The 123,029-nt window shown below is 47.2% G+C and overlaps 4 protein-coding genes, 1 long non-coding RNA gene, 1 other non-coding gene and 1 pseudogene across 50 annotated transcripts; 3 read left to right on the forward strand and 4 right to left on the reverse strand.

The window, feature by feature from the left end:
* Positions 1-1,957: 1,957 nt before the first annotated feature.
* Positions 1,958-6,352, forward strand: COMMD4 (COMM domain containing 4). 9 transcript variants are annotated; one of them, XM_016927230.3, is made up of 8 exons: positions 1,958-2,163; positions 4,150-4,221; positions 4,442-4,507; positions 4,733-4,772; positions 5,072-5,191; positions 5,343-5,423; positions 5,781-5,957; positions 6,044-6,352. In XM_016927230.3, exons 1-8 carry the CDS (start codon positions 2,161-2,163, stop codon positions 6,082-6,084), a joined length of 600 nt encoding a protein of 199 aa, XP_016782719.1. In that variant the 5' UTR covers positions 1,958-2,160; the 3' UTR covers positions 6,085-6,352. The 9 variants fall into 9 exon arrangements, with proteins under 9 accessions (XP_016782719.1, XP_016782722.1, XP_016782720.1 ...); XM_063794233.1 differs by having other exon boundaries at positions 2,147-3,157; XM_024349294.3 differs by having other exon boundaries at positions 2,151-2,206.
* A 6,550-nt stretch (positions 6,353-12,902) lies between these two features.
* NEIL1 (nei like DNA glycosylase 1) lies at positions 12,903-21,337 on the forward strand. Of its 15 annotated transcripts, none has more exons than XM_063794229.1 (12): positions 12,915-13,184; positions 13,301-13,567; positions 14,053-14,120; positions 14,984-15,439; positions 18,214-18,333; positions 18,427-18,490; positions 18,705-18,804; positions 19,828-19,955; positions 20,340-20,367; positions 20,521-20,582; positions 20,743-20,908; positions 21,054-21,337. In XM_063794229.1, the coding sequence occupies exons 4-12, from the start codon at positions 15,006-15,008 to the stop codon at positions 21,122-21,124; spliced, it is 1,173 nt and encodes a 390-aa protein (XP_063650299.1). In that variant the 5' UTR covers positions 12,915-13,184; positions 13,301-13,567; positions 14,053-14,120; positions 14,984-15,005; the 3' UTR covers positions 21,125-21,337. The 15 variants fall into 15 exon arrangements, with proteins under 15 accessions (XP_063650296.1, XP_063650297.1, XP_063650299.1 ...); XM_063794228.1 differs by having other exon boundaries at positions 12,934-13,184; positions 13,277-13,567; XM_009429566.5 differs by having other exon boundaries at positions 13,095-13,184; positions 13,277-13,567; positions 20,720-20,908.
* Positions 19,700-19,774, reverse strand: MIR631 (microRNA mir-631). The gene has a single exon (NR_036035.1). It is a non-coding gene; the product is annotated as a microRNA mir-631 (primary transcript).
* A 544-nt stretch (positions 21,338-21,881) lies between the features above and the next one.
* Positions 21,882-35,068, reverse strand: MAN2C1 (mannosidase alpha class 2C member 1). Of its 8 annotated transcripts, none has more exons than XM_016927211.4 (26): positions 34,601-35,068; positions 34,181-34,306; positions 33,651-33,774; positions 32,660-32,730; positions 30,623-30,800; positions 30,134-30,323; positions 28,763-28,869; positions 28,464-28,574; positions 27,977-28,069; positions 27,726-27,842; positions 27,408-27,503; positions 27,168-27,313; positions 26,687-26,810; positions 26,212-26,333; positions 26,025-26,110; positions 25,742-25,897; positions 25,450-25,547; positions 25,181-25,275; positions 24,826-24,930; positions 24,563-24,719; positions 24,302-24,445; positions 22,887-22,996; positions 22,700-22,779; positions 22,396-22,544; positions 22,205-22,314; positions 21,882-22,127 (listed from the first exon to the last, which is right to left on the reverse strand). In XM_016927211.4, exons 1-26 carry the CDS (start codon positions 34,699-34,701, stop codon positions 22,001-22,003), a joined length of 3,123 nt encoding a protein of 1,040 aa, XP_016782700.1. In that variant the 5' UTR covers positions 34,702-35,068; the 3' UTR covers positions 21,882-22,000. The 8 variants fall into 8 exon arrangements, with proteins under 8 accessions (XP_016782700.1, XP_016782702.1, XP_063650295.1 ...); XM_016927213.4 differs by having other exon boundaries at positions 25,181-25,313; positions 25,450-25,560; XM_063794225.1 differs by having other exon boundaries at positions 33,651-33,785; positions 34,601-34,745.
* On the reverse strand, positions 30,971-32,183 carry LOC134808460 (uncharacterized). The gene is made up of 3 exons (XR_010151425.1): positions 32,100-32,183; positions 31,737-31,834; positions 30,971-30,997 (listed from the first exon to the last, which is right to left on the reverse strand). It is a non-coding gene; the product is annotated as an uncharacterized LOC134808460 (long non-coding RNA).
* Positions 35,069-37,044: 1,976 nt separating the features above from the next.
* SIN3A (SIN3 transcription regulator family member A) lies at positions 37,045-121,611 on the reverse strand. Of its 16 annotated transcripts, none has more exons than XM_063794216.1 (23): positions 121,330-121,376; positions 113,577-113,697; positions 113,177-113,267; positions 95,726-95,947; positions 88,188-88,364; positions 80,035-80,141; positions 78,597-78,879; positions 77,326-77,577; positions 75,939-76,091; positions 75,641-75,796; positions 72,857-72,946; positions 67,969-68,087; positions 66,849-67,059; positions 66,159-66,275; positions 62,382-62,620; positions 60,803-60,986; positions 58,368-58,941; positions 55,789-55,958; positions 50,408-50,581; positions 47,762-47,854; positions 46,780-46,874; positions 41,792-41,999; positions 37,045-38,333 (listed from the first exon to the last, which is right to left on the reverse strand). In XM_063794216.1, the coding sequence occupies exons 4-23, from the start codon at positions 95,912-95,914 to the stop codon at positions 38,103-38,105; spliced, it is 3,822 nt and encodes a 1,273-aa protein (XP_063650286.1). In that variant the 5' UTR covers positions 95,915-95,947; positions 113,177-113,267; positions 113,577-113,697; positions 121,330-121,376; the 3' UTR covers positions 37,045-38,102. The 16 variants fall into 16 exon arrangements, with proteins under 16 accessions (XP_063650286.1, XP_063650282.1, XP_063650281.1 ...); XM_063794212.1 differs by lacking the exons at positions 113,177-113,267; positions 113,577-113,697 and adding exons at positions 101,883-101,980; positions 109,125-109,239 and having other exon boundaries at positions 121,330-121,352; XM_063794211.1 differs by lacking the exons at positions 113,177-113,267; positions 121,330-121,376 and adding exons at positions 101,883-101,980; positions 116,952-117,069.
* On the forward strand, positions 54,409-54,963 carry LOC112205599 (large ribosomal subunit protein eL13-like; annotated as a pseudogene).
* Positions 121,612-123,029: the final 1,418 nt, after the last annotated feature.

Below are 123,029 nucleotides of genomic sequence, written 5' to 3' on the forward strand. Positions count from 1 at the left end.
TCTCACACTGTTGCCCAAGCTGACTGAAATGCAGCGGTGCAATCTCGGCTCACTGCAGCCTCCACCTCCCACGTTCAAGCGATTCTCATGCCTCAGCCTCCCGACTGGCTGGGATTACAGGCACCCACTACCACACCCTGCTAATTTTTTTTGTTTTTTTTCAGTAGAGACAGGTTTTGCCATGTTAGCCAGGCCACCGCTCTCGAACTCCTGACCTCAGGTGATCTGCCTGCCTCGGCCTCCCAAAGTGCTAGGATTACAGGCATGAGCCACCGTGCCCAGCCTTTATTTATTTATTTATTTATTTATATTTTATTTTATTTTTTTGAGATGGTCTCCTTCTGTTGCTCAGGATGGATGGAGTACAGTGGTGCCATCATGGTTCACTGCAGCCTCCACCTCCCAGGCTCAAGAGATCCTCTGACCTCAGCCTCTTAGGTAGCTGGGACAACACGTGTGCACCAGGACAAGCGGGTAATTTTTTGTAGAGACTGGGGTCTCCCTATGTTGCGCAAGCTGGTCTAGAACTCCTGGGCTCAAGCGATCCACCGGCCTTGGCCTACCAAAGTGCTATGATTAAAGGTCTTAACATTCTTAAAAAATTTTTTTGACATGGTTTAGGATAGTCTAGTAACTTAACGTACTGTTGTTTTCAACAGGCTAGTGGTTATGATTTGTAAAAGAACTCTTCAGAAATGAGCTCAATTTTACCATGAATTGGGACACTTTACATTTCTATTTTATAGTGCAGTTTAATTGTCATGGGCTCTGTCTTTTAAAAACCTGAAAACCTGCAACAATAAAACCAGCTGCACCTGTTGCATGGGATAGGCATGGAATTGAGGAGAGAGCTCAAACTACGGTCAGCCCTCTGTATCCTGGGGTTCTGGATCCTTGGATTTAACCAACTGTGCATCGAAAATATTTGGAAAAAGTAAAACAATAAAAAAACACAGGCCGGGTGCAGTGGCGGGCGCCTGTAGTCCCAGCTACTCGGGAGGCTGAGGCAGGAGAATGGCGTGAACCCGGAAGGCGGAGCTGGCAGCGAGTGGAGATCGCGCCACTGCACTCCAGCCTGGGCAACAGAGCAAGACTCCGTCTCAAAAATAAAAATTAAAAAACTTTATAACAGCTATTTACAAAGCATTTACGTTGTATTAGGTATTATAGTAATCTAGAGATGATTTAAAGTATACGGAAGGATGTGCACAGGTTATTTGCAAATACTATGCCATATTATATCAGGGACTTGAGTATCTGTGAATTTTGGTATCTCTGGGGTCCTGGAACCAACATCCTGAGGTTACCAAAGGACGACTGTATTCAATTTTGTCTCTGGTTATTAGTCTATTCTCAAATGTATTTTTGTTGTTGTTTTGTCTTTTTGTTTTTGCCTCTTCAAGTCAATGTCGGAAACTTAGTTGTTCTAGACTACCCATTAGCTCAGAGCTACCAGTAATCAGACTACCACTGCAACCTAAGCAACCGATTTTTCTTCCCCATCAGACTGGCAAAAATTAAGATAAGCATCTATTGATGTTGAAGCTGTAGGGAGTTTTCCTGAGCAAGTAATTATGACAGCCCTTTTTGCTAGGCACCTAGATGATTCATCAAAATGAAATAAAATACCCATGCACTTGAAGAAGTTATCTGGTTTATTTCCTTACCTGGGTGCTGGTTATGTGAGGTGCACAGTTGATGAAAACTTATTAAGCTTTATAATAGGTACAATTTTCTGTATGTGTAGTAGACTTCAATAGTTTTTAAAATGTCTTTTGCCACAGCCCGCAGCTGTGTATAATGCTATTCGCTTAACAGTGGAAAACGTGTCAATGACCTGAAACACCCTGGCTCCCGGGATCCTACCCCCTTAAGTTAAACAAATGAAATAACTTCCACTGTCTTTCCTAATGTCTTAATTCGGTCCTCAGTTAAACTGGCGGTTGGCGCCAGTTTTTTCCAGGGAAGGATTCTGGGAGACGGAGGAGGAGACGCCAGCATTTCGCCCCCTGCACCTCCAGCGGGCTGCGGTCCGCTCCCGGCCTCACTCGAGCAGGCCCCGCCCTCCCAGAGGCAGTTAGTCCAAGTCACGTGATCGTCGACTCAGCTGACCCTGCGGGACCGGAAAAAGAAATTCCCGGGCCCTGGCTTCTTGACGCGATGGTGAGGCACCAGGGGCGAAGCGAGGCACCAGGGGCGAAGCGAGGCATGGGCTGCTGGAGCGGGAATAAGGGGGCGCCAAGTGGCTCCGGAAACTGGGGGAGGTTGTACTGGCCTCTCCGCAAACACAGTGTGTGCGGGCGTGAGGGCTGTGAGTCTGGTAGGGAAAAGTCCACCACTCTCCCGCTCCCGAGACGGGGGCGGGGGTACGGGGCGGGTAAGACAGAGCAGGCCGGCCGGCTTAGAGTCCCGGTGCTTCCCTGGCGGAAGGAAGGGCCCCTGCCTCCCGGGGCAGGAACTAGGGCTTGTCTGGAGCTGGGAGTCCTTTCAGGTCTTCCCCATCCCCAAGAGGACCTCCCAAGGATACCCCCTTCCCCAGCCCTGCCGTGGGGCTTGTACAAGAAGGTGCTTAGAATCAGGCTCACTCTTGCACACTGTTAGGAAGCCCCTCCGCTCTTTCCAGAGCCAGAAAGTAGTAGTTTTGGGGTTGAGACTTATCCATCCATCCATCCAATCCATCCATCCGTACGTTCTAAGCGCCTAGTCTATACCATGAAGTGTGCTGGGCACTGGGAGGACTTGAGCTGCCAAGGGAAGGGGAAATCGGAGGCTTGAATTGGAGTCATAGCTAAGGCTCCAGGGGCAGAGACCTAACCGCGCCTTGTGTGTAGTGCTAAGGGGGCTTCCTAAGGATGCCATCAAACTTAAAGGCGGATGGATGGCAGGAGCTGGCTGGCTGAAGTACAGTTTGTGTACCAGGGGTAGGGAGGCAAGGGTGGGAGACGTGTGTCTTCAGACAGAGAACAGCATGTGCAGAGACTTCAGGTTAGAGAGAGTATGGCTCCCCAGGAATGGATGCATTTCCCATAGCTGGGAGAGTATCATCTGCAGGTTAGGGAAAGATGAGGCTGGACAAGTAGAGAACAAATCTTCCTGGCTCTTGGATCACCACAATCAAGATAATGAACGTATCCACCGGCCTCCATAATTTCCTTGTGTGAGGGGCTATTTTAAGAAGTATAATCAAGAAGGGCTGTTCTGGCTGGGTGCGGTGGCTCATGCCTGTAATCCTAGCACTTTGGGAGAGTGAAGAGGGTGGATCACCTGAGGTCAGGAGTTCGAGACCAGCATGACCATGGCACTCCAGCCTGGGCAACAGAGGGAGACTCTGTCTTATTTTTTTATTTTTTAAAAAAAGAAGGGCTGGTCTGATGTGTCACTTAAAGGATAGCAAGCCACTGGCCAGGCACCGTGGCTCACGCCTGTAATCCCAGCACTTTGGGAGGCTGAGGAGGACGGATCACTTGAGGTCGGGAGTTCAAGACCAGCCTGGCTAACATAGTGAAACGCTGTCTCTACTAAAAATACAAAATTAGCCGAGTGTGGTGGCACATGCCTGTTATCCCAGCTACTTGGGAGGCTGAGGCAGGAGAATCACTTGAACCTGGGAAGCGGAGGTTGCAATGAGCCGAGGTCGCGCCATTGCACTCCAGCCTGGGGAACAAGAGTGAAACTGTCTCAAAAAAAAAAAAAAGGATAGCAAGCCACACAGAGAGTGCAGCAGGCATGGAGGCGGGAGCAAGGCTGGTGTGCCCCAGCAGCAGCAGGGAAGCCGGAGTGGCTGGACTTGTGTGGGTATGGGGAAGAGGGGAGAGAGATCACTCGTCTCTGTGAAGCACCGGACTTTGTTTTATCCCATGCTGTACCCCCAGCACTTAGAGTGGGAGCTAGCATAGAGAAGGTGCTCAATTGATGTTTGCCGAGCAGATGAATGCCTGGAGTAGACCTCAGAGCAGGGTTTGGTGGCAGGGTGGGTCAGGGAGAGAGTTTACTCAACAGCCTGGTGATAGGGGAGAACAAGAGGCCAGAGGGTATCCATCTATGTCGGGGACCAGGGGTCCCTGCTGGGCAGCAGTGTGGGAGACACACGGATCCTGGCCACACCTCAGGCCTCCCTCCAGCCTGATTACCTGCCTCCCTTCCTTGCAGAGGTTCCGGTTCTGTGGTGATCTGGACTGTCCCGACTGGGTCCTGGCAGAAATCAGCACGCTGGCCAAGATGGTTAAGTGCACAGGGTCTACACTGGGTGGAGGAGGGGTGTTGGGCTGGGGATTGTGGCTGTAGAGGATGGTGAGGTTTCTCTGGGGCTAGGGCCTCAGTGCTCTCAGCCTGTGCTGCCATGCTTTGTGACCTTGATCAGTGGCTGGCCTGCTCTGAGCCTGTCCCCAGGAAGGAGGGGTGAGGTTTGCCAGCCTGGCTGATGTAAGGACTTCCCTTCCAGTCCTCTGTGAAGTTGCGGCTGCTCTGCAGCCAGGTACTAAAGGAGCTGCTGGGACAGGGGATTGATGTGAGTACAAGATCCAGCACCCCATTGTCCCATGACCTTATGACCACCACTGCCCTGAAACTCTGCACTAGGCCCGGGGAGACGGGTGAGCCAGCCTCTCAACCTCTCTGGGCACCTCCCTTCCTTCTTTCCAGCCTGTCTGTTCCTTATCGCAGGATCCAGGCTGGGGGTGAGGGGCTGGTGAGCAAGGGCCTGGCACCCCCTGAAGGTCTCCTTTCCCCATAGTATGAGAAGATCCTGAAGCTCACGGCTGACGCCAAGTTTGGTGAGTATCCCGCTGAGTCTATAAGCCCCAGGCAACCCTGGGAACTTGGCCTGGTGCCTGGTACAGAGTGGCCCCCCACCCCTCCCAGCAGCATCCTTAACTTACCTTCCCTAGTGGAGGAGCATGAGGGAAAGAAAGACCGACAGTCCCACCTTCCTGTCCTCTGTCAGCTCCTGGTGGAGCAGTAGCAGTGCCTGTGGCTCCAGGAGGCCTGGGGGCTTTGAGCTAAAGTTAATAGGGCAACAGGGAGGTGGCTGGACCCACAGTGACACCCCCTGCCCCACCCACGGGTCCCTCAGAGTCAGGCGATGTGAAGGCCACAGTGGCAGTGCTGAGTTTCATCCTCTCCAGTGCGGCCAAGCACAGTGTCGATGGCGAATCCTTGTCCAGTGAACTGCAGCAGCTGGGGCTGCCCAAAGGTACGGGTTGTGGGTTGGCAGCTGGGCAGCCTGTCGGCCAAGGGCTGCTAGAGAGGGGACAGGCCCTGAGGTGTACCCTGCCCTGTTTGGGCCAGGAGCCCAAGCCCAGCCCCCACCTGCTACCTCCAGAGCTTCTCCATTCTACCCCCAGAGCACGCGGCCAGCCTGTGCCGCTGTTATGAGGAGAAGCAAAGCCCCTTGCAGAAGCACTTGCGGGTCTGCAGCCTACGCAGTAAGTATGAGGCCAGCCAGGGTCCGGGCTCATTCTAGAAGGTGCACGCAGCACGCAAAGTGCATGGAGAGTCCAGGGAGACGACTTAACCACGGTCACATGGTTACTAGCAGCCGTAGAGCTGGGACCTGGCCCTGGGTCTCCTGACTCCCCCCAAGGTTTCTTGTCACTGAGGTCTGCTGTGGGTGATGCGAACTGATTATCGGGCACCTGCCCTGTTCTGAGCCTGGGTCAGCAGGATGGGAGCTTCTTAGAGGCCACATAGCCTTGAATGGTTGAGAGCTGAGCCAGGGTGTCGGCTGAGGTCTACTTGGCTTGCCTGCTTTGATCCTGAGAGCCACCCACCCCATCTCACAGTGAATAGGTTGGCAGGTGTGGGCTGGCGGGTGGACTACACCCTGAGCTCCAGCCTGCTGCAATCCGTGGAAGAGCCCATGGTGCACCTGCGGCTGGAGGTGGCAGCTGCCCCAGGGACCCCAGCCCAGCCTGTTGCCATGTCCCTCTCAGCAGACAAGTTCCAGATCCTCCTGGCAGGTGAGGCTCAGCTATTCCTTGACGGGTAAGAGGCTCTCCCAGATCCGCCTGACTGCCTCCCACCTGCCCACCTCTTCCCTCTGCAGAACTGAAGCAGGCCCAGACCCTGATGAGCTCCCTGGGCTGAGGAGAAGGGTGTTCCAGGCCTGTGTGGAGCCGCCCTGCCCATATGGAGTCACGCCCTCTGAACTGCTCTTCGGGAGGCAGCCCTGGTTCTAGGATGCTGAGGCCCTGGCCCGGACTCTGGCCTCCCAGATCCCCAGCTGCCTCACTTCTCTCTTGAGAACTTGGCTCAGGGCTCCTGAGGACCTTTCCCAGCATTACCTTCCCTTCCCTTGAAAGGCAATTGTTGGCTGTTTTCATAAGCAGGAAAAATAAACAGAAGTATAACGGAATGTGTGCAGGGGGTTCTGTTTGGGTTCAGATCAAGGGTTTTTGTGAGAGAAACACAAGTGACCTACAGGCCTCCTTGGTGCATCACTCATTTTCTTTTCTCAATTGCTGATTGAGGGAGGTCATAGGTAAGGCCAACTGAGGACCAAAATGCATCTGCTTGTCTGGTGAGAAGAAAATCAGGGTTCTAGCTCCCAGATCTGGGATGCTTTTGGCTCTGCTGCCTTTGCCCCCTGGCCATGTCCTCAGGCTAGCAGCACGTTGGTGGCCCCAAAGCCAAATGCCCCTTGTACAGAAAGGAGATTGCCCTTGTTTCACTGCCATCTTCTATTTATTTATTTATTTATTTAGAGACGGAGTTTCGCTCCTCTTGCCCGGGTTTCACTGCCATCATGTTATTTATTTATTTTGAGATGGTACAGTGGCGTGATCTTGGCTCACCACAACCTCTGCCTCCTGGGTTCAAGCAATTCTTCTGCCTCAGCTGCCCGAGTAGGTGGGATTACAGGCATGCCCCACTACTCCCGGCTAATTTTGTATTTTTTTTTTTTTCAGTAGAGATGAGGTTTCTCCATGTTGGTCAGGCTGGTCTCGAACTCCTGACCTCAGGTGATCCACCCACCTTGCCCTCCCAAAGTGCTGGGATTACAGGCGTAAGCCACTGCGCCCAGCCACTGCCATCATCTTTAGGAAGAGAGAAGTGACCATGCCTGAACCAGTCATTGGCAAGAGGAACGGTGTTACGGACTGAATGTTCATGTTCCTCCAGAATTCATATGCTGAAGCCTCTGTCCACACATGCGCACCAGATGAGGGCCATGTGCACACACGAGGTGGCTGTCTACAAGGCCAGAAAGAGGGCTGTCAACAGGAACTGCGTCTGCTGGCACCTTGATCTTGAACTTCCCAGCCTCCAGAACTGTGAGAAAGAAATCTCTATGGTGTAAGCCACTAGTCTGTGGCATTGTTATAGCAGCTCGAGAAGACTAAGGCAGATGGGCTTCCAGGACTGGCCCAGACCAGCCAGGGCTCCTTGTAGAAAAGGCTGATGCCAGGGTTGGCACATGGAGGGTACAAGGAGGACTCGCCTGGAGTATCTTTTGGTGTAAGGAACCTATCAAAGAATAATGGCTTGTTCCACTGGCCAAAGATGGGACAATTTGAACATCAAAAGAGATACTGACTCCACTCCTGACTTCTGCTTCTGAAAAAATGAAGTAGGTGTTTTCCCTATTCCTCCCACTAAGTACAGTTAACAACCCTGGATGTTACATATAAAACAAACAAAAAGACTCCGAGCGATGGAGAGAAGGCACCCTAGCCTGGCTGGGATCCTCAGGACCTGAGGCTCCACAGAGAGAAATTCCTGGAATCTGGACCCCATGGCCCAGTCAGGTTACACAAAACTGATCATCACAGATCTGTAGAACTATACAAAAGTGCTAACATTCATGATTAGAGTCTCAGAAGGTAAGGAGGAAGAGAGTGGAATGGAAAAAGTATTCAAAAAAATAATCACCAAAGGCCAGGTGCAGTGGCCCATGCCTGTAATCCCAGCACTTTGGGAGGTGGGACGATTGCTTTAGACCTTGCAACTGGCCTGAGCAACACAGGGAGACTCAGTTTCTCCAAAAAAATAAAAAATTAGCCGATCATGGTGGTGCGTGCTTATAGTCTCAGCTACTCAGAAGGCTGAGGCAGGAGGATCAATCGCTTGAGCCCAGGGGTTTGAGGCTGCAGTGAGCTGTGATCATACCTCTGCACTCCAGCCTGGGTAACAGAGCTGAGACCCTGTCTCAAAAAAAAAAAAAAAAAAAAAAATGTATATATACACACATTGGAATATTTTTCAGCCCTTAAAAAGCAGAAGGTTCTGTCATTTGTGACTTGGATGAACCTAGACGACATGATGCTAAGTGAAATAAGCCAGGCACAGAGAGACAAATACCTTGTCACCTCACTTATGCCTGGAGTTGAAAAAAAGGCCTGGGGCAGTGGCTCACGCCTGTAATCCCAGCACTTTGGGAAGCCAAGGTGGGAGGATCGCTTAAGCCCAGGAGTTCGAGACCAGGCTGGGCAACATGGCAAACCTGTCTCTACAAAAAGTAAAAAAATTAGCCGGGTGCAGTGGCACATGCCTGTAGTTCCAGCACTTGGGAGGTTGAGGTGGGAGGATTGCTTGAGCCAGGGTGGTCAAGGCTGCAGTGAACCATGATAGTGCCCCTGCACTCCAGCCTGGGTGACAGACCCTGTCTCAAAAAAAAAAGTTAAATTCATAGAAGTCGACAGTAGAATGGTGGTTAGCAGAGGCTGGAGGAGAGAGAGGGTGGGTTGTGGGGAAAAGGGGAGACACCGGTCAAAAGGTACAAAGTTCCAGTTAGGAGGAGTACATTCTGGTGATTTATTGCACAGCGTGGTGACCAGTTAATAATGATGTATACTTCAAAATAGCTAAAAGAGGGTTTTAAATGTTCTCATCACAAAGAAATAAATATTTGAGGTAATGGATATCCTAATTAGCCTGATTTGATCTTTTTTTGTGTTTTTTGTTTTCTTGAGATGGAGTCTCACTCTGTTGCCTAGGCTGGAGTGCAGTGGCGTGATCTTGGCTCACTGCAACCTCCACCTCCCGAGTTCAAGTGATTCTCCTGCCTCAGCCTCTGTAGTAGCTGGGACTACAGGCATGCACCACCACCCCTGGCTAATTTTTTGTATTTTTTGTAGAGACTGGGTTTCACTATGTTGGCCAGGCTGGTTTTAAACTTCTGACCTCAGGTGATCCGTCTGCCTCGGCCTCCCACCGTGCTGGGATTACAGGCATGAGCCACCGTGCCCAGCCGATTTGATCATTCCACAATATATACATGTAACAAAACATCACACTGTACTCCATAAATTCATACAATTATTATTATTTGTCAATTAAAAATAAAACTATAGATAAGTCAAACTGGTATTCTAAAAAATGTTCCACCAGCCACAGTTGGGCAAGAAGAAACAAAAATGAAAACTGGGAATAAACAAAGTGATAAAAAAATCACAAGGAGACTATCCTTGGCAACATGGCAAAACCCCATCTCTACAAAAAAATACAAAAATTAGGTGTGGTGGTATGCACCATTGTCCCAGCTACTCAGGAGGCTGACGTTGGAGGATCACCTGAGCCCAGGAGTTCGAGGTTGCAGTGAACCATGATCATACCACTGCACTCCAGCCTTGAGTGACAGAGTGAGATCCTGTCTCAAAAAAAATAAAAAAGAGGTTATCCTGTCTTTTTAGTCAGGATAACCAAATAGCCCTGGTCAATGAGGTAAAGCTATACTTGACAGATGGATTCTATCAAATATATTAAGAATGACAATTAGAAAATCACTTTGAGGCTGGACACGGTGGCTCACGCCTGTAATCCCAATACTCTGGGAGGCCAAGGCAGGTGGATCGCTTGAGGTCAGGAGTTCGAGACTAGTCTTGGCAACGTGGTAAAACCCTGTCTCTACTAAAAATACAAGAAATTAGGCGTGGTGGCCCCCACCTGTAATCCCAGCTACTGGGAGGTCGAGGCTGCAGTGAGCCGAGATTGCACCATCGTTCTCTAGCCTGGGCAACAGAGTGAGACCTGTCTCAAAAACAACAATAAAAACTTAAAACTTTATTTTCTTTTGAGACAGGATCTCAAAGCGAACTTTTGTATTTTTAGTAAAGACGGGGTTTCACCATGTTGGCCAGGCTGGTCTTGAACTCCTGGCCTCAAGTGATTCACTCCCCCCTCAGCCTCCGATAGTGTTGGGATTTCAGGCATCAGCCACTGCGCCTGGCCAAAAACCCAAAACTTTATATTCATTGAATAGCAACTACCCATTTCCTCCTTCCCGGCAGCTCCTGGCAACCACCATTCTACTTGCTGCTTCTGTGTGTTTAACTGTTTAGGTACCTGATATAAGTGGAACCATGAAGTATTTGTCTTTCTGGGGTTTTTTTGCTTGTTTGTTTTATGAGACAGAGTCTCGCTCTGTCGCCAGGCTGGAGTGCAGTGGCACGATCTCGGCTCACTGCAACCTCTGCCTCCTGGGTGCAAGCAATTCTCCTGCCTCAGCCTCCCAAGTAGCTGGGACTACAGGTGCCCGCCACCACACCTGGATAATTTTTGTATTTTTATTAGAGACGGGGTTTCACCATGTTGGCCAGGATGATCTTGATCTCCTGACCTCGTGATCCACCCGCCTTGGCCTCCCAAAGTGTCGGGATTATAAGCGTGAGCCACTGTGTCCAGCCTAAGTATTTGTCCTTCTGTGACCAACTTATTTAGTGCAATGTCTTCGAGGTTACCCATGTTGTTGCATGTGGCAGTATTTCCTTTTTTTAAAGGCTGAATAATATTCCATCGTATACCACATCTTTTTTAGGGGGGCAGGGATGGGGATAAGGTTTCACTCTGTCATCCAGGCTAGAGTGCAGCGGCATGATCACAGTTCACTGTAGCCTCTGACTCCCAGGCTCAAGCAGTCCTCCAGCCACAGCCTCTGGAGTAGCTGGGACTACAGATGCATACCGCTATGCTAATTCTTTTCTTATATAGAGATGGAATCTCCCTATGTTGACCAGGCTGGTCTTGAACTCGTGGGCTCAAGCAGTCCTCCTGTCTTGGCCTCCCAAAGGGCTGAGATTACATGCATGAGCCACCATGCCCAGCCTGTTATATATCACATTTTTAAAAATCCATGTATCGGTTGGTTGTTTCCACATCTTGGGAATAATGCTTCAATGTGTGTTATCTCTTGATTGGGGTGGCAGTTACATGACTATGTGTTTGTCAAATATTGCAGTCTGAAAGGGGTAAATTTTACTATATGTAAATTATACCTTTATTTAAACAGAACAACAAAGAAATTACTCCATAGATTATTTGGTGTTCACAAGGTATGAAGCATATGTTTTCTAATGCAGAGGTCTGGCTGCCACAGCCCCTGTCTTGATCAGTTTCAGCTCCCAATAAAGTGGGACAATGAGATACTGGGTGCCTCCTGATATGATGCAATTCAAAGTACAGAGCAGTGGCCAGGCGTAGTGGCTCATCCCTGTAATCCCAGCACTTTGGGAGGCCGAGGCAGGCAGATCACCTGAGGTCAGGAGTTTGAGACCAGCCTGGCCAACATGGTGAAACCCCGTCTCTACTAAAAATACAAAAATCAGCTGGGAGTGGTGGCATATGCTTGTAGTCTCAGCTACTCAGGAGGCTGAGGCAAGAGAATCACTTGAACCCAGGAGGCAGAGGTTGCAGTGAGCCAAGATCGTGCCACTGCACTCCAGTCTGGGTGACAGAGCAAGACTCCATCTCAAATAAAACAAAACAAAACAAAAAACAACGAAGTACGGAGCAGCACCTAGGAAGTATCCCTGAATATTTATATAATCAAGCCTTTAGATCTAATTCCCAGCATGCAGGATGAACCACAGATAGAGGACCAATCTCTGTGACAATATCAGTGACACCCTGAGGATACATTCAGACAAATTGAGAATGTGATGCAGCATCTATCTCAAACGACAACTGGCTGAGACTCTTCAGAAAGGTATCATGAAGATAAAAGAAGGGGATGAAGTGGGTGGGAGAGGGAAGGTGGTTTCATCTAGATTTAAAATTATTAAAAAGATATAATCCAGCCAGGCGCGGTGGCTCACGCCTGTAATCCCAACACTTTGGGACCCCGAGGTCGGGGGATGGCTTGAGCCCAGGAGTTTGAGGCTGGCCCAGGCAACATAGTGAGACCACATCCTTACAAAACATGAATTAGCCAGGCGTGGTGGTGTGTGCCTGTAGTCCCAGCTACTTGGGAGGCTGAGGCTGAGGATCACTTGAGCCCGGGAGGTCGGAGGCTGCAATGACCCATGATTGTAGCCTGGGGGACAGAGTGAGACCCTGTCTATATGTGTGTATATATATATATATTTGGGACAATTGGGGAAATCTGGATGTGGCCTAGCTATTAGATGATATTAAGAAGTTACTGTTGGCTGGGCATGGTGGCTCACTTCTGTAATCCCAGCACTTTGGGAGGCCGAGGCGGGCAGATTACTTGAGGTCAGGAGTTCAAGACCAGCCTGGCCAACAAGGCGAAACCTCATCTCTACTAAAAATATGAAAATTAGCCAGGCATGTGGCACACGCCTGTAATCCCAGTTACTCGGGAGGATGAGGCAGGAGAATCACTTGAACCCGGGAAGTGGAGGCTGCAGTGAGCCGAGATTTCACCACCGCACTCCAGCCTGGGTGACACAGTGAGACCCTGTCTCAAAAAAAGAAGTTACTGTTAACTAATTTCTAATAACTTAGATATTATTAGATATTGTCAACTAATATCAAGTTGTTAATTCTATTCATTTATTATGGCAGAAGTATTTTAAAGTAAATTAGACAAATCATGACATTTCATACCCAATACTTTAACATGCATCTCTAAAAACCAATTTCTTACAAAGCCACATAATTTTATTACGCCTAATAAGGAGACGTAGCAGGGTAGTGTGAAGGAGGGGAAATCGTGGCGATGGGTTAGGTATACACTTAGAATGAAGTGCAGACTCCACACGGAGGCCCTCCCGAGGCCCAACCGGACCTGACCTGGGCCCTGTTTGCTTCTGTCTTCACCTGCCAGCACTACCCGCAGCTACGCTCCAGCCACACAGGACTTCTTTGAGTTCTTTCAGTGACCAATCTCTTTCTCGCCTCAGGGCCTTTGTACTGGCAGTTCCTTCCGCCGGACACGTCGGGTTTCCTCGTTTTTGCGGACTGGCGCTTTCTGATTTCAGAGACTCTCCGCAACAGAACCATCTCAAGTGGGTCTACCTCCTCGCCTTTTTTTGTTGTTGTTGTTGCTTGGCTGCGCTTCTGACCGGGCAGGCCGTGATGATGTTTGTTTATGAGTTAGGTCTGACTGTTCGTTGGTGCTTAGGATCCCCACCGGGTCCCTAGGGCCCCCACCGGGTCCCTAGGGCCTGTGCGTACCGCGCACCTGTGCACGTCCTGCGCGCAGCTGCAGGCGACTCCGCTCTGGCTCGTCGCTGCTGTTTCCTGCTGGGGGTGCCGACCCTGTCCCACGCTAGCTGGGTGACTTCCCCCAACCGCAGAGACAGCGGCGACCCGGGGCCTCAGACCTGCCCCCGCATCCCGCCGGCGCCAGGCAGTGGGAAGTCAGGTTCTTCCGCCACCTCCCAGTCAGGTAACTGCCCCGAAGCCTGCCCCAAAGCCTGGAACCCCCCAAGCTCGGGGACCCCACCCCGAAGAGTCGCGACCGCTTCCCTGAGGGACTACACCTCCCAGCGGCTCCCAGCGCGCTCCCGGGCACCGCCCGTTCTGGCGTTAACCCTTTAGTGGCTGCAGTGGCGACGAGCGGAACGGAGTGCGGGTTCCCGGGGAGGGGGCGTGCAGGATCGGGTTGTGGGGGGTGCATTGTAGGGCTAAGGAGAGGATGAGCTTTGGGGGGCCCTGAGGAGGAGGGGAGTCAGGATTAACCGAGGACAGGGTCGCAGCGGGGGCATGGGGAGGACGGGCCCGAGAGCGCCGCTCCTCCCCAAAACTAGGATTTGGAGACTCACGTTCTCCCGCAAAACGAGCCCTGTGGGTGCCAGGCCAGGGGCGGCTCCCAGGTGTGGAGGGGGCAAGGTACGGGCGTCTGCCGTCGCTAAGTGCCCCCTTCCACTTAAGGCACACCTTCGCCTCCGATTCCGAACCGCCCGGGGACAGAGGCAAGTGGCAAAGCAGGGAGGGCGGAGGTGAGTAGTCGATACCCCCCACCCCAGGGACCAGGCGCTGCCGCGGGCCCTTTCCCTCCCCCAGGCCCGGGGCAGGAGCTCGGGGAGCCCTTCCTGGTGCCCGCCGTCCTCCTGCGGAGCCATGGGGAGCGGCTCCAGCGCATGGCGGCAGCCCGCCCGCCTCGTCCTGGCCCCTGCCCTGACCCGGGGGCGGCCGCGGGGATGTCTGGCCCGTGGGGCAGGCCCGGTGCTCGCTGCGGCCGAGCGGCCTATCCGGCCGCTCCCCCGCGCCAGGCCGAGCTTCGCTCTTTCCCTCGGTGGTGAGCGGCCAGATCCAGGCGGGTCCTAAGTGTGTGTGTGTGGGGGGGGGGGGTGGGGGGGCGCAGGGAGGGGCGGCCACGCGACCCTAAGACCCTTTCAGATGGTGGGAGAGCCTGGAGAAAGAGACAGCGTGTGCGGAGTGGGTGCTCCCTCAGATGGGGGGTCAGGAAGTCTCCCTCAAGTGTCTGGGACAGAGGGACAGCAGGGGCCAAGGCGGAGATGAGATCCGTGAGTGAGGGGAGCCGGGAAGAAGTAAGGCTGCAGCCGCGGCCCCGCAAGGGTTGGGACTTTCCTCTAAACGCGGCGGAAGCCCATGGAAGGAAGCGGTTAGCAGCAAGGCAGAGTCCTGCTCCCTCTGCAGCCCCAGCTCCCAGCGCCCTGGGCTTTCCAGGCGCCTGTCCGGGTAGGGGATTGAGGGCCGTGGCCAGGCCCGCACTTTCCTGCCAGCCGCAGCTGGCCACATGCCCATCTGACCCTCCGAGTTCTCCTCTAAAAATGGGGCTGACAGCCCCTACCTCACAAAGTCCACACCGGGCTCAACCCGCTGCCTTCCTCCCCAACAGGACTCTGCCACCCTCCCTCAGGATGCCTGAGGGCCCTGAGCTGCACCTGGCCAGCCAGTTTGTGAATGAGGCCTGCAGGGCGCTGGTGTTCGGCGGCTGCGTGGAGAAGTCCTCTGTCAGCCGCAACCCTGAGGTGCCCTTTGAGAGCAGTGCCTACCGCATCTCAGCTTCAGCCCGCGGCAAGGAGCTGCGCCTGATACTGAGCCCTCTGCCTGGGGCCCAGCCCCCACAGGAGCCACTGGCCCTGGTCTTCCGCTTCGGCATGTCCGGCTCTTTTCAGCTGGTGCCCCGCGAGGAGCTGCCACGCCATGCCCACCTGCGCTTTTACACGGCCCCGCCTGGCCGCCGGCTCGCCCTATGTTTCGTGGACATCCGCCGGTTCGGCCGCTGGGACCTTGGGGGAAAGTGGCAGCCGGGCCGCGGGCCCTGTGTCTTGCAGGAGTACCAGCAGTTCAGGTAGGGCCGGCACCAGGTGTGATGAACATAGTCGCGGGCTCCACACCTGGCTCTCTTAGTGCCTTCTTGGCCAACAAGGGGCGAGTCCCTGCCCCTTCTGGGCCTCAGTTCCCTCATCTGCAGATCAAGACAGTATCCCTGTCCTGGGTCAGCTCCCTGAGCCAATGGACATGGAAACTCAAAACTAATTGGGGGCCGGGTGTGGTGGCTCACGTCTGTAAATCCCAGCACTTTGGGAAGCCGAGGCGGGCAGATCACGAGGTTAGGAGTTCGAGACCAGCCTGGCCAGTATGGTGAAACCGTGTCTCTACTGAAAATGCTAAAATTAGCCGGGCATGGTGGCACATGCCTGTAACCCCAGCTACTTGGGAGGCTGAGGCAGGAAAAGCACTTGAGCCGGTGAGGCCGGGGTTGCAGTGAGCAGAGACAGCACCACTCCACTCCAGTCTGGGCAACAGAGCACGACTCTGTCTCAAAAAATAATGATAATAATAACTGATGGGGGAGGAGAGAGGAGAGCCAAGAGGAGGATGGGTAGGTACTGCCCTGAGGACATGTGGCCAGTTAGTGTCAGAGAAGCTGGGGCTCCCACCCACAATCCCACACCACCTCTCAGGGCTCCCAGGAGGCTAAGAAGGTGGAGGGGCTTTAATATTGTAAGTGAGGCTGAGCGGAATTGTTTCAAGGGGATGGGGAGGGGATTATCTCATGACATGGCTTCCGCCTTGGGCTTTGTGGTCTCCCACATCCGGCCTGCCCACTATTCTGTGTCCTGTGGTCTCCTCTGCGCCACTTCCCTGCCTGCAGGAGGGTGTAACAGCCCCACCTGGGATGCGATGCAGGTCACCTCAGATGGCACAGTGTTGGCCACTTCCTTTCCTCTGAAGAGGAAACGTGTATGAGTCTCTGCTTCATGCCAGGCCTTGTTCTAGGGGCTCAGGGTACAGCAGTGAACAAGATGAATGTGGTCCCTGCTCCCACAGAACTGATGTTCACATAGGATAGGGGAATGAGAAATGGACCCATGCCTTAGGAAAACCCAACAGGTGAAGGAGGTAGAGGATGACTTGGCCGAGGGTGGGGGTACATTAGCAATGGCCACTCTAGGGAGGTCTGAGCTGAGGCCTGACTGATGAGAAGGAGCCAGCCAGAGGAAGGCATTGGAACTGGCAAGAGTCACAAATGCAGAGGCCTGGAGTAGGCTTGGCAAGTTCTCCCTTTCTGGGGGATGCTGTGCGTCCGTTAACTCTTAGGAGACTTGGATGCCTGTGGGATGGGTTGGAGATGTCTCTGGTGCCTTAGAAGAAAGTTAACTCCTGGCCTTCCCCTGTGTGAACTCCAAGCACATCCCCAGGGAAACATCTGTCTTTGGTCCTGGATTCCTCCCACCTCAGCCTTCCTGGGGAGTCACGCCACAAGTTAACTCTGCCAGCTGGCTCTGAAGTTTCTCTCAAACCATGAGCATTTGGGCTGTTTTCTTAGTCCCCCAGCTGGGGCGTGTGGCAATTGGCTTACCTCAGGGATCAGGGCACCTCCCAGGCTACCCTTGTACCTTCACCCCAGAACTCTGTCTTCTGGCCCACTCATCACACCCATTAGTCAGTCTTGCCATGACCCTTTTCCACAAAGAAACAAGATGCACATCCTCTTCACGGTGAGGAGGGGAGACCCATGACCCTTGGAGGTGGGGTGGGGGCTGCTAGGGCCCTCACTGGTACTCCACATATCTCTTGCACAGAGCCAGACAATGTCCAGGATCTTGAGAAGAATGGACCCTACCAATGGCAAACCCACATATGGTCTCTAACCCACCACAAATGCTATACAGGGAGCTCCAGACTGCAAACACACTTGAGGTCCTGTGGCCACACTGTTCTCATGTCCTGAGGAGTCTGAGGTGATAAACACACAACCTCATATACAACCTCATGTTGCTTTTTTTTTTTTTTTTTTTTTTGAGACAGGGTCTCGCTCTGTTGCCTAGGCTAGAGTACAGTGGCGCCATCACAGCTCATTGCAGCATTAACCTCCAGGGCTCAGGTGATTCTCTCACCTCAACCTCCTGATTAACTGGAACCACAGGAGTGCATCACTAAGCCCCTGGCTACTTGTTAAATTTTTGGTAGAGATGGGGTCTTCCTTGTTGCCCAGGCTGGTCTCCTGGGCTGAAGTGATCCTTCTGCTTCAGCTTCCCAGAATGCTGGGATTACAGGTGTGAGCCACCACACCAGCCTCAAGTTACTTTAGATCAGTATTTTTCACCTTTCACAATGAATTTATTTTTAATTTTGTTTTTATTTTTTGAGATGGAGTCTTGCTCTGTGGCCCAGGCTGGAGTGCAATGCCGCGATCTCAGCTCACTGCAACCTCCACCTCCCAGGTTCCAGAGATTCTGCTGCTTCAGGCCTCCCAAGTAGCTGGGATTACAGGCACCCACCATCATGCCTGGCTAATTTTGAATTTTTAGTAGAGACAGGGTTTCACCATGTTGGCCAGGCTGGTCTCGACCTCCTGACCTCAAGTGATCTGCCCGCCTCAGCCTCCCAAAGTGCTGAGATTACAGGCATGAGCCACTGCACCTGGCTGTCCTTTCACAATGAATTTAAATCCCTTGACGTTCCCATTTAACAGATAGGAAAACTGGGGCAGGGAGAAGAGGAACTGTAACTCCCAGCTTCCTTCCCCTTGCACCCAGAAACAGGTTCTCTGAGCCCCTCTCCCCATCCCATGGAGGGTGGGGATGGGTCTTACGCACCCAGACTGTGTTCCTCCAGGGAGAATGTGCTACGAAACCTAGCGGATAAGGCCTTTGACCGGCCCATCTGCGAGGCCCTCCTGGACCAGAGGTTCTTCAATGGCATTGGCAACTATCTGCGGGCAGAGATCCTGTACCGGTCAGCAAGCAGGCATGGGCATGGGGACTGCGGTGGGCCAGGTGTGCCCACATTCCCCACTGCCTAGCATGGCTTCCCCTGCCCCCACTACAGGCTGAAGATCCCCCCCTTTGAGAAGGCCCGCTCGGTCCTGGAGGCCCTGCAGCAGCACAGGCCGGTGAGCCCAGAGAGGGATGGAGCACACGTGCTGGCACACTGGTGTCCACATGGGCCGGCAAGGAGATGGGTGGGGTCAGGTGTCCCCAGCTTAGCTCAACAACAGGGGTGGGGAGGGGATGAACTGCCCAAAGTCTGACCAAGCTCAGAGGGAAGGTCAGCTGCCTTTACATGGCCCTGCTGACAGACAGGTCCTGCCCCTGCCCCTTCCTCAGAGCCCGGAGCTGACCCTGAGCCAGAAGATAAGGACCAAGCTGCAGAATCCAGACCTGCTGGAGCTATGTCACTCAGTGCCCAAGGAAGTGGTCCAGTTGGGTGAGGCCAAAGATGGCAGCAACCTCTGGTTCAGCAAATGATTGTGTAACCCTGGGGCACTTGTCCCTCTCTGGACCTGATTCACCGATTTGGAAGTTTGTAGCCCTAGCTGATACTCAATGGACTAGACCTCCTCACTTGTCAATAGTGTTTCCAGGCTGGGCACAGTGGCTCATGCCTGTAATCACAGCACTTCGGGAGGCCGAGTGGGGTGGATCACCTGAGGTCAGGAGTTCGAGACCATCCTGGCCAACATGGTGAAACCCCGTCTCTACTAAAAATGCAAAAAATTAGCCAGGTATGGTGGCGGGCACCTGTAATCTCAGCTACTCGGGAGGATGAGGCAGGAAAATCGCTTAAACCCAGGAGGTGGAGGTTGCAGTTGAGCTGAGATCGTGCCATTGCACTCCAGCCTGGGCAACAAGAGCAAAACTCCATCTCAAAAAAAACAAAAACAAAAAAACAGTGTTTCCTCCAAGCTGCCCATGAGACAGGCAGGACAAGGATTCTTTTATATATTTATACACACACACACGCACGTGTATATATATTTTTGGTAGAGATAGGATCTTGCCATTTTGCCTGGACTAGCCTCAAACTGGGCTCAAGTGATCCTCCCACATCTGCCTCTAAGTAGCTAGGACTACAGGCTCACACCACCACACCGGGCTAATTGTTAAAAATTTTTTTTGTAGAGACAGGGTCTCCCTATGTTGCCCAGGCTGGTATTGAACTCCTGGCCCCTAGGGATTCTCCCATCTAAGCTTCCCAAAGTGTCGGGATTACAGGTGTGGCCACTGCACAGGGCCAGGACAAGGATTCTTAATCCCACTCCAGGATGGGAAACCCATGGCCGAGTGGGAAGAAACCAGCTGAGGTCACATCACCAGAGGAGGGAGAGTGTGGCGCCTGACTCAGTCCATCAGCTTGTGTAGCTGAGGTCTCGGCCAGGTCTAACCAGGCTCCCCACTCCTCCCAACCTGAGCCTGCCCTCTGATCTCTGCCTGTTCCTCTGTCCCACAGGGGGCAAAGGCTACGGGTCAGAGAGCGGGGAGGAGGACTTTGCTGCCTTTCGAGCCTGGCTGCGCTGCTATGGCATGCCAGGCATGAGCTCCCTGCAGGACCGGCATGGCCGTACCATCTGGTTCCAGGTTGGGCCCTACTGTTCACACAGGCAGAGACCCCAGGAGGCCGATGGGTGGAAATGTGGGGTCACAATAACTGGGGTGGTGATGCTCAGGGTCTGTCTAGACCCTCCAAGGACCACACTGTTCCTGAGGGTCACACCCCTCCCCTCCCATGCGTCCCAGGGTTGCAGCTAGTGGAAGTAGCCCAAGGCAGGTAGCCCAAGTGAAAGTAGCCAAGAGCAGAGCAGCTTTGCTGATGTGGACTCTTAACATGGGGGATGTCCTAGAGGCTTCCTAGTGGAGAAGCTACACTGATCTGGATGGGTGTGTGTGTGTCCTGCCTCTCCAAGGAATACTGCCCCTGTGCCAACCCAGGCTGATTCCTGAATTATCCCCATCCCATTTTAGGGGGATCCTGGACCGTTGGCACCTAAAGGTAAGCTACTCCTAATGTAATAGGCTAAGAGAGCAGAAAGGACTTCACGCCTGCAAGGGCTACAGCACCCTTCTCCACCCTATCCCCCTGCAACCCTGGGAGTCACCCCTGGGCAGGATAGGACCCTCCAACTCCAACAGCAGTGTCCTGCAGGGCGCAAGTCCCGCAAAAAGAAATCCAAGGCCACACAGCCGAGTCCTGAGGACAGAGTGGAGGTATGGCTGCCTGCTCCCGCCTCCTCCCCTGCACTCTCCAGCCCTGGCTGCCCCTCCCAGGCAGCTGCCTTACCCTAAGAGGGCGGGGGGAGTGGTGGGCCCTAACCAACCTCTGAACTGCTTTCTGAGCCCCTCAGGAACCCGTGTCTCCTCCATCCAGGACCCTTTGCCTCCAAGCAAGGCCCCTTCCAGGACACGAAGGGCAAAGAGAGACCTTCCTAAGAGGACTGCAACCCAGTGGCCTGAGGGGACCAGCCTCCAGCAGGACCCAGAAGCTCCCACAGTGCCCAAGAAGGGGAGGAGGAAGGGGCGACAGGCAGCCTCTGGTGGGCTTTCCTCATCACTCCCAGAAACTGGCTCTACAGGAGAGGATGGGATGGTGGCCTAGGAGCGCGTGTACAAAGGTGGGAGAAAGGCTGCCATGGCAGCTCCTGGAGTCTTAGCTGACCATCTTGCCTGTTCTTCCCCCAGGCCACTGCAGACCCCGGAAGGTCAAGGCTGACATCCCATCCTTGGAACCAGAGGGGACCTCAGCCTCTTAGCAGGAGGCTCTCCTTGCTTGCACTCACCCTTTCTTATTGTCTTGCCCTGCATCTGGGGGTCTGAATTTTTGGGAGCAGGCAATATCTGAAGGTGCAAACAGGCCCTACGGCTGTTCCCTGCACAACCCTCATGGTTTTAATTGTACCCCATCTTCCACATCTTTAAAGCTCATGTGAAAAATGCTGCATTTTTAATAAACTGATAAATTTGAACTTCTTGGCACCTCTTGGTCTGAGATGGCCAGGTAGGAAGGGCCTGCTGCCCGGTCCTGGTGACAGAAGGCCCAGCTCCTCACAAGGCAAACAGAGCCCCCATCCCAGTCCTCAAGGCTCTGACTCTATCAGAGGACAGTTTGCCTCTGCAAGGACAGCCCCTCAGAGGTGGTACAAAGACCCTGGCCCCAGGCAGCCCAGGAGCCATAGCTCCTCCAGTCCAGATTCTCCAGGGTCCAGGGCTGCCCCCTCATCCTGGCAGGAGCCAGGCAAAACCCACCCTTCGGCCCCTCCCCAGCCCCAGGCCCAGGCCCTTTGCCTGCTGGCACAGGGGAGGGGCTTCTCAACTCATGGTCTCTTCACTGGCTTTTGGTGGCTCGAGGTCCCCAATCTCTCTTGTGGGGGCTGCAACCCAGACCCTGCACACACAGGTACCTTAGGATCTTGCCCCTACCCACCAAATACCTGGGAAGCCATCCCACCCCAGACTTCCCACCCCCACCCCAAGCGTGAGGATGGGCCCTAAGGGGACCGAGCAGCAGGGTTCCTGATCCAAGGATTTATTCCACAAGAAGAGACTGATCCCTGCTTTAGGCTGGGGAAGCAGAAATTAGGAGTCCCCAGAGCCTTCTACAAAACAAACAAAACCCCAGCCCCAAGGACTCAGTGTGGTGGAGGCTGAAGCACGAGCAACAGGGACAGCACTTGGAAGGGAGAAAAGGTGAGCTTCAGGCGGTTGTCCCGAAGGGTCAAGTGGCCAGCAGGGTCTGGTCGCTCCAAGAGATCGCAGCTGGAGAACAGGAGGGGCCATGAAGGCTCTGCGAGGGCGAGACTCGACCCCCGCCCCAATCCCTCACCGCCACTCACAGGATGGCCTCCTGAACCGGCAGCGACAAGTGCAGCCAGCAATCCACGTGGCTGCCGTGGGCCTCATACAGCCTCAGGACCAGCGAGCGGCGCTGGGGGCTGCTCTCCGCCTGCAGAGGAACACGTCTGGTGGGAGGGGCCGAGGGCGGGCCCAGTTCGGAACCCCGCCCCCAGCACGTCCCACCCCTTGCCTGCTTGACGGTCTCCAATACGACCGCGGGTGAAGACACGGAAAACGCACTCCAGGAGGTGGCGGGCGCTGGGCTGGGGGCTGGCAGAGCCAGCAGGGGGAAGTTTAGGCTGTAGGCAGCTTGGATAACGCCAGCATCCTGGAAAGAGCCTGGGGTACGACCAGGAAACAATGCTGGTGGAGAATGGGGGCTACCCTCCCCTGTCCCTAAAGGGGCAGGAAGCCAGGTTGCTGGGGTTTGGGCTCAGAGAAGGGCAGAGAGGTGTCTAGGGCTGCAGGAAGGCCCCACCATCCCCAGCACTCACCCTTGTGCGGCATCAGCGCGTAGGTGAACTCGTGGCGCCCCGTGTCAGCAGTAGCGTCCGGGGCTTTAGGCGCCCGCAAGCTGGGGTGAGGAGGGCGCGTAGGGGCCACGCTGAAGCTGTTGGAGTTGTGGTCGGGAAGACCCATTTCTCCATGCCAGCTCCCAGGCCTGGTGGGTACCCCACTTACAGCGAGAGGCTGAGGATGCTGCCTCGCACTGACGCGCCATACTTGCAGTCGTTGAGCAGGGCCAGCCCAAAGCCGTGTTCCGACAGATCCATCCAGCGATGGGCCCACACCTGGAGGGCAGATCCAAGACCCACTTGGTGGCCCTGTGCCCCTCTTTGTGCTCCCAGACTCCAGAGCTCCTGTCACTAGGCCGAGCACAAGCTCTAGAACCACACAACGAACTCCAGCTCCCACTGTACGGGGCCCTGGGCATGCCACCCAACCTGCCTAAGCCTCAGTTTCCTTATCTGTGAAATGGGAATAAATAATAGTACTCACCCCATCGAATGATCATGAGTATCAAATTAAATGTAAAACTTTGTTTTTTTCACACAGGATCTCAGTCTGTCACCCAGGCTGGAGTGCAGTGGCTTGATCTCGGCTCACTGCAACCTCCGCCCTCCCGGATTCAAGTGATTCTCCTGCCTCAGCCTCCCAAGTAGCTGGGATAACAGGACATGTGCCACCACGCCCGGCTTTTTTTTTTTTTTTTTTGAGATGGAGTCTCACTCTGTCGCCAGGCTGGAGTGCAGTGGCACAATCTCAGCTCACTGCAACCTCCGCCTAAAGGGTTCAAGCGATTCTCCTGCCTCAGCCTCCCAAGTAGCTGGGATAACAGGACATGTGCCACCACGCCTGGCTAATTTTTCTGTATTTTTAGTAGAGATGGGGGTTCACCATGTTGTCTATGATGGTCTCGATCTCTTGACCTCGTGATCCGCCCACCTCGGCCTTCCAAAGTGCTGGGATTATAGGCCTGAGCCACTGCGCCTGGCCAATTTTTGGTTTTTTTTTTGTTTTGTTTTGTTTTTTGAGACAGAGTCTCGCTCTGTCGCCCAGGCTGGAGTGCAGTGGCACGATCTTGGCTCACTGCAAGCTCTGCCTCCCAGATTCACGCCATTCTCCTGCCTCAGCCTCCCAAGTAGCTGGGACTACAGGCGCCCACCACCACGCCCGGCTAAATTTTTGTATTTTTAGTAGAGACAGGGTTTCATCGTGTTAGCCAGGATGGTCTCGATCTCTTGACCTCGTGATCCACCCACCTCAGCCTCCCAAACTGCTGGGATTACAGGCGTGAGTCACCACACCCGGCCCAATTTTTGTATTTTTAGTAGAGATGGCGTTTCACCATGTTGGCCAGGCTGGTCTTGAACTCCTGACCTCAGGTGATCCACCCACCTCGGCCTCCCAAAGTGCTGGGATTACAGGCGTGAGCCACTGTGCCTTGCCAATGTAAAGCCTTTAGTGCAATGCCTGGCACACATGTTAGGAAGCAGCAAATGTTGATTATCCTCTTCCTCCCCAGCCTGTTCCACACAAGCAGTCTCCCCAGCCCGGGAGGAGTCCAAGGCCACTCCCACCCTGCCATGTCAGACCTCAAATCGAGCCCAGTCCCAAGAGGTATTGTAGTGGGTAGGTCGCTGCAGGTGCCCAAACTGGATCTCATAGGTGGCCTGGGAACTCCGCACGCGAGCAGGGAACTCCACCTTCAGGAACTTGTGGGCCTCATGCCAGTGTACCTGGGAGCGGGAAGGAGGGTGGGAGTCAGGGAAGGAAGAGACACACCAAGGCCTGGGGCTGGCCCCTCCTTACCAAGCACACTTGGGGAAAACAGCCACCCCCTACCCCCCGACTACCTCGGTGTGGAAGCGGACATAGGGGCAGCCAACGTCCAGCACGACCTCCTGGCTAAGCCGACTGTTGGGGCTGATCTGTAGCAAGAACCAGGCGCTGCCCCGCAGGCCGCCCTCGGTGCCCACTGCCAGGGTCCCTGCCTGGCCCAGCACAGGCTTCCTATGGGACAGGGGTGGACATACTGATCCAGAGCAGCCTGTGTTCCCACCACCTCCACCATCCCCACATGCTGCCCAGCCTATACCACATGCTGCCCAGCCTATACCGTGTCTCCAGGTGGTAGTCCATGACGTCCCATGCATCCCAGTACAAGGGGACATCATCAAATAGCACAAACTGGTTCCCCACGGCGCCCTCAGCAATGGCCTCCCTGGAAGGACATGGGATTGGTGCTGTACAACCAACTGACCTCGCTGTCTCCAGCTGCTCTTGGTGGGGTAGGGTGGAGTGAGTAGACCCAGTGGACAGGGGACTACTGCCCAGCCTGCCCTGCTCCATGTGTGGGTTCCAGCCCAGAGCCACTGGTGGGCTGCTGTGGGCAGTGTTGTGGCCAGGGGAGAGAGGAAATGGCCTGGGGTCTACTTGCCAGGCTCTGGGAAAGGGCAATGAGGATTTGGCACCTGCCAGAGGCCACCAGGACCAAGGACGTCAGGCGACCAGTTGGGTCCAGCTTCACTCGGATGATGCCATTGTCCAGAGTCACGGAGCCATCAGTCTTTGTGGGAGGAGGCCTTGAGGCTGAGTCTGTAGGGGCTTCCCACACCAAAAGTCTTCCCACCCCAACCCCAGCCCCGCCTCACCACTTGCTCCAGGCAGGGGAGCTCAGGACCCTCAGTTGTAAGAAAGTATCCCAGCACAGCTCCTGCCCCCCAGGGCATGCAGGACTCACCTCTTGCACTACGAACACAGGCTGCTGGGGCAGCAGGGGCTGCAGTGAGGTGGGGGGAGGAACAGGAGCATAGCCCATGCTGGGCACTGTCACCAGGGCTGGGGGTGAGGCCTGGGCATCAGTGCAGCCTTCCTGACCTTTCAGGAAGCTTGCGCAGGTGGGGATGGGCTGGTGGAAGTTGTGCTACTACTCTCCAGTCAGGGGCACCCAGATCCATCGGGGTATCCCAGGCCTGATCTGTCTGGCCTCCATCCTTCCTGCTGCAGTAGCAACCCTTCCCCTCAGCTCGTACCTAGGCTGTGGGCCCCGCCTGGTTTGGGCAGGGCCATCACTTCGGTCCGCTTCCAGGGCAGTGTGTTGACGATGAGGAGGCCCTCAGGACCTGGCTCCCCAGCACACAGGGCTGCGGCTGCGGCGCTGAGCAGTGTATTGCCATGGGAACGGATGTCTGAGGAAAGACTGGCTGGTCATAGGTGGGCAACAGGTCTGGAATGAGCCCATGGGTATCCCACGGGGGACACTCTGGGCTCAGCCCTGGGGTTGGAGAGAGCAGGCAGGACTATTGTGAGCCTAACCTTCATAATGGCACATGGCTTCCTCTGCCACCATCTGGATGCAGCTTCCAGTCACCACATCATGGAACTGGTTCAGAAGAAGGAGCCTGCAGGGGCCAAGGGCAGGGATGGGAAGGCTGGGAGGGGCAGGCACAGAGGTAACTGCAGTGAGCAGTCAGGTGGATGGCAGGGGCAGAACTGGGCTGACCTCCAGAGGTGCTGCAGCTGGGCTGCTGGGTATAGGAACTGGGCACTGCGGGCCAGGGCCAGGCTACTGAGCAGCTCCACGTCGTGCAGGATCCGCTCACATTCCCGGTTCCCCTTCTTGATCTGAGCCCAGGATGGGAAGATTAGTCTGGAGCCTCCTTAGCTGTCCCAGGACACCTTCCAAAGCCCTCCCTTGCTCAGAATCCCTGAGGACTCACCAAGGGCCTCGTGGAGAAGGCCTCTGGCGGGTGACCTGCCTTAAATGCCTTCCCTCTTCTCCCCGCAGCCCAAACCCCTCTTTCTTCAGGGGTTTCTGCCTCCTTCAAGCTTTCTTGACCAACCCAGGTCTTGAACTTCTCTCCTCCAAACTTCTCTTCCCCTAGATCTGGCCTGGGCTCTGTCCCCTGCTGCCTTCTCTGACCCTCTGCAGATCAAGGGCACACCCTCCCTGCACAGCCCTGCAACCTCCCCCTGACCTGGGCATGGGTGGTGTATGTGCCATTGTGCAGCTCCAAGAAGAGCTCCCCAACCCACGTGCACAGCTGCTCTGAGTCACTCTCCAGTGCTGAGAAGAGCTGTCTTGGAGAAGATAGCTGCACCCTGAGGAGACCACAAGCCTAGGTCTCCCAGCCTTGGAGACCACATGGCTCACCCTTCTTCCACACCAAAGCAAAGGATCCAGCTCCTACAGAGAGAAGCCACTCCAGAAAGCTCCCCGTTCACAGATGGCCAGCCCTGGACGCCCTAGGAGAGCCTCTCTCTCTGATGGGCTGGAGCCCTTACCAGCTTCAGCTTCTCCCCCACCCACCCCCAGGGTGGAAGTTTGGAGGAACCCGTGGTCTAGGATTGGGACAGGACAAGGTCCAGAGGAGGGGTTGGGCCCAATGTCTGAGGGAAGGCAGGGCTCATGGCAAGGGCCCAGGGTGGGGCTAAAGGAGAGCCAAGGCCCGGCCTGACCTGGGCAGCCCATCCGTATTGCTCAGGCGCTTCAGGCGGTCCAGCATGGTCTGGGTGGGGCCACCACCCCCATCCCCAAAGCCAAAGAGGAAGGCACTGTGGTTGGCCCGCCCCTTGTCCCGGTTGTTGGCCACGGTCTTCAGCACCTAGACAGGTGAGGGCAGGCCAGCATGGATCAGCCTGGGACAAGCCAGCCCTCTCCAGCCTGCCCCTACTCCACCACCCTAGGTGACCCCTCACCTCCTCCACGCTGCCCTGCATCCCATAGGAGTCGCCAGGTGGGAAGTGGACCAGTACACGGGAGCCATCCAGGCCCTCCCAGAAAAATGTATGGTGCTACCAGCAGGGAAACAGAAGCAGGGCAGAGAGGCCAGAGTCAGGGCTGAGGCAGAGCCAGGCCTTCCAGACTTGGTCCTGCCCCTGCCTGCTATGTGACCCTGGCAGAGGCAGAGTGAGGGTTTGGTGGTCTGTCTAGGACCCCACAATAAGGGGGAGAGGCAAATGGGCCAGGCGGGACTGAGGCCCACTCTGACCCTGACCCCCCGGGGGCCTGCTTACTGGGAAGGAGTTCACCAAATTCCAGCTCAATTTCTGGGTGAGAAAGCGCCTGATGCCACAGCCGTGCATGATCTGGGGGAGCTGTGCTGAGTAGCCAAAGGTGTCCGGCAGCCAGAACTGCGGAGAAAGAGGATCCTGGAGTGCAGGAACCAGAGCTCCAGGCGGACTCGCCCCAGCCTCAGCCCCTCAGCACTCCAAGTCGAGCGCCAGCCCCACTCGCCCACAGCCTGGTGTAGCAGCTCTCAGCCTACCTCGGAGCACATCTTCCCAAACTCCTGCAGAAAGAAGTTCTGGCCCTGCAAAAACTGCCTCACCATGGCCTCTCCACTGGGCAGGTTCCCATCCTGGCAGTGAAGGAAGTGGGAGGCAGCCCCGGTCAGCGCTGGATGGGGAGCAGGCAGGCGCTCAGGCCAACCCAATCCCTGCAGGAGAAGCCAGGGCTGCTCAAACATGGGAGTTACAGCCAGAACTCAGGAAGGGCCCCTGTCCTTCAGGCCTGACTGTCCATCTGCCTGAGGGGATGCCCAGGACTAGGCCATGCAACTTGTCACAGCGCTGGAGGCTCTCGCCCCCTTGAAGTCCCAGGCCTTGAGATCCCAGGGACTAATGAGCCAGCCCTGCCACACAGCGGGGATGAGTGGCCCGTGGAAACTCACCAGCAAAGCCGGGAGGGCGGGGCTACCTGAGGGAAGGCTGTTGTCATACAGTTCAAGGCTGAGGAGTGCCCAGTGCACTTACCATCTCCACCCAGGTGCCCCCCACAGGCACAAACTGCCCACGGCACGCAAACTCCTGAATGCGGGAGTACAGGCCAGGGTAGCGGCTCTTCACCCATTCCAGCTGCTGCGCCTGTGGGCAGGTTGAAGGGAGCTGGGACCAGAGTGACAAGGGCCCCACCCAGGACTGAGCATATGGGACTCAGTGTGTGGCTGAGGGTGAGGAGCAGCCCTGACCCCAGGCCCGGGAAGCCTTCAGGGCCTGTGGAGCTCCAGGGAGGGCCACGTGCTTCCCTCCTCCCTCACAGCTGTCCCTCTGACCTGGGAGCAGGCAAAGATGAATTCAGGGTTCCGCTCCATGAGCTGCAGGGCGGTCACCCAGCTCCGGGCACATTTCCTCACAGTCTCTTTGAAGGGCCAAAGCCAGGCTATACGGGGAGTGAGGTGGAGGACAGAGGGAGCAGCAAGGCTGACCAGGCCTGGGCTGGGACTCCAGAGGGTCACCTAGCCCCCCTCCCATCCCAGGCCCTTCACCCTGGAAAGCCCTGTGGTGTCCCTCCTAAGTGGTCACTTCACTTCACTCCAGCGAGGTGGGAGGAGGGGCTGGGGAAAGGAGGCGGCAGTGCTATGAGGCCAATTATACAGGTCAGGAAATGGAGGCTCCAGGCCCCAGAATAGCCTCAGTCCTCTTGGGGAATTAGACATCCCCTAGAGGATCCTACGAGAAGTAGCAGGGACTACCCTGCCCCTGCACACACTTGATGTATACCTGGGAACAGAGGCATGGCTCCCAGGATGGAGCCAGCTGTCCTACCAGAGGTGCTACAGCCTCTCCTGACTCCCAGGCTGCAGTTCCTCCCTTACCAGCCCAGAACCTCTCACACCTTACCCTACATCTTGGCACAGCAGAGAAAGCCCTTGTTCTGTGATCCCAAAACTTCAGCTGCATCAGAATCAATACCTTCAGGAGCTTGTTAAAAATGTGGATTTCCCGTAAAACTCAGACACTGCAAACTTGTCCAGGAAGACTCTCTGGAATCCCCCAACCCAGCTGGAGTAAGTACCTCTCCTGTGCTCTCCAGTGCCTCAGACTCCCCACCATTGTGACACCAACTCTGCCTGCTGAATCTGTCTCTGTAATCCTACCCTCAATATCTAGCATGGGCCCCATGAGGCATCAGATTTTGTTGAAAGAATAAATGAGGCTGGGCACGGTGGGTCATGCCTGTAATCCCAGCACTTTGGGAGGCCAAGGCAGGCGGATCACCTGAGGTCAGGAGTTTGAGACCAGCCTGGCCAACGTGGTGAAACCCCGTCTCTACTAAAAATACAAAAATTAACCAGGCATTGTGGTGGGTGCCTGTAATCCCAGCTACTCAGGAGGCTGAGGCAGGAGAATCGCCTGAACCCGGGAGGCAGAGGTTGCAGTGAGCCGAGATCACGCCATTGCACTCCACCCTGGGTGACAAGAGTGAGACTCCGTCTCAAAAAAAAAAATAAATAAATAAAATAAGTGAATCCAAAGCAAGCAGAGCCCACAGTCCAGCCCCCCGGCCCCATTTTACAGATGGGGAAAATGCAGGTCCAAGAGGAGCAAGAACTTGCTGAGCATCACACAGTGCTTCTAGGGCACATCCAGGTCTTCAAGGGCACTCCTGCTTCCCCAGCCAGCCCAACCAGCTGCTGTCCTACCTGTATCAATGTGGCAGTGCCCTGTGGCATGAATGGTGTGTTGACTTTCACCCCCATGTTGGCCAAAGAACCTGGAGGCCAGGGCCTGGGCCACTGGGAAGGTCTCAGGCTGGGCAGGGTCACACACGTTCACCATCTCATTGGCTGTGTACAGGGCCTGGAAGCTGCGCTGGTTGTCCTTCCCGAGGCCCTGCAGCAGGGTTCTGCCCCTTAATCCCCTTTTCAAGCACAGCTTCCAGACCTAGGCTCCACTGATCTCAGGGCTCTCAGCAGAGCTCCCCTGACCCCCAACCCTTTTTCCCTGCTGGTCCCCCTGCTCAGCACCGTCTCCCTCCTCCCCTTCACATAGGAAAATTCTCTCAACCCTTAAGCAGGTGGAAACCCTCGTCCTACTCTGGATTCCCAGAGTCCCATTTATCTGACCCAAAGAAAAACCTTCTTGGAGCAGGGCTCTAGAGGGTAGCAGGGGGTACAGGGGGTGTCAAGTACCTTGGCTATGCCCAGCAGCAGCTCCAGATCCACCAGGAGCATGTGGACATCCCGGTGGAACACGGCTAGCTCAGCCCGGCTCAGCTGGAACATCTTCTCAGGGTCAGGGGCTGCAATCATGCTTCCCTTCCCGGCCCCCAGGAGCCCATTGCAGGCTACTTCCACATAGAGAGTGAGGCTACAAAGATGGGGAGACAGCCTCAGGCTAAGGGACTGGCACAGCACTCCGGGGACTTGGGGAGGGGGCACCCAGGAGGCATCCAGCTGAGCCCAACCTGTCTGCTTCCAGGATCCACTACCCAGAGGATCCCACAGTGTGACAAGAGTGCATGTGGGAGGGTTGTGGTACAAACACCAGATGGATCCCATGTCTTGCTGTCAGAGAGAACAAGTAGCAAAGTTTGGAACCACGTAAAGTACGCTGCTGTTTAGTCTTATATTTCCAAAGTTGTCTTTGCAAAGCACTGCCTTGGTCTTGGAACCCTCTTTGCATATTAAAATCATGTTCGGATCTCCCAGGCTCAAACTTTTAGACCCAAGATCTAAAATCAACACGGCCAACATGGGCGGGCCATTCATTGGAGAACAGGCTGGGCTGTGGTGATGCCATACTTAGGCTTCAGAGAGCAAACACGACTTCCTTAGGGAGGCCTTCCTGACTCCACTTCGCTGCTAAGTCTAGAGCAAATTCCTCAGTGGAGTACCCAGGATTTCCTTCCAGAGCCCTCAGTTTTGTAATTATATGAGTGAATCTGTCTCCCTTTGTTGGCAAGGACTATTTTATTCACCACCATACTCCCAGTGTCTGAAAGCATCTGAAACAGTGTTCAATCTATATAAAATACATTCATAATGTCTAAGAAGTGTTTTTAATGGTGTCATAAAATGTCCATGTTATAACATGGAATGTAAGAAGTCAGGATACAATCTTAACTAGTAAAAACTATACCGGGATGAGCCGGGCACGGTGGCTCATTCCTGTAATCCCAGCACTTTGGGAGACTCAGGCAAGTGGATAGCCTGAGGTCAGCAGTTTGAGACCAGCCTGGCCAACAGAGTCAAACCCCGTCTCTACTAAAAATACAAAAAATTAGCAGGGCATGGTGGTGGGCACCTGTAATCTCAGCTAGTAGGGAGGCCGAGGCAGGAGAATTGCTTGAACCTGGGAGGCGGCGGTCGCAGTGAGCCGAGATCGTGCCATTGCACTCCAGCCTGGGTAACAAAAGCGAAACTCCGTCTCAAAAAAAACCAAAAAAATCCCCCTGAAAAAACAAAAAAAAACTATGCCGGAAAGATACACCAAGAACATGAATACTGGGCCAGGTGCGGTGGCTCACGCCTGTAATTCCAGCATTTTGGGAAGCTGAGACGGGCGGATAACCTGAGGTCAAGAATTTGAGAGTAGCCTGGCCAACACGGTGAAACCCTTTCTCTACTAAAAATAAAAAAAAAAATAGCTGGACGTGGTGGCACACACCTGTAATCCCTGCTACTCGGGAAGCTGAGGCATGAGAATCGCTTGAACCTGAGAGGCAGAAGGTGCAGTGAGCTGCGATCGTGCTACTGTACTCCTGCCTCGGCGACAGAGGGAGACTTCATCTCAAAAAAAAGAACATGAATGCTGAGATGTTAATAATGTTCATCTCTATTCTAGGGAGTGGAATAACGGTAGTTATTTACTTCTTTGTGCTTTCCTGTATTTACCACAGGCAAACATTGCTATTATTTTTGAGACAAGGTCTCACTCTGTTGCCCAGGCTGTAGTGCAGCGGTGTGATCATGGCTCACTGCAGCCTCATCCTCCTGGGCTCAGGTGATCCTCCCACTCAGCCTCCCAGGGTAGTGTGGGTCACTGCACCCAGCCCATTATTTTTATGGTTAGGAAAAAATCATGCTTTTAAAAGCAAACAATGAGATGTGAGGATGATTGTGCTAGAGCAGAGGCGGGCTTATGAGATCACTCTGGGCCTCAGCTCCTCCTTGCTCACTGGTACTCCCTCCCTGACAGCACTGGTCAACCAGGGCACAGGGACTCACCTTCGGGGGTCTCTTTCCCCCAGCCTGTCAGTCAGGACATAGCTGGTCTTCTCACCCTCTTTGGTTAAACCCTAGTAGGGAGGGGAGTGAGACAGACAAGGCTTGAGGCTTTTGGACAGTTCAGGTAAAGTGTAAGCCATGGGGAGTCAGGCCCCTCCATCTGGTTCCCAGCTCTGGGTCCTCTCTCCCAAGCAGGGCCAAGATTGGCAAATCAGGGACCCTTGGCAGTAGATGCCCCAACTCCCATGGCAGCCAGCACCATGACCGTCAAATAGCCCCTGTTTACCAGTGGCCAACCCATGGTCTTATGGGAAGGGCCCTGGGAAGGGGTTAGGCAGCCTGAGTGTGGATTCTGGTGGCCTCTGCACCCCTAAATAAATACCTGAAAAGAAACTCCGTGAAGTCAGGGGCAGGTTTGCCTCATTCCCTGCTACACCCTAGTGCTTAAGGGTATGGCCCAGAATGGACACCAGGAGATATTTGCTGAGCCAGTGAAGGGAGGAAGGGATGGTCTCTGCCTTCTTGTAGCCAGGAAGAACAGTCTTAACCCCAGATTGGGAGTCAGTCCAATTTGAAATAGAAGCTGTGTGAACCGAGTGAGTCAACTAACCTCTACACATCTGTTTCTTAATTTGTAAATGAGTATAAAGACCTACTAGATAGGAGTATAAGGACTAAACCTGATAAGGGTGGAGCATGAATAAGACACTTAACAGTGGTTATAGCTGGGGAATGGGATGGGTGATAAGGAGAGATCCATTACTTTAGAACTGTTTGAAATGTTTTCCTATAAGTTTGTATTATACACAATAAAAACTAAGGACCAATTGCACAGATGCCCAAGTGGCAACTTCCCTAGTCCTGAAATCCTGATACCACCCTGTGGGCAGAGCAACTCAGCTGTGGCTTCTCCAGAGTCCACAGAAGAAGGGCTGTAGTCATTTCAGGGCTGAAATGTGGCCATACCTGGCCCTAGGACAGGGTTCCTCACCTGGACAGGTTCTCCATCACGCCACACCAGACCTTCTCCATCACTTTCCCAGCAAAGGTGAACTTCCTGGCCCACCCATGCCTCTGGGATGGTCAGCTCCACCCGGAACCAGCAGGTCCACCATCTGCAAGAGAGCTGTTGTGATAGGCCTAGAGGTAGAAGTCCTATCCTGATATCCTTCCTTGGATAAAGTGTCGGCAGGGGCTTGAAACTCTCCAAGCATCTGCAGTGTCACAAGGTACTCAGCTTTGAGTCACAAGAAAGGAGCAACAAGGTGAGAAGCAAGATGAGGGAAACAGGCAGAGGCGTCAAAGGTTCGTGATCCCTAGGGTGCCCTTCCTAAGAGATGTCCAGAGGCGGCCACGTGGGAATGAAAACCATCCCCTGAAGACCCAGGGACCAGAGAGCTGTTCCCAGCAGAGGGTGCTGCTCTGTCTACGGCAGAGGGCAGACAACGAAGGTGTGGCTGGGAGCTGGGTTGGGACTTCCCCTAGGCCCGTGGCCCCGCCCACCCGCTGGGCGTTACCTACGTGGGTCCGAAGCTGTCGCCGACCTGCGCGGGGCGGAAGTCCCGCTGGACTGCCTCCTGGTAGGGAAGTCTCTCCGGCGTCAGGAAGCTGGAGAGCACAGCCACAGGGCAGCTGGCCCCAAAAAGCCTGCGTGGGACGGGCCGGTGGGCACATGCTGGAGGCCGCCCCGTTTCCGCCTGGGGACCAGCTGGCCGGTGGGGCCGCACTTTCCCTGGATCCTCCGCCAAGAGGGCTGCCTGGCCGCTCCGCGGCACAGTCCATTCCCTAACCCCTCCTCCCCGGCCCCTGCCCTGCCCTGCCCTGCCCGCGGCGGGCACTTTGTCCCGCGGCCCGGGTGGCTGCAGCTTAGGTTTCTCCCCGGAAGGAAAGCTTGAGGCGCACGGTTGCGGTCGGCCGGCTGCGGGAGACCAGGGGCCACACCTGCCGCGGAGGTTACAGTCGGTAAAGTAGAGCGGCGACACGAACTTCTCCACCCGCTCCAGCGTGGTGCGCCAGTGCTTCAAGGCCGGCGCAGCCGCCATCGCCGGGCTCTCGCTCCTCTTTCCGGAAGGCCCCTGGCGCTACCGTTCCGCTCCACGGCAGGAAACCAAAGGTTCCGGCGTCCAGAGGGCGCCTCCCAGTCCCGGGCAGCTTTTCTTGGAACACGGGCGGCTCTCGGAAGCCCAGCTGCTGTCTGAATTTTGAGCCGAGTTGGAAGCTAGAAACTGTTTTTGAGGCTCTCCTATGTTGTCCGAAATAGTGGGCCGCAGGGAAAATCTCAAAATAAAATGGGAAATTTGACGATTAGAACTCTCGAAAGTCTCGAGACAGAGACTTAGGCCATTCGGCAAGACAGGCGGGAGCCTCAGCTGCTGCAGACCCAGCCTCAGAATCAGCAACCGGGAGACCTCTGGCTCTAGCTGTCGGTGAACACGGAAAGTGGTGTTTGCTTAACGTGGAGCCAGACTACCCGGAATAGGTGTTTTCATACCGGACGGAGATCAGGGTGTTAGTGAGCAGGGAGGTAGAGCTTTACGCCCAAGTTACTACGACTTACTCGATTACACGCTTTACTGAATATATATTGCTAACTCTTGCACATCACCAGAAACTCTGGAGTTTGAGGTGGCAGAACAGTCATGGCATTGACGATCCCAATGGAAAAATGTATTTCACCATACAGGACTGTAGAGTCCCGGGAAGCCATAATACCAGAAACAGACCTCCAGTTTCATTCTCATCCCTAGTACTCCACTGACAGCTTTATTTTTTTCTCCTGGGGTTGCCAAGAGTCTTTGTCTATAAAATCATTAGGAACAAAAAAAAAATACACAAGATTAGCCCTGATATTTTAATGGAAATACTGACCAAGTTTACAACATTTCAAATGCAGATCACACGGAAAGGTGACTAAGTACAGAATAACAAATGTGATTTAAAATAAAGATAACCTGCTGCTGCATATAATACAGGTTGGGTTTAGAGCTTGGAGCTCAGATGTCAGACAGCAGGAGGAATAAAAATGCTACTTGTGAAAACCCAGGCTGTAGGTAAAACTTACTCTTTTGTTGGTTGCACTGGTGGGTTGGGACTTTCTCCTGAACTGGCCTTGAAATCCTATCCGGACCTGCAGGCAAGTGCTCTGGACAAAACACTGCAGGGGCAGCAACAGCTGGGGCTGACCCTGATCACACCCCACCAATTTCCCCTATGGTTCCAGGTCAACATGACCTTTCTTGAGGGAACACGGGGATAGGTGAATTATTTGAGAAAACCTCAAGATCTTTCCCCTAAATCAGTACACATGACCACCGCCAAGTCAGACACTGCCCCAGCTTTGCCCTAAAATCTCATCCCACAAAGCTCTTTTTGGCACCCTACACTTTGGCTCAGTCTCTTCTCCCCAGTACAAAAAAAGCCTAAAATCAGGCCAGCTCTGGTGGCTCACACCTGTAATCTCAGCACTTTGCGAGGCCGAGGTGGGAGGACAGCTTGAGGCCAGGAGTTTGAGACCAACCTGGGCAGCATAGCAAGACCCTGTCTCTACAAAAAGTTAAAAAATTAGCTGGGCGTGGTGGCATGCAGCTACTCAGGAGGCCGAGGTGGGAGGACTGCTTGAGCCTGGGAGGTCAAGCCTGCAGTGAGCTATGATCGTGGCACTGCACTCCAGTGTGGGTCATAAAGCGAGACACTGTCTTTAAACAATAAAAGCCTAAAATCAGAGAGGTCTACCATGTGTTTTGAAAATCCAGGAGCCAAAAAATTTTGTTTTTCTTTTTGGTGGTGGTGGTGATTTTTAACTAAAAAGCAAACATAAAACACACAGAACATTGCTGGTTACAACTAAGACTTGCGTAATGGTTGCTGAAGAAAAATCCACCAGAGTACTGGGAGGGGCTCAGTTGGTCTTTGTTCAGAAAGTCCAGGTTAACCACATAGAAAAATCCTAATCATTCATGTTTAAATGTCTGCTAGTTTAAATTTATGTAATTAAAAAAATAGGTATCCCATTTCAAATTCTCTCCCTCCCAACTCCATTTATAAGGTATACCACATGCCTTATGCACACTTTTTTTCAAACACTGGTTTGGTATTTAAGTTGCTCACCCCCATCCATCACCAATGTGAATAAGAAAAAATATATAGAAATACAAACTACATAGCTTGACAACTTACCCAAATATAAAATATTTTCAGATTATTTGAACAAGGGAAAAAAACATGTACTAAAAGACTTAAGTATTCTAAGATTTTGGAATATTTTGATTTGGGACAAGTAACAAGTATTTAAAGCAAAATCCTGTTTCTACCCTGGATAAGGAACTGAAGTCAAAATCCCTGCTTCACAGTATTTTCTGGTGAGGACAAGGGACGTGGGTTGAGAGTTTATTCCTTAAGTAAGAACCAAGCTTTATTTATTTACAAAAAAAAAAAAAAAAAAAAAAGTTGGGGGCAAAGGGGAAGACAAGTTTTACACAAAAGTACTACAATGGTAACTCCCTTTGGTAAAAAGTGTAATAAATGTCTTGTACATCTGTTCATAGGTACTAAATCTGAAGCCACAGTACTATGGTACACAAGAAGCTAGAGCAGTTATGCTAGCACATCAAAGCATATTTCTTTTAATAAAAAATTGACAGTATGTACATTATGTACAAAAAAACAAGTTAAAATTGTGTGTGTGTGTGCGTGTGTGTGTCAGAGAGTAAAGCTGGTGGATGGCACTAAGGTAGACTAGTAAAGAGGCAGATACAAAACAGTTCCACGGGAGCTAAAAAGGACGACTGATTTGAACTCGTTGAGGTTGAGAACCAGAGGAGAGAAAAGGGTAGGCAGCAAGGGAATCGTCAGGAATAAAATCCACAAGATGATCAATCCCAAAGCCAAACTGCAGGTCCCAGATAAAACCTAATGGGTGATCTTAGATGTGCTCGAGTGACCAGAAAAAAAAAAATCAAATCCAGCTTTTTTTTCCTTTTGTGGGGAGGGGAGAGGAGCAGTGACCATGATAGTTCCAATCCATCTGAGTATTAAGTCCTTCTCCAGTCTGTTTTGTAAATGCATCTCCATCCAGTCAAAGTGTGAACAGCATCCGGTTCCCTCATTGAAAGTTAGGCCACAGGAGACTCCAGTCTTAGCTCTGCTGGTGTGTGCAAGCAAACTGCATGTCTTTGCTTGCATGGACTTCCTTCCCCTCCAGGGCAGGCTATACCCAAAACCCTTTGGGAAAAGTTCCAGCTTCAGCTTTGTAAGGTATTCATGTTCCTAACAGGTAGCCCACTTGGTGCCAGGCTGCACCAGCCACACACAGGTCAGGTGGCCATGTCCCAGAGAGGCCCAGTGAGGCTTGAAAGGCATCTTCCTTGTTTCTTCAGTGTGTGAGTGCATAGGCCCACACACACACCCCCACACACACCCCAAGTTATCTGCTCTGGCTTTGCAGTTAAGGGGCTTTGAATACTGTGCCGTATTTGACACGATACTTGTTAATGCTCACAAAATGCAGGGTCTCTGTATCACAGGTGGTGGTACAGGGCACCAGGCCCTCCAGCCCCTCACCCATGAGCCACTTGCTGGTCTCTGCTGCCATTTCACGGGGCACATGCTCCTTGGTCCATTTATCTACCCAGGCCTGGAATCTCTGATGTAGACGCTTGCTTACACGCTCATGGGACTGCAAAACAGAAAAAAAAATTTTTTATTAAATGAAGCAGAACCAAAAAAGAGCCCTTCAAATACAAAGCCTAATTTTCTTCTAAAGGAGCAAAGGAAAGATGTGGGCTCAAGTCTTAGCTACCACTGTTTTTTTCTTAAAAGAAAAAAAAAAGGATTCTCTGTTTAAAGAGAAGTTAAAGAGGTAAGAACATAGAACATGTGAGGGCATGAAAATCCATAAAGCCTCCAAAGAAATGCGAACACAGGCTCTGGGCTGAAAAAGCTCACTGTTCTCAATTTTAGCATGCGTTAGTATAACCTAGGGAATGTGTTAAAAAATACACATTTCTGACCAGGTGCAGTGACTCATGCCTGTAATCCTAGTACTCTGGGAGGCTGAGGCAGGCAGTTCGCTTGAGCTCAGGAGTTTGAGACCAGCCTGGGCAACATGGCAAAACCCCATCTCTACAAAAATACAAATAATAACTGGGCGTGGTGGCACACACCTGTAGTCCCAGCTACTTGGTAGGCTGAAGTGGGAGGATCGCTTGAGCCGGGAGGTGGAGGCTGCAGTGAGCCAAGATCGCACCACCACACCCCAGCCTAGATGACAGAGCCAAACCCTGTCTCCAAAAAAAAAAAAAAAAAAAAAAAAAAAAAAAAACCCAAAACCCCCATTTCCTTGGTTTTACCAATGTGCATTTTAAACCAGCAATCCAGCTGATTCGAATGTATCCTGGGCGGGACCCAGTGAGCCATTGATCACTTCTATCAGCATGAAGATCCACCTCTAAGCCAGACAGTGCAAAGCAAAGGGCTTAAAACCACTCTCCCTCCACTGTGTTACCCCACCCTGGGAAGCAGAGTCCAGGCTTGGCAGATGTTCTGCAGGGGGTTCTGTTCCCACCAACACATCCAATAAAAATTTATTGGTGTCCACATGCAAGGATACTAGAAGAGATACAAAGACAAAACTGGTGTTGCCCAGTGTCCCAAATAATGTGAATCAGAGACAGGCAGACACACAACACATAGCAAAAAAAAATGAGCCAGGTGTGGTGGTGCACGCCCGTAATCCCAGCTACTCGAGAGGCTGAGGCAAGAGAATCTCTTGAACCTGGGAAGTGGAGGATGCAGTGAGCTGAAATCATGCCACTGCGCTTCCCTCAGTGCCATGAGAGAAGTAGAGCAGACTCTTGAACAACACAGCTTTGAACAGCACAGGGCCACCGATAGGCAAGTTTTCTTCCACCTCTGCCAACCCTGAGACAGCAAAAACAACCCCTCCCTTCCTCCTCCCTCTTCAGCCTACTCAACAAGATGAGAATAAGGACCCTTTATGATGAGCCACAACCACTTAATGAAGAGTAAATGTATCTTCTCTTGCTTATGACTTAACATTTTCTTTTCTCTAACTTACTTTATTGTAAGAATATACAGTATAGGCTGGGCGCAGTGGCTCACGCCTGTAATCCCAGCACTTTAGGAGGCTAAAATGGGTGGGTTGTTTGAACCCTTGAGTTTGAGACCAGCCCTGGGCAACGTAAGGAGACCCCGTGTCTATTTTCATTAAAAAAAAAAAAAAGAAAAAAAGAATGCAGTATATATAATACATACAACATACAAAATATGTTGTTTATCAGTAAGCCTTCCAGTCAGTAGTAGACTATCAGTAGTTCCATTTTGGGGGAGTCAAAAATTATACACAGATTTGACTGTGCAGGGGCCAGTGCCCCAAACCCCTTGTCGTTCAAGGGTTAATTATACATTAAACTGTCTGCTCAACATCTCCCATTTGAAAGTTTTGTAGTCCTTTCAAACTTAAAACAGCACTTCATCTGTCTCCCAAACCTCATAACCCTTTCCTATTAACAGGTGAGCCCCTAAAATCTCCACTTAAGCAAAACAAAACAAACCAAAAAACCCCAAAACTAATCAGGCACCATCCTTGATGTCCTTCTTTTGCTTACCCCCACATTTGATCCAACACCATCTCTTGTCAATTAAATATCTAAATTATATCTACATCTGGGCGTGGTGGCTCACGCCTGTAATCCCAGTACTTTGGGAGGCTGAGGAGGGTGGATCACTTGAGGTCAGGTTCGAGACCAGCCTGGCCAACATGGTGAAATCCCATCTCTACTAAAAACACAAAAAATCAGCCAGGCATGGTTTGAGACACAGCGAAACTCTGTCTCAAAAATAAATACATAAAGTCTACAATGTAATTCTTGCAATTCCACTGCCACCCTAGTAGTACGGGTGGCCCCCACATCTCATTTGGACAAGGGCACCCTTTTGAGTGGTCTCTGCTCTTCCAACTTTATATATACCCATCTCCACTCTCCTCACAGAACTCCAAGCTATCTTTGTCAAATGTCCCAGTGCATCTCAAACAAATTACAAACCATGGCCTATCATTAGACAAAGTGATGTGGCCTCTGCCTACCCTTCTAACTTCATGCAACCTTGACCCACAATGGTGTTTGTAATTTCTTGAATATGCCAAGTCCTTTCCTCCCAGCCTTGTACTAGCTCTTTTGTCTAGAAAACACCCATCCTCTACTCTTCACCAGGCTAATTCCTTGTCATTATTCAGGCCTCAAGCATCACCTCCTTTGAGAAGCCTCCTCCAGTGAAAGCAAGGCCTGTATGCTAGTTACCCTTGATCACTTCACCCGATTTGTTTCCCTGGTAGTGCATATCATCGCATTACTTCATCTGCTCTACTTCATGGCTGTAGTCCCAGGGCCTGGCATAACACCCTATACGCAGCTGCACCAGGAAGGTTTCACAATTGAGACAGAATGTAAAGACAGGTAGGATTCATACAAGCAAAAGATCAGATACTACTTGAGATGTAAATACTGGGAGTAAATTCACCAAAAAGGTGCCACCGGGTATTTACGTGCTCTTACAGGCTGAACTGTATTCTCCTTAAAATTCTTATGTTGGCCGGGCATGGTGGCTCACGCCTGTAATGCTAGCACTTTGAGAGGCTGTGTCAGGTGAGACTCTGTCTCAAACAAACAAACAAAAAATCATACATTGAAGTCCTAGCCCCCAGTACTTCCGAATGTGACCTCATCTGGAGGCAGACACACACACACAGGTAGGAACACCATATGAAGATGAAGGCAGGGATATACAAGCCCAGGAATGCCAAAGATTGCCAGCAAAGAACCAGAAGCTAGGAGAGGCCTAGAAGAGATTGTCCCTCACAGTCCTCAAAAGGAACCAACACTGCTGACACTTGACTTTGGACTTCTAGTCTCCACAACTTTTGTCATTTAAGCCACAGTCTGTGGTACTTTGTCACAGCATCCTTAGCAACCAACATACGTACTTCCTCAGTTAAGTCTCAGCTCCAAGAACAGGTTTGCATAAACAAAGAGAAACAATCAGAAGACTCTGGGCCTCCCCTGGTCCTAGCTAGGGTGGGAGATGTGTACAGAAATTTCAGTTACTGGTTCTCACCTGATGAGCCCGGAGCAGGGCAGTCCTCCGATACATATAGTCCTCTGATTTGATCACATACACCATCTTGTAGGAATTCAGCTTGAATCTACACTCCAGCTTATCCAGACTATCCACATTCTCCATGGTCTTCTTGCTGTTTCCTTCCTTCCCTTCCTTTTCCTGCTGCTCTCGACCACGTTGACACTTCCGGATCCGCCGTAGATTCCTATTGCAGAAAAGCCCCGGAGGATGAGAGCTCGTCCAGATGCAGATTCCCGTGACTTCCCCAAAGTGAGTTTTCTTTATTATATGCTTGCATAGTACTCATCCCAATTTGTTAAATACATACACAAATGTTCAGTTGTTTCACTGCAAAAAAAATTTCAACTGCAAAGGTACACAGAATAAAAAGCAGAAATCTTCACCCATCCCCTACTTGACTTAGCAGATGTAGCCAGTTAAGAGTTTTAATGAGAAACTTCTAGGCCTCTGTCTGTAAATTTACACATGTAATTACCAGCTACAGTTCTGCTTTGGGATTTGTTTTTAAGACAAAATAGGATCATACTATATATTTTGTCCTCAACTTTTCACTTACTGTCATGAATATTTTTTCATTTCATGATAGATTTGTCTTATTCTCTTTAACTGCTGCAGAAGAATGTACCCCAATTTACCATTCCTTAACAGTTTCTTTCAACTGAGGTTCCTCATCTGAACCACATAACAAAAAATTATTTGAATGACTATTTTTAAAAATTCCCCCAGATGATATAAACTAGTGCCATTCTACATACACAAGAAAGAAGATAATTCACATGAATGGATGCCCTGAGGGGTGGTAGGCTTGCTAAATCTCCTCAACACTCAGTGAAAAAAGTTATCAGCTAGACAATTATATTGTTTCTCATAACTTGCTATTAAAAACACTGCTTCAGGTTGGCCACTGTGGCTCATGCCTACAATCCCAGCACTTTGGGAGGCAGGTGGATTGCTTGAGCTCAGGAGTTTGAGACTAGCCTGGGTAACATTGCAAAAACCCCTTCTCTACAAAAAAATAAAAAAATTAGGCAGGTGTGGTGACGTGTGCCTAGAGTCTCAGCTACTTGGGAGGCTGAGGTGGGAAGATCGTTTGAGCCCAGAAGGCGGAGGTTGCAGAAAGCCAAGATCCCACCACTGTACTATAGCCTGGGACACAGAGCCAGACACTGTCTCAAAAAAAACAAACAAACAAACAAAAAAAAACAAAAACCAACCCAAAATATTGCTTCAGTGAGAATCTTTGTATACAAGTATTTCTGTAGACAGCAGTTCTTTGTCCAAAGGGTCCCAGGACCCTTTCAGGAGATCTGTGAGATCAAAACTATTCTCATAATAATACTAAAACATTATTTCCCTTTTTTGCTGTGTTGACATCTGCACTGGCAGCATTAAAGTAATGGTGAATAAAAATGCTGGTGGTGGCGCCAAACTGTATTTGCAATATCGAACAAATTGTTACCAAATTCCAATATCAATTTATACATCACTGAGCTTTTCATACAGTTGTCAAACTCTGTTGGTTTATCTTGTACCATCAATGAATCCATTTTACTTCCATGATTTTGTACCTTCATGCGACTGCAATTCAAGTCTTTGAACTTCACACTGACCATACAATGACATTAAGTGAAAAAAGCCAGTTTCACTTAAGAATGTTTCTGATGGGCCAGTCACAGTGGCTCATGCTTGTAATCCCAGCACTCTGGGAGGCTGAGGCAGGCAGATCACTTGAGGTCAGGAGTTTGAGACTAGCCAGGCCAACATGGGGAGACCTCATCTCTAATAGAAGTACAAAAATTAGCCGAGAGTGCTGGCGCGCACCTGTAATCCCAGCTATTCGGGAGGGTGAGACAGGAGAATCACTTGAACCTGGCTGGTGGAGGCTGCAGTAAGCCAAGATCGCGCCACTGCACTCCAGCTTGGGCAACAGAGTGAGACTCTGCCTCAAAAAAAAAAAAAAAAAAAGAAAAGAAAAAGAAAAAAAAAAGTTTCTGATGAAGCAGTAACATTTTCTATTAAATCCCAACCCCTCAATTTACATCTTTTTAACATGCTGTGTGACAAAATGGGAACTACACATAAAGCACCTTTGTGTGCTAAAGTACAATGGTATTCTTATAGAAAAGCACTTGAGCAATTGCTTGAGTTGTAAGTGGATCATCATTTTTACCCGAAAGAACAACTGACTAAATATAGTCAATCTCAGCCAAGTATGTGGCAGATGTTTTCTCAAAAATGAACAAGGGAGCCTATCACTTCAAGGAAAATAATGTTGCCAATGGTAAGACTGGAATTTTCAAGCAAAACTATGAATTTTGGTGAACTGGTATCAGCCACCCTGAGCTTGACAGCTTCCCAATACTTAAAGATGTGTTTGATGACCTAGCGATAGCGATATTAAATCAATGTGATTTCTTTTGGAGACACTGTAAAATATATCAACATTTAGTAGGTGTGTACAACTTATTTTCCAAATAGCCAATTGCGTAAAGTTACAAAATCATAGAGGAAAAAAAGATTCATTCATGATACAAAATAAATCAATGGATTTTTACAACTGCATGAAAAGCCCACTGATGTATAAATTGATATTCCAACTAACCTTTAAGAAACTATCACTGGGGCTGGGTGCAGTGGCTCACACCCGTAATCACAGCACTTTGGGAGGCCGAGGTGGGAGGATCACTGAGGTCAGGAGTTCGAGACCAGCCAGACCAACATGGGGAAATCCCATCTCTACTAAAAATACAGAATCAGCCGGGCGTGGTGGCACATGCCTGTAATCCCAGCTACTTAGGAGGCTGAGGCAGGAGAATCGCTTAAACCTGGGAGGCAGGGGTTGCAGTGAGCTGAGATCACACCATTGCACTCCAGCCTGGGCAACAAGAGCGAAATTCCGTCTCAAAAAACAAAAACAAAAACAAAAACTATCACTGGTAGTTTTGTTGTCATATCAAAGAATATCCAGTTATCTGAAGGATCTGAAAATATTCCTTTTTCCAGCTACACATTTGCGTCAGGCCAGATTTTCTTCACATATTTCAATCAAACAACATACATAATGCAACAGATTGAATGTAGAAGCAGACATGAGAATCCAGCTGTTCTTCTGGTAAGCCAGACACTCAACAAATTTATAAAATATAAGCAATGCCACTCTATTCACTAATTTTTGTTTTGAATTAGCTTTTCATTAAAAATATTATTTAAGAAAATATAATAGGGATATATATATATATTTTTTTTATTTTTGAGGCAGAGTCTCACTCGGTCACCCAGGCTGGAGTGCCGTGGTGCGATCTCCACTCACTGCAACCTCTGCCTTCCGGTTCAAGCAATTCTCCTGCCTCAGCCTCCTGAGTAGCTTGGACTACAGGAGCCTGCCACCATGCCCAGCTAATTTTTTGTATTTTTAGTAGAGACAGGGTTTCACTGTGTTAGCCAGGATGGTCTTGATCTCCTGATCTCGTGATCCACAGCCTCGGCCTCCCAAAGTGCTGGAGTTACAGGCGTGAGCCACCGCGCCCAGCCCAATATTGTTATTTTTCAAATGAATTAAAGATTGAAAACATTTCTTTGTTTTTATTTCTAACTTGGTAAATATTACTAGTATAATCCATATAAACAAAAGCTTTTTGGAGTACTCATGCTCTAAGACTGTAAGGGGTCTCAAGGCCAATAAGATGAGCCCCTTAACTGTCAGACAAATCATTAGAAACTGAAATTCTGGAGGGAAGGTTCCATACACTTCAACTACCCTGCCACCAGAACGATTATATCAATTTCTTTTTCCTCACAGTACATAAATGTGCCTCCTTCCTCATATCCTGGTGAGAGACACATGATGACAGGTTTATTGTAGTATGTTATTAGCATGGAGCCTGTTTTGTTGAGAGGAACCTGACACAGAGCAACTGCTCAAATGTGTTAAATGATTCAATGAATGGAGAACCCGGCAGGGCCCTTTTTGCTGGTACCCCTTTTCCCATGTTCTCATTAGGACTCAATAAGTCTAATAACACTGGGATGATACTTTCTTGGAAACCTAAGACATAAGATTTCAATTCAAAACTTTTAGGAAGGAAGAAAGCCATTCTACCCATTTTATACTTCTTAAACTCTGTTTTCATATACTTGGAGGATCAGTATCACAATCTGCCTATACACAGAGGGAACATTTTTAAAATTCTGTGCAGAAAAGAGTTAATGTAGCAGGCCTAAGATTGCTATTCTTTGAAAAGCCTGCTTATAAAAGTTGGCCCTTGGCTGGGGGCTGGGATCTTGGATTTTGGGCAATGTTCTACCATTCCTTAACTCATATAAGTGTCTCACTGTACCTAAACTATTTGTACAAACTCTATAGCTTATGCTGAAAATGTGCTTTCTTTCTGAGAGTTTGGGATTTTGGTACATGCTAGGCATACAGTGCCTAGATGACTACATCTCAATAAAAATCCTGGCACAGAGTCTCTAATGAGCTGCCCTGGTAGACAGCATTTTGCATGTGTTGTCACATTCATTGTTGGAAGAATTAAGAGTGTCCTGTGTGACTCCACTGGGAGAGGATTCTAGGAAGCTTGAGCCTGGCTTCCTCCAGCTTTGCCACAGGCACCTTTTCGCTTTGCTGATTCTGCTTTGCATCTTCTCGCTGTACTAAATCAGTTTGACTATATGCAGAGTCCTGTGAGTCCTCTTCCATCGAACCATGGAGACTCTGACACACATTCCCATCCAAAGTAGGGAGGTTATTGTTGATTCTCTACAACTCTCACCTCCCAGATGCTTTGACACATGCTCCAGGTAAGCTCATGTTGTGACAGCCATATAAAACCTTGAATTAGCATCCCCGGCAGATAGAACAAATGAATAAAATATGTGAAAGCCAAGAACGTGAAAGTCATTTAACTCTCCATTCCTCAATCATGCACAGTATGGACTGCTGACAGATGACATGGCTCACTCACCTGGGGAGAAATACTGGTTTCTGTGCTAGATGTTCACGAAGCTCAGGCGAGGTAGTATCTGAATTCATGTATCGCTCCACGTAGTCTGACCAGCGCTAAGATGGCAAACACAAAATACAGGTGGAAGGAAATCACAAAAACAGCTCCTAATGCATTGGGCACTCTAGTAAATTCTATGATTACAATGCCCCAAATTCATAAATTTCAAAATCAAAAAAGTCCCTTTCTATAAAGACATGATTGTTAGTAGGTATTGGAACACGGATTAAAAATTCTGTTAGCCAGCAATACTGCTAAGTTTCTGAGGTGCTAAGGTTATCAGAAGTCACAAACAGGTAGAAGCTGGCTCACTGACAAGTTTCATTTCCCCACAGAGCATTTTGTTAAAGAACAAAATTTATAGTGGCAAATGTGTGAAAGTTTCCTTCACATTACAATCTAGATTTCTGACATCGCTTTAAAAAAAAAAAAAAAAAAGATCTGCCAACAAGCCAACATTCCCACCAAACAAGTCATCCCACACGACCCCCCCCCAACATCATACATATGGCCTGCATCTCCTGTGTACATTATCTGCCATAACCAACTATGATAATCACACCTGTCTATTCAGGGGTTGAAAACTCTGGACTTTATCAGTCCAATAAAAAGTAAACATGACACAAAGAATCAAGATGACATGAGAAAGACCTCATTTGTTGCTTTTTATACTTTAGGAAAAAACAGGAAAGCTGCCAACCATAAGACTTCCTTAGAGGAGATAGCTTTACTAAGTGCAAGATGAGGTTAACATCTATAACCAGGCAGCCCGTCTCTTCAGCTGAAGACATGGCTGGATTGACTTGTACTTTAAGCATCCAGGTCCTGACCCTTAAACAGGCCTGAGGTGCCTTGGCCTTTTGGCAGACAGGGTCACTGGACAGACTCTCAAGGCACGCCAGCTCTGCTTGGCACCTGGGGTCTGTGATGTACTTGCTCATACCTCTGCTTCCACAGGGTCATCCGAATTCTCCTCTTCTGTGTCCAGAAGCTCAATAGTCAGCTGGACCTGGCCTTGGCTCTGAATAAACATAAGCTGCAAATAAGAAACCTAAGCGTAAACAAAAGACCGTCTCTGTAGCTATAAACTATCTTCTCAAGGAATGAGAGGTGCAGAGGCAATAAACTTAGTAAACTGCTCCAACTGAAGAGATGAGGAAGATACTAGAACTTGGGTGGCCAGTGATAAAGGCAAAAGTCTACACTTACTACAAGTAAAATGAAATATATTATAGCAAAAGGTACTATTTCATGTTTCAAACTTCTAGAATTCGCTAAAATAATAATCAATGCCAGTAAGAATGTTTTACAAAACAAATATTTTGTCAGAAAGAAATATGGCACATGTAGCCAGAACCACAAAATGTCAATGCTCTGTCTGTTGGTAATCCCACTTCTAGGACGTAATAGAGGAGGTAACTATCAGAATCACATGGAGAAGGTCAGAGCCTGGAAGGAAACCTGAGAATTTTTTATTTCAACCTTCTTCATTTTACACAGAGACAAAACTGAAATTCAGAAGAGTTCTGGTTTCTCAAGGCACACCACTAATCAATATACATGCAGAGCCAGAAGCTAGATCTAGCTCAGTGTTCTTTTAAGCTTTAAAAATTGCTCTCTGCTAGTAAAGCTTACAACCTGACAATAACATAATATATACCCACACAAATACAGTTATTTCCAAAATAGATTTCGGGGTGGGGGCAGACCCTGCATTTTCACAATTTATAATTTAAGAATTGCAAAATCTGTCTCCAGTATTCATAACAGGATGTCATTAACCAGTCCCCATAGTGGGTTGGACGTCTAGGATGTTTCCAACTATTTGCTTTTATAATTATCCATTATAATGGTGAAAAATTGGAAACAACCTAAATGTCCAACAATACAGGCATTAATTCTCTAAAAAGTGAATATCAAATAGCCATAAAAAAGACAATAAAGACCCAGAAGTGTTGTTCATTGAGCAAAAATACATTAAAGACCATTTCCGGTCAGATGCAGTGGCTCACACCTGTAATCCCAGCACTTTGGGAGGCTAAGGCGGGCAGATCACTTGAGGCCAGGAGTTTGAGACAAGCCTGGCCAACATGGTGAAACCACATCTCTACTAAAAATACAAAAATTAGACCGGGTGCAGTGGCTCATGCCTGTAATCCCAGCACTTTGGGAGGCCAAGGAGGGCAGATCACCTGAGCTCAGGAGTTCAAGACCAGCCTGACCAACATGGTAAAACCCTGTCTCTACTAAACACACACACACACACACAAGCTGGCCATGGTGGCACGTGTCTGTAATCCCAGCTACTCAGGAGGCCGAGGCAGGAGAACTGCTTGAACCCAGGAGGCGGAGGTTGCAGTGAGCTGAAATAGCACCACTGCACTCCAAGCCTGGACAACCTGGACAACAAGAGTGAGCCTCCATCTCGGGAAAAAAAAAAAAAAATTAGCTGGACATAGTGGTACATGACTGTAATCCCAGCTACTAGGGTGGCTGACGTGTGAGAATCACTTGAACTCAGGAGGCAGAGGTTGCAGTGAACCAAGATTGCGCCACTGCACTCCAGCCTGGGCAACAGTGTGTGTCCCTGTCTTAAAAAAAAAAAAAAAAGTTAAAGACCATTTTGTCCAGTATAAACTCTTTCAAAATATATACTCAAGCATAGAGAAGTTTAGAATCACAGAGATGTCATCAATGATAATTTCAGGAAAGAATTCTAAGGTGACTTTTTTTGGTTATCTGCATTTTATTTTCATTTTTTTGGGACAGAGTCTTGCTCTGTCACCCAGGCTGGGGTGCAGTGACGCGATCAGGGCTCACTGCAGCCTCGACCTCCCAGGCTGAAGCAATCTTTTTTTTTTTTTTTTTTTTGAGACGGAGTCTCGCTCTGTCTCCCAGGCTGGAGTGCAGCGGCGCGATCTCAGCTTACTGCAAGCCCCGCCTCCCGGGTTCACGCCATTCTCCTGACTCAGCCTCCAGAGTAGCTGGGACTACAGACGCCCGCCACTACGCCCGGCTAATTTTTTGTATTTTTAGTAGAGACGGGGGCAATCCTTCTATCTCATTCTCCTGAGTAGCTGAGACTACAGGTGCACGCTACCATGCAGGGCTAATTTTTGTATTCTTGTATTTCTTGCAGAGATGGGGTTTTGCCATGTTGCCCAAGCTGGTCTCAAGTGATCCGCCCACCTCGGCCTCCCAGTGTGCTGAGATTACAAGTGTGAGCCATGTGTGCTGGGCCTATGTTTTCTTTTCTATAATGATCATGACCATGGATTTCATGTACCAACATTTTTCTAACAATAATATTTACAAAGCATACTATGAAAAATGTTCAGAGAAAAAGAATACAAAATTGTAAAAATCATATATAACTAGTTTTTTTTTTTTTCTTTAAAGGCAGGAAAGAAACAAAGTAGATTGTCCAGGAAGACAATTACTTCCACTTTGTATTTCTCTGGTGAACTCATTAAAAGGTCCAGGAGTAGAATCACAGGTCAAAGTACCCCGGCTTTAACTTCTGGTTCAGAGAATCCTAACAACTGACATTGTCACCAGCAAGGTCTTCGACTACCTGAGCAACTCTCACCTTAAAGCAATTCTCATCTGACATTAGCTGCTCAGCTTTCCGCTGATACGTTGACTCCAGGAGGCTCCTTGAGTTCTGTGTGTTCAGCTGGCCTCCGGTGGCCCCATTATTATTTTCTGCCAGGTAAAGGTCAGTCACCTGCACACAGATCTCATCACTCACGATATGCTGCAGCTGGAATCAAACAAAGGCAAGCTTTTAGTGAACACAGAAAACATTTCTCCATTATACAGTCAACGTTCCTTTGATGTAGTCATTCAATTCCAAAAAGGTTTTTCTTTTTTTGGGGTGGGTGCTGGCAATTTTAGAAAATTAATCACACAAACCACTGTATCATTTTCTTGGAGAATAATCAAGCCAGGATTTTCAACCATATCAGTGGTCCGTGGTAAAACTTTCCTATCTATTTAAAATAAGAACCATAGAGAACTCAGGATAATCGTACTATTTAAAATTCTAAGGATCTTTAAATAATTTTCTATAGGTCATATCTTTATTGCATTTTAAAATCATTTACAATTGGCTCTCATACATATTCTTTCTCATTTGATCTTCACAACTGCCCTGGGAAGGCAGGCTGGACAGAGTTGGGGCCAGTTAGGAGACAAATTTACACAATGCATCAGAAAGGTGGCTCACGCCTGTAATCCCAGCACTTTGGGAGGCCGAGGTGGGCCAATCACCTGAGGTCAGGTGTTCAAAACCAGCCTGGCTAACATGGCGAAACCCCATCTCTACTAAAAATACACAAATAGCCCGGCGTGGTGGCAGGAGCCTGTAATCCCAGCTACTTGGGAGGCTGGGGCAGGAGAATCGCTTGAACCTGGGAGATGGAGGTTGCAGTGAGCCGAGACTGCACCACTGCAAAGCTCACCGTGAGCTGGGGTGAGGAAGGGAGCCTTGGAGAATCATGAATGCAGTATCTATGTCTATATTCCCAGCCCAACTACAAAGCCTGAAACTCATTAAGTATTTAAGAAATAGCTGCTGAATTACTGCCCAGGGGTGCTCAGCTGAAGAAGGAGGGTTGGGACTAAAAGTCAAGGTTCCTGACTCCTAGCCCAATACTTTTCCAAACACATCACCTATTTTTCTGTATCTGATAGAAAGTATAGGGCTTAAGTTGTACATAATGTTAACTCACTTTCCATACAGGCCAATCATGATTGACTTTCAGTAGCTTTTGTGACAATCTTAGGAAACTAATGACTAGAAAGTTGAACGTTTCAGAGTTCCCATTCTCATGTCATGCTATTTCTATTTTGAAATAAAAATCCTTCCAAATGAAACTTTATCATCAAAATGACAGAAGTGAAAAATAGATACAAGAAGAAAGCAAAACGTTAATTTCAATATTGATTTGTCTGTTTAAAAAACTTTAAGATGATCATAACCACCAAGCCATTCTATTTTTAGGAAGACACATTCTTTTTAAGTGTTAGGAACCATGATAACTATTTATTCTTAAGTCCTAAATGACCAGTATGTGTATTAGTAGATAACTGGACACAGTGAAAGGTCAGAACGGTGACTGAGTGTGGCAGAAAGGGCAGTATCTCCAGCAACTACAGATGGATAAATAAATCACAATGAGTCCAGATAAAGGATTCTGATACAACCATTAAAATAATGCTTATGAGTACTTGATATCATGAGGAAGATTAAGATACAGTGTTTTAGAGAGAAAAAAGAAAAGGTGGAAAAAAACAGATGGAAAGCATGACTTCAATCATACATACAGATGCTTCCACTTTCTACTTTCTTTTTGAGACAGAGTCTCGCTCTGTCGCCCAGGCTGGAGTGCAGTGGCATCGTGATCTTGGCTCAGTGCAGCCTCAACTTCCTGGGCTCAAGCAACCCTCCCACACCTCAGCCTCTTAAGTAGCTGGGTCTACAGGCATGTGCCACCACGCCCAGCTAACTTTTTTGTATTTTCAGAAGAGACGGGGTTTTGCCATGTTGCCCAGTCTGATCTCAAACTTCTGAGCTCAAGTGATCCACCCGCCTTGGCCTCCCAAACTGCTGGGATTACAGGCGTGAGCCACCGCCTCTACTTTATACTTTCTTGTCGAAGTAGACTGTATTACTGATTCCCCACCCATACCCTCTTTTTGGATATCTGGCCCCTCCTCGAGTCTTCGGAAAAGACAGCACTACAAATCCAGAGACAGCTACGGAACTCCCACCCCCACTGCTAAGCAGATCAGATTCTCTATCTTGCTAATTGGAAATGACAGAGAGGGTGTTCAATAGATTTTTTTGAGGAGGAGCATCTGTATGGAAAGGTCTAGTAACACTGGGACCAGGGGTACTGGGAGGGCAAGCCAAAGCCTCAGAGGCTGGAGGAGCCTGGAGCACATGCCGTATGTTCATCTGCAGAGCAAAGCACAAGCATGGAGCAGAAGTCCAGAGTGAAGGCATGCAGGAGAGAAAAATCACCTCCCAGCCCAGTCCTTCCATGGTGTGGTCGTATTTTGAGTTCTGTACTTGGATGTCTGTGGGGTTGCCTATTGTATTCTTAATACAAATCCCTCTTAAGCCAGCCTACAATAGGTAAGATAAATGTAATGGCTTCACTTGGCTGGAATGCAATGGTGCAATCACGGCTCACTGCAGCCTCAACTTCCTGGGTTCAGATGATCCTCCCACCTTAGCCTCCTGAGTAGCTGGGACTACAGGCATGGGCCCCCATGCCCAGCTAATTTTTTGTATTTTTAATACAAATAGTGTTTCCCCATGTTGCCCAGGCTGGTCTCCAACTCCTGGACTCAATATATCTGCCCGCCTTGGACTCCCAAAGTGCTGGTATTAGAGGCGTGAGCCACCATGACCAGCCTTGACCTTGAAATATATGTTGTACATCCAGTCAGCAGTGGAACCTGAGGGAACACCAAATATGAGGAGAATGAGAGAAGAGATACCTCCAGTTAAAGGAGTTGAGAAGCTTGAAAATGTTTTAAAAAGTCACTGTAGGCTGGGCACAGTGGCTCATGCCCGTAATCGCAGCGCTTTGGGAGGCTGAAGTAGGTGAACTGCTTGAGCCCATAAGTTTGAGGCCAGCCTGGACAACATGGCAAAACTCCATCTCTACAAAAAGTACAATAAATTAGCCGGTGTGGTGGCCCCTTTGGTCCCAGCTACTTGGGAGGCTGAGGTAGGAGGTCAAGGCTACCGTGAGCTGATCACACCACTGCACTCCAGCCTGGGCAATAGAGTGAGACGCTGGGTTGGAAAAAAAAAAAAAAAAAAAAGTCACTGTTTTGGGGTTTTCTGGATGAAACCTGTTTCCATTAAAAAAAAAAAAAAAAAGCAGGGGTGGGTGGAGATAGTATTTATTACTGTTTCAAAATCATAACCAGATACAGTAAATAATTGTAACTATTGTTTCGAAAACCAACCTCAGAATTATTAAAAGTTAGTTTTATTGGATTTTTTTTTAAGCTGTGCTGGTGGTATGAAAGACTTCGTTCCTAGCTGAAGCAGCAGCAAGCCTGTAATCAGCAACATAAGCACAGGGTAACTGGAGTCTGTATTTTATATAAATTTCAGGGAAGTTAAGGAAGATTAGTCTGAAAAAGTATGACTATGGGTGACTATGTATCCATCTAATGATTTCTGCCAGTTACCATCCAGACCTCTTATGGGAAGGCCTAACAACTTCTTCAACTTATTGGAAACAACTATCTGACAACTTTCCCCCAGATGTTAAGGTTCATTTATGTGAAGGGCTCTTCCTCAATCCTGTGTAGATACTGTGGGAGGAGTACAGAGGCACGCACCCTTCCAAAACCAAGGCAAAAGCATGGGTACTTTGCAAAGAATTCAATATTTTAGCCCAAGAGAACATTAAGCAACAAGCTCTTTCCTTCTACAGTGGCAGTGTGGATTCTAGAATTAGAAATTGCTTTTTACAAGTTTTCACTTAAGTACTTCACCGCCTTTCTGCTGAGCTATTCTATGGAAGAGGGCTGTAGGTAGCCACGGTACCCAGGTGGAACAGCATGATCCTAAAGCCCTACTTCCACAAGGAATTGCAGTGGCCCATGGCCACGTGGTTCAACCAGCCAGCCCAGAAGATCTGCAGATGCAAGCAAAAGCATACCACATTGACCTGCACCCTGCATCTGGACCCATCTGGCCCATGGTAAGCTGCCCCACAGTGTGGTATCACACCAAAGTACAAGCTGGCAGGGGCTTCAGCTTAGAAGAGTTAAGGGTGACCAGCATCCACAAGAGGGTGGAATTAGTACACCATGTCCCTGTGGGCCAATGTTCAGCACCTGAAGGAGTAAGACTCCAAGCTCAACCTCTTCTCCAGGAAGCTCTTAGCCCCCAAGAAGGGAGACAGTTCTGAAAAACTCTAATCAGCCACCCAGCTGACAGGACCAATAATGCCCACATAGTACGTCTATAAGAAGGAGAAAGCCGGAATCATCACTAAGAACTTTAAGGTATTTGCCAGTCTTCACACAGCCCACATCAATTTTCAGCTCTTTGGCATATGGGCAAAAAGGGCCAAGGGAGCCACAGAACAGGATGCTGAAAAGGAAAAATGAAGCCCTGCTGGGGACTTGCAGTCAATCAGCAGTAAAGCTGGGTCTCCAGAAAAAGAAAAAAGCAGTTAACCAACAATCTCTCTGGGAGTTCAGAACTCAAGTCCAAGAAGTAGAAATGTGACTATCTGTTACAAGCTATTTTTTATATCATTGTTGTAAAGAACAACATGTTTACAAGTTCCCAGGGTGCCATAGGAAGAACACACAAAACCAACCAGAAACCTAACTTAGAGGGAACCGCAGATGAGTGAGGTGGGCAGAGTATTATAAAAGATGTTATGTGAACCCTTTCTTATAAAAAGAATTTCAAATATTAAACAATGAAAGTACATAAGAGTTACCAACACCTTGACCAGGCGCAGTGGCTCGTGTCTATAATCCCAGCGCTTTAAGAGGCCAAGACAGGAGGATCACTTGAGACCAGAAGTTCAAGACCAGCCTGGGCAAAACAGTGACACCCTGTCTCTATTTAAGGAAAAAAAAAAAAAAAACTTACCAACACCTATGGAAGACGCAATGTTCCACACTGTGTGCTTACCCATGGCAGACAAGGTAAGAGATAGACAAGTTGTGCAGGAAGCTGGGGTCAGGACCACTGCACTCTACAGGTGGCCAGCAAGAAAGGATATGGGGTAGGCAGGCTCATACACTGCAACTTTGTTAACATGAGAAATCAGGCATCACATTTACCTCCCCTCCTCTCTTCAGAACCCTACGTTCATAAACACTGTTACATGAAAAAGTTGCCTTTCCTTTTCCTTGCCTGGCCCATCTCTAGGTAAGGATTTCTTCCCTTACTCACCCTAGCCTCCTCCATGCCCTCACCTGTCTGACAATGCTCTGGATCAGTTTGTCCATGGTAAAGGCAATGTAGGCATGAATGGTGAACATCTCTCTCAGTGAATCTTCATACTGTGATGAGTCTATGTTGCCATCCAGCAGGCTCCGCACCATGTCCAGGAAAGCTGGGTAATAATCTTCTACATCAACATCCACTGTGGGAGAGATGGGATTGGTGAGGCCTTACCTTGCTAAGAAAAGACTAGGGATAGAATACAGGGCAAATCCCACAGCTGGCCTAAATGGCATTTGAAAGTATGAACGCTAGGTATTCAAAATATACTCACTCATTCCAATGTAAACAGAGATGAATTCCGACAGGTGACTACAATCACCAGCACTATCAGAGTGACTCTGCAACTTTAACAGTGGCTTCTAATATTCTAACTACCATGCTAGAAAGATACTTCTTTATGGTACTGCTGGGCCACTTTCAGAGAGGAAAATATCCTAGGGAAGCCAGTCCTTCAAAGAGCTGTTGGCTCCCCTGCTGAGAGAGGAACCTGCTCTCCCAGCCTGCACAAGAGCATTCCTCACATGGGTCACTTGCTCATAAAGCTATTTCAATGAAGCATGAAGTACAGATGAGGAAAGGCAGACACAGCCATACTCCAGCACTGGGAAACCTCTTGGGAACACAAAAATAGGAGTGCAAATTAAATCCTTTATGAATAATGAAGTAATCTGCATTTGTCAAAGTCCTTTTGTTTAAAAATGGATTCGCTACGTTGTATTTCACAAATTGCATTAAATCATCTGTAGTTGCTGCACATGAATCATTTCAATCACTAGCTAGAATAAATCTCATCAGTTGTTAAAGACATTTGGCAACTAGCAGAGGGCACAAGGAATATTAAAGAGTGCTGCCTTTAGCTTACTAAAGACCCATTTATATGAAGTTCAAAAATAGACAAATCTAATCTCTAGTGTTAGAAATCAACAAAGTGGAAAAAGGACTGGTTATCAGAGTACTGGTTATGTTTCGTTTCTTGAACATAGGTACGTCTAGTCTGTAAAAATTCACTGAGCTGCACAATTCTGATTTGTATACTTTTCTATATATACATGCCGTACCTTATATGTATTTTTTTGTAGAGATGGGGTCTCACTTATTAACCAGGCTGGTCTCAAACTCCTGGCCTCAAGTGATCCTCCCACATCGGCCTCCCAAAGTGCTGGGATTACAGGTGTAAGCCACTGCACCCGGCTTATACATTGCACTTCAACAAAAAGTTGACTAAAATGAAAAAAGTTACAAAACGAACTATTTGTCACTGACTAATTGGTTACTTGCTAGTTGTGTTTGTGCTGGAGAAAAAAGGCTAGGAGCAAAACCAAGTTGTCTCCATTTATCTGAAGTCTGACGAATTCATTAAAAAACAGGCAAAACAGGACAAATACTGTTTAAAAGAGGCAACTGGCTTGAGTTTCATCACAGACTATCACATTGTTTAGCTCCATAGAATAGGTATAGGCTATAGACTCCAAAATATACCACTGCTATGAAAACTGCTTTTATGCCAGAATAAAGTTTTGAGTCCAAACCACAGATTTGTCCAAACAAGCTGTGGTGTGAGGGTTGGCATTATCAGACAAGACAACATTATGTAAGCCTCAAACCAGGTTAAGTCAGTGGCCAAGCCAGGAATAGGCCATTTAATTTCTAATTTCTACCCAAGTAGATGGAATCACCACAATGAGATCTAAAATTTATCTCTTTCGAGCTAGGACTAGTCTAGATAAAAGCTTTCAGAATTACTTTTCAGTGTCATTAGCTCCTCAACAGATAGAAAGCTAGGGCCATATCTGGGCTTCCTACATCAGCAACACATAAAAAAAAAAAAAGAAGATACACTCCTCAGGTTGGCTATTTCCTTAAGAGCCCAGAAGAAATGCTTCATGAAAAAGCTTTTGGCTCACAGCTCAAGTACATAATTTATGAAGTGAACTGGAAGCAGGCAGCACAAAATTACATAAAGCACATGACAGCGTCCTGAACCCTCACTTACTTTCCTTTTCCTGAGTTCTACATCTTTATCCCTGTCCTGCCTGTTCTCCATGTCTCATATCACCTTTTGAGTTCCAGTCTCCTTTCCATAAACTATTTCTACATATTAAGAATGAGCCATAAACCCCACTGGTTAAACAGAAGTCCTGCTCAAAAATATAAGAAAATTCTCTTTTAAGCACTAGGAATTTATGTTCTGTCATGGATTGAAATTGACTGTGACAGTTTAGTCTCTATCTGTACTTTGAAACAGATGGCAGTAACCCAGAAATCTGCCATTTGAGAAATTAACTGTGATACCCCCTTCCCAGGTGCGTCCACAGTACCAACCACTGACCAAGTGTGCATGATCTAAGCCCTGCATAGGATACTTTGCACAAAGCAACACCACAAGGCAACTAGCGCCTCCATTTTTCAGATAAACAGGTTCAGAGAGTTTAACTACACAGACTCTAATGCCTGTGCTCTATTAATAAAAGAAGCAGTCCCAAGTCTAGGTGGCTCTAAGGTCCTCAACCTCACACATCCTCTGTAAATCAGAGGTCTCGGCACTCACTAGGTTCTTTGAGACGTAGCTGAATGGCAGGGCTGTCACTCTTGTCTCGCTTTATGCCCAGCACTTCCCGTTCCCATTCTCTCTCTCGGTTTTCTTCTTCAATTTGCCGTTCGGCTTGGGAACAAATCCGTAGCAGCCTCAGGCAGAGAATCTGGTGCAGTCGCATAAAAATATACCAGTTGTTGTTGACATAGAAGAGGTTGTATACTTCATCCATTCCTCTTAATTTTTGAGCTGCTGTGTTACTAAACAGTAACTTGGACTTAGGGGGACTGCCCCCAACACCATTGTGCTTCTTAACTGCCCCTGTGGCTTCATCTACATCCATCTCTTCTTCTTCCTCTTCCTCCACATCTGAGAGATCACCTCTTTGGGCAAAGAGCAAATCTGGAATAAAATGATGCATGATTTGTTTTATCTTATATTTGTCCTCCTTCTGAATGCCTGTCTGCCTCTTCACATGGTGGATAATCAGAGCAGCAGCATCTTCCAGTATTTGTTTGTCTTCATACGCAAGTGAGAGGTGTGGGCCAACAGGTACACCAGCATTCTCTTCCGTAGCCTGCTCTTGCCTCTGATGGGACAGAGACACAAAAGTATTCTGTGAGATGTCTACAGCGACAACATGTCTACAAGACCACATCAGCCATACATCCCATTATCAACCACAGTGTCTATATTTTTCTAATCAAAAACTTAGGACCTGGGACTGGGAGCGGTGGCTCACGTCTATAATCCCAGCACTTTGGTAGGCCGAGGAGGGCGATCACTTGAGGTCAGGAGTTTGAGATCAGCCTGGCTAATATGGTGAAACCCCGCCTCTACTAAAAATAACAAAATTAGCTGAACATGGTGGTAGGTGCCCGTAATCCCAGCCCTTGGGATGCTAAGGCAAGACAATCACTTGAACCCGTGAGGCAAAGGTTGCAGTGAGCCGAGATCGTACTACTGCACTCCAGCCTGGGCAACAGAGTGAGACTCTGTCTCAAAACAAAACTTAGGACCTGACTATAACAATAATTTTTGTCCCTCTTCCAGAAACAAATAGGTAATGACAGAGACGTGGTTTGATGTCAAAATACAGGTACCTTCTACACACCGATGACTTACAGGGAGAGTAGGACAGAATTGGAACCATCTTTCTTTTTTTTTGGCAGGGTCTTGCTCTGTCACCCAGGCTGGAGTGCAGTGGAGCAATCTTGGCTCATTGTAACCTCCGTCTCCCGGGTTCAAGCCATTCTTATGCTTCAGCCTCCTGAGTAGCTGGGATTAAGAAGTGCACCACCATGCCAGGCTAATTTTGTATTTTTAGTAGAGATGAGGTTTCACCCTGTCGGCCAGGCTGGTTTCGAACTTCTGGCCTCAAGTGATCTGCCCACCTCAGCCTCCCAAAGTGATGGGATTACAGGCGTGAGCCACTGTGCCCAGTGGGACTATCTTTCAAAATTCTGGATTAGTATCTATATAGAGGATATGATATGAGGTCTGGGATTTACTTTACTTCTGGGGTGGGGGTACGGAGGGTGACAAAGTAACATCAGCAAAATATGGAGGATTAAGTTTATTTATTTTATTGATTTTGAGACGGAATCTTGCTCTGTCACCCAGACTGGAGTGCAGTGGCATGTTCTCAGCTCACTGCATCCTCCACCTCCCAGGTTCAAGCCATTCTCCCACCTCATTCTGCCGAGTAGCTGGGACTACAGGTGCACACCACCACGCCCGGCTAATTTTTGTATTTTTAGTAAAGACGGGGTTTCGTCATGTTGGCTGGGCTGGTCTCTAACTCCTGACCTCAGGTGATCTGCCCGCCTCAGCCTCCCAAAGTGCTGGGATTACAGGCATGAGCCACTGTGCCCGGCCTGATTAAGTTCACATAAGAGCTCATTTTACTATTTTTAAAGTTCAGGATCACCCCACTCCAGGAATTCCCAATTGCACTGCATTTATGTTTCTATCCATCTCCTAAAACTGAGCCCACGGAAACCAGGATTTATTGCTTATTCATCTCTGATCCTAGCTCCTAGTACTATTTATAGTCCTGGTAGGCATGCTGAATAAGCAAGGATTACAAAGAGTTTGGTGGTCAATGACAAATTTTGAAGCTGTAGTAAGGAGAGATGGGACTATATGGATACAAGGTATTATTGTTTAAAGGAAACAGGTAGTCGGAGAAGTGGAAAATGGAGGCAGGAGGTATAAGTTGAAACCAGGACAGTAAACTAGGAAACTAGTCAAACAGCTTAGGTATTAAAGGTATAGTTTAGATTTAAAATGGTAGAATGAGGAATAGAAAAGGCTATGACAGCTATAAAGCAAGAATCAACAGGTCTTAGAGAGTCTCACCTGCATTTAACAAAGGTAATTTCCAGAAATCAAAGCTGTGCTAAATATAGACTAGAGTCCTCTCACAGATGCAGAAAACCCCAGCTCACCTCATCATAGATACTCTCAATCTCATTGAGTAAGCTCTTAGACCTCAGGACCTTGGTGTCATTCTGTTTAAAGTTGATCCCCTGGTGGTCCAGAGACTTCAAGTAGTATTTCTCATTTTGTTCTCGCCATACTTTGTTAAAGCCTCTCTGTGCTTCTCGCCATTCTTCCTCTTTCATCTTCAACCTAGTGAAGCGGGAAGGGATGGAAACAACACATGGGAATTCAGAGGGTTTAGAAGAAAGAAATTTGCCAGGCTTACTTTATTTCGAGAAAAGTGCAAAGCTATATTAGGTCTCTCAAAATTACTGGCAACTTGGGATGCTATCAAACCAGTCTTGAACTCTGTTTCATGAGGGAATTACTCATCCAAGACTTACTTTGAGGAAATGATTTATCTCAAAGTCAAATAATTTACCTAGAATGGTTACTTAAAAACAGCATTCCAGGGAATATCTTTCAGGTATAAGTATTCCTTGAAAAAAAGAGTTCTTGTTTCTTTGCTATAGGACTTTGCAAAACGTTCACAACGCTAATAGAAACACAGAAGTCCAAGACAAGAGAACTTGCACAGTTATGTTCCTCTGGATACAGTCAGGAAAGTTCTGATCAGAACTGATTCTAATAACCCAGAAGAGAACAGACTAAGACAAAAAAAAAGCACTAAAACTGAAGAATAACCTGTATCTCAAAAGCCAGAAGTTAAATGCTACAGGCAAGAAGAAGAAACCATCAATCTGTGCCAGCTCTTGAGGGGAAGATCAGGGAGAAGAAACCATCAATCTGTGCCAGCTCTTGAGGGGAAGATGAGGGAGGATAAATCAAATCTGGGTATTTGTGAACTGTGCAGCAAATAAGAATTAATTTTTACCAGATGATACTGAGAGAGAACCAAGCTCCTAACAAAGGATTCACAGTGTGGTCAATAATGACATGGGGCTGGGTGTGGTGTGGCTTGTGCCTGTAATGCCAGCACTTTGGGGAGGCCAAGGCAGGAGGATTGCTTGAGCCCAGGAGTTAGAGGCCAGCCTGGGAAATATAGCAAGACCTCATCTCTATTAAAAAAAATAAAATAAAAATTAGCTGGGTGTGGTGGCACATTCCTGTAGTCCCAGCTATTCGGGAGGCTGAGGTGGGAGGATCACCTGAGCCTGGGAAGTTGAGGCTGCAGTGAGCTGTGTTCACACTACTGCACTCCAACCTGGGTGAAAGAGTGAGATCTTGTCTCAAAACAAAACAAAACAAAAACAAACAAACCACAAAGATGTTAACAACAGTTAGTCCTGAGTGTGGCAGGAACATGGGTGGTAATTATCTTCTTTTCTTTTCTGTATTTTAAAATACTCCCCCAAACATACACACAGAGCCTTCCACCATGAACTTACAAGATTTGTTCTCTAATGTTGGTTACACAGGACCCCCAAAAGAAGTTCCATTCTGCACCTGAATTCCAACAACCAGGGTTGGGGAGAAAGAGAGGTCTCATGGGACAACCAGGTTGAAAATGAGAGCCTTATTTAATGAGACACTGAACCGGTAGTGAAGTACACTAAAGCACTAAGGGCACATTTGCTCAGGTACCTTTTAAGGACAATTGGAACAGCAATGGAGGGATTCTTTCTCAGACCATCAATGATGTCAGCTGCTTTATCAGCATATATCCTCTGGAGTGCTTTTCTATGGATAACTTCTGATGTGCCCCCAAGGGTGTTGTCCAAGCGAAATTTGGCTTGTTCTTCAGCAGACAAGCGGGAAAGCTTCTTCTGTATTGCTTCCAGAACCCGGATTGTTGCCAGATTGGTCTCTAAAACTACATCAAGCTGAAGAGGAAGACAAAGAAGGGTATGCTCAGGACCCAAATCAAAATAGAATAGAGTAATGGTTAGAAGAATAAGGTAGGGAGTCAAACTCCTTGGATTTGAATCCTGGTTCTGCCCTACTAGCTACATAAGACTGTTTCTTTATCAGCAAAATAGGGATAACAGCATCTATTACTCTCACAAGCCTGTGTCTGGATTAAATGATACAATCCACATAAAGTATTTAGCACAATACCTGGCACATAAGAACCACAGGATGAAGTTGGATAAATGGTAGTTATTACCACCACCGTCGCCGCTGCCGCCACCACCACCATGTGCTTTGCTTAGGACTACTGATTTTAGACCAGAGGAACCAAACAGGAGATGACTTTACTGAAACGTTTCCCTGAACTTTCCTGAATTGCTAAGATCCATTATGAACAAACAATAACAATCAAAACAATCCCAAAAGACCGCTTTGTCTTGAGAGTTTTTTGGTTTAACTTGAAATATTTAAGTATATTCAAATACTTAAATATTCAATAGCCTTGTTCCACATCCAGTAATAATAAGAGCAGTGACTATCATAACTTAAGGAATTCACTGTTGCAGCTGCGGGTAACCATTTAAATTCTTATTGGACTCCTGGCAACCTTTGAGTGTACTTTTTCCCTAGCTTAAAATAAGGTTCTCTAAATGAGAAACAGAAAATGAAGTAAATGAGCAGTCTCAACGGTCTACAACCAACTGTTTGCAGAAGTGTTCCCTAAGTTTTCTTCTTTTGGGAATGTGGTAGTCATTTGGTCAATATTTCTGGCCCCTCTTGCTCTCCAATTATGAACAAAAAATGGACTAAACTTCCTGGCTCCCTTATGATTGGATAGGGCCATGTAACTAGTTTTGACCAATGAGTTGTTATGAGATGAGTAGAAGTAATGTTTATTACTTCTAGGCTGCAGCATTTAAAGGTGTGAGATCATTCCAAGCTCTCTTTTCCTCCTAGTGACTAGCAACATTCATAATGGCAACAATCCCTTGGCCTGAATCCCCAAGTAATTCTGATACGCCAAATCCCCTGCTAAACATCAATGTACATGTAGAATGATTAGAAATTAAACCCATTGGTTTTACAAGTCACTCAGATGTGGGAGTTGTCTGTACTGAGGCATTACTAACCTATCTTGATTGGTAACGCACATTCCTTCAAACTAGCTCATCCCACCAAATCTTAAACACATGCACACCCCACTTCTTTCATGTTTGCCCTTGTAGTCACAAATGGGAAATGAAGTTGCCTCTCATTTGGAGGCATACCAGCTGAGAGAGGATAGGAACACTCTGTCAAAAACAAATGCCAAGCTCTGCTAACTCATCAGCTAACCTTACTAAACGTAAGTAACAAAGAAATGCCTTCTTTAGCTTGATAACACTCCCAATGGAAGTTAACATCTGTCTTGATTTAGCTTTCTGCAAATAGGTGCAACTCCTTATAAATGCTGGGGCAAAGATGGCCAACCACCTGCCAGCGGCCAGGCAGCATGTGGTTCTCAATTAAAAACACACCAGAAACAGCTGAAGCAAGTGTGAGGCGGGAAAACTGGCAAAGAGCTAAAAGAGTACCAAAACAAACAAACAAACAAACAAAAACCCAGCAAGATACCTATCCACACAAATAAGCACAGCCAGTCAATTTAATGTAACAGATACACTAAATAGGATACATATCATTTTACATCTTTAGACAAACCAGACTTCCCTTTTTAAAAATGATAATGTAAACCAGACATATAAACACACTGGGGATTTTGAGCCCACTTTCAGTAGTCCCTCTCCTGATATAGGTGGTATGGGGCCTTCTACCACCTCATTTATTCACTCCACTCTTCCCTTCCTAATTACTTCAAAATAAAGCTCCTGGGACAGGCGCAGTGGCTCACACTTGTAATCCCAGCACTTTGGGAGGCCAAGACGGGTGGGTCACTTGAGGTCAGGAGTTCAAGACCAGCCTGGCCAACATGGTGAAACCCATCTCCACTAAAAATACAAAAAAAATTAGCCGGGTGTAGCGGCATACACCTGTAGTCCCAGATACTTGGGAGGCTGAGGCAGGATAATGGCTTAAACTCGTGAGGCAGAGGTTGCAGTGAGCCGAGATCACACCACTGCACTCCAGCCTGGTTAACAGAGCAATACTCTGTCTTTAAAAAGAAAGGGGTCCCTAATTTAACCTTCTTTCAAAAGGAGCCAATCAGGCCAGGTATGGTGGCTCATGTGTGTAATCCCAGCACTTTGGGAGGCCAGGGTGGGATGATCGCTTGGACCCAAGAGTTTGAGACCAGCCTGGGTAATGTAGTAAAACACTGTTTCTATAAAAAACAAAAAATTAGCCACAGGGGGTAGGAGGCAAGGGGAGGGAGAGCATTAGGACAAATACCTAATGCATGTGGGGCTTAAAACCTAGATGATGAGTTGATAGGTGCAGCAAACCACCAAGGCACATGTATATCTATGTAACAAACCTGCATGTTCTGCACATGTATCCCAGAATTTAAAGTTTAAAAAAAAAAAAAAATGTACCCAGGCATGGTAGCACATGCCTGTAGTCCCAGCCACTCGGTGGCGGGTAGGGGTGGGGGTCTGAGGTGGGAGGATCACACTTGAGTCTGGAAGGTTGAGGCTGCAATGAACTGTGATTGTGCCACTGCACTGCAGCCTGGGCAACAGAATGAGACCCTGTCTCAAAAAAAAAAAAACAAAACAAAGCAATCAGCTGGGCGCAGTGGCTCACACCTGTAATCCTAGCACTTTGGGAGGCCGAGACGGGTGGATCACGAGGTCAGGAGATCGAGACCATCCTGGCTAACACGGTGAAACTCCGTCTCTAATAAAAATACAAAAAATTAGCCAGACGTGTTGGCGGGCGCCTGTAGTCCCAGCTACTCAGGAGGCTGAGGCAGGAGAATGGCATGAACCTGGGAGGCGGAGCTTGCAGTGAGCCGAGATCGCGCCACTGCACTCCAGCCTGGGAGACAGAGCGAGACTCCGTCTCAAAAAAAAAAAAACCAAAACAAACAAACAAAAAAACAACAAAGCAATCAATACCAGAAACATGAAAGAAAAATTCCAGTTCTCAGAGCTGGTTTGCTAACCATGGCAAGATACTTGCTAAGGGTAACAATACACACAGATCTTAAATAATTTAAAAACAGCTTCAAGGAAGTACTATAAACCTTAGGATAGTGATTTTCTTCACCATGCAAAACATAATAATCTTAAAATGCCATGCAAAATCAAAAGAACTATTATTTAGTCATCAATGGACAATTTCAGTTAAAAGGGCTAAAGTGGCCTAGATAAGTCACATTTGCCATAGAGCATGTACTAATATATACATTTGACCAATGCATAAAGCATGGAAAGTACCACAACAAGCACATACCATAGAAGAATGTGAGCCTTTGGCTCTTCCATCTTAATACCCCTCAGAGACAGGTACTGATAGTCTCACTGAGCATCTCCCATTTCCCCCAACTTCAAATGCCAAACAAGCTTGTACCTCAAAGCGTTCATCTTCACAACGATAAATATGTTCTTCATATTGAGTCTTCTTGGAACTCACAAAGGTAGAGTCCTCAGACCACGAAGGGAAGGAAACCCAGGTATCATTTAAAACCTTTGGGTAGAAGAAGAGAGACTGAAACAAAAGCCTAAAAAAGCTTTCTGGTGATTAAGCATTCTGAATGAAAAGACAAAACTCTAGCAGAGAAATAGGCAACTAACATTACTTCACAAATTTCACCTTTAGCAAGTTTACAAAAAGATATTAGTAAGAAAAGGGTGCTGAATATAAGCGGAAATATAATTCCAGTGCTTTGGGAGGACAAAGCAGGAAGATCACCTGAGCCCAGGAGGAGTGACCCAATCTTTACAAAACTAAAAACTTTTATTTTTATATTTTTAGCTGGGTGTGAAGGCATGTATAAGTCCCAGGTACTTGGGAGGATCATTTGAGCCCAGGAGGTTGAGGCACTATGAGCCGTGATCACATCACTGCACTACAGCCTGGGTGACAAAACAAAACCCTGTCTCAAAAACAAGCAAAAAAGTAGAAAACATTTTCTTTTTAAAAAGGATTAAAAGGGTTCTTAATTTCATCATTCATATAAATTCTCAATCCTTGGTACCACCACTCCCTTCTGGAAAAAGCTGAGGACCCAGGGCTGATCTTTGCTAGGGAAGGCCTTACCTCTTTACAGAGAGGAGTCCGTCCTGTACACTTGGGCTGCTGGTAACTCTTTGGTAAGGCTCGATAGCTGGAGCCCAATCGTTTACAAGAAGCATAATCTATCTCCATAGCAATGCCCTCTGTGGCTCGCTCCTTTGGATAAGTTTCCAGATGTACAGACTCCTTATAGCCCAGAAAGTTTTTAAACCAATTAAACAACTCAGGGAATTTCCTGAAGAATCAAACCAAAAAGTGACAAGCAATTAGGGGCAGGATGCAGTTATCCTGAGGTATGACTACTACCATCTGGTTTTGGATCAGAAATCTGCTACCAGGGATGAATTATTTCCTGCCTAAGAAGAACTGCTTCTGAGCATTTGGTTTCCCCTTTTTCTAATAAAATACTCTCAGATCAGTTAAAGTGGTGATCAAAGAGTTGTACCGAAACCAGGCAAAATAACAAGCCATTCTTTTGATCAAGAATATTGCTTTAATGTTCACATAATTCTTAGGTTGTCAAATATAGTAAAGATTCCAGGCTTGGTGTAGTGGCTCACGCCTGTAATCCCAGCACTTTGGGAGGCCGAGGCAGGTGGATTACCTGAGGTCAGGAGTTCTAGACCAGCCTGGCCAACATGGTAAAACACCGTCTCTACTAAAAAACATAACGAAAATTAGCCAGGTGTGTGGTGACAGGCACCTGTAATCCCAGCTACTCGGGGGGCTGAGGCAGGAGAATCACCTGAACCCAGGAGGCGGAGGTTGCAGTGAGCCAAGATCACGCCATCACACTCCAGCCTGGGGAACAAGAGTGAGACTTCATCTCAAAAATAATAATAATAATAATTTTTTTAAAAATTCCAGAACTCTGGGAGAGATTTTTCTTGATAAACATCCAGCACTGGTTAGAAGATCAGGAGACCACTAGTCTTGGCCATTAGTCAATAAATACTTAATGCCCTCTCTATTTTCTCATCTCTAGAGCTGGACTAGAAGACTTCTCAGGACTCTTTTGGCACTAACATTTGAGTCAACTGATCTATCTCAAGTAAATTAACTTTGCCTGTCATATACTCTCACAAATCAAACATTACCTGGTCTCCATATCATGCATCAGGGCTAAGCCCCTCACTTCACTTACCCCAGGAAAGGAGAGACTAGTTGCACAAGCTCAGCACGAGAGATCACCTCCTGGTTAAAAATAACAAGACAGCGTAGGAAATTTTCGTAGGCTTCTGCACTCCGAAGAGCCTTTCGGACCTTATGGAGACAACGGGAAGAAAAACAGTTTTTGTTTTTCTTAAAGTGGGGAACTGAAAAGGGCCTCGCTCTGTCACCCAGGAAGGGGCGCAGTTGTGTAATCTCAGCTCACTGCAGCCTCCCATCCTCAGCCTCCCAAGTAGCTGGGACTACAGGTGTGAGCCACCATGCCTGGCTAATTTCTAAATTTTTTGCAGAGACGAGGTCATATATTGCCCAGCTGTCCTGCCATTAGTTTTTAAAAACTGGGGAAATTTGTGGCTGGGCGTGGTGGCTCATGCCTATAATCCCAGCACTTTGGGAGACCAAGGTGGGTGGATCACTGGAGGCCAGGACTTCGAGACCAGACTGGCCAACATGCTGAAACCCCGTCTCTACTAAAAATACAAAAATTAGCCAGGCATGGTGGCACACGCCTGTAATTCCAGCTACTTGGGTGGCTGAGTGAAACATAAGAATCACTTGAACCCGGGAGGCAGACGTTGCAGTGAGCTGGGATAATGCCACTGTACTCCAGCCTGGGTGACAGAGCAAGACTCTGTCTCATAAGTAAAAAAATAAAATAAAAACGGGGAAATTTAAACTGGTATTTGATGACACTAAGGAATCAACGTAGTTTTTTTAGATGTGATAATGATTATGTTTGCAATAAGGAGTTTTTTTGTTTTGTTTTGTTTTTTAAATGCAGTCCAGCGCTGTTGCCCAGGCTGAAGTGCAGTGGTGCGATCTCAGCTCACTGCAACCTCTGCCTCCTGGGTTCAAGCAATTCTCCTGCCTCAGCCTCCCAAGTAGGTGGGATTACAGGCATGTGCTACTACACCCAGATAATTTTTGTATTTTTAGTAGAGACGAGGTTTCACCATATTGGCTAGGCTAGTCTCAAACTCCTGACCACAAGTGATCCACCCGCCTTGGCCTCCCAAAGTGCTGGGATTACAGGCGTTTGAGCCACTGTACCCGGCCACAAAAAGGAGTCATTTTAAAAAGAAACTTACTAAAATATGTATGGATGAAATAACGTATCTGCGATTTGTCTCCAAATAAACTGGGATGGGTGGGAATATATATGAAACAAGTACACCGGCTAGGATTGGGAACCGCTAAAGCTGGATGGTAGGTACGTGAGGAATCATTTTACTATTCTGTTTATGTATGTTCAAAATTTTCCAGCTGGGCGCAGTGGCTCACGCCTGTAATCCCAGCACTTTGGGAGGCCGAGGTGGGTGGATCACCTGAGGTCGGGAATTTGAGACCAGCCTGGCCAACATAGTGAAACCCCATTCTACTAAAGAAAAAAATACAAAAAAATTAGCTAGGCGTGGTGGTGGGCGCCTGTAGTCCCAGCGACTCAGGAGGCTGAGGCAGGAGAATCGCTTGAACCCAGGAGGCAGAGGTTGCAGTGAGCCAAGATCACACCACTGTACTCCAGCCTGGGCAATAAGAGCGAAACTCCGTCTCAAAAAAAAATTACCATAATAACAATTTAAAAACTGAGATCTCGGAGTATACCTTCTCATATGCTTGATTCTCCACACCATATCAGAGTTACTCAGGTTTTTGTTGCCTCTTTTTCTTTTTTTTTTTTGAGACCGAGTTTCACTATTGTTGCCCAGGCTGGAGTGCAATGGCGCGATCTCAGCTCACTGCAACCTCTGCCTCCCAGGTTCAAGCGATTCTCCTGCCTCAGCCTCCCGAGTAGCTGGGATTATAGGCACCTGCCACAATGCCCAGCTAATTTTTTTTTGTATTTTTAGTAGAGACGGGGTTTCACCATGTTGGCCAGGCTGGTCTTGAACTCCTGACTTCAGGTGATCCACCCACCTCGGCCTCTCAAAGTGCTGGGATTACAGGCGTGAGCCACTGCGTTCGGCCTGTTGCCTCTCTTAACATGTTTACAGCAAGAATCTTTGCCAAGGCTGTTTTAAACTCTGGTAATCTGGAATAACGCTCTCTTAAGATAGTTCTGTCCTCTGATCTGGTCTTTTTTCTTCCTCTATTTACAATATTGAGCATCTTAATACCAAAAACCCAAAAATGATCAATGGCATAGACAAAGTAAAACTAGTCTAGCTAGATTACCAATCTGGAGTTTCAGTTCCAAAATAAGTATTCAGCACTGTGATCCTTTGGTGAAGACCACAGACTGCCACCAAACCAAGTGGCTTATCAGCAACCCCTGCTCCAGACTTCCGTATGCTTTTCTTAACTATTCATCAGTAGACACTATATAGAATCCAGACTTTTAAAGCTAAAGACAAAAGAACACTGTACCTTTTATACTGTATATCCTATTTACCTTTACTTTTTATTAGCTTTTAAACATACATAAAAGTAGACAGAAGTATAACGAACCTATGTACTCACCCCAACCTCAATGATCTATAGTAAATTTTGTTTCATCTATACTCACTTCTCCTACCACTGCATTTTAAAGCAAATTCCAGACATTTCATCTAGATATAGTATATATGTTTAAGAAAAAGTACTAAGAAAATGCCATTACAGGACTGGGTGCAGTGGCTCACGCTTGTAATCCCAACACTTTGGGAGGCCAAGGCAGGCGGATCACCTGAGGTCAGGAGTTCGAGACAGCCTGGCCAACATAGTGAAACCCTGTCTCTACTAAACATACAAAAATTAGCTGGGTGTGGTGGTGGGCGCCTGTAATCCCAGCTACTCAGGAGGCTGAGGCAGGAGGATTGCGTGAACCCGGGAGGTGGAGGTTACAGTGAGCCCAGATCACGCCATTGTACCCCAGCCTCAGCAATGGAGTGAGACTGTCTCAGAAAAAAAATTAAAAAAAAACAAAAAAACAAAAACAAAAACAAAAAACCCATTACTCTTAGAAATTAACTTATTTTCAGAAGACTCCTTAAGGCAAGGCACGGTGGCTCACACCTGTAATCTCAACACTTTGGAAGGCAAATGCTGAGGCCGAAGGAGGAGGATTGCCTGAGCCCAGGAGTCTGAGACCAGCCAGGGCAAAACATTGAGACCCCCTCTCTCCAAAAAAATTTTAAAAATTAGCTGAGTGTGGTGGTGTGTACCTGCAAGTCCCAGCTACTCAGGAGGGTAAGAAGGATCACTTGAGCCCATCTCTTAAATAAAAAAGGCCAGCTGTGGTGGCTCACACCTGTAATCCCAGCACTTTGGGAGGCGAAAGAGGGCGGATCACCCGAGGTCAGGAGTTCAAGACCAGCCTGGCCAACATAGTGAAACCTCATCTCTACTAAAAATATAAACATTAGCCAGGCGTTGTCGGGGGCCTGTAATCCTAGCTACTCGGGAGGCTGAGGCAGGAGAATCGCTTGAACCCAGGAGATGGAGGTTGCACTGAGCCAAGATCACACCACTTCACTCCAGCCTGGGCAACAAGAGCGAGACTCTGTCTAAAAAAAAAAAAAACCCAAAAATGTAAAAAAGATTCCTTAATAGCATCTAATATTGAGTCCGTGTCAAGTTCAATTGTCTAATTAATGTCTTAAAAATTGGCTACTGGCCAGGTGTGGTGGCTCACACCTGTAATCCCAGCATTTTGGGAGGCTGAGGTGGATCACCTGAAGCCAGGAGTTCAAGACCAGCCTGGCCAACATGGTTAAACCCTGTCTCTACTAAAAATGAAAAAATTAGCTGGGCACGGTAGCAGGCGCCTGTAGTCCCAGCTGTTTGGGAGGCTAAGGCTGGAGAATCGCTTGAGCCAGGGAGGCGGAGGTTGCAGTGAGCCAAGATTGCGCCATTGCACTCCAAGCTGGGCAACAGAGTGAGGCTCTGTCTCAAAAATAAAAATAAAAATAAATTGGCTTTTAAATTCAGAATCCAAAGTCTGCATGTCACATTTGGCTTATATATTTCTTAATTCTTAATTTATAATAGCTTCCCTTCCATACCCTTTTCTTGACATTTATTGGTTGTGATCTAGACTTCCACACTTGTCTAAGAGCACCAACCGCCCAAGCAGACTTTGGTAATGATTCACATCAGAGCTAAGGACTCAACACTCTTGCAGGACTCTCCTACAAAAAGCTCACATAGGCACAGCAGACAGAAAGGGATCAGGAGATACTAATCACGGAGATGTTAAATCATCTGCCCTTCTGCAAAACCCAAGAGGCAGAAAATAGAGTCAATCACCACAGATCAATCCAGGTTGATTCCTACCAGTGAGAAGCCCAACAGGTGCCAGCTACCCTGATGAAAGTTTCCTGCTAATCATCAAGTTGACTCCGAGGAGCAAATCACACTTAAGTTTATGTGGCCAAACTAAGGCACCACACAACATCATTTATGCCAATAATCTCAACTCTCGTTGCTCATTAGAATCAGCTGGGTAGCTTTGAAAACATGCAAGTAAATTAGAATTCCCCTGAATGCTATGTATGTGTGTACTACAAATAACTATCACAGCAATAAGATTACAAGTCATCTTAAATCCTCAAAAATTGGTACAGGCACTAGTACTGCCTGCCACACAGACCTGGATATCTACAATGGGAGCTCCAAACATCTTTCAAGAGAAACATAATACATTTTCTAAAAATCTGTCTTCTGCCCCAAACTGCTTCATAAAACCAAAGCAAACAATGCTACCATTTTTTCTAGCTATGCTAATAGTACTAGCAGACTCAAAGGACTCACAACTGGGAAACTATGTTAAAAAACAAAAAGTCCTAATTAGCCTGACACCTTTAAAACGAAACCTTCTAGGGGGATAAGATTATTTTCTTTTGGCATTAACAGGCACTATCAAATCTAACTCATCCATTACTCACCTTATCAAAAAATAACGATTCTGTTCCACCACCATGTTTGCTGACATCGGCCATAGAGGAATCCTTCAGATTGAGCAGTTTGGGTTTCTTCTGCAAAAGAAAGATACAAACATGTGAGATTCAAAGAGTGGTTTTCTCTGAATTTTATTTTTGTCTGTATTCAATGGTTTCATCACTAAAACCACTGCTGATTAATAATTTGAAACAAATGAGAGAACTCTAACCAACTCACTCCATACCCTCTAAGATTTCAACTCATATTTTCTATTTCAGTTTGCCTATTAAGTTTCTTTCTACAACAGAGGTTCAAAGATCATTCTACCCCCAAAATATTTTCTCCAGAAATGATCATGACATTACTGTGACAAATTTTTAGAATATCCTTACTTTTTTTAGGGGCCCAAAGTAACTTCATTTAGAATCTAATGCCACTGTTTTGTTCTCCTACCAGCTGAGGGAGAAAAGGCTGTTTGTAAAAAGAGCTCACAAATTGACAGAAATCAATCTTTAACCCTGAATAATATTTCAATTAAAAATTTACTTAAAAAGCATAATTTGCTGGGCATGGTGGCTCATGCCTGTAATCCCAGCACTTTGGGAGGCCAAGGTGGGCAGATCATGAGGTCAAGAGATTGAGATCATCCTGGCCAACATGGTGAAACCCCGTCTCTACTAAAAATACAAAAAAATTAGCTGGGCGTGGTAGTGTGCGCCTATGGTCCCAGCTACTCAGGAGGCTGAGACAGAAGAATCGCTTGAACCCAGGAGGTGGAGGTTGCAGTGAGCTGAGATCACGCCACTGCACTCCAGCCTGGGCAACAGAGTGAGACTCCAACTCAAAAAAAAAAAAAAAAAAAAAAAAGGCACGCCAGCAATATCCACTCAGACTAATTTATATATTGTTCTTCTAAAGGGAACCAACAGGCCATGATATAATCCTGTCAGGCAAGAAGTTACTTTTAAAATCCACCACTTACTCTCTATGAAGAAATGCACGAACTTTGTGAGAAGCAGCACATTTACCTTGGCTATCTCAGAGTATACTTTCTTAAGAGCCGCAGCCTCTGCTTACACTGCCTATGGAGAAAGTAGGCGGAGAATTTTAAGCCCCCACTATATTCTTTCCACCTGTAGGTAATCAAGAGTGGGCGGACGTAAATCCAAGCATGGAGTGTATCTACTGAGCTGATTCTTGCTACCCATATAACTAATTCTCTTTACTGAAATGAAGAAATAGAAACCATTATTATGTTCAACTTGATTTCAAAAGATTTCAAAAGAAGAAACCATGACAAACACTAATGAAAAGGATACTTCAAAAGTGTCAGTAACACCTAGTACGTCAGACCTTGTAGTCAAGTCAATCACTATTCATCAGCCACCTCTTACTATTAGAAATTCCACAAACTTTTGTCATTATTTAGTTCTGCAGACATATCTGTCTCTTCTATATTACATACTGCTTTGAAATTCACTGAAGAATTCAACATTCAATACATACAACTAGCCCTCTCCCTATCATAGCTGTGTTACATCAAAGAAGGGAGCAAGCTAAGTTTTCTGCAGGCAGACCATCAGTGTTAACTATAACAAAAAACATCATGTAATGGATTACTAAGAGGAGTTTAAGACTTCCCTCTGCTACAGCCCAAAGGTCCTGCCTTGGAGATTAAGATGATACACATAAGATCTGGTACCCCAACAAAGAACTTTGAGCAGGACAGGGTTCTAGACCAGAGATCTCAAAAAAACACATGCACTCTACTCACAAGAGGACCTCAGAGACCACTTATTTCTGAAATAATTCTCAAGCTCAAGAATGTTCTTTCTTAACACAAGGCAGATTTAAAGCATCAAAGAAGAAGGGGCCAGGCGCGGTGGCTCACGCCTGTAATTCCAGCACTTTGGGAGGCCGAGGCGGGTGGATCACCTGAGGTCAGGAGTTCAAGACCAGCCTGGCCAACATGGCGAAACCCCATCTCTACTAAAAATGCAAAAATTAGCTGGGCGTGGTGGCACACGCCTGTAGTCCCAGTTACTCAGGAGGCTGCGGCAGGATAATTGCTTGAACCCGGGAGGCAGAGGTTGTAGTGAGCTGAGATCACACCACTGCACTCCAGCCTGGGCGACAGAGCAAGACTCCATCTCAAAAAAAAAGAAGGGAAAAAAATTTTAAGTATTGGAGATTCTTAGTAGCAACCAAAACATTAAAGAAATGACAGCTCATTGCAAAGGAGAGAGATAATAAAGAACTCAAAAAAGTACAGTAATCCAAGCAATCAATGTTATTCTAATACTCTTTTGCAAAGCCAGATAAACTTTGCACTGAGTTTCTATGACACAATACTAACTTGCTCCAAATATCTAGGACCCAACCGTTAACACACTTAAGAACACATGACTGCCGGGCACAGGTAATCCCAGCACTTTGGGAGGCCGAGGCGGGCAGATCATGAGGTCAGGAGATTGAGACCATCCTGGCTAACACGGTGAAACCCCATCTCCACTAAAAAAAAAAAAAAAAAATCAGCCCGGTATGGTGGCATGCGCCTGTAGTCCCAGCTACTCGGGAGGGCGAGACAGGAGAATTGCTTGAACCCAGGAGGCAGAGGTTGCAGTGAGCCGAGATCGTGCCACTGCACTCCAGCCTGGGCGACAGAGCGAGACTCGGTCTCAAAAAAACAAACAACAACAACAACAACAAAACACATGACCACCTCTAGAGTACCTCTCCATTAGAAATGCTTGTGAGTGTCAAAATGAGCAGCTGCTGCCCATTCTCACCTTAACTGGAGGGGTGGTTCCTGTAGGATGTCTGCGGATCTGGCAGCCATTCTGGCTGGGCCTCTGCGGCTTGTTGTTCAGTTGGGGCTTCTTGACAGTGCCTCCATGATCATTTCTCACAGAATCAACCTTCTCAGCAGTTGTTTTGCTTAAAAGCTGATTAAGACACATGAATGAGATTAATGCTCTTATCAAAGCAAACAAATATCATCTAGGAAAAGTCCCCTTCTGAGCACAGTTTTCCAACTTATCTAAGATAATAATAGTAAATAGTGTAATTCTTATTAAAAAAACATACCACGGAGCTGTTGGCATCTGGTAGGAATTGTCCAAACTCTGACAACAAATCTTCCTGGTTTTTAAAGAGACGAGCAACCTGGGCATACACCTCCTGCTCTGTCAATGCTGGAGTGTAGTTTCCTCCAGCTTCCTTGGCATTTCTCTGCTCTTTCTGAGGAATTGCAAATGAAAAGAGATCATTTGGGCTACTGTTTTGAGTCACTCATCTTTGCACGCTTTCTGGAATCACTGTTATCTATTTAGGCTGCATGTAAGAAGAAAGTCTACGTTCTTAGCACCCGTTCTGACCATAGACTTTCAAGTTGAGAAAAAAAAAAAGCTGAAGATGGTGGATGACAATTCCTTTCAAAACTAGGGTAGTAAATATTTTTGAGACGGAGTTTCACTCTTGTTGCTCAGGCTGGAGTGCACTTGTCTTGGCCTCCCAAAGTGCTGGGATTACAGGCGTGAGACACCATGCCCGGCCTAGGGCAATAAATATTAATGCCCAGGGGACCACTACCAACAGACAAAACCTTAGAAATTTCTCCTCCTCCTACTGTACATTAACTAGACTATATAAATCACCATCTAACTGTCCCAGATAAAACAGAGTTTCATTTCATGGGACAGTGACTAACAATCCTGACTGAGGCCGGGCACGGTGGCTCATGCCTGCAATCCCAGCACTTTGGGAGGCCATGGCGGGTGGATCACCTGAGACCAGCCTGGCCAACATGTTGAAACCCCCGTCTCTACTAAAATACAAGAAATCACTTGAACCCGGGAGGTAGAGGCTGCAGTAAGCCGACACTGCACTATTGCACTCCATCCTAGGCAAAAAGAGCAAAACTCTGTCTCAAAAAAAAAAAAAAAAATCCTGACTGAATGTTGCAGGGCAATCAAGTCAGGCAAATAAAACTGGCTTTATAGCATGGGTGCTATATTTATTGCAGGTGGCTCACGCCTGCAATCCCAGCACTTTGGGAGGCCAAGGTGGGCGGATCACAAGGTCAGGAGTTCGAGACCAGCCTAGCCAACATAGTGAAATCCCATTTCTACTAACAATACAAAAAATTAGCTGGGCGTGGTGGCAGGCGCCTGTAATCCCAGCTACTAGGGAGGCTAAGGCAGGAGTATCATTTGAGCCCGGAAGGCGGAGATTCCAGTGAGCTGAGATCGCAGTGAGCTGAGATCGTGCCACTACACTCCAGCCTGGGTGACAGTGCAAGACTCCGTCTCGAAAAACAAACAAACAAACAAACTGGCTTTAAAAACATGCATGATAGTTTCTAACTGGTTAATTTCCAGTATGAATTAATGGACACAATAATGGTTACTTGTTATTGGACTAGATGCCCTAAGAGGGTGGCCTGGTTAAGACAGGCTGAATGGGCACTCCTTACCTGATATGTGTGCAAAATCTCCAGGAATGCTTTGTAGATGTCTGGTTGGCCCTGAAATCTGTTCTTGATCTTATTAACATAGTTGATGGCATGATTAAACTCCACAGGTTGATTGTTCTGCAAGGATGGGGCCGTTCCCAATGAGATTGTCACTGGTGTGTGAGGCTGGACCGGCGGAGAACGTGGGGATGCATACGGTGGAAGTGGGGGAGTCTGCTGACTGGCCGGAGTATGTGCTTGCAGTTGGGAGGGCTAAAAAGAAAAGAAATCTTTATTCTCTTCAGATGCATAGATGAGTTGATACAAGGAAAGTTCAAACTAAAGAGAAACAAGGTGTCAACGTATATCCTTTATTTACTCACTCAGGCCAGGTCATTTTAGTCCAACACAAATCATACTGGGCAGCAGTGGGAGTTGTAGGCGGTTCAAACATGCTGATACAAATATTTCAGTCTCACATTTTCTAAATAAAACCTTAAAACTGGAGCCATCTCCAATTACAGGGAAGAATTTTTCATATGCAATGTTTTAGCTTAGTAGCTCAACAAGTACACATAGAAAAAATCTCATTCTACATAGCCTTTTGATGTCAACAAGACAACAACTGTTGCAGTAGCTCCACATAAAAAAGTCTTCTACGCCAACTCTGTCCTGTAGAACTGAGATGATGGAAATGTCCTTTATTTGCACTGTCTTATACATAGCCACCAGCCACATGAGGTTACTGAGCACTTGAAAGCTAGTGCAAATGAAAAACTGAATTTAATTTAAATAGTCCTATGTGGCTAGTGGCTACTGTGTCAGACAGTGTGGTTCTAGACCAAGAACACCCCATCTTCATCATCATCACTATCACTATTCATTAGATCTTCTACTTAGCTTGATATAATCTAGTTAGTGAAATAACTTTCATAAAATAACCATGTGGGCAGCAGCACAATTTGACCAGGATAAGACGATGGTTTCTATCTGTGCTGTCAACTACTACTACACAAAGTCACCACCTGTTGGGATGTTCATGGTTTTATAAGCAGAAACTGTAAAAAGAAAGACCTTGAAAGTTGTTGCTGTGTTGATTTAAATAGATACCTAAGTAAGTGGTGTGTAAATGTGAACCATGTCATAGTGAAGTTTTCATACAGCATTTTTCTATGACGAAATCTTTGTAACTTTGTTTCTCAGTATCTAAGTCTTATATAAAGGGGAAACATCAAAGGAAGGTGCTCTCTAGGGATGCATTCATATTGATGCAATATTTTCCAAGTGCTCACCTTGCTGACTTTGGCAGGTGGGGGCTGAGGAGCTGGCTGGGCAGGAGCTGGGGCTGACTGGGCTGAAGGCTGGGAAGGATGTTGGGGTGGTGGTTGAGGCTGTGGCTGGATGCCATGGGTGGGAATCTGATGAACCTGGCCAGGAGTTGTCACATTCACCATGTCATTGGTTTGCACCTCAATTTTGTAGCCAGGGGGCAAGAAGGTGTTGAATCCCATTATCAGATCGGGGTGGCCTTTGAATAGCTGGGACACACGACTAATCACTCCTGGGGTGTCGATGCTGATAAAAAACAAAAAGAAAAGTGATAAACTGTAAGCTTAACAAACACCCTGTTAAGAAAAAATTTCATGTTTTTTTTTCTTTTGAGACGGAGTCTCACTCTGTTGCCCAGGCTGGACTGCAATGGTGCAATCTTGGGATCTTGGCTCACTGCAACCTCCACCTCCCGAGTTCAAGTGATTCTCCTGCCTCAGCCTCCCAAGTAGCTGGGATTACAGGCATGCGCCACCATACCCGGCTAATTTTTGTATTTTTAGGACAGGTGGGGTTTCACCATGTTGGCCAGGCTGGTCTCGAACTCCTGACCTCAGGTGATCCGCCCACCTTAGCCTCCCAAAGTGCTGGGATTACAGGCATGAGCCACCTCACTCAAAATTTCACTTTCTACTAGGTTTTCTCTAAACAGGAAAACAGATCATCTACGCATTTTAAAATTAACACACGAACTCTGAAATTCCAAAGCCATTTAGTTTTAGACTCAAAGATACTTGGCCACAATTTTTTTTTTTTTTGAGACAGAGTCTCATTCTGTCGCCCAGGCTGGAGTGCAGTAGCACAATCTCGGCACACTGCAGCCTCCGCCTCCTGGGTTCAAGCAATTCTCCTGCCTCAGCCTCCCAAGTAGCTGGGATTACAGGCACCCGCCACCATGCCCGGCTAATTTTTGGAATGGTCAAAATTTTTAACAGAATATATGTTCATTGTAATAATTCTACCAAGCAGATACTCAGATGATATATATAAAGCTACATATCCCAAACAAGATTCACTCTTTGATATACCAGTATACATCATTTCAGCACACATCTACATTGTTCAGATGAGTTACACTCTTACAACAGTGAACCATGCCAGAATATAAGGGTATCTAAACCAATTCAGAAACCAAGTAGCCTAAATCACTACCAGTGCTACTTCCCTGATTGAGACAAAGCACTGGAAAAAATTTAGTTAAGAAAAATTTACCAATATGGATAAAAAAGTCTAGTGGCCATAATTTCCATCAATAAAGGTATGCATAAAATAAAGGCATGATTTTGAAAATTCAGCTGCAAAAAGGAGCATCCTTTATCTTCCAGTAAATAAACTATACCCTCTTCCTTCCAAAATCAATATGCCAGATACAAAGCTTGAGTACAATCACACATCTTTTACCTCTGAGATTTAAATTCCTTCATGATGTCAAGGAAATCATTGTAGACCTGAGGCTGACTACCAAACTGCAGCTTCACCTGGTCAAGATAAGATAGCGCATCCTCCACCTGAGGCAGGGATAAATATCAAGGTTATAAAAAGAAACTAAGCTCACAATTACAAAAAAAAAAAAAAAAAATTATTTATGCCTAAGTATGCTTAATGCAGTAAATGAAGTAAAAATATATTAAATATATACTTAAAAGTTAGTATGGATACCAATAATAAACTCAAGCTTAAAATAATAATCAACTCATAAAATCTGTAGCCTTGCCTCGGAAAATTTTGAACAGAATGATCAGTGAAGAATAATTACAGTGATATGTCATTTATTAATTCATTTCACAAGTATCTACTAAACTGCAACATGCCAGGCCCAATGTGAGTACCAAGGATTCAATGACAAATAATTTGTAGCCCCTCGTCTATAGACATTTGTTTGTATGTAGTCAGGAATCATAACACAGTGGGTAACCCGGTAATCACTCAATGCCTGGAGATGACATGGGAAGGACACGTCTTCCCCACCAAAAAAAGTGAGGCTTCCCCAGGAGGTAATGCATAAACTGAGACCTAAAGATGACTATAAGCTAGCCAAAGTGAAGACCAGTGAAGAAAATCAAAAGCGGCAGCACGGGTAAAATCCTAGACAGGATACGATATGGGATATTTAGAAATCTGAAAACAGTTTAGTTTGGCTGGAGGATCTGTAGTGAACAGGAAGGAAAAGTAACAAAATGAGACAGGAAAAAAAGTAGGATCTAGATTCTGAAAGGATTTGTAAATCTTGTGAAAAAGCAATTTAGATTTTTATCATCTGCATTTTCGTGTACGCAATTTGACTGCAGTGTTGAGAAAAAATTGGCACAAGAGCAGAAAAGATTGAAAGGAGGTAGGAAGACCAGGTATGCTACAGGAATAACTGGACAACTCATGTGAAAACAGTGGCTTGAATTATAGTACTGGCCCAGAACAACAGAGAGAACTGCACAGATAAAAAAGCTTTTTGGGTAGTAGAAGTGACAGGATTGGGGAACTGACTGAATAGAGGAGCTAAGGGAGAGCCAGCATTCAAAAGTGATCCGCCACGGAGCACTGAGGAAGAAAAGGCAAGAGTGACTCTCGGACCGATCAAAGCCCACATGCCACTGCATCCCGCACCCAGCGCTTACATCCTTCCACATCACCACCACACCCAAGAGAAAGCCTGAAGGGGATGCTAAAGGAGATAGAGCCAAGGTGAAGAACAACCCAGAGAAGATCCGCAAGGTTGTATGCTAAACCTGCTCCTCCAAAGCCAGAGCCCAACCCTAAAAAGGATGCAGGCCGGGCGCGGTGGCTGACACCTGCAATCCCAGCACTTTCAGAGGCAGAGGTGGGAGGATCATCTGAGGTCAGGAGTTCGAGACCAGCCTGACCAACACGGAGAAACCCATCTCTACTAAAAATACAAAAATTAGCCAGGCATGGTGGCGCATGTCTGTAATGCCAGCTACTCGGGAGGCTGAGGCAGGGGAATCACTTGAACTCAGGAGGCGGAGGTTGCGGTGAGTCGAGATCATGCCATTGCACACCAGCCTGGGCAACAAGAGTGAAACTCGGTCTCAGGAAAAAAAAAAAAAAAAAAAAGTCCCCTGCAAAAGAGAGAGAGGAGGTACCCAAAGGGAAAAAGGAAAATGCTGACACTGGCAGGGAGGGGGATAACCTTGCAGGAAATGGAGATGCCAAAACAGACCAGGCACAGAAAGCTGAAGGTGCTGGAGATGCCAAGTGAAACATGTGCATTTTTGGTAACTGTGTACTTCTGGTGACTGTAAAGTTTGTACTATAAAGTTATGAAGTTTGTAAATTTTGAAATACCATTGTTTAAATCAAGCTTTATAAAAATGCAGAATTTTGTTTTGCTTTTTCTAAACCAGTGTTGTTATCGCACACAGAACACTTCATTGTTGTTTTGGTGGGAAGGATCACAGGTCACTAATAGAATGTCTTTGAAGCTGGACTGACGTGGGGAAAACACCTTTCCCTTCTAGTTTTGAGAGACTTCCTCTTGGCTTATAAAAGAAATTCCCTGACTTTATTTACTTATTTATTTAGAGACAGAGTTTTGCTATTGTTGCCCAGGCTGGAGTGCAGTGGTGCAATCTCGGCTCACTGTAACCTCTGCCTCCGGGGTTCAAGCGATTCTCTTGCCTCGGCCTCCTGAGTAGCTGGGGTTACAGGCACCCGCCAGCATGCCTGGCTAATTTTTGTATTTTTAGTACAGACAGGATTTCACCACATTGGCCAGGCTGGTCTCAAACTCCTGACCACAAGTGATCTGCCAGCTTCAGCCTCCCAAAGTCCTGGGATTACAGGCGTGAGCCACCACACCCAGCCTAGATTCCCTGACTTTTAACACACATGGCCACCTTGGCACAAACACCTTGTGGGATGGAAAAACAAATTCATTTTTACATCCTGTTCTCCCTTCCCACCTTCACAGACCTAACTCCCTTTTACCCAGACACCTGTTGGGACCTAACCCCCAATAATTGGTTACCAGTATGTCAGGCAGTCAAACTTTCCAGTGATGCCACTGAAATGGCAGCCCTCAAAAGAGCAGTGGTTGCTTTTTCTAGACTGTGGATCTTCGATAAGTCCTGCCATTTTCATTTCACTTCCTGAAAGTCAGGGTTGGCTTGTGAAAAGTTGTTAAACAACATGCTAAATGTGAAGTGATAACCTTCACTCTAAACTTTCCCTGTTCAGAGCATCAAATGAGACTTCACTGGGTTTTATAGTGGCTTTTTTTTTTGGTAGCTCATTGTTAAGGATTGTCCCTGTTCTGCCTGAAATACCATGACTGTTTTTGGAAAGTATCTTTAAAGCTGGATACAGTTTGGCTTGGGGAGAAAAAAAACTGACCTATCACAAAGAAGAACAGGTTGGAAAGGCTAAGCTATGAGTCTGATTTAGGACAGAGACACCCAAAAGAAATCCCCACTAGGTGTTTCCTATTTACTCTGAGATATGTTAAGTTTTATTTGGGTAGTTTAACTGAAGCCTAAATATTTAAAATTATACAAAGTATCAGGTTTAAGAAATTTCAGAAATAAACATTTGATGTGATTTAAGCCAGTCTTTTTCTTTTTTTTTTTTTTTTTTGAGATGGTAGTCTCATTTTGTCTCCCAGGCTAGAGTGCAATGGCGCAATCTCGGGTCACTGCAACTTCTGCCTCCTGGGTTCAAGTGATATCTCCTGCCTCAGCCTCCTGAGTAGCTGGGATTCCAGGCACATGTCACCACATCCAACTAATTTTTTTGTATTTTTAGTAGAGATGGGATTTCACCATGTTGGCCAGGCTGGTCTTGAACTCCTGACCTCAACTGATCCGCCTGCCTCAGCCTCCCAATGTGCTGGGATTACAGATGTGAGCCACCACACCTGACCAGGCATAGATAGTCTTTTGATTTGTTGCAAAATGGAACATTTACATTCAAGTCAATCATTAACTGGTGCTGTGGTCTGAAATGTGTCCCACAAAATTCTTACATCGAAACTTAATCACCGATATGATGATATTAAGAAGTGAGGCCTTCAGAAAGTGATTGTGGAGCCCTCATGAATGGGATTAGGGACCTTATATAAAAGGGCTGGAGTGAACCAGTGTTAGTCCCTTCGGCCATTCTCCCTTCCAGTGTAAGGACACACATTCAGGGACCATCTCGAAAAACAGAGTTCAGGCCCTCACCAGACACCAAACCAACTGGCACCTGGATTTTATTTTATTATTTATTTTATTTATTATTATTATTTTTTTTGAGATGAAGTCTTGCTCTTGTCTCCCAGGCTGGAGTGCAAAGGCACGATCTCAGCTCAATACAACCTCCGCCTCCCGGGTTCAAGCTATTCTCCTGCCTCAGCCTCTTGAGTAGCTGGGATTATAGGCGCCTGCCACCACGCCCAGCTAATTTTTGTATTTTTAGTAGAGATGGGGTGTCACCATGTTGGCCAGGCTGGTCTTGAACTCCTGACTTCAAATGATCTGCCCGCCTGAGCCTCCCAAAGTGCTGGGATTATAGGCGTGAGCCACCACACCCGGCCAGCACCTTGATTTTAGATTTCCCAGCCCCCAGAACTTCTCCAGAACTGTGAGAAATAAACTGCTATTATTTAGATTATACAGTCTCAGGTATTTTGTTACAGCAGCACTAATGGATTGAGACAAATGGCCGTTTTTTTGTTTTTTGTTTTTTTTTGAGACAGAGTCTCGCTCTATCGCCCAGGCTGGAGTGCAGTGGCGCTTTCTCGGCTCACCGCAAGCTCTGCCTCCCGGGTTCACGCCATTCTCCTGCCTCAGCCTCCCAAGTAGCTGGGACTACAGGCGCCTGCCACCACGGCCGGCTAATTTTTTTTTCTATTTTTAGTAGAGAAGGGATTTCACCGTGTTAGCCAGGATGGTCTCGATCTCCTGACCTCGTGATCTGCCCGCCTCGGCCTCTTAAAGTGCTAGGATTACAGGCGTGAGCCACCGCACCCGGCCCCGAGACAAATGGCTCTTTAAGAGTTCTTCAGACTTCCATTATGGCCATGGTTAATCAGTGTTTCGGTGTTGCTAGAAATCAGATTGTATAGTTGGTCAATACCCACTTGTTTGATGGTTAGTTTTTCTATACAAATATCATGACAATTTCTGTTGAAATTCAATGGACTATTTTAATTCATATTCTGAACTTTCCATACTAAAATGTTTCATTAATGACCAACTTAAGTGAACACAAAATGTATTAAGTTTGCAAAAGGAACCAAGACTTTGGAAGATATTTAAGAATAGCATGCATCATTACACAACAAAAGAACAGTTATCAATAAGACATGGTATGGTATAAGGTAACTACTGCAGAGACGGAAAAAGTACAGAAACCCAAAAGAAAGCAATTATGTGTGATATGTATATGTATGAAACAAAAAGGTACTGAAAGTCACAGCAAACCAAGCAAACCACTGTTTAAAAATTAGTTATAGGCCGGGTGTGGTGGCTCATGCCTGTAATCCTAGTACTCTGGGAGGCCAAGGAGGGTGGATCCCTTGAGGCCAGGAGTTTGAGAGCAGCCTGGCTAACATGGAAAAACCCCGTCCTAGTAAAAAAAAAAAAAAAACAAAAATTAGGCTTGGTGGTGCATGCCTGTAATCCCAGCTATTTGGGAGACTGAGGCATAAGAATCACTTGAACCCAGGCAGGGGAGGGTGCAGTGAGTTGAGATGGCACCACTGCACTACAGCCTGGGCAGCAGAGTGAGACTCTGTCTCAAAAAAAAAAAAAAAGTAAAATAAAAGTTATAGAATAATCCTACGCTTTAAAAACTCTGCATGACACTCACATAATAAATAAGACACCTACATGTAAAAATAGTGAGGAAATTCTCTCATCACCTAAAGCATAGTCCAACTCTTATATAAACTCTCTATAAATGCATGTATACAGTTCTAGGAAACACAACTTAAAAAAAAAACTTGGATGTAGTTATTTAGAAGTTACAGATTTAAGGAAGCACTTGGGGAGACCCTTAGACTCTGCTGATAAAGTTTCTTAGCTCACTTCAACAGGGATTTACTATTAAGGCCCTGAATCTCCTCAAGTCTACAATCTTCTTGGGAGAGAAAAACACAAGCAACTGTAAAGATAACCTGCTAAATATGTACCAAATATCACTGCTGCTGACATTCAATAACGAAATAACACCAAACATGCCTCAAATCGTTCAAATCCCTTCTTGTCACCACCAATCTACCAAAGACAAAAAACAAACAAAAAAAAGACAATGTTGAGGCTTGAAATAATGTGTAAACATTCTCACTGAACATTTCTTTTTTTTTGTTTTTTCTGAGACGGAGTTTCACTCTTGTCGCCCAGACTCGAGTGCAGTGGTATGATCTCGGCTTACTGCAATCTCTGCCTCCTGGGTTCCAACGATTCTCCTGCCTCAGCCTCCTAAGTAGCTGGGATTATTACAGGCATGCGCCACCACGCCTGGCTCATTTTGTATTTTTAGTAGAGGTGTGGTTTCATCACATTGGTCAGGCTGGCCTTGAACTCCCGACCTCAGGTGATCCACCCACCTCGGCCTCCCAAAGTGCTGGGATTACAGGTGTAAGCCACCATGCCCGGCCTACATTATTGTAGAATATAAATGATTTATTGAAGTTGATTCAAATGCTTGTAATGCATTTTAAGACTGATCCAAAAATGACAGGCAATGTGGGAATACTGAGTTAAATTACATGGAGGTACAAGAAGCATTTTACCTCTCTTCATCAGAAAGGAAATTCAACAAGTTATTTTATGCAGGAATATAGTCAAGAGCTTGTGACTAAAAGAACACAACAAGAAATCCTAACTCTATCTATGACTCACTCTATAACCCCAAATCCAAAACCTTTCCTTGTTTCCTTGCCAGTTTCCGTAAAGCAAACAAAACATAATCCGTATACTTATACCAAAGAGTCCTGTGAGGAAGGTGGGTAAAAACTGGTGTTGTGCTTTGATAGGGTTGATTGAAAAAGGCTATAGAAATACATATGTTTTTGTTAGTTTAATAAGCAAGTTTATAAGCTATTTTGCAACATGAAAGTATAACTACTGAATATACAGTGTTAATACAGAATTAAATCACGCACAACCAAGTTAAAAAAAAAATATTTTCAGGACTTAGTAAAGTGCTAAGCCTGCAGCAATAATACATTTTGGTACACAGCCATCACTCTACAACAGACTGAAAATGTTTTAAAGGAAACATCAATATTCCTTATACACATTTTCCCAAAGACAGAATCCAGAGTGAAGCTTCAGGCCTAAAAAATCTGTACTCTCTTTAAAAGGCTATGCATTAGTCAATACTATGTAAGCCAATATAGAGAGTAAATTTTACAAAATTACTCTAAATCACATAGCTTTGCTGTACTTTATAATATTTATGTAGCATTTAATACTCCTAGGCCAATATTAAACAAGTTCCCAAGAATCCACACCAACGAGGGCGGGGATCAAGAAGAACTAAAGCAAGTATCAGGGAAAACAGAAGAAACAACTATTTGCTGCATATGGATATGTCCTTAGAGGGTTTATTTCTCATTCCTGCCTGCAAGCAACATAAGTAGGTTGCGATAACCAAATGAAGATTTAACATCTCTTCAGAGTTCCTCCATTTATTATTTCCTGAACTTAATTTTATATAAATGTAAAATTAGAAAAATTGAAACCTGAACACTTGCTGCAACAATCACATATTTTGAAAAGTAACATTCAAGTGGTCAGAGATACAAGGTTAGCTGGGAACACAAGCTTCACTTCTCCAGGGATGCCTCATGAATTTCAAAGCACTGAAAACGTACCACAAATACTCAGCAGAAAATATGAAAACACTGATAATTCATTCACAGTTACAGTTTTCCCTGAACTTTATAAAGATTCCCCCCAAAAGGGAGCATGTGTTTTACTAAGAATGGACTTGATGATGTGAGTCAATTCAGCTATTCATAAACAGGAATAAAAAGATAAAGGTAATAAGAACATTACAGGCATGAGCTGGGCATAGTGGCTCGCACCTGTAATCCCAACACTTTCGAAGGCCAAGGTGGGAGAATCATTTGAGGCCAGTAGTTTGAGACCAGCCTGGGCAACACAGTGAGACTCCCATCTCTGAAACTAAAAACTAAAAAAAAAAATTTTTAAGAATTTAAAAAGATTGAACTGTAAGACATATTACTGGGCCAATTTACTGTACTAACCTGTAGCCAATCATATATGTGCTCAATAGAGAGTTCAAAAGGAAGCAGCCAAAAAATGAATTTTAAGGTTTATTTTGTATTAAAATGGCCCCACAATCCTGATAACATTTGAGTGACATGCATTCATACAGTCCGCAAACATTCGAATATATTCTTCTCTGGATCAGGCACTGATGCCAAGATAGGAAACATAAGCAAATTTCACAAAACAAAAACGGTAAAACTTGTGATTCGACAGCTAGTATCTCAGGTTAGAAGTTGTACCACCACAACCAACAAGCTGCAACCAGTATTTCCTGCTAAAGATAAATTTTTTGACCCAAGAAAAAGAGCTGAATACCACCTTCAGCCTCTGAAATTGCTGCTGTCCCTGCACTGGTGCAACTGGTGGGGCTGGATGAGCATGACTCTGGACCACCTGGCCTCCGTGGGGCTGCACCGCTGTTGGGTGATGATGGCTGCTATGAACTGCTGCTATGGCGGGCCCATGACTGCCGGAGCTCTGTGGCATGGCTGAAACCTGGGGTGAACAAAATACAGACAGGAAACTTCAAGGCTTGTACATTCTTCCCCAAATGAGTCTAAATAACTAACACAAATGCACAAAGATAATTAATTGGAAACCCAAATTTCTGCTGGGCGTGATGGCTCACACCTATCTCACCTACATGGGAAGATCGCCTGAACTCAGGAGTTCAAGGCTGCAGTGAGCTATGATCATGCCACTGCATTCCAGCTTGGGCCACAGAGTGAGACCACGTCTCTAAAAAGAGAAAAGAAAGCCTGGGCAACATAGTGACACCCATCTCCACAAAAAATAAAAACTTGGCCAGGCATGGCAACATGCACCTGTGGTCCCACCTACTCCAGAGGCTAAAGGAGGAGGATTGCTTGAGTCCAGGAGTTCAAGGCTGCAGTGAGCTGTGATCACACCACTGCTCTCTAGCCCAGGTGACAGAATGAGACCGTCTCTAAAAAAAAAAAGAAAGAAAAGAAAAAGAAAGAAACCCAAATTTTCCACAAAAGGAACTGGTTAAATAAATTACAGCCCACCAAAGTTATAACAAAATTATTTGTAGCTATTAAAAATTATATAGCCGGGCACGGTGGCTCACGCCTGTAATCCCAGCACTTTGAGAGGCCAATGCAGGCAGATCACGAGGTCAGGAGATCGAGACCATCCTGGCTAGCACGGTGAAACCCCGTCTCTACTAAAAATACAAAAAATTAACCGGGCGTGTTGGCGGGCGCCTATAGTCCCAGCTACTCGGGAGGCTGAGGCAGGAGAATAGCGTGAACCCAGGAGGCGGAGCTTGCAGTGAGCCAAGATCGTGCCACTGCAATCCAGCCTGCACGACAGAGCGAGGCTCCATCTCAAAAACAAACAAACAAAAAATATATATATAGTTTAGCTGGGAACAGTGTCTCACACCTGTAACCAGCACTTTGGGAGGCCCAGGCAGACGGATCACTTGAGTTCAGGAGCTTGAGACCAGCCTGGCCAACATGGTAAGACCCTGTCTCTACTGAAAATACCAAAAAAATTAGCTGGACGTGGTAACACGCATCTGTAATCCCAGCTACTGAGAGGCTGAGGCACGGTAATCACTTGAACCTGGGAGGTGGAGATTGCAGTGAGCTGAGATCATGCCACTGCATTCCAGCCTAGAAAACAGAGCAAGACTCTGTCTCCAAAAAGAAGAAAAAAAATTATATAGTTTATCTCAAACTGTCTGTGGTAAAGGATGAGTTTTTTTGTTAAAATTCCAATCCATCAGGGACCACAACTTTTATAAAAATCCAATAAAAATAAATTACTATGAAAGTGAAATAAAAAATACATAAACCCGCCGGGCGTGGTGGCTCATGCCTGTAATCCCAGCACTTTGGGAGGCCCAGGTGGGTGGATCACCTGAGGTTGGGAGTTCTTGAGACCAGCCTGACCAACATGGAGAAACCCCATCTCTACTGAAAATACAAAATTAGACAGGCATGGTGGCGCATGCCTGTAAACCCAGCTATTCGGGAGGCTGAGGCAGGAGAATTGCTTGAACCAGGGAGGTGGAGGTTGCGGGGAGCTGAGATCACACCACTGCACTCCAGCCTAGGCAACAAGAGTGAAACTCCATCTCAAAAAACAAAACAACAAAAATACATAAACCCATAATTTTTTTTTCTTACCTTTTTATTGAGACAGGGTCCCGCTCTCTCACCCAGGCTGGAGTGCAGTGGTACAATCATGGCTCACTGCAGCCTTGACCTCCCCAGGCTCAGATGATCCTCCCACCCCAGCTTCCCGAGTAGCTGGGACTACAGGCATGTACCACCATGCCTGGTTAATTGTACTTTTTGTAGAAACAGGGTTTCAACATGTTGCCCAGGCTGGTCTTGAACTCTTGGGTATGGAGTCCACCTGCCTTGGCCTCCCAAAGTGCTGGGGTTATAGACATAAGCCACTGTGCCCAGCCTGTAACTTTCATTACTGGATTTTACAAATAAAAAATGATCATGTCCAATTGCTCTAATAGTTTCTAAACAATTTCTATACTTATGCCATTACAAACTAGTAACAAAGGATACAGATTAGCCATTTTTAAGCCACACTTCAACAATGATATATATGGATATATTTGAATCTGAAAAAAAAGTTCATAATCCACAAGTTAAACGTATTCATGTACTGTATATAAACTTTTAAATAGTTTTTTAAAGCACATTACACTGGCTGACAGAGAAAGACCCTGTCTCAAAAAAATAATAAAAGCACATTACAAAGCAGTATGATAAAAAGATTTCAAACCTTAGACAACTAATATATAGCAAAATGTTGGCATTTAATCTTGTGGTTACAGAATTAAAGATGACTCTTACTTTCTTTCTTTTTGTTTTTGAAACACTCTCGCTCTATCGCCCAGGCTGGAGTGCAGTAGCACAATTTCGGCTCACTGCAACCTGTGCCTCCCAGGTTCAAGCGATTCTCCTGCCTTAGCCTCCTGAGTAGCTGGGATTACAGGTGCCTGCCACCATGCCCAGCTAATTTTTGTATTTTTAGTAGAGACAGGGTTTCACCCTGGTTAGACTGGTGTCGAACTCCTGACCTCAAATGATCCACCCGTCTTGGGCTCCCAAAGTGCTGGGATTACAGGTGTGAGCCACCGCGCCTGGCCTACTTGGCTTATTTTGCTTATCTTGATTTGCTACGAGCACTGTATCTAATGTAAAATAAATTTTTCCCCCTAATTCTTGATGGTTTGGCCTCAAACAAATGTCTTTTCTATTCTTTTATCTCAGTCTTTCTCCTGTCCTCTTACAAGTTTGAGGAAATAAAAGCCAAAACGACTTTCCTTCTATATCTATTGCAAGAAATGCTACAAAATTTTTTTCAGAACTTTTTTCCTTTTTCAGAATTGTTGATCACCACAGAAGACAACAACCTGTCCAAATGCCCAAATGCCCCATCCCCAAAATAAGGAGACTAAATAACATGAAACTTTCTTTCTCTAAACAATGTTAAGTTTTATACCACAATTTAAGAGAGAATAAAACTTTTTTTCCAAATCCTCACTTTTATAAAAATTATCCTGGAGGGAGATGAAGAAATGAGGGAGAGGGAGAAACCAAGCGACTATGCATAAATCCACAGAAACAAAACAAGGTGTATTAAGAGTAAAAAGAAACTATTTAGACAATTCTAAAAGCTCTAATGTACCTCAAAGATGGGCTACTATTCTGAGCTTCTGCATTCCAACATGCATGTTTTTTACAGGGTTTACAGGCTTTCACTAGACTGACTTATACAAACACATTATAGTTTCCATTCAGAAGAAATGTAACTATCCCAAATTAGAAAACAGTCATTAACCTGTTTAGATAATGAAAGTAATCACCCAAGGTAAACAAGCAACTTTTTTTTCTTCCAAGTCCTAAAAGATGCCATCTGTTGGCAGTCTTCTGACTGCTGCCCCAGCCCCACAGGAAGGGATTAGACAGCTTCAAGGGGACTCCTGAGGAAGAGTGACACCTAAGGAATCACCATTTCCTACTTCAGCTGCATTTCTTCTTCTTTATATTTTTATACTAAATTCCTAGAAATGGAATTGCCAGGTCAAAAACTAACAAAACAATCTGACACAAACTGCCAAATTGCTCTCAAAAAAGATTACGTCAGTTTATATTCCCATTACCAGCCGTACATTTTTAAGGTCACTAACAAATGAGGTTGAAGGCCTCCCCAGGCCAGTTATATGCTGAAGTAGAAAGATATCCACTATATATTAAATGAAAAGAGCAAACAGCACAACAGTATGTAATGTATGATCCAAATTGTACAAAAAGAAAAGCAGAAAGGGTGGACGAGGTGGCTCATGCCTGTAATCCTAGCAGTTTGGGAGGCCGAGTCGGGCAGATCACTTGAGTCCAACAGTTCAAGACCAGCCTGGGCAACATGGTGAAACTCTGTCTCTATAGAAAAAATACAAAAATTAGCCAGGTGTGGTGGCAGGCACCTGTAGTCCCAACTACTTGGGAGACTGAGGTGCTAGGATTGCTTGAGCCCAGGAGGTGAAGGGTGCAGTGAGCTGAGATCATGCCACAGCATTCCAGCCTGGGCAAGAGTGTGACTCTGTCTCAAAAAAAAAAGTAAATTTAGATAGCTAGACAGGTTGATATAGATAAGCTTGTATATGCATATAAAACTGGATACCCAAGAAATTCACCAGTGGGAGAAAATCTGAGGTGTGACAGAAAAAAAGTCATTCTATATCCTTTTTTTAAAAAAAAATCAAAGTGTGGCAGGGTGCAGTGGCTCACACCTGTAATCCCAGTACTTTGGGAGGTCAAGGCAGGCAGATCACTTGAAACCAGGAGTTTAAGACCAGCCTGCCCAACATGGCAAAACCCTGTCTCTACTAAAAATACAAAAATTAGCCGGGCATGGTGGCTTGCGCCTGTAATCCCAGCGACTCAAGAGGCTGGGGCACGAGAATCACTTGAACCTGGAAGCCAGAGGTTGCAGTGAGCCAAGATCACACCACTGCACTCCAGCTGGGGCGACAGAGCGAGACACCATCTCAAAAAAATAAAATAAGGCCGGGTGCAGTGGCTCACGCCCGTAATCCCAGCACTTTGGAAGGCAGAGACAGGCGGATCACCTGAGGTCGAGACCAGCCTGGCCAGCACAGCGAAACCCCATCTCCACTAAAAATACAAAAATTAGCTGGGCGTGGTGGTGCACGCCTGTAATCCCAGCTACTCAGGAGGCTGAGGCAAGAGAATCGCTTCAACCTAGAAGGCAGAGGCTGCACTGAGCCAAGACTGAACCATTGCACTCCAGCCTGGGCAACAGACAGAGAGTCTGTCTCAAAAATAAATAAATAAATAAAATAGGCTAGGCGTGGTGGCTCACACCTGTAATCCCTGTACTTTGGAAGGCCAAGAGGGGCGGATCACCTGAGGTCAGGAGTTCCAGACCAGTCTGGCCCACATGGCGAAACCCCATCTCTACTAAAAACACAAAAAATTAGCCAGGCATGGCAGCAGGTGCACGTAATCCCAGCTACTCGGGAGGCTGAGGCAGGAGAATCGCTTGAGCCCGGGAGGCAGAGGTTGCAGTGGGCCGAGATCACACCACTGCACTCCAGCCTGGGTGATAAGAGCGAAACTCCATCTCAAAATAAATAAATAAATAAATGAATGAATGAATAAAATAAAAAAACCAAAGTGATACATTACTTTCATAATAAAAAAGGGCAAAAACCAAATTTCTTCACTTCTACAAAACAGAGTAACAGATGAATGATCAGTGTTGGTCAGGACATAGAACAGGAATATACAATGCTTGGGGGAACTTGCTAAAGATGCATATACCCTGTGACACAGCAATCCCTTTCATAGGTACTTGACAAACTCTTGTATGTCCTCAAACCTGCTGACTGGTTTGCAACAGGATAAGGAGTTTGCACCACAATGTAAACCAATGATGGTAGACCCTTGAATAACACGGGTTTTTGTTTTGTTTTTAAGGAGACAGGGTCTTGCACTGTTGTCCAGTCTGAAGTACAGTTGCTTGATCACAGCTCACTGCAGCCTTGACTTCTTGGGCTTGAGCAATCCTCTCACCTCAGTCTCCCGGGTAGCTAGGACTACAGATGCACACCACTATGCCTGGCTAATTTTTTATTTATTTTTTCAAATTAATTAATTAATTCTTTCTTTTTGAGACAAGTTCACACTCTGTCACCCACGCTGGGTGCGGAAGCATATTCACTGGAGCCTCAACCTCCCAGGCTCAAATGATCCTCTCACCTCAGCCTCCCAAGTAGCTAGGAACACAAGTGTGCACCATTACGCCCTGCTAATCTTTATTTTTAGGAGAGACGGGGCTTGCTATGTTGCCCAGGCTGATCTCAAACTCCTGGGCTCAGGAAATCCTCGTGCTTCCAACTTCCCCAACTGTTGGGATTATGGGTGCGAGCCACTGCACTCAGCAACAACACAAGTCCACTTATACATGGATTTTCTCCCACCTCTGCCAACCCTGAGATGGCCAGACTAACCCTTCATCTTCTTTCTCCCTCCTCCTCAGCCTCCTCAATGTAAAGACAAGGATGAAGACCTTTATGATGATCCACTTCCACTTAATAAATAGTAGATATATTTTCTCTTCCTTATGATTTTCTTAGTATTTTGTTTCTTCTAGATTATTTTAAGAATATAATATATGACAAATATACAAAATACATGCTAATCAACCATTTATGTTATCGGTAAAGCTTCTGGACAACAATAGGCTATTTGTATTTAAGTTTTAGGGAAGTCAAAAATTATACATTGGCCAGACGCAGTGGCTCAGACTTGTAATCCCAGCTCTTTGGGAGGCTGGCGGGGGGAGGATAGCTTTGGGCCAAGAGTTTAGGACCAGCCTGAGCAACACAGCAACACCTCATCTCTACAAAAATCATAAAAATTAGCCAGGCATGGTGGTGTGCACCTGTAGTCCTAGCTACTAGGGAGGCTAGGGCACGGGAGGACTGCTTGAGCCCAAGAGTTTGAGGCTGCAGTGAGTCATGATCGCACCACTACACCCCAACAGGGGCCACAGAGCAAGACACTATCTCCTAAAAAAGGAAAAAAGTTATACATGTATTTTTGACTGCATGGGGGGCAGTCAGTGCCTCAACCCCCACACTGTCCAAGAGTCAGCCATATTTCACTACAATGATGTTTAATTCAGCTGTCTTTTTTAAAAATAAATAGCAAAACTGTCTTAATAAGTGCGTTGATTTAAATTCTGGCACAAGCTTCTTATTTTGTCATGAACTGCCACTGAGTGCACTAAGACAATATCAGAATGTTCACAGCAGCACCTTTGTAAAAGCAAAAACCTGGAAACAGCCCAATAGTCCAACAGTAGAATTGACAAATAAATTGAGTATATGCATATAATTTACACTAGAGTGAAAATGGTGGAATTACAGCGATCTATAAAAATATGGGGTTTTTAAAACAAAGTGAGTCAAAGAAGAAAATGTTTCCATTTATATAAAAGTTCAAAAATACCGAAACTAAACAATTATGTTAGATTTTTTTTTAAGTAAATAAAGTCAAGGGAATGATAAATACAAAGTTTAGATCAGTGGCTACCTCTGAAGGGAGGGAAAAGAAGGGAGCAGAGTGGGATACGCAGGGAACTTCAAAGGTCATGACAACACTCTTTTTTTAAAAACTTGTATGGTGAGTACACAGTTTTGTTTTTTTTTTTTTTTACCTTACACATACTCAACAATTTTTAATATCTAACACAGTATTAAAAAAAGTTTTATAATTGCCTAAAACCACTATTTCTCTTCCCTCATTCTAGTCCCTTGGTTGGCTCCAGCTTACCTGGTAGCTGGGTGTTACAGAGTACTGAATTCCCGTAGCTGACTGCATGGTCTCAGACACTGCTTCATACACAGGAGGGGCAGGGGCAAGCACCCGGTGCTGGTGAGGAAAAGCCTCTGTGCTGCCAGGGATCCGACGCTGCTGAGCTGCATACACCGGTGACTCCTGGTCATCCAAACGCCGCTTCATTCTGTGCTCATGCTCAGGGATGCACCACAAAACCTGCAGAAACCAAAAGCAATAGCATGCAAGTCAATTCTCACTCCAGTATGATGTACGCCACTTAGGACCAGTCACCCAAGTTTAGTAAAAGCTTGACTCCCAGAACTGATCATCTATTTCATCTTAGTGATGAAGTTTAAGTGCATGTGGGCATACCACCCCCCACCACAGTGAACAAGTTATAACTGAAAAAGACAAATATTTAAATAACATAATTTTAATTAATTTGGTACTATGAAGTTGAAAAATATGCTCCAATTTAAAAATATAAACACAACCTTGTTTCCCTTTATTCTCTAGTTTTCTCCTCAAATGCTATCACTCCTAATATTAATTACATATCTACATGCTGCAAAAATATTCAAGTGCTTCTTCTTTTTTTTTTTGAGACGGAGTCTCACTCTGTTGCCCAGGCTGAGTGCAGTGGCACCATCTCGGCTCACTGCAAGCTCCACCTCCCGGGTTCACGCCATTCTCCTGCCTCAGCCTCCCGAGTAGCTGGGACTACAGGCACCCGCCACCACACCCGGCTACTTTTTTTGCATTTTTAGTAGAGACGGGGTTTCACCGTGTTAGCCAGGATGGTCTCGATCTCCTGACCTTGTGATCCATCCGCCTCGGCCTCCCAAAGTGCTGGGATTACAGGCGTGAGCCACCGTGCCCGGCCTCAAGTGCTTCTTCTTAAATCCTCTCAAAACCTACTACTATAATTGTGGTCTAATTTAAAATTTGTTTCAACAATTATAATGGTATCATGGAAAGAATACCGTGCCAGGAATGGGAAGACAAAGATTCTAGACTTGCCAATTTAAGATGCTACGTAACTTCAACAAGTTCCTCATTCTATGTGAATTTCAGTTTCTCCAACTATAAAATAAGAAAGTTGGAACAGATCACTCCTAAGTTTTCTTCCGGTCTTAACAGTTATAAGAAGAGATTCTCTTAGCTTAATAATACCTCCGTGGGAGACAATTTCATTCCTGCAGGACACAGTAATCTACTTGGCCCAGTAATCTACTTGGGTCTTCAGAGCTTTTCCATATCAGTATCACTAACACAAGCATAACACACCATCAGTGAGAAAGAATGAATCAGCCATCCAAAGAAAAAAGGCCCCACCACTTTTCCAGTCCCAAAAAATCTCTTAAATAAGATACCACTGCTATGGAAAGAAGATAAAATTTACAGTAATAGTGGGAGATTTGGCAAGCCACCCCCTCATCTGAAATACGGTTAAGTTAAAAAAAAAAAATCTTTACCTAATTCATAAGTCTACCCAAGATCTTTTCTTTATCCTCTCGGAGCACACAAGCCCTAAAGGGAAAGTAGTCTTTACAATGACTCTCCATGGCTGTTTCACCTTTTCTTTGTTCTCACTATAGTCCTCAATCTGCCTGCCACTCTAATCCTTAGCTCTGAAATCCTGTCTCAGGTTTTTCTCACATTTCACATACCTAAGTGGGACCCTGACACAGCAGCACAACCCATTAATTTGCAAGCTGGCCACTTTTAACTATTTGTAAACTCAAGCCACAAATATGCTCTCTGTGGCCTATATAACTTCAGACTGTCTCTCAGCTTTGTGTGTGATAATATGTGGAACTCAGTTAAATGGAGTTGAGAACGTTTCTGACAGCTGCTGAGGACAAATAATTTAAAATGTCTTAGCTAGTTATGCTTTCCTAGGTTTTTCTAGCATGAAATAGCATGTTTAGCTTAGTATTCAAAAACCTTTTAGACATATTAAGAGGTTGAGGATATAGGTTTATGCATGTTATTTGCCACTAATCAACTACGAACACTAAACCTCAGCGTGTTTTGGGATGAGGAACTGAGTCTAATCACAGGTAGAGTAAAATGTCTTTTTGGCTATTTCTTATATACGTTCATGACTTTCACTGGTTTGGTCTTGGGTTCTGTTGATTTAAAACCGATGCTTAACTCATCTGAGATTAACCTCTGTAACCAAAAATGAAGTCAATACTTTATTGGCCGGATGCAGTGGCTCTCACCTGTAATCCCAGCACTTTGGGAGGCTGAGGCAGGCAGATCACTTAAGGTCGGGAGTTTGGGACCAGCCTGGCCAACATGGTGAAACCCTGTCTCCAGTAAAAATACAAAAATTAGCCAGGTGTGATGGCACACACCTGTAAAACCTGCTACTTGGGAGGCTGAGGCATGAGAATCGCTAGAATCCAGGAGGCAGAGGTTGCATGAGGGGAGGTCCCACCACTGCACTCCAGCCTGGGCAACAGACTGAGACTCTGTCTCAAAAAAAAAAAAAAAAAAAAAAAAATTATAGAAATGTTATGATAGGGCAGCACTGGGTTTAAAAAACAAAAACTTCATAGGCTGGTCACAGTGGCTCACACCTGTAATCCCAGCACTTTGGAAGGCCGAGGTGAGTGGATCATCTGAAGTCAGGAGTTCGAGACCAGCTAGGCCAACATGGTGAAACCCAGTCTCTACTAAAAATACAAAATTAGCTGGGCATGATGGCACGCATCTGTAATCCCAGCTACTTGGGACGCTGAGACGGGAGAATCGCTTGAACCTGGGAGGCGGAGGTTGCAGTGAGCAAATTCGCACCACTGCACCCCAGGCTGGGGGACAGCACGACTCTGTCTCAAAAAATAACAACAAAAAAAAAAACTTTATAAATAATAAGCCAAAATCAGATGTGAAGAGCACGGCACGACTATAGAAAAAACACTAGAGTACCTTTTAAGAACTGGATTCTGTTGGATGGGAGAATGTTTGAGGGCAAAAAATAAAAACAAACAAAAAAGAACTGGATTCTACTCCAAACTCTATCTACCATGAAGCTTTCTAATTTTGGCCCTGTTTTCAAACAGGGGCAAAAGGAGGGGATCAGCCTACATTAGTGATTTCCAAATGCTGGTTTATGAACCAGTCTATAAGGAAAAAGAAGATTGTAGTGAGCTTTTCATAGATTAAGTATTACAGTACTATGGTTTATTCTGATATACTCTTATCTTTTGGCTGTTAAAATATCGTTTCTTTTATTAAGTGATTGGGATTTCATATGGTACTTAACTTCATCCACCTCCAGAGTTTGCTTTCCATACCACCTCTACAACACTACAGAGGCTGAACTTTCTCTGAACCATACTTTATTCCTTTAACAATTACCACTCATAGGCCAGGCGTGGTGGCTCACGAGATCAGGAGATCGAGACCATCCTGGCTAACATGGTGAAACCCCGTCTCTACTAAAAATACAAAAAATTAGCCAGGCGTAGTGGCGGGCACCTGTAGTCCTAGCTACTCGGGAGGCTGAGGCAGGAGAATGGCGTGGACCGGGAGGCGGAGCTTGCAGTGAGCCGAGATCGTGCCACTGCACTCCAGCCTGGGCGACAGAGCAAGACTCCATCTCAAAAACAACAACAACAAACAAACAAACAAACAATTACCACTCAAAGTTCTATTCCTAACTCTCTCTCAAATAAATTGCTTCCGCTCTAATCATACCTCCTTGTTTCAGGCCCTGATCATCCTTCACAACAACCTTATAAGCAAGGTGTTCTCTAATTTATGAATGAGGAAACTGAAAAACAAAGATTAAGTAAACTGCCCAAGGTTGCACAGCTAGTAAGAGGCAAAGCTGTGATATAAATCCAGGAAATCTGTCTCCAGAGCCTGGCTCTTAACTACTTCACTACCTTACCTCTCACAGAAGAGAAGAAATGAAGGAAGAATCCCTTTACTTATTTAAGGCACACATGCAGGGAGCAAGTTCAGCTTTTTTTAACCTTTCACACACTTAGCTAACTCATCCTTCTTCAGCCTAAACCTAATAAAGCAGAAATGCTTTAGTAGCATTCATTCATTAAAAGCAAATGTTCAGTAAGTAGATATGAAGTTGGTAGATGATTTCAGCCCTTGCCCTCTAAAACCATATACAGCCTCACTAGTAATAAAAAACGTGTAAAGTAGGCCGGGCGAGGTGGCTCATGCCTGTAATCCCAGCGCTTTGGGAGGCCGAGGCAGGCGGATCACTTGAGGTCAGGAGTTCAAGACCAGACCGGCCAACATGGCGAAACCCTCCCTCTACTAAAAATACAAAAATTAGCCGGGTGTGGTTGTGGGCGCCTGTAATCCCAGCTACTCAGGAGGCTGAGGCACAAGAATCACTTGAACCTGGGAGGTGGAGGTTGCAGTGAGCCGAAATCGCGCCATTGCACTCCAGCCTGGGCAATAGAGTGGAACTGTCTCAAAAAAAAAATATATAAAAGGCCAGGCGCCGTGGCTCACGCCTGCAATCCTAACATTTTGGTTCGCCGAGGCGAGTGGATCACCTGACGTCGGGAGTTTGAGACCAGCCTGATCAACATGGAGAAACTCCGTCTCTACTAAAAACACAAAATTAGCCGGGCATGGTGGTGCATGCCTGTAATCCCAGCTACTCGAGAGGCTGAGGCAGGAGAATCGCTTGAACCTGGGAGGCAGAGGCTGCAGCGAGCCGAGATCGCGCCACTGCACTCCAGCCTGGGCAACAAGAGCGAAACCCCGCCTCAAGAAAAAAAAAAGTAATTTACTCCAAAGCAATTAAAAAAAAAAAAGATGACAGTGTGGGTAAGGATACAGGGAAACACTGATGGAGGAGGCTTTAATTGGTACAGCCTATTTAGCTGGCAACTTGTAGGTATTTATTAAAATTTTAAATGTGCATACCCATCCCATGCATATTATGGAAAACTATGTAAGAATCAGATCAAAGTTTATCCACGAGTATAAGAAATGAACTCTAAAACATACTAGATTTTGGAATACTGAAACCATCAATTCCACTTTCAGGCCTGTATCCTACACATCTGCTGAGTATATTTATTGCAGCAAAGTATGAAAATCTAAATGTCTATCAGCTAAATAAATGTGATCATGCATATTATGGAAAACTATGTAGGAATCAGAAAGATCAGGGTTTATCCACAAGTACAAAGAATGAACTCTAAGACATATTAAGTGAAAACAGCAGGCTAGGCCGGATGCAGTGGCTTACGCTTATAATCCCAGCACTTTGGAGGCCGAGGCGGGTGGATCACCTGAGTTTGGGAGTTCGAGACCAACCTGACCAACATGGAGAAACCCTGTCTCTACTAAAAACACAAATATTAGCTGGGCGTGGTGGCGCATGCCTGTAATCCCAGCTACTTGGGAGGCTGAGGCAGGAGAATCACTCGAACCCAGGAGGTAGAGGTTGAGGTGAGCCAAGATGGCGCCATTGCACTCCAGCCTGGGCAACAAGAGTGAAACTACGTCTCAAAAAAAAAAAAAGAAGAAGAAGAAAACAGTAAGCTATAGAATACATACAGCATGATCTCATGTATGTATATATACACACACAAAATGTACTAAAGATTTGTACATTTCATTGTATGTAAAATTTGCATTGAAAGAAAAATGTGCCTGGGCACAGTGATTCATGCCTGTAATCCCAACACTTTGGGAAGCTGAGGCTCACGGATGGCTTGAGCCCAGGAGCTGGAGACCAGCCTGGGCAACAATGGGATGACCCTGTCTCTACAAAATAAAAAAACAATTAGCTGGAAGTGGTGGTGCACAACTATGGTACTAGCTACTCCAGTGACTGAAATGGAAGGATCTCTTGACCTCAGAAGTTGAGGCTGCAAGGTTGTAGTGAGCAGTGATAACGTCACTGCACTCCGGCCTGGGCAACAGAGTGAGACTCTGTCTCAAAAAAAAACAAAAAAAACAAAAAAGAAAAAGAAAGACAAAGAAAAAAACATGCTAGCCAGGCACAATGGCTCACAAAGTGCCTGTAATCCCAGCACTTTGGGAGGCCGAGGCAGGCGGACCTCTTGAGCACAGGAGTTCAAGACCAGCCTGGGCAACATAGCGAGACTCCATCTCTACAAAAAATACAAAATTAGCCATGCATGGTGGCATGTACCTGTAATCCCAGCTATTTAGGAGGCTGAGGTGGGAGGATCATGTGAGTCCAGGAGACAGAGGCTGAGGTGAGCTGAGATCTCGCTACTGCACTCGAGCCTGGACAAAAAAGAAAAATGCTATAAACAATATTAAACTCTAGATAATGATAAACATGCTCAAGTGCTTAGATGAAGTATACTAATGTCTGCAATTTATTTTGAAATACATCAAAAAATCAGATTCATTGATGGAGGGATGGATAGATGGACAGGCATATGTTAAACCTAGTAGTAGAAAAATGATAATGGTAAAATCTAGGTACTGTGTATATGGGTATTCATTATATTTACTAAAATTCTATCAACTTTGTTGTGTATTTGGAAATTTTCTTGATAAAGTCTTGGAAAAAAACATCCACAGGTTCTGAGGATTAGGAAAAAAAAAAAACAGGAAGAAAAGCCAACAATACAAACCAGCTCTTGAGTGGAAAAAATAGGTACTATAAATTGGGAAAGGGATACATACAGGTACACTTGGGAAGACTCTATAAAGGTAAATATTCAGCTACATCTTGAAAATTAGAGATGAATTAGAACACAGGGGTATAGAGCATGAAATTAAAATAGTAAGTTTAGACTTGCAGGCAATAGTTATTTACAATCTTTGCCAAATCATTCATCCCACAAATAATTAGCAAGTGCTTAAGACATGCCTGGCCCTGTGCGGAGGGTTAGAAGTCCAGCACTGAGCCAGAGATTTCCTCCCCGACAACAGCCAAGTCTTCCATGTATGACTGCTATCAGCTGATGTCCTCCTCGCAACAATCCTGTCAGATAGGCAGTCCCAGAACCCTTTTTTTTTTTTTTTGCAATAGCATACCATTATGTCCACCAGGCTGGAGTGCAGCAGTGCTATCACGGCTCACCGCATCCCCAACCTCCTGGGCTCAAGTAATCCTCCCACCTCAGCCTCCCGAGTAGCTGGGACATAGGCAGCGCCACCATATCTAACTTTTGTATTTTTTGTAGAGACAGGGTCTCGATATGCTGCCCAGGCTGGTCTCCAACTCCTGGCCTCAAACAATCCTCCTGTCTTGGCCTCCCAAAGTGCTGAGATTATAGGCATGAGCCACTGCGCCCAGCCAGACCCTTTTTTTTTTTGAGGGAAACTGATACTCAAATTAAATGACTTATTCAAGGTCACATACCTGACTAAAAGAGCAAGAGGTTAAATTCTTCCTCCTTGGAATATGACCAATCTAAAGTAGAAACATTGGACAGATTGTAAAACCACGCTTGCAGAGGGGTACAGTGTAATTCTAGAATATAAAGAAAGCCAAACGATGGAACCACAAAGTCAGCCACAAAAGTACTGTCAAGTCCCGCTTCAGCCAACATGGTTGGTCTCCAACTGTTTCAAATTTGGAGTTTATAGTACTATCAGAACTCTAGTCTAGAAGACATTATAAAAAGAAAAAAAAAGCACTTTGACGTATAGAAACTATGGAGAGAAGACTAAATAATGGCAGCAGAACATTTAAAGGTCACCTGGTGGGCACAGTGGCTTGCACCTGTAATTCCAGCACTCTGGGTGACTGAGGAGGAAGGATCATTTGAGGCCAGGAGGTGGAGGTTAGATTAACCAAGATTGCACCACTGCACTCCAGCCTGAGCAACAGAGGAAGATCCCAAATACACACACACACAAAAAACACCTACAGGTCCTAAAAGTCACCTGGCCATGTGTTATAATAAAACTGGGCGCGGTGGTTCACACCTGTAATCCTAGCACTTTGGGAGGCTGAGGCAGGCAGATCACTTGAGGTCAGGAGTTCAAAACCAGCCTGGCCAACATGGCGAAACTCTGTCTTTACTAAAGTATGAAAAACAAATTAGGCGGGTGTGGTTGTGGGTGCCTGTAATCCCAGCTACTCAGGAAGCTGAGACACAAGAATCGCTTGAACCCAGGGTGCGGAGGGTGCAGTGAGCTGAGATCGCGCCACCGCATTCCAGCCTGGTTGACAGAACAAGGCTCTCCGTCTCAAAAAACAAAACAAACAAACAAAAAAAAACGGGTGGGATGCTGGGTGTAGCAGCTCACATTTGTAATCCTAGCACTTTGGGAGGCCATGGTGGGAGGATTGCTTCAGGCCAGGAGTTTGAGATGAGCCTGGGCAACAAAGTGAGACACCGTCTCTACAAAAAAATTTTATTAAAAATTAGCTGGGCATGGTAGTGAGCACCTGTAGTCCTTGCTGCTTAGGAGGCTGAGGTGGGAGGATCACTTGAGCCTGGGAGGTTGAGGCTACAGTGAGCTGTGATTATGCCACTGCACTCCAGCATGGGTGATGGAATAAGACCCTGTCTCAAAAAAACAAAAGTCTATCCTGGTCAGTTTGTTTAAATGCATGCTCTTAGAACAAAAAATAAAATAAATAAATGCATACTCTTTTTTGCTTATTTTTAAATGCATATTCTTGAAACAATGGAAAGTTTCTCTTCAAAAGCAAACTTCCATCACAGTATTAAGTCAATGTAAACTTCAACCCAGTGCAATTTTGAGTAGTCTAATTCAAAATTTGTCCAAAAGTCCACCTCTGGTTTTAAATCTGCTAAGAAAGAATCTATTACAGAATGAAAGGCACTCTATTTAGATTTCATATATTGATTAGAATTATTGCTTGGCAAAATTAACAACCAGCTCTTCTCAAAAGACACCATTAGATCTAATATCCAAGCCTCCTTTGAACTCAGTTTTTACATTCTTCTAATGCAGTGGTCCTCAACTAGGGGAGATTCTGCCTCCCAAGGGCACATGCAGTAATGATGGAAGACATTTTTGGTTGTCACAACTCGGGAAGATGGAATGCTACTGATATCTCACAGGTAGAGTAAAAGGATGTTGTCAAACATCCTACAATGCACACGACAGTCTCCTCACAACAAATTATTTGGCCCAAAATGTCAACAGTGTGTGAAGATTGAGAAACCTAAATTTAATCATAACCCCAACTGTCACATATCTTTTTTATTTTTTTTTTTGAGACAGAGTCTTGCTCTGTCACCCAGGCTGGAGCGCAGTGGCGTGATCTTGGCTCACTGTAAGCTCCGCCTCCCAGGTTCACGCCATTCTTCAGCATCAGCCTCCCAAGTAACTGGGACAACAGGCGCCTGCCACCACGCCTGGCTAATTTTTTTTTGTATTTTTTAGTAGAGATGGGGTTTCACTGTGTTAGCCAGGATGGTCTCGATCTCCTGACCTCATGATCCACCCACCTCAGCCTCCCAAAGTGCTGGGATTACAGGCGTGAGCCATTGCACCCGGCCATCAATGCTTCTTTTACGGCATATGATACACCTTTAACCCGCATTATACCATTACGCATTGGCCAGACACTCTGACCTAAAGTTTTTTAGAACTCTTATCTTTTTTTACGCCTGGTCTCCTTTCGTCCCTCTCTTAGGCTTGATCTGTAAAACTCTTCTGACTCAAAATTTTAGAGCTTTTCTGATATCATAATGCTCATTAAATCTGTAAAAATTAAAAATAAGGCCAAGTGTGGTGGCTCACGCCTGTAATCTCAGCACTTTGGGAGGCTGAGGCGGGCGGATCACCTGAGGTCAGGAGTTCAAGACCAGCCTGGTCAACATGGTGAAACCCCGTCTCTACTAAAAACACAAAAATCAGGTGGGCGTGGTAGCGGGCGCCTGTAATCCCAGCAACTTTGGAGGCTGAGGCAGGAGAATCGCTTGAACCTGGGAGGCGGAGGTTGCAGTGAGCCAAGATCACGCCATTGCACTCCAGCCTGGGCAACAGAGCGAGACTCCCTCTCAAAAATAAATAAATAAATAACTTTAAAAAAAACCCATATCATTATTACTTACTATTTTAACAAGAATGTAAGTAGCAAATTTTTTTTTTTTTTTTGAGACAGAGTCTTACTTTGTCACCCAGGCTGGAGTGCAGTGGTGCAATCTCAACTCACTGCAACCTCTGCCTCCCAGGTTCAAGCGATTCCTGTGCCTCAGCCTCCCAAGCAGCTGGAATTACAGGTGTGTGCCACTACACCTGGCTAATTTTTGTATTTTTAGTAGAGAAGGGGTTTTGCCATGTTGGCCAGGCTGGTCTCAAACTCCTGACCTCAAGTGATCTGCCCGCTTCAGCCACCCAAAGTGCTGGGATTACAGGTGTGAGCCACCGTGCCCAGCCTTAAGTAGCAAATCTAAATTTTTATTCCGTACTTTCCTGGACACTGGGAGACATAAATATCCAAAAAGTGCAACATCCTTTAAAATGCAACCAAGTACTCATCAAATGTCATGCATGAACCTGGAACACAGCCATTCTATAAATTTTTTGTTTCTTTTAAGAAACAAGGGGTCGGGCGCGGTGGCTCATGCCTGTAATCCCAGCACTTTGGAAGGCCGAGGCAGGCGGATTACGAGGTCAGGAGATTGAGACCATCCTGGCTAACAAGGTGAAGCCCCGTCTTTACTAAAAATACAAAAAATTAGCCAGGCGTGGTGGCAGGCGCCTGTAGTCCCAGCTGCTCGGGAGGCTGAGGCAGGAGAATGGCGTGAACCTGGAAGGCAGAGCTTGCAGTGAGCTGAGATCGCGCCACTGCACTCCAGCCTGGGTGACAGAGCGAAGACTCTGTCTCAAAAAAAAAAAAAAAGAACAAGAAAAAGAAACAGGGTTGGCCAGGTGCAGTGGCTCACGCCTGTAACCTCAGTACTTTGGGAGGCCAAGTCGGGTAGATCACGTGAGGTGAGGAGCTCAAGACCAGCCTAGCCAACATGGTGAAACCCCATCTCTACTAAAAATACAAAAAAATTAGCCGGGCATGGTGGCGTGTGCCTATAATCCCAGCTACTCAGGAAGCTGTGTCAGTAGAATTGCTTGAACTTGGGAGGTGGAGGTTGACCGAGATCTCGCCACTACACTCCATCGTGGGCAACAGAGCCAGACTCCGTCTCAAAAAAACAAAAAACAAAATAAAAAAAAAACAGGGTCTTGCTCTATTGCCCAGGCTAGAGTACAGTGGCATGATCATAGCTCATTACAGACTGCTGGGCTCAAACAATCCTCCCACGTCAGCTTCCTAAGTAGCTGGGACTACAGAGTGGCTAACAAGAAAAAAATTTTTAGAGACAGGGTCTCCCTACATTGCACCGGCCGGTCTTGAACTCCTGGCCACAAGCGATCCTCCTGCCTCGGCCTCCCGAGTAGCTGGTGTATACCACTACACTTGGCTTCCACTCTGTAAACAGGTACACACCACCACGCTTGGCTTCCATTTTGTAAATTTTGATTCCAGGTTTCAGGTACAGCTCTAGTAAGGTTCTAGCTTATCACCTCTGGGTCTTTTTTTCCCTTTCTGCCCATCAAATGAAATACTTTGAAAACTCACTTCATAATTTTGTTGGAGAGAACAGTCATCTTCTTTGCTCCATAATCATAGGCATTCTCATTTTTAGACTAATAAATGTCAATCAGAATGAACAATCCAGGCTGAGCGTGGTGGCTCTTGCCTCTAATCCCAGCACTCTCAGAGGCCGAGGCGGGTGGATCACGAGGTCAGGAGATTGAGACCATCCTGGCTAAAACGGTGAAACCCCATCTGTACCAAAACTACAAAAAATTAGCCGAGTGCAGTGGCACGCACCCGTAGCCCCAGCTACTCGGGAGGCTGAGGCAGGAGAATCGCTTGAACCCGGGAGGCAGAGGTTGCAGTGAGCAAAGACCATGCCACTGCACTCCAGCCTGGGTAACAAGAGTGAGACTCTGTCTCAAAAAAAAAAAAAACAAAAAAACAAAAAAAAAAAACTGATTTTTTTTCATTTTTACGTAATTTTTCCTTCTAACCATCTTTATACATATACGTAACTTTGGCACCTGTCCACTTACAAACTGCATCAACTAAGTTTTGGTGTACAAATATCTTGAAAGATGAAAGAATACTATCATACATCTTTTTGGCAAAGTGCAGTGGTTTTGATTGTTTTTTTTTTTCATTTCTTAAAAATAGAAATGGGGTCTCACTATGTTGCCCAGGCTGGTCTCGAACGTCTGGGCTCAAGCGATCCTCCCACCTCAGCCTCCCAAGAAGGTGGGATTGCAGGCATATGCCACTGCACCCAGCCCAGTTCTGATTCTTATAAAAAGAAAATCACATTCTAGCTGGGTGCCTATAGTTCCAGTTACTTGGGGGGACTGAAGCAGAACAGCTTGAGCTCAGGAATTTAAATCCAGCCTGGGCAACATAGTGAGATAGATCCCATCTTTAAAAAAAAAAAAAAAAAAAAAAATTCACCACTGGGCACGGTGGCTCACGACTGTAATCCCAGCACTTTGGGAGGCCAAGGCAGGTGGATCACCTGAGGTTGGGAGTTCGAGACCAGCCTGACCAACATGGAGAAACCCCATCTTCTACTAAAAATACAAAAAATTAGCCAGGCATGGTGGTACATGCCTGTAATCCCAGCTACTTGGGAGGCTAAGGCAGGAGAATCCCTTGAACCCAGGAGGCGGAGGTTGCGGTGAGCCGAGATTGTGCCATGGCACTCCAGCCTGGGCAATAAGAGCAAAACTCTGTCTCAAAAAAAAAAAAAAAAAAAAAAAAATCACATTCTAAACTCATCTAGGGTACAGTCACATATGTATATGGGTGGAGACAGAATCTTGCTATGTTGCCCAGCCTGGTTTTGAAGTACTGGGCTCAAGTGATCCTCTCATCTCAGCCTCCCAAGATGCTAGGATTACAGGTGCACGCCACCATGCCTGGCTGAAGACTCTTATTTTACAACTTGGTTTATATAACTTTACCGTCATCCTAACAGTCTAGAATACTACTGTCACACAGCATTCATCTACTAGTTCCTCTGAAATGTCTTCTGTGGTCAGTTTTCTTCTCTTTGCCATTATAGGAGGAAGATGAAAAACTATGGATTTTTAAATATGTCCAATGAAAGCTTAAAAGTTGAAAAATAGTATAAAAATTACCATGTACTCCTTCACCTAGATTCTCCAAATGTTAACATCTTACATAATGTTTAAGATGGTATCTCCCAACTTCTTTTATACTTTCTTGAAAGATGCTGTAGGCTGGGCATGCTGGCTCATGCCTGGAATCCCAGCACTTTGGGAGGCTATGGTGGGTGGATTGTTTGAGCCCAGGAGTTCGAGACTAGCCTAGACAACATGGCGAAACGTTCTCTCTACAAAAAAAATACAAAAATTAGCCAGGTGTGGTGGCACGTGCCTGTAGTCCCAGCTACTTGGAGGGCTGAGGTGAGATTGCTTGAGTCTGGGAGGCGAAGGTTGCAGTGAACTGAGATTGCGCCACTGCACTCCAGCCTGGGTGACAGAGTGAGACCCTGTATCCAAAAAGAAAAAAAAAGTTGCTGTAAGTTTTGGGAAAAGCAATAAGAAAACTGAAGGGCCGCGGTGCACACCTATAGTCCCAGCTACCCAGGATGCTTAGGCGGGATGATCACTTGAGCCCAGAAGTTTGAGGCTGCAGAGAGCTATGATCATACCACTGCACTTCGGCCTGGACAACAAAGTGAGGCCCCATCTCTAAAAACTGAAGTGTAAAACTAATGATTTATTTCACTACTGCATATCCTTTTAAGCAATTCTATAATTCTCCCTTTGTCATATTATTTTAGTCCTCTTTAGCATATTTGAGAATTGATGAGTAATGATGAAATAATTCCTAGGATGATGAAATACCAAAACATTTCAATATACAGGAAAAATAAGATCAGTAAAACTCCATAACATTGTTTAGATGTACAAGTGGTAATAGCTAAAATGAGTTTATTCCTTTGTAAAAAAAAATAAATTTTCAGGCTGGGCATGGTGACTCATGCCTGTAATCCCAGCACTTCGAGAGATAAGAAGTTCGAGGCCAGCCTGGCCAATATGGTGAAACCCCATTTCTACTAAAAATACAAAAATTAGCTGGGTATGGTGGTACACACCTGTAATCCCAGCTACTCGGGAGGTTGAGGCAGGAGAACCACTTGAACCCAGGAGGTGGAGGTTGCAGTGAGCCAAGATCGCACTACTGCACTCCAGCCTGGGGATGGAACAAGAACGCATCTCAAAAATAAAATTAAAAATAAAAATAAATTTTCTCTTTGCTGTTTTGAAGACCTCCAATAAATAAAAATCATGAAATATACATCTTTACAAGTAGTTAGTACTGCTTTAAAAAAAAAAACAAAACTCAAAAACTAAAATTGAGTCCAGACCAGGTGCGGTGGCTCAGGCCTGTAATCCCAGCACTTTGGGAGGCCGAGGTGGGCAGACTGCTTGAGCCCAGGAGTTTGAGACCATTCTGGGCAATACAGAGTTCGGTGACACTGATGTTACACAGACATTTCTTACTACTGTAGGTAGAAAATGAACAGAAATTTAGTTAAATTCAAAATGTATTAATAATTGTTATCAATGTTGATTTTCTGATTTGATCACTGTATTGTGGTTTTAAAAGATGCACTTGGGGAATCTAGGTGAAGATTATAGGGCTATTATTTGTATTATTTTTGCAACTCTCTTTGAAGTCTAAAATTATTTCCAAAGAAAAAGTTTTTTAAAAATTAAGTATTAGGCCAGGCATGGTGGCTAACACCTGTAATCTCAGCACTTCGGGTGTCTGAGGCAGGTGGATTGCTTGAGTCCAGGAAGACCAGCCTGAGCAACATGGTAAGACCCTATCTCTATTTAATATAAGAAATATAATCTTTCAAAATATCTATAAGGCCAGGTGCAGTGGCTCATGCCTGTAATCCCAGCACTTCGGGAGGCCAAGGCAGGTGGATTGCCTGAGGCCAGGAGTTCAAGACAAGGCTGGTCAACGTGGTAAAACCCTGTCTCTACTAAAAATACAAAAAATTAGCCAGGCATGGTGGTGGCGCCTGTGATCCCAGCTACTCAGGAGGCTGAGACAGGAGAACTGCTTGAACCTGGAAAGGGGAGATTGCAGTGAGCTGAGATCACGCTACTGTACTCCAGCCTGGGCGACAGAGCGAGACACTGTCTCAAAAAAAAAAAAAAAAAAAAAATTAGCCAGGCATGGTGGTGGGTGCCTGTAATCCCAGCTATTCGGGAGGCTAAGGCAGAAGAATCACTTGAACCCAGGAGGTGGTGGTTGCAGTGAGCTGAGATTGTGCCAAGCCGAGATTGCACCACTGCACTCCAGCCTGGGAGACAGAGCAAAACTCCGTCTCAAAATAAATAAATAAATAAATAAATAGCCGGGTGTAGTGGCACATGCCTGTAATCCCAGCTGCTCGGGAGACTGAGGCAGGAGACTCACTTGAAGCTGGGTGTGTGTATGTGTGTGTGTGCAATGAGCCGAGATAGTACCACTGCACTCTAGCCTGAGCAACACAGTGAGACCTTGTCTCAAAAAAAAAAAAAAAAAAGAAAGAAAGAAAGAAAAGAAAATAGAGCATTACAAAGAATAGAACTTGAGATAGTTCTTGAAAGGACAGGTGGAAGTGTCACTCACATCTCACACTGCTTTTATCACATTAGCTCTTCTGCTCCCACACAAACATGGGCACATAACATCTTTAAACATCTATGTATCCTCTACCATGCTCAGCATACTGCTTTGTCTTGTCTGTGGTGGAAACCAAATCATTCATTCATGTATACATTCTCTAATATTTACTGAGCACATACTATGCACCAGGTGTTTTAGGAGCTGGAGATACAACGGTAAACAAAAATCCCTTCCCTCAAGAAGCTTATATTTTAGTGAAAGATGACACAATAGACAAAGTATAATATTTAGAATAGTAGGCAGTGACAGGTATCAAGAACAAAAGGCAAGGAAGAGTTTTTGAAATTGTAGAGAAGAATGGTCAGATAATACCTACTGATAAGGTAACTTCTGAGTAAAAGAAGTGAGGGAGCTAGTCATGCAGAAATTAGTGGAGGAAGCCTTCTAGGCAGAGGGGACAGCAACTGCAAAGACCCTCATGTCTTTGTGAGGGCTCACATGTGCTTGACATGTTCCAAAACAGCATGAAGGCTGGGTAGCTGAAGAAAAACGAAAGAAGGACTAGTCAGAAATGTAGTCAGAGAGGTACTAGGATAAGGGTGGCAGGCAGAGGGTGCATCAGATTTGTTCTTACAGGTGTTTTTTTATTTTTTGACACAGGGTCTCATTTTGTCGTCAAGGCTGGGGTGCAGTGGCACAGTCACGGCTCACTGCAGCCTCAAGCTCCTGAGCTCAAGCAATCCTCCTGCCTCAGCCTCTCAAGTAACTGGGACTACAGGCACGTGCCAGCATGCTTGGCTAATTTTTAATTTTTTTATAGAGACAAGGTCTTGTTATGATGCCCAAGCTGGTCTCAAACTCCTGGACTCAAACGATCCTCCCACTTGAGCTCCCAAAATGGTGAAATTACAGACATATCTTTTTTTTTTCTTTTGAGACAGAGTCTCGCTCTGTCGCCCAGGCTAGAGTGCAGTGGCACGATCTCGGCTCACTGCAAGCTCCACCTCCCGGGTTCACACCATTCTCCTGCCTCAACCTCCCGAGTAGCTGGGACTACAGGTGCGTGTGCCACCATGCCCGGCTAACTCTTTTGTATTTTTTTAGTGGAGACCATGTTAGCCAGGATGGTCTCAATCTCCTGACCTCGTGATCCGCCCGCCTCAGCCTCCCAAAGTGCTGGTATTACAGGCATGGGCCACCGCGCCCAGCTCATTACAGACATATCTAAATAAGGACTCAGGTTTAATACTCAGACTGAAATGGAAAGCCACTGGATGGTTTTAAGCAGAGAAGTGACACGGTATGACTTACGTTTCAAAAGAATCACTTGGGTTGCTATGTTGAGAACACATTTAAGAGCCGCAGTAACAAAACAAGGAGAATAGAATCCAAGCTAGAGATGCACAGGCGCTGACTAGGGCAGTGGAGATGCAGATCCTAAGTGGTCTAATTCTGGATAGTATTTTGAATATAAAGCAATAAAATTTACTGATGGACCACATATGAAAAAGACACAGAAGAGTCAACAATGTCTCTTAGTTATCCAAGAGGAGACATCGAGTGGAGACCTTGAGTGGGCCACTAGACATATTAGTCTATGGTAGAGGGAGAGATCCCCGTTAGAGTCATCAGCATTGTTTGGATTTTAGAAAGGTAATATGGTACATATACTGTATCATCTCTCTCTCCCAGCTAGGGCTGAGTAGCTCCCCATAATCAAGCAGTCACATTTCTGCATCATGCAGGATAGCCCAGGTCAGGCTGTACCCCAAAACTAGTTGTGGAAGTAGACTTACCAAAAAACAAAAACTCTTGCATTTCAGAACTGCAAATAAAGGATGTGGACCTGCATATCCTCCAGTAGCCCATATGTCAGCAAGCCTAGCCCTGGAGGACACCAAGAAGACTCATGAAGGGTCCACTGTCATGCTGAGAAATATGGGTAACATACGAGCACACAAGACAAAAAGTGGGTAGGGAAAACAAATGCAAAAGGGGCAAATAAGAAATACATCAGGTAGAAATTGCCACCAATGACCGGGCACGGTGGCTCACGTCTTAATCCTAGCACTTTTGAGAGGCTGAGGCAGAAGGATCTCTTGAGCCCAGGAGTTCGAGACCAGCCTGGGCAACATAGCAGGACTTCATCTCTATAAAAATATTAAAAAAATTAGCCAGGTGCGTGGTGGCACACACCTGTAGTCCCAGCTACACGGGAGGCTAAGGTAGGAGGGTCGCTTAAGTCCAGAAGATCAACACTGCAGTGAGCTGTGATCATGCCACTGCACTCCAGCCTGGTGACAGAGCGAGACTTCGTCTAAAAAAAAAAAAAAAAAAAGACATGAGAAAAAAAGACATTATGCGGCCGGGTGCAGTGGATCATGCCTGTAATCCCAGTACTTTGGGAGGCTGAGGCGGGTGGATCACGAGGTCAGGAGTCTGAGACCAACCTGATCAACATGGTGAAACCCTGTCTCTACCAAAAGTACAAAACTTAGCCAGGCGTGTGGTGGCGCCCCAGCTTCTTCTTCGTGGAGGCTGAGGCAGGACAATCGCTAGAACCCGGGAGGCGGAAGTTGCAGTGAGCTGACATTGCACCACTGCACTCCAGCCTGGGAGACAGAGCAGGACTCCGTCTCAAAAAAAAAAAAAAAAAAAAAAAAAAGTCTAGTGCCTAACACAGTATCTGTGACACAGTAAGTGCTCAATAAATATCAGCTTTTATTTTTCAAGGGGCGAGGAAGGTGTATTTTGAAAAAGCATATACTATTTATTTTTTTAAAGGCCTACAGAAAGTAAAGCTTAACAAACTCTTGGCTGGTGGATTGCCCAGAAAATAGAGAAAGCCATGAAAAGCACTATGTTAAACTACTGAATGCCACGGATATAACCTCTTAATTCCAGTTAAAATTCCCAGGTACTAACATCTGCCATGCACAGCTCTCCAGTGTCTTGTCTGCTTCCACTGAAGATGTAAAAAGAATTATACTTCACCAGGAATCTTGTCAAATTACTACACACCTCCTTCCTTAAAAAAGAAAAAAAGTCTTTCTCTGTATGTAAATTATTAAAACCCTCTTAATTACCAAGTGCCAATCTTTCTAAGCTATTTATCTCTGAACAAAATTATAGTATATAAAATAATTATCTGGAGATTATGAAGCATTTATGAAAATGTTCCTAATACAGCAAAACCAGGTTCTTACTTGAATCCTTATAGACTCTTCTGTGTTCCCCAGTATACAGCACTGCAAATCGTGGGAACTATATATGTAGCCCAAATTTTCCTCAATGGTCAATCGTTCTCCACTATCTCTCTCAGTTTATGGCATCAGAAAAAACCACCTGGATTTTTTGTCTCTCCACCAATTCTATTACAGCCATCATTTGCTAAACTAAAATGCTATTGCTTTTGCAACTTCCTTAGCAGAGAAGGTAGGACCCACCTACCCTTTTCACATAAATATAGCACAGGGTACCACTCAGGCCCTACTAACCAAAGCACAAATCTAGAATTTCACTTCAGATAATTAACCAGAGGCTCATTTAGACATTACTGCATAAATAAACATTGGTTCCATGTTTATTTTTCTCATGAAAAATGTGAAAACACTGAAATAATTTCTCTCAATAGGAAAAGATAATGTATCAAGTGAAAGCAAAAACCTCATCTAATGTGGTTCTGCTATCTAAATCTGAAATGTCCTAAGGCAACTCTCCAATACAGGCTGGAGGGCAACGCTACAGAAGTCACATACAGAAGGCTACCCTGATCCACAATTTCACCCTCCTCTGAAATAAAAAGGGCAACAACACTGTACTATGTAGACTATAAATAGAAAGTGGTCTAGATGGTCTAACATAATTACATAAAATCAAAAAGAAAAGACTTTTCACCTATAGTTACCTAAATAGCAAATTCTTTAGGAAACCAAGTTTTTTTGGTTGTTTTTTGAGGCGGAGTTTTGCTCCTGTCGCCCAGGCTACAGTGCAATGGCCCCATCTCGGCTCACTGCAACCTCGCCTCCCGGGTTCAAGTGATTCGCCTGCCTCAGCCTCCCCAGTAGCTGGGATTACAGGCGCTTGCCACCACGCCCAGCTATTTTTTGTATTTCTAGTAGAAACAGGGTTTCGCCATGTAAGCCTGGCTGGTCTCGAACTCCTGACCTCAAGTGATCCACCTGCCTCGGCCTCCCAAAGTGCTAGGATTACAGGCATGAGCCACCGCGCCCGGCCAGGAAACTAAGTTTATATAGCAGAACCATCTGCACAATGAAAGCATTCAAAAATACAACTGTCAGAGATATCGGAGTATTTTATTCAAAGTCTGAGTTCTTAAAAAAAAAAAACCCTACTTTATAAACAGACCAGTTTTGAGATTAAAATGTAAATCCAAACTTTCCTGTTATAAATCTCAGCCTTGTAAAGAGGAGGAGCTTCCACTGCCTTTTCAAGGCTAACTTCGTTTAAAGTCCTAACGCACCGAAACAGACGCCAAGTCTACTACCCACCACCCATTGGCTCAAAGGAAGCCCCGCCCCGTACAGCCACGGTAACTGAACATCAAGGGAACCCCAGAGAAGGTTTTCCCTCCGCCACATTTCTAGTCTCTGATGACTCCCTGCCCCTCCCCTACCATCACCACCGCGGATCTAGGGTTTCAGCACCAGCCACGCACGCTCCTACAAGAGGAACTTGGGCACTTCGCCCCAATAGTTACAACCAAGAGGGGAGTGGGGGTGACCATGCTCCCACTCTCCTGGCTGCACGGTGCCAGACACGCTGCATGGAGCAAAGCGGAGAAAGCAGCTCCTGCACAGGGCCCTTGTGCCCCCAGGCAGAAGGCATGACCCAGCCACAAGAGTAAGTCCTGACACCTCCGCAGCTCCCAGTCGGCGGGTGCCCCTCCCTCCCCACGGAGACATAGGGCGGGGCAGATCTAGGCGCCGAGACTCCCAGCCAGACCCGACAGCGGGCTTTCCCTAGCACCTCCTCATTGCCAAGGAGGCGGAAACCCGGGGCCGGGGCGGGGTGCAGGGGGGGTCGGCCAAGGGGAGTGGCATCACGGATCAGTACGGCCCCTCCGGCCAACCGGATCCCAAGAAGGCGGAGGAACTCAGACTTCACGCCCCCTCCCTGCCGCGCCCTGAATCTACACGCGGGAGACCCCCCCCACCCGTCCCCGACCCCAGCAGGCCAGAGCGCGGCCGCCAGCCCGAGGCCCCGCCCACCCCAGGAGGAGGGGAGGGGGTGGTCGGCCGCAAACCGCACTCAGCGCGAAGCCGGCCCCGCCCCTTTCTCCACAATCGCACGCGCGCGCCGGCCCCGCCTCTGAGCGGCGGCGCGAGAGCCCGCCCCCCTCCGCGCGCACCGGGACTACGCTCTCCTCCCCCTCCCGCGCGGAGAGCTACCCCGCTCCGCCCCCCACCCCCCTCACACAACCACACACCTCCCGCCCGTCTGCTCTACGGGAAGCCAAGGAGGTCAGCCCCCCCCCAAAATACACACCCTCGAGTCCGGCGTTACCCGCCACCAGGCTCCCGCCCGGCCCCCGGCCCAGCGTGCTCTCACCGCAAAGCTGCTTCGGCCGCTCGTCACTGCGTGTCCCTCTCAGCGTGAGCCGCGAGCTCAGCAGGGAGGCCCCGAGAACGGCGCGGGGCACAGGCCCGCCGAAGCGGACTGCCAGCTACCTCTCCACTAACGAAGCGGTCACAGGCTCCGTTGCCCAGACTGGGAAGGAGGGAGGGAGGGAGGGAGGGAAACTCCGAGGGGGGAAGGGGAGGGGGGAAGATGGAGAAACCGTCTCCGCCGCCTCTACCGCCGCGACCGCTTCTCTGTTACCCGGGAAATCCCGCCCACTCCCCCGACCCCGCCCCGCAGAGGGAAGACTCAGCTTCGTTCCAACACAGGACGCAATACCCGCCCGTCAAAGACTCAGCCAACCACCGAGGCCTGTCTTATGATTTCCCGCCCCTTCCCCCTCGACTGGTAGGGGAGGGGGAGCCGCTCTCCTTCTCCACGCCCCTATTGGCGGGGAGCTTCCCTAACTCAACCCCGCCTATTGGAGACGGACTGCTGAAGCCCACCCCCGAGCCCCAACACTATTGGAGGAAGCAGGGAAGCTCTTCCTGTCTCATTGGAGGACACCACATAACCCGCCCTGCAGCGTCTCAGCCACAGGCCTAACAAGTTGGCTCCCGCCTCCGCCGGTCATCGCATTGGAAGGCTACCCCTGGCTCTCCCACCGCCCCAGTAAGGTAAGTAACCGATGTGGGGTAAAATGTCTGTTAAGTGAAACAGGCTCCGCCTACCGCACTGCCGGGCCAGGCCCCGCCCCAAGAGTCGGATTGGATATCTTGGCGCTGGTAGGACCCTCCATTGGCCAGGGCGCCCGTCTAGGAAGGAGCTAATTCCACCCTGCGCGAGGAGGCTGAACCTTAGCAGTCCTTTTGTGGAATGTTTACACTAGAGACTGAAGCTCGGAGTTCCAGGCCCCGAGATAGGAGGGGGAGCGGAGCTCATCAGCGGAGACTCCACATCCTAGGATTTGAAGGAAAGGCAGCCCACCATGGAGGACTCCCTTACAAAAAAAATGAAAGAATGAGAACTCATCCTTCCGTCCAGTTATCTTTACAGTTTACATTCTACACACTGCGTCCCTGTAAACACAAATATCCGGAGCAGCTGGCAACTCCTTTCAGCCAAGTAGAGTACAGAACTAAGGTCTGGAGACCTAGGCGGAGAAGTAAACTCCCTAGAGCTGAATATGCAGTCCTAAGAGGGCGGAGATAACCAAAAGAGAGGCGGGCTCTAACAGCCACCGCCCTGGCAAGCCTCCGGAAGGCGGAGCTTGAGGCACAAGGTACTCACGATCTCCCGGGTGAATCTGGAGGCATCCTCAGAACTGAGAAAGGAGAGGAAAACACCAAAACAGGCCACGGCATAAATTAACCTTGGGGACATGCCACACTCAGAGAATGGATAAAATTTTCGTAGTTGGAGACATAAGATAACGGCTGTTCACCTTCTCCTTGGCCAGGAGTGTTAATAGCAGTTCCTGTGCCCTCTCTGTGTAGGTAACAGTGCCTCGAACACACAGTGAGACAAAGTGCTTTCAATTCCTAGTTTGCTTTTATTTATTCACCAAATAGGGCGTGGGCCTGACGCTGATCTTACTTTGGGGGGCGCTCTCTCAGCGCCAGGAGAGGTGACGGGATTACGTTGTTACCGCTCTCCCGAATAAGTAGAACCCTCCTCCCAGAGAGCTAAGACCCCAAGGGACACGCCCAGGGAACCCACGCCTAGGTCCAACACTGTCCTCCCTCTGCAATCCAGCGGAAACGGCCAGGAACGAGCTCTGGCAGCAGGTGGGCCTGACTCCAGCGATGGCTTCGAGCCGCGAAACCACAGCAGCGAATTGTGAACTCCAAGGGTAGCCGACAGGTGGGAGCAGCCTCGCCAGTAGCCAAGCCCTGCCCCAGGACAGAGCTCTAAAAATAAGTCAGACCAACGAAGCGACCCCAGGGCCAAACTGCTTGGAGGTTAGGAGGAAGCGGCACTCCAGCAGAACTGACCCAAGGCTACTTTTAACTTTGCGCCGCCTTCCACCACTAGACTGAGTACCACAGGGCATTCCCACCATGGTATCAAGAACTACTCAGAACCCAAGCCAGCATTAGGCCGCCCACGACTTCCCGTGAACACAGGGTACCAACTGCGCTAAAATCTCGCCTAAGGGCCCCAGGCCAGGGCACTAGGTTGTCAGAGTGTCTCAGATACAGCCAACTAAGGACAGCCGCTGCCATGCCTAGGAAAGAACAGACACTTGCAGCGTCTGCAGAGTTCTCGAGCTTAAGCTCAGGGAAGTCAAGGGGCACGGAAATAGCCAAGCGACAGGGTTAGAACTTTAGTACTTGGCCCCGGCCCCGAAAGGCAGATCTCAAACCCAGCAGAACCTCCGGAGTTTCGCTCCCGAAATCCACTCCGCACTGTAATCCCCTGGCTTCACCCCGAAGGCTACCAGGTCTCGAGCCTCGGTGGAACCTTTGTGTGGCTTCTCGGCTCTCCCCGCCCCCCTCGCCAAGGGCGCCGAGCCTAGGACTTCCGGGCGGGAGGACAGTTCGAAGGAGCTAGGCGGGCCTCACACATGTGCGGAGCGCGCTCAAGAGCGGAGGGAGGTGGGGAACAAGGGTGGACTTCCCCTCCCAGCTCTCTCCGCCGGAGGAGGCCGGGCTACCCGCCCCACCAATCAGAGGCGGGGGCGGGACCTTGCGCCTCACGTCATCCGCAAGAACCGTCCCTCCTCCCTCCGCGGAAAAAAAATCCTAGCAACTTAAACTCCAGCCCGGCCTCCCGATAGGCGGAGCTCGGGAGAATGTCATCCAATCCACATCCAAGAAGGGGAAAAAAAAAAAAGGGAGTCTCGCCCAGCCAGTGGAAGACAAGAGAAGGCGGGGCCTCCGGGCGAGCCGGAGGTGGGTGGGAGAGAGGAAAGGGGCCCGCCCCTCAGCTCCCCTCCAGGCTGGTTGCACAAGCCGCCGGCGGAGTAGATAGTAAACAGTCTGGGCCGAGGAGTGCAGGCAGGGGCCGCCCGGCGCTCGGTGGACTGGGCCCCTGCGCCGCCTCTCCCGGCGTCGCCCCGCCCGGCCGGGACGGTTCCCGCCGGCGCCCCGCCTCCCCGCCCGCGGCCGCCATCCCGGCTGACAGGCGCGCCCCCCGCGCCCCTCCCCGCCCGCTGATGCATTTCCTTTTCCCGATTCCGAGCGTGGAGACTGTTTTCCCAGTTTCCGACCTTCACTGCCCCTTTCAGGCCACCCCCTCGTGGGCGCGCACACGCCCGCGCCCCCGCCCCCGCCCCCGCCCCATCCGCGCCGAGCGGTCCGCAGCGGCACCTCGCGGGAAGGGGGAGCCCGGCGGCGGCACGGTCGGGGGAGGGGAAGAGAGCAGCAGTCGCCGCCGCCGCCTTGGGGTGGGCGGGGAAGCAGGCAGCTCCATGTTTGCAAGGGGATCAGCCGGGGCCGCGGGCGAAGCCGCCGAGTTCCTGGGGGTTTTCCGCACCACCGGTGCGAGCTCCTTGCTGGGTCGCGGCCTGACGGGTTCCGGCACCGAATGCTGACTCGACCGCCACGGCCAGGGAGTTTGGAGACCCGGCAGCTCGCAGGGCTAGCGGCGAGGCGCAGGGGCTCTTTCCGGTGGCCTCTCCCGCCCCCGGCCGCCCCTCCCGCAAGTCCGGTGTTGCCCCCGCCCCCAGAGTCCATAACAACCGCGGGCCCACAGTGCCCGCGCCTCTCCGGAGCGCGCCCACCGCCCCCTCCAAGTTTGCGGGCAAAAACAAAACCCTCGGGGCGGCTGCCGCCCTTGTCCAGCGTGGGTAGCCAGGGAAGCCGCGGGCCCCGGCTCGCTCGCTAACTCCAGCTCTCGAGCAACTCCGGGCGCCGCGAGCTCAGTGGGCCCCGCCAACCATGCTCGAGCCGCCGCCCCCTGCCGAGCCCGCACGCCGCAGCTCTGGCCCGGTTCTAGTCGGTGTGCGGAATCCCCCTTTTCTTTCCAGTATTTTTCTTTTTAAAAAAACGGCACAACAGGAGCCGGGGGTCTCCTGCCCGCCCCTTCTCCAGTCCGCCGCCAAAACCTACCGAAACCGACTGCTCGGTGAGATAAACTAGGCTACACGGCCGGCGCAGGGACGACCCCAGGCCAGGCCCACCCCTCTCCCACGGCTCCGGCCCGGCTGGGAAACACACACACTGGCGAGCGGGCGGCGCCAAGAGCTCTCCTTCCTGGCCTGTCCCTCGCCTACCTCGGCCGCAGAACTCCGAGCCTCCCCTCAGCTCGGTCCCAGGGCCCGCAGGGCCCACACCACGTCGGGCCGGCCAGAACGAGCGGCCGGCGGACTAGCCCCCCAAACGCCTGAGATTGGGGGGACCAAATTAAAAGCAGCTGTTTAACATACCTTCCGAGCCAGGCGAGGAGTCCTGAATGGGGGGGAACGCCCCCCACGGGCCATTGGCTCCCCGGCGCTCACGTCAGTCACCCTGGGCCCGCCTCCGCCCTTCGCCCCGCCTCTTCCCCTTCATTGAACGCCCCCTCCTTCCAAAAAATATAAATTAATTAATTAAACTAAACGCGAGTGGGAGACGCATCCGTGGTAGAGGCCCATATAGCTCCCTCGCCGCCGACTCGAGTTTCTTGAGGTCCTCGGACTGGGGGGAGGCCGCCTGGGACTCGGAGATCCGCTGGGTGGACGCGGAGGAGGAGCCAGCGGAGCTACCCGGCCCCAACTTCCTTCACACACACAACCCATTTGGAACTAGGTAGGAGAGAAGGGTAGGAGCACCCTAGTCACTGGCTGGAGTGGGCAGACTCCTGTGGCTGTGTGACCTAACCGTGTTCGGTCCGCTCTGTTAGGCGCCTAAAAATGAGTGATGCAAACAGGAAGCCCTGCGTCCGCGGGCAACAGGCACTTGCCTGAGCACCTACTGTGGGTGAGGCAGACATTCATACGTACCTGCTGCTGGGTGCAATTACAGACTGGATGACATGCTTACTCTACCCCTCCAAGGGCTCCAGATTCAGCCGAGGAGATTCTACGTAAGGAACTAAGGCAAGGCAGGAATGTGTATGAAAATAGGAATGTGTATGTAAATAGGAGCTCAGAGAAGAGAGATTCCTTCTCGCTGAAGGAGAATTGGGAAAGGTTTCATGAAGGAGGTGGCATTCAAGTTGGGTCTTAAATATTTCATCCAGCAAATTGGAGGGGCAGGTCATTTTCATCAAAGGACACAAAGGGGTAAATGCAAAAAAGGACCTTCATATGTGGCTGTAATAATAAAAAAGGAGGGGTGGGGAGATGGAACAAACAGTTTAAGACTTTTAGTTGAGTAAAATTCTTGGACGTGCGCAGCAGAATGTGCAGGCAGCACGGTCACAAGGCCCACAGACCCAGAACTATAGTGTAAGATGTTTGTCACCCTGGCAGAAAGATGGGTTCTGACGATGCACTGAGAGAGAAGTGCCTATAGGCAGCAAGGGGAGGCCCAGAGGCTGTTGTAATACTGCGTTTGGAGACTGCAGAAGTGCCTCTTGTGGAAGGAATAGCTGGGGAAAGAGAAGGCTTCTTTTCTCTATCAAAGCCACCCAATCTGAAAGCTTTCCCCACCTTCAGCAGCCCTCAAGTCAAAGCTTTGACTCAGATCCTTCCTTGCCTCATTTGCTTTATTTATCATAACTTCTAACCAAAAGGAGGTTCTAGGGGACAGAAGCCACCCCACATGTCTGTATTCCAGAGAGCTGAGCCTAGAGCCAGAGCACACAATGTGAAACAAACAAAAAAACCTGTTTGTTGAGGCATTGAGGAAAGGAAGTTAATGTGGATAAGGTGGGGTGTGCAGAATGTGAAGGACCTTGGCATCCAATGGGCAGAATGAGGGTCTGCTGCCAGTTAGGAAATTATTGGGAAGTCTATCCCAATACTTCAGGAGACACGGAAGGAGGATTGACCAGAACAGTGACAGTGGGTGAAAAGAATTTTATTTTTTTTTTGAGACAAAGTCTCACTCTGTCACCCAGGCTGGAGTGCAATGGCATGGTCTCGGCTGACTGCAACCTCCGCCTCCCAGGTTCAAGCGATTCTCCCGCCTCAGCCTCCCGAGT

This window comes from Pan troglodytes, chromosome 16, assembly GCF_028858775.2.
Source record: "Pan troglodytes isolate AG18354 chromosome 16, NHGRI_mPanTro3-v2.0_pri, whole genome shotgun sequence".
Classification (NCBI taxonomy): Eukaryota; Metazoa; Chordata; class Mammalia; order Primates; family Hominidae; genus Pan; species Pan troglodytes.

What these genes read in the sequence shown, in the direction of transcription:
- COMMD4 (XM_016927230.3), top strand. An exon ending in TCAGCACGCTGGCCAAGATG is followed by an intron (nt 4,222 to 4,441) that starts GTTAAGTGCACA and finishes CTTCCCTTCCAG; the next exon opens with TCCTCTGTGAAGTTGCGGCT. An exon ending in GCAGCTGGGGCTGCCCAAAG is followed by an intron (nt 5,192 to 5,342) that starts GTACGGGTTGTG and finishes TTCTACCCCCAG; the next exon opens with AGCACGCGGCCAGCCTGTGC.
- NEIL1 (XM_009429561.4), top strand. Translation starts at nt 13,885, where the DNA reads ATGGGGAGGACGGGCCCGAGAGCGCCGCTCCTCCCCAAAACTAGGATT. An exon ending in CGGGCAGAGATCCTGTACCG is followed by an intron (nt 18,334 to 18,426) that starts GTCAGCAAGCAG and finishes CCCCCACTACAG; the next exon opens with GCTGAAGATCCCCCCCTTTG. An exon ending in GCCGTACCATCTGGTTCCAG is followed by an intron (nt 19,956 to 20,339) that starts GTTGGGCCCTAC and finishes ATCCCATTTTAG; the next exon opens with GGGGATCCTGGACCGTTGGC.
- MAN2C1 (XM_016927210.4), bottom strand. Translation starts at nt 34,701, where the DNA reads ATGGCGGCTGCGCCGGCCTTGAAGCACTGGCGCACCACGCTGGAGCGG. An exon ending in GTGATGGAGAACCTGTCCAG is followed by an intron (nt 32,731 to 33,650) that starts GTGAGGAACCCT and finishes CCTCCCTACTAG; the next exon opens with GGTTTAACCAAAGAGGGTGA. An exon ending in ATTTGGTGAACTCCTTCCCA is followed by an intron (nt 27,504 to 27,725) that starts GTAAGCAGGCCC and finishes CCCTGCTGGTAG; the next exon opens with CACCATACATTTTTCTGGGA.
- SIN3A (XM_016927208.4), bottom strand. Translation starts at nt 121,383, where the DNA reads ATGGCCCGTGGGGGGCGTTCCCCCCCATTCAGGACTCCTCGCCTGGCT. An exon ending in CTCCTCGCCTGGCTCGGAAG is followed by an intron (nt 95,948 to 121,329) that starts GTATGTTAAACA and finishes TGGTTTCTGCAG; the next exon opens with GTTTTGTGGTGCATCCCTGA. An exon ending in CACCTGCCAAAGTCAGCAAG is followed by an intron (nt 77,578 to 78,596) that starts GTGAGCACTTGG and finishes TTTTCTTTTTAG; the next exon opens with CCCTCCCAACTGCAAGCACA.